The 130,524-nt window shown below is 44.7% G+C and overlaps 3 protein-coding genes across 4 annotated transcripts; all 3 read right to left on the reverse strand.

Annotated features, from left to right (window-relative positions):
- Positions 1–7,572: 7,572 nt before the first annotated feature.
- ALOX5 (arachidonate 5-lipoxygenase) lies at positions 7,573–56,218 on the reverse strand. Of its 2 annotated transcripts, none has more exons than XM_067534724.1 (14): positions 55,953–56,218; positions 40,941–41,166; positions 39,093–39,174; positions 33,853–33,975; positions 23,234–23,340; positions 20,495–20,667; positions 19,219–19,365; positions 18,935–19,138; positions 18,510–18,596; positions 16,207–16,385; positions 13,738–13,859; positions 12,555–12,655; positions 10,232–10,402; positions 7,573–9,440 (listed from the first exon to the last, which is right to left on the reverse strand). In XM_067534724.1, exons 1-14 carry the CDS (start codon positions 56,100–56,102, stop codon positions 9,261–9,263), a joined length of 2,052 nt encoding a protein of 683 aa, XP_067390825.1. In that variant the 5' UTR covers positions 56,103–56,218; the 3' UTR covers positions 7,573–9,260. The 2 variants fall into 2 exon arrangements, with proteins under 2 accessions (XP_067390825.1, XP_067390906.1); XM_067534805.1 differs by having other exon boundaries at positions 40,941–41,139; positions 55,953–56,217.
- Positions 56,219–76,596: 20,378 nt separating this feature from the next.
- LOC137144585 (cytochrome P450 2H2-like) lies at positions 76,597–95,462 on the reverse strand. Its single transcript, XM_067535022.1, has 9 exons — positions 95,224–95,462; positions 93,286–93,448; positions 87,632–87,781; positions 82,944–83,104; positions 81,848–82,024; positions 81,343–81,484; positions 79,972–80,159; positions 77,856–77,997; positions 76,597–77,254 (listed from the first exon to the last, which is right to left on the reverse strand). Exons 1-9 carry the CDS (start codon positions 95,401–95,403, stop codon positions 77,091–77,093), a joined length of 1,467 nt encoding a protein of 488 aa, XP_067391123.1. The 5' UTR covers positions 95,404–95,462; the 3' UTR covers positions 76,597–77,090.
- Positions 95,463–101,400: 5,938 nt separating this feature from the next.
- Positions 101,401–115,495, reverse strand: LOC137144516 (cytochrome P450 2H2-like). Its single transcript, XM_067534913.1, has 9 exons — positions 115,147–115,495; positions 113,764–113,926; positions 113,453–113,602; positions 109,864–110,024; positions 108,768–108,944; positions 108,287–108,428; positions 107,173–107,360; positions 104,431–104,572; positions 101,401–102,111 (listed from the first exon to the last, which is right to left on the reverse strand). The coding sequence occupies exons 1-9, from the start codon at positions 115,324–115,326 to the stop codon at positions 101,930–101,932; spliced, it is 1,485 nt and encodes a 494-aa protein (XP_067391014.1). The 5' UTR covers positions 115,327–115,495; the 3' UTR covers positions 101,401–101,929.
- Positions 115,496–130,524: the final 15,029 nt, after the last annotated feature.

Below are 130,524 nucleotides of genomic sequence, written 5' to 3' on the forward strand. Positions count from 1 at the left end.
TTGCTAACTGCTCCGGGGACAAATTGTACCCATATATACACAGTGAGCAAAACAGCTGAATTGATACTGGTGGCTTCAGTGGAGTTATGTCAGGGACAAACTGGCTCGGTTACACGTGTGTGACATTGTAACATGCTTTCCCACGGTGTAGGTATGTGTCATTATGCCTATTTTACAATGGAGAAAACCAGTGCTTCATTTGTGCCAGGGCTTACCAGGGTTGAACCCCAGCAGCTCTAGACTTGGCAGTTCAGAGGCCCGGCACCTCTGGGCTTGCTGCATCAGTTTTGAATGTAAAAAAAACTGCTTGAGCCCCGGCACCTCTTTCTTTACAAATTAAGCACTGGAGGAAACAAACAGAGAGATTTACTCCAGGCCACCCAGCAAAGTGGTGGCCAACTTCTGGGGGTCCACAGTTCAAGAAAGCTGTTTATAAACTGGAGCGGGTTCAGAGAAAATCTGCAGGAATATGATGAAAGGATTAGAAAAGATACGTTATAGTGATAGATTCTGGTCCATTCATCGCATATACACAGAGAAGTTACATAAAATACATAACATTATTGCTTAGAATTCAGAACACACAATAACCTCAAAATAGAGAAAATAATTAGGCCGCTGCCTAAAACAGAGAAATACAACTCACCCCACCTTGCTGTAAGCTGTCTGCCTGCAAGCTGCCTGCCAAGCGCCACTTCTAGCCAATCACGTGAGAACAGTAGCTCCAAAATCATCCTTTCAAAGCGTATGTCTGCTTCCACCATGTTCTTAGTTTATTTGAAAATTAGGTAAAAATACAACTAAAAAAGTAAAAGCTAGTGCAATTTAAAAGAATTAAAACTAACAGCTGACTGCATCATCCTGTTTGATCACACAGACTGTCATCTCAGTTTCAGCATTGTCCTCTGCAGAATTGCTTGTGCCTCTGCTATTTCTAATGTTTTTTTCCATTCAAAATCCTGTGTCCATTTTAAACTAGCAGTTTTGCTTGAGTGAATGATTTGCAACATATTCCACTATTGTTGAAGGAAACTTTGATCATTCAAATGGCATTTAGTGAATCTGTCATCACCTTAGTTCAAATCTTGCATTTTTCCAAGTTCAGGGTAGAAAAGACTCCTTCAACCACAGCATTACTCATTGGCAGGGAAAATGTGTTCAGTGCACACTGTGAAACTTTAGCAAATGGATGTCTGCTAAGCACATCCTGGTAGTCTTTCACTTGGCACCAGAAAGCTGGGTGCACACTGGTTGCAGTCTGTCTAATCCACTAATACCGAATTGTGCCACTGGTTCTCAAGTCTAGCAGGTCACACTGGGCAAAGCAGAGTTCTAATAGCAGATCTTGGAATGTTGCTTGACTAATTTGGATCAAAATAAAAGCTGGAGAAAGGTGTTTCTGATTTAGTGAAATATTGTCAATGCTGGAGAAAGGCTCTCCAATACTTCCATCATAGACACTCAAAGCAAATTGAAACACATGCTTTCAAAGTAGTCTTGGAATCAAAACCAGGGCTGACTACTTGCAATTCCCCATGAAATTCAAAACCAAAGTCTACCTTGTAAGGAGGGAGGTAAATGGAAACAATCTAGGTTGACATATGATGAGTGATGGAGTCACTTCAATGGCAGCAAGGCAAATGCTTCAAGCTCTTTCAATAAAGAGAAATTATTTGCTTCTGTTTGCTTAGATTTACTTAGCTCACACAAATAACTTGGATTAATATATTAACTAAAAGTGGCAAGACAAAAATAACTAAGCCTTACTAGCCATTGGCTTGTCTATGCCATGTTGTAGCTTTCGAGAGCTGTGCATGTAGACTGGTCTCATGTGCTGCCCTATATTGACTCTGCTGGTGTTCAGTAAAAGGCACTGCGCCCACATTAATGTAGTCCTGTGGATGGAAAAAGCTAGCCAGAGAGTGCTTCTGGGGAAATTGGCTAAAGAGGGTTGAGGGCTGTAATCTAATAAACTGGTCTTTACGTTCTTGGTTCCCCGGCATTGAGAGAAGGACTTTGTGCAGTCCTTGTAAATATTGCATCAGATACAATATCAGAATCCATCAATTTCTGCTTCCAACTGGAACATACCAGGACCCTGAACTTTCACTCACGGCTCAGGTCGAAAAGCAATAAGATTGCATATCAGGTCACTGCACAAAAGCTCAATTTAATGCCAGTTAAATTTGTGCCTGATCAGTTCATGCCGGTTGGCTTCATGCAAATTCAGATAATTACCAGGTCGGAGTGTGAACGGTGCGCTCCTGTGAGTTCGGGTCACCATCACTAGTTGGGAAATTGCTTCCTGGTGTGACAGGGTGCACTGTCATGGGGGGAGGGGAGAAAAAAATGTCCCCACAATGAAGGGGGAAAGGCGGAAGAAGCAACCCCCAAGAAAACTGGGAGGCTAATGGAGGGCTTTGGGAGTGGGGAAGGAGATCCACACAGGGGCAGGTGGAGAGGCAATCATCTTAGGGAAGAAGGTCTGGAGTTTGAGGAGAGTGGAGTACAGGCTGGGACATGTGGTGAGAAAACTTTGCTTTGAATCTAATAGTTCGTTTGGCACCAGTAAATGTTTTACCTTTAGTGTGCTTATAACCATTTCTGACGTTGCTGCCTGGGTATCATTTGTGTGCATATTATTCCCTTAAAGCATAATGGACTGAATATATTTGTACTGGCCAATAGGGGGCTGAGTAGCACCGGACATACAGTTCTGGGAGACGATCCGGCAGTGGGGATGTGATGGGGTCACCCTGCAGCATAACTGAGGCTGGTAAGAGTCAAGGTGTGGTTGGCTACAGCACACACAGCCATAGCAGGGCATGACTTGCATGCTGGAGGCTGTTTGTGAGCAGTCCAGGTTGGCGGCTACCACAACAAAGCAGTATAAAGGGCACCCCAGGTTACAGGACATGGGTGATGCTGCTACTCATTAGTCTGGATTGTACCCTATATCACACACGCGCACACCCAGTTCATGGCCCATTGGATGGAGATGGGGGAGCACGAAAAAACCCTTCCCTCTGCCCCCCAAAACTGGGGGAATAAAAACAATTTGTTTGATTAGTAACAAAATACAATAAGCAACATACCAGAAAAATTACCTTTTCCCTCTTCCTGCACCCTCTGCTCTCAGTTCCCCATCTGCAGCCCCCCACTCATTCTGCCAGGGTCCCATCCCCTAAATCCCCCTCCCCTCTGGGGTTGGGTGTTGTGGGGCCAGCACTAGGGTTTTTGGGGCCTGATGCGCCATTGCTGATGAGTGACACTCCCCCGGTGCATCCCTTCTCCAAAGGCCCTGCTCTTTCTGGTGCAGGGAAGGTCTCTGCTTCTAGATGATCTCTCTGTCTCAGCCAGCAGAGGGATCTCGACTGAGAATGAGGAGAATCCTGCCGTAAGAACAGCTCCCCGCTCCCCCAGCAGCCTCCCTGAGAGAACCCCCCAAGATAGAAACCAGCCGCTACCTTTAGGCCCATGGGCATCATCCTCTACCTAGCTGAAAAGCAACTAGGGCCCCAGTGCTCATGGAACACCCTGGCTAAGATTGTGCACATGTTTGTTTCCCTTTGGGGCCACCTGTCACAGGACGACATAGGCCGTGTGTCTTATCCATCCCTGGCAACTTGGCCAATTAATTGGGTTTAAACGAGGGCAGCTGGGGTTAGAGGTTGAGGAGACCTGGGGTGGCAGGGCTGGGTCAGTCAAGCGATGACAGCTGCTGGAGAGAGGAGACTGAGCCTGGTTTCTAGGTGCAGATTAAAGGCAGGAGCACAGCAAGAGGGATTTGCCAGCTGACCTCCATGAGCAAAGGAGCCAGTGCTGGAGAGGAGCAGCCCAATGGCGACTGCTGGCTCTAAGCCAGGGTGGGGGCAGCAAGGAAGGAGCTTTATCCAGTGACATCTGCAGAGCTGGACCACCAGGGCCTGGGAGAAGGCCCACGGCAAAGAGGGCTGTGGGGGTTGCTGCTGGGATGAGGGACTGCACCCCAAAGGGAAGGGCTAGGGTAGGTGTGCAGGGGCAGAAGTGTCCTGCCAGAGCCCGGGCATGGTTGAACGTATCGCAGGCCCAGACCTGTGCAAAACGAATGCTCTGCCCCCCTCCACCCAGCAGGTTGGGGGGGGGGGGCGGCGGAACGCCACTGAGAACAGTCCACAAATGAGTTACTGGCACAGCAAACGAAACAGGAATGGGCGGCAGGGTCAGCGGTTAAAATCAGGGCACTAAGAGGGGACACTGCACACCCAGTGCCTCAAAGGCACCGCAGGAAGCTGCGGACACTGCCCAGAGAAGCTGGGTTCAGAGGTGTGATTTTAACAAGGCTCCCAGTTTGAAGAGCACCTGCCCCTTTCCCCTGCCCAGCTGCCTCCTCATTGGCCAGTGCCAGGCGATTGACAATGCCATCTTGCAACTTCATGGGCCGGTGGGCGGAAGGATGTAAAAAATTTGCAGCTAGTACCTCAGTAAGAGGTTCTGAAGGCACTGGAGCTTGCCTCATGCACCATAGATACACACAAGCGTCACCCTTTTGCTGCAGGATGGGTAGGTGTCAAGGGAATGAGTGAACCATGGCAGCTAAGCCCTGGCCCCCATGCTCACAGCTCCAGGGAGGAGCTGCCAACCAATATTCCTGGCAGGTCATGGACTGAGGTGGAGGCTAAGCTGGCCCACCGAGGTCAAAGACGCTGGGCTGTAGTGTGTGGCGGATGTGGTGATAAGCCCTTGGCTGATTTTACTGACTATTTGCACTGGGGTGATGACTGGAGTTTATGTGGGACTATTGTTACAGACTATTTTGCAGAAGGTTTTAATAATACACCTTCCCCTCCACCAACAAGTTGGTACTATTGCAAGAGAAGAACCTGATGTGAAGGTATTGAGTCACATGAGAAGGGAAGCTGATGCCTTGTGCACGTGGGCATGTCATGCCCTGACTCTCCAGGGGACAGGGGAAAAGCGGGGTGTTCGGTGGGGCTGCTATGGCATTAACGCTAATCAGCATGGGTTTATGGAAAACAGACCCTGTCAATCTAACCTGATATCTTTTTTTGCTGTACTTACAAATTAGGCAGCTAAAGGCAATAGACTCTAAGGCGTTAGACCTGGTATCACAGACAATTTGATTGCGATACTACAATGACACCAAATTAACAAGGCACATATTAAATGTCTGAAAAACTGGCTAACTGATAAGTCTCAGCATGTAATTGTAAGTGGGACATCAACACCAACTGGGTGTGTCTCTAGTGGGAACCTGCAGGGCTTGGTTCTTGGGTCTATGTTATTTAATTTCTTTTTTGTACTCAATGACCTAGCAGAAAACATAAAATCCTCACTGATAGTTTGCAGCTGATACACAAAGTGGGGGCATGGTAACGAATGAAGAGGCCAGCTCACTGATACAGCGTGATCAGGATTGTTTGGCAAAGTACTTGCATGAAAACAGTGTGTGTTTTAATCGGACTAAATGTAAATAGCCACATTTAGGAACAAAGAATGTAGACTATGCTTATAAGATGAGGTTCTCTATCCTGGGAGACAGTGATTCTGAAAAAGGTGGGGGTTGGGGGAGAGGGGCGGTGCTGGTGGATAATCAGTTGAACATGAGCTCCCATTGTAGCCAAAAGAGCTAATGCAAGCTGGAGCTGCTTAAACAGAAGAATATCAGGGCAGCGTAGAGAGGTTATTTTAACTTCTGTATTTGGCATTGGTGCACCCATTTCTGGACTACGGTGTCCAATTCTGGTAGCAAGAAGAATGTTGAAAAATAGGAGTGTGTTGAGAGAAGAGTCACAAGAATGGTTAAAGGATTACACAAACCTGCCTTACAGTAATAGGAGCTCAATCTATTTAGCTTTACAAAGAGAAGGGTTGTGGCTTGATCACAGACTAGTGGTGCCTACATGAGGAACGAATGTGTAATAGTGGGCTCTTCAGCTAGCAGAGAAAGGTCCAACATGAGCCAATGGCTGGAACTTGAAGCTAGACAAATTGAAACTGGAAATCAGGTGTAAATTTTTATCAGGGAGGTAATTAACCCTAGAACAATTTACCAAAATTTGTGGCGGATTTTCCATCACTGTCAATTATTAATGCAAGACTGGATGCTTTTCTAAAAGATCTGCTGTAGGAATTAGTTTGGGGCAGCTCTCTGGCCTGGCTTATACTGGATGATCACAGTGGGTTCTTCTGGCTTTGGAATCAAGGAAGCTCCATCAGCTGCAGAGCTGAGCATTCTACCTTGCACCCATTGCTGTCTCCATGGGCCTTTGAAGGCACACACAGACTTCAGTGGGTGCTGGAGCTAATTGTTGCACAGGACCCCATTAGTTATATTTGTAGGCTGCTAGGTCATCGTTAGTGCATGAAGATAAAATGTAGGGCATTCATTTGCATGTTAGTTTGACATGCTCTCTGGCCCTGAGGAGGAGGATTGGGGAACAGGTCAGGTGTTTTGCCAATCACATTCATTGCTTTAAAAACTTGGGGGAATGTCTCCTCTGCCCAGCATGGCTTGTGCACTTTTCCCTCGCTGGCCTGAAACAAATCAGGCAGGAGGCTTCCAGTTATCCTTCACATAGCCCTAGACAGTTCCAAACCACTGGATAGAGAGAGAGGCCCATGAGCCTTCGGATGAAAGAGGGAAGGTGAATCTGGCACTGAAGACTCAGAACTGCACTGATCCAGTGGGTGATGATAATTCCTCCGGTCCACTAGGTGGAGGCAAATGTAGGCTGAACACTTGGAGCACAGTTCTCCACAGTAGCATGGAGCAATTTATAATGACCTGATTTCCAGCCAGCATGCAAGGAAGGGTCTCTGATACTGTGCTCCAGCATCAACCAACTCCCTGGACTCTGGAATGGGGGGGAAGGAGGGAGGGTTGGGCTATCAGGCAACCTTGGTTCTGCTGGCCATTATCAGTTCAGCCCTCATGCTGTATATATACCCTATCAGCTCTGCTTTTATCCCACTATTGATTGCCAGTGAGAGGAACAGCAGCTGCAAGAGAACGACTGTCTCCTCTCATTTTGGTTTTAATTTTTGTTACTAAAGAAATATAATTTTTGATGATGCAAATTAGTTTAATAAATAATCAGAAAGCGTGCACCAAATATTCAAGAGAGTGTAGTGACATGCATGCAAAGATATCTGATCTCCTAGTACCCACTCTACAAATGCTAAACAAATACGTCTTTACTTCTGCGATCATCACTTTTTAGTACTTCAGTCAAAGGAAAGCACATCAACTTTAAATAAACTATTGCCAAGCAGGAAATGGTTTTACCTTCCGCATTCGCTGAAATTATTTGGCTGGGGGGAAAAACAGTTTGTAGTGAAAGATGCATGAAATCTATTTAGCGTGCCCTTTCTACAAGCCAGGGCTGGGAATATGCAGCCTAAGGGTATATATTTTCTAAAATTCATATTTCATTAACTGCAGGATCCTGACCTTCTCTAAATTGTGAACTGTACTAAGTGCTTCTTTATCTGTTGGTTTTTGGTAAATATGGAGCCTCCGTAATTAGCTGATCATGGTTGATATAGAGAAATAAAATACTGTCAGACCTATTTTCTTGTCCAGTTTTATTCCATTAGCAAAACAGACTTTTATCTATGGTGAATATATACTGTAAAGGCACAAGGGTATATCTCAGGGAACAAAGTTTGGGAGAAATAATCAAGATTGTTATTAACAAAAGCACACACTGTACCATTATGTTTCCCTAACCTCATTTCTACATTCATCATTACTGTGTTTAAAAAGAGTGGACCAACTTCAGCCATGAAGTTATATCCAATGAAGTTACATCACGGATGAATTTAGCCCGGCCAGCCTTTGTATTGGATTTCATTATAAACAATAGTCATCTCCATTTTCCAAGAAGTGGTTTGCAAAAATGGAGAGTGGCATCCAGGTCACCTCTTGCTATTATTCCAGTGCAAAGAGGACATGTAGACCTGTCTTAGATGACACCAAATAGCCCTGACTCAAACCAGCCCAGAGGCTTTTCATACACTAGTGCCCACCCACCCCAAGCTCTAGGACAAAAGCTATTCTAATTATTGATTAGATACTGTGAAGATCAATGATCAAGGTTTGGGGCTTTCAGCTAAAAGGACAAGAGAGTAAAACACAGAGATTCACCATGGCCCTAATCCTACTCCCATTTAGCCATCCTTATAATCTTTATATGATGGGGGCCCATTTCTGAAATTTATATACATGCACACAGTCAGCAAAGCTGGTCTTAACTACTCAGTGGTACTAACAAAAAATAGTTACTTAATGAAAGAGGCCTTCCAATAAAGGTGGTGGACTGTACTGAATAAAGCAAATGCAGAGAAGCAGATTTGAGAGAGTCTGGGACCCTTCTATAACCATACAAGCCCTCTTGCTCTAACACCTCAGATTTTCAATTATATACCCTAAAACATATTGTGCATAAACTAACCAGCAAAAAAAGGAGAACCAAACCCTGAAAACCACGAACCTCATTCAGGAAACAAACTGAGCAAAAGCACTTCTCAGTTTGCATTTATTGCTGTGCTAGCAAAAAGTTTGTCTGTACGCAACAATTAAAATCTGTTGACATACACTGAAAAGAAAATTTTAAAATTTCAGATAGAAAGATAACACCTTGATACAAAAAAAATTACTGAAACCGCTTTCCACATAAGACCATACCACTTGCTTCTATTTCAGGTCCCAAATCAGGAAATCTATGATTAAGATTAATCTGATTTTTAATGTATTTTTTAAAAAGCCTAGTTTTAAAAAGAGAATTTGCTTCATTGTGTTCTTGATGCCACTGCCATTTATTAAAATGGAAAGAATTAAAACCACATTTACTTGTTGCTCCTGATGATGTGTATTTTCACTGACCAAGCTGAGTGAAATGCAAGATGTAAATAGACCAGTCGGTTTCTGTTTCAGTCAGTTTCTAGTCATCTGCACTTTTCCAATCTCATGCAGAATCTGGCTTGCAAACACTACAGCATTTGTTTTAAATTCACTCTGGTCTTAAGATTTGTAAAAGCTTATTTTTAAGGGACAAACATCTGAACACATTTGAACTGTTGTTTCCCAATGATAATTAATTTGTAAAATGATTAGTAATAACCAAACTTATTTTGAAACTCAAAATACACTCCGGGTCCATTCTGAGTGAGGTCTGAGTTGCTTCTTATTTTGCTGATGGGCTGCTCATGGGTAGCACATGTCACGGAGAGGCAGACATGGGCTTTCCAATCTCTGCTCAGACAGCTACGCTGTTGGGAATCCGATCTGGGGAAAGGTAATAGTAGGGTAGCTTTTTGTTCTTGTTCCGTTCAGTGATGACGCTGACAATCTCATCCAGGTTCTTGCGGAATTTCACCATGGCCTGCTTCACCGGCTTCTCTACGAAGTGCTCATCCGGATACATACCCAGGAACAGCTAATCGCAGAAGACACACAGAAATCCATCATTTTGGGGGAAGGCTGGAAATAAACCTGGAGCCCACCTGTTCTGTCTAAATGTCACATCCTGCACCCTCTCCCTAATGAGAGTTCCTGGGACACATCAGCGCTGCTGCCAGAGACCAAATTTGGACTGTTTGGATTCTAAAGTAAAGTCGAACAATGTATCCTTTTGTCATCACGCAGCTCCCTGTTTTAGGCATCGATTCCAGAGTGTCCCCATGAAGCTTCATTGTTTTACCCTTTGAGTTGAGGCTCGCCTCTTCTGACAGAGAGGGGTCGCTTTACATACCCTCACTCTACCCCCTTCCATTCCAGGAGTTCACAATGTGTTCTACAAACATGAATTAATTTAGAGCCTCAGCCCTTTTGTGAGGTAGATGAGTATCATTATCCCATTTAGAGAGGAGGAAACAGCCAGCGGGAGGGCAAAGTGAGTTGTACAAAACCCGGAAAAGAACCCAGATCTCCTGGCTCTCTATTGATGTGGTTTTGTCATGACCCTCCTTCTGCCCTCTCCTATAACTTTAGGCCACTGTACCCTTTGGGTCAGAGCCATAGTAGAGATACAGTAATTTGGCAGTATGCAGTGCATTGCCAGCAGGACTGGCAACCTCGGCTACTGCTGCACAAGTCCTTAGAAGGATTGAGGTCACAAAGGAACCAGTTCTGTGGTTCTACATGTATTCAAGTGAAAAATGTTGTGAGATAAGTGAACCCTGAGCACTCAAACTCCTGAGAGAGAATAGACAAGGGTCTTGAACTTACTTCATTCTCCTGGAACTGGCTCAGGGCCCAGACAGCTCCAAGATGCCAACAAGAGCGACCCCTGTCCGGCAAGCTCTCCACAATCTGCTCAATTGTGACAGTCCCCTTTTCTGTAGGGGGAGGGAGCCGCATAGTCGGAGGGGAATTGGGAATCCAGGAACACCAGTCATACTGAGTGATGAAAGACAAAGCAAGAGGGGGCAGTGAAAATCAAAACCATTGGCCTCTAGGAAAGTCATTAATGCAGTGTGATTGTAGTCGTGTTGGTCCCAGGATATTACAGAGACAAAGTAGGTGAGGTAACATCTTTTATTGGACCAAGTTCTGTTGGCAAAAGAGACAGGCTTTCAAACTTACACAGAGCTCTTCTTCAGATCACCCGAAGAAGAAGAGTTCTGTATATGCTCAAAAGTTTCTCTCTCTTGCCAATAGAACTTGGTCCAATAGAAGATCTTACCTCACCCACTTTGTCTCTCTAATACCCTAGGGTCAACACAGCTACAACAACACTGCAAATACTAAAACGTTTGCACGTAATAAAACCAAGAAAGATTTTGCTTCTGACTGTGGAGTCTTTCCAATCATTCCAGAGCAGAGGTGTACTGGTATGGGACTTTTGGGATACTGAAAGCAACCTGCTTTATATTGTCGATTAATGCTATTTTTCCGCATTGGGCACAATTTTTAATTGGGTTCTGCCAAGCCAAAATACAGAAGACACTGGGTCTGTTTATATGAAGAAAACAGGTGGAGGGGGGTAAGGGTGGAGCTGGGGTTAGACTCAGGTTAGCTAACATGACTTGAAACACCTAATGTAGATGCAATTTACCACCTTTAAAATCATGTTAACCTTGACCATCCCTCAAAGTTATTAAAGAACAAGCTAACATGATTTTAAAAGGATGAAAGTGGGTCTACCTAAGGTATTAAGGGGTATTTCCAGTCATGCTGGCAAATCTGAATCAGCTAACTGAGTTTAGGAAAGCATCTTTTTTTGTAGTCCAGGCAGACCCCCTGGAAGACTAGCCAAGGCTGGTGAAACACAGACCTGGCCTTAATTTATTGCAGGTAGGAGATAAGGGGAGATTATTATACATTCTATTTTCTAAAGCAGTTCAATATTGAAGGAAAAAACAGGATTCTAGAACTATGCCATTTTGTGCTGGGTATAATGCCAGCACAGGGTAGGTGCTGAAAGGAGTAGCCTTTCAAAAGGCATGGATCCCATGGACTTTGATGGGGTTTGCAGGTGGCTACGGAGGTATTTTAGCATAGAAGGGCAATTTAGTGTGTAACCATGCATTAAAAAAAAAAAGAGTTCTCAGTCCAAGCCACTGCGGCTGTATATCCCAATTGACAGGAGTACCATTCTTCTTGAGAACAATACGTATACGCTATGCAGGAAATTAAGGGGTTAAAAGGCCAGTTAACCCAGCTGGCTGCATCTGGAAGGTGAGCCAGGCTTAATTAAAGATGAATCCCAGCTGGGGATGAGCTGGTTGATTGCTTTAAAGACTTGCAGACTCAAGCAGAAAGAGGTTGGTGTAGGGAGAAACTCTGCAGTGACTCTCTGGGACTAGAGAGTGGAGACAGCGGGAGAAGGAAGGAGAACGTCTGGGAGAGAATTGGCCTTGGGTGTCTTCTCCTGAGTTTAGAAGTCTGGCTAGAAGCCAGGAAAAAGTAGGGTTCCAATAGTGAGCCTCATAATAGGGCAGCATCTGGACTTCCAGGGAGAGAGCCCTGCTAGGCGTTCGACTGAAGAACGAAAGGTCAAGTCTGAGGAGAGCAGAAGTTGGTTTTCAGATTCTGCTGTTGGTTTGGGATTATGTTGGGGGATCCCAGAGGGAGCCCTGGCCCTGAGAAAAGGGTGACTCTAGGGACGTTGTGGGGAGAAGGCCTGGGAAAAGGCCACAGCATGAAGAAGGCCAGGAAGGAAGCAGCAGGCGGGTCTGAATAAATGGACCTTGCCTGCTCACGAGAGGGTGCCTTGGATGGAAAGGGAGAGCCTGAGGTCTCCTATCAGTTGCTGGGGAAGGGGGCACGATGCCCCCCTGATATAAGGGGATAAAGACACTGGAAAGCCCTGAGCCAAGGGTGTGCAAAGACCACAAGTCCCTGACATAAGGACATTGAATTTTTGTCAGACTCTCTGATACCCTGGAAGGGAAGGGACTAAACATGAGCTGGCCGGGGGGGCTGAGTTGCACGAAGCAGTGGGGCCACTGTGGGACCAGAGCAACTGTTGAAGGGAAGAGAGCTGCTACACCACACCTAACCATGGCGGGGAGCTCCAGAAATGATTCCAGCTCTTCCACACCCTTACCTGACCAAAATTGACAGCTGCGTGCTGGCCTGATGCCGTGAATATCGCCACGGTTAGATATTCCGACAGCTTCTCGCGTGTCTTGATTGTCTTCGGGAATCCTAAAAGGGGAAGGAGAAGAAAGGTGGACATGAGGTTGGATCAGTTATGGCCCAGCTGAGTTAGTGGCCCAGGGTAGGTCAAATGGTGCATGAGTTTCTGTCCCTGGCTGCTGCTACTGAGCTGCTGGGTGGCCTTGGGAAAGATACTTAACCTCTCGGGTCCTCAGCCACCCATCTGTAAAATGGTGACTATGCTGACCCACCTCACAGGGAGGTTTTAAGGCTTCATTAATGTTTGTAAAGCCCTGTGAGATCATCAGGTGAGAGGTTCTAAGATAAAGGCAAAGGGGTGTTTTTATATTAAAAAAAATTCCACTCTATATCCTTAGCCCAGGTCTCTGGTAGCTAAGGACACGAATAAGAGCTGGGCACTCACAGATGCTCCCCTTTCCCATCAATTCCCAATTAAAACAGGGCAATATTGTACACAGGGCTGGCTTTACACCTTACGCACAGCATCTTCATGCCCCCCTGCCTACAGCTGACCTTTGTGTTTTCCATGTGGGGAGGAGGGCGATGGGGGAGAAAGGGGCTTGCCGGGCCAGCTCCGCACAGGGAGCCTGGGGAGGAGCGAGGCTGGAGTGACCGGCTTGGTCAGCTCCTGGTGGGGAGAATATGCTCACACCTGGGCTCCGGCTTCCAGACTGGCCAGGGGGCGGGGCCTCATGGGGAAGAGGAGGAGCAGGGGGCGGGGCCAGAAAGCAAAGGTTGGGCTGGACCCCCAAATTGGCAGGAGCCCCACTGGCCTGTGTGGTAATCCACCACTGTTTAGGCACCCGTAGGCACCACTGTTTAGGCACCACTGTTTAGGCACCTACTCTGCCTCATGGAAATCCGGCTCTGATTGTACAAAAGTAAACTGTGCTGCACTACGTTTAAAAAGATGTAAAGTCTGGTGAGTAAGAGGGAGAGAGACAATGAAGTGTGATTAGCCTAAAGGCAGCATTTAATTCCAGCCCAGTGCCTTAACCACAAGACCAGCTATCTTGGGGGCATGGAGGGAGAGACCCCAAGGCGTTGGGGTGTGTGGCCTTGAGTGGCACCAGGGAAGACTGAGCCCTGACCAGGCTAACACGTCTCACCTGAAGACTTGTTGCCCTTCATTCCGTAGACATAGACGTCCTTGACAAATGCCTGGAGTTCCACATCCTCACACACGACCTCATCACTCTCATAGTAGATGTCAATCACATCTGCCGTGAAGCTTCAGTCACAGCAAGGAAACAAAGCATAAAAGGGAAGCCCTGTCATTTCCAGACACCCTGTTGCTATGGCATCTCAGAGAACATACAAAACACCGTGCTCCCTGGCAGGCACGGCCACAACCTTCAGAAGGTGCATTTGCTCCCAGGACAGGAGGCAGTGGAGGGTGCAGGGCGCCATGATCTCAGAAGGCCTCTAGATTCCCTCTAGCAGCTCTGATTCATCTGCCACTATGGCATTATCTCTGGCCTTTCCACTTCCCCTTCAGCTTCCCCAGAATGATGTTATTCCCTGACCCTCCCACCCCCGTTCTTTGACTCCCTCTATTCATTCTCTCTAGCCTCCTGAATCGAGTCTGCATTTCTTATCCTCACCTTTGAGGCTGTGCTCCTGCCTAGATCTCTCATGACATTTCTTCACACTCCCTTCATTCTGCCCAAATCTCCCTTTGTCTCCTCCTCCATCTTTATACTCTTTACCTGGAGCTTCCTCCTACCCCAGTGCACTAAGTTATCATCCTCTCTCCATACAGATACTGCCATCAAATTCCCTCCTCCTGCGAGGGCTGCCGACACTAAGTGCTTTTAAACAAAATCCTGTCACAACCAGAAATAAAATTGTCATGCAGTGATCCATATTCTCCACTGTCTTCCACCTTATGCAAATAGGAGCTCCCCCTAGGGGTCTGTACTGGGACCAGTACTGTTCAACATATTCATAAATGATCTGGAAAAAAGGGTCAACAGTGAGTGGCAAAATTTGCAAATGATACAAAACTACTCAAGGTAGTTATGTCCAAAGCAGATAGCGAAAAGTTACAAAAGGATCTTGCAAAATGTGGTGACTGGGCAACAAAATGGCAGATGAAATTCAGTGATGATAAATGAAAAGTAACGCACATTCGAAAACATAATCCCAGCTATACATATAAAATGATGGGGTCTAAATTAGCTGTTACCACTCAAGTAAGTGATCTTGGAGTCACTGTGGCTAGTTCTGTGAGAACATCCACTCAATGTGCAGCGGCAGTCAAATGTTGGGAATCATTAGGAAAGGGATAGATGATAAGACAGAAAATATTGTATTGCCTCTTTATAAATCCATGGCACACCCACATCTTGAATACTGTGTGCAGATCTGGTCACCCCATCTCAAAGAAGATATACTGAACTAAACTGAACTACTGAAGGACGTTTCACACAGGACCAGATTCTGACACCTTTTCCCATGCTGTCTAGCACCTACAAGCAGTGCCATGGGGCTATCAATGGGATAAAGTACTATTAGGTATTTGTAATGGCATATAAGCAAAATCAATAAGTAAGGGGGGACAAGGGAAGAAAAACAACACACATCAAGAAAATAACCACATGAATTGGGACTTCCTTGCCTTTCATATGGGATCTAACAGTTCCGGGAGATACACAAGATAAACAGCTGCCAAAACCAAGAGCTGAGCATGGGAGATAAGAATGTGAAGCAGAGTTTCCAAATATTATTTCTATTAATAATATGCACTAGTGCTTTTCACATACAAAAGATCCAGCAATCTGTATGGCTTTAAACTTTAAAAAGTCATGTGATCAGAGACTAAGGTCCTTTTTTTTTTTTTTTTTTTTTTAAACTAAGGGGGAGAAAACAAGAATGTTTGAAAAATAAAACACCAGGGAGAACAGCAATACGAATTGGTCAGTTATGCAAGTGTGATTCAAATGACTGTATAAGAATGCAACTTCTTACTCAGTGCATCTGCCCTGCAGTGCGTGTCAAAACTGCTGGCAAAGCTCAGGCCTTGTCCACATGAGAAAGTTGCACTGGTTTCACTTAAATTGCTTTTTAAACTAGTGTAAATCCTGATGGGAGAACACTGCTTTCAATTTAAGAATGCTTTAATTCAGTTTAGCCTGACTGGTTTAAGACAGACTCTCTCAAGCCAAAATAAGAGACTGTCCACACATGGGTTTGTTCAGATTTGAAATCACAACTCTCTGGTATGGACAAGACCTGTCGGCCCTGCAGTGCTAATCGCTCTGGGACAGGGAGCTTGATTCTATTCTGGCTCATGCGTCACTGACAAAACACTGACTATGTTCCACCCTTGTTGTACCCCACGCAATCCTACTGAAAAGCATGCGGCTGCACAGGTGTGTCTGGGGACAGAATTTGGCCGCAGAATCTATGTCATTGGTCAAGATACATGAGAAGGAAAGTACCCAGCATCCAATTTGTGGAGCTAGCAACAAAAAAAACCCACAGGCAGGTTTGAGCAGAAGTGACCTGGAACCCCAGGATGGAGTTTTTACTCTCTTTTTAGAGCAGAAATTTCATAGACACACAGTGTCTCCTACCTCTTTATTGCCTCCCAGACTTTGATGCCATCATCCCGATAGTAGTAGTATGGAATATCCTCCTTGCTGTCCATCCCTTTGGCTTTGATTTCCTCTGGGAAGCAGAGGGAACTGTAGGTGAGGTCCTGTGTTGCTCGCTGGACCATTTGCACGTGTCCACCTCCGCCAGTGGCATTCGCCTTCAGTGTAAAAAAATGAGACTCAAGAGCATTTAGGAGAAAGTGATGGCCCTGGCTGAGGTCTCTGAATGTCCATCTCTCAGCAGCTGGTATGGGAAGAGGCTCACACAAGCTTTTGCAGACTGAGTGAGACTGAGCAGTTGGTTTGGATCTTTCACATCCAGTGAGTGGATCACCATTCACACCCAGGATTTTTCCAGACTAGTTTTCTCTCACTTATAGCATCTCCTAATACCTTACGTTTACATAGCATCAAAGGATCCCAAAACACTTTACCACACATACATGTATGCACGTACACATATGCACATGCACCCGTGCATCCCAGCATTACCTTGCCTGCCACTAGAATGCAGTCACTTCTGGGGTGGAACATGACAGCAGCTTAACAGTGCACCATAAAGTTACACAATAGTTTACGACAGGATGCAAAGATGGATACAGCATCCAATTCGAGGGGTGCTGAGGGAAGCAGTAGGGAGGAAAACTGGAATATGGCCAAAACAACTGGATCATATCTTATGAAACGTGCCATAGAACCTAATCAGAAATGGTCAAGGCCTCATTTACATCTTGTGCCCATAACAAGCTGCATCATAAGAGCATGTGATTAAATATTTTTTAAAATGTTCTTCCCTCTGAGTTTCTCTGTTTCTAACATGTGACCACACTACCTTCCTAGCACTCATCTCATATTTGCTGTATTCTAGTTGTTTCTTAACCTAATCAGCTGCATCTGACCCCAAATGGAAACTGCTACCAGTGGAGGCTCATTTACTGACAGGCAGCAAATTCATTATCTGCAAGCTTTCCAAGCCACACTTCTTCAGAAGACACTTATCTCATTTTCATGGTTACCAGCTGGTTTCGTGTCTGACTGATTCTCTGCCAATATATGACAGGATTTTTCTTTCAGTGAGCAGTTACATGTGAACTTCTGCATGCAGTTGCCTGTTGTGCATATGTGAGGCTATAGCACAAATAGAGTGCTGGCAAGTTCAGAGCAGATCCAGTCAGACTTAGCTTGTGAGATCTGACACAAGTGCAGCCCTCAGTGAAATGGCTGTAGGTTGATAGCAGCAGCAGTGCCAAAATTCATCACCATAGTTCTGCTGGTTTTTGCAAGTCAAAGAAATGGTGGTCAGGACTGATGCAGAGGATTGGTGGTCCACAGACACCGATCTTGATTTCAGCATTGCTTATAGGAGGGTGTTTAATGAGACCTGGTTTATCTTCCTTTCTTATCAGATCCTTATACTATTTTTAGCACACAAACTAGTTCCCATGCAAATAACTAAACACTTCAAAAAACTAAGAACTACATTTAAATAAGGTTAACTTGTGGGCACAAACAACATAGCAATGACACATAGTATTCAACACACAAATGCCATGGGTTAACATCTTCATAAGCACCTAAAATCTCATTTTCACTTCTGAAAGTGGGCCATAGCCTCGCAAATCACTCTGGAGCTTTTGAATATTTTACCTTTTAGCCCTGTAATATACGAACATACCATGTGTTTGCCTCTATAATCTATAAACTTATACACATATACATATAATTGTGTGTGAACGTGTAGGCACACATGTGCTTGTATATCATATAAGCTATGTAAGCTCAGCTCACATAACTCAAAGAGCCATCAATGCGTATGATACTTGATTACTACAGACCCCATTCCGTTCTGAATAGGTCAATTAAAGGTGAAAGGCAGTATCTTCATGCTGCCTGCATACAGTGGATGCACTTCAGGCATTTGTTAAGCTCTCGAGCAACTTTTTGAACATCTAGCACAAGTAACGAGAAACAAAACACAGCACAACAGAGAAAGCCTTGGCGTCAGACGAAGGGTTGCGGGGTATTAGATGAAAAGTTCCAGAGGGGTAGCCGTGTTAGGGTATTTTTTAGGGTATTAGATGGCGGATGCAAGATAGGGCCATCCAACATCTTGGCAGATGAAAGGAAACATGACAAAGTCAGTCAGTCAGTGGTGCTGGGCAGTAATGTGGGAGCAGCAGACCTTCCCACGATGACTACAGGTCTACCTGTGGGAGGCTAGAGCACACACTACTTCCTGGGTATTAGACAGGGGATGCAAAGCAGAAGCATAATTGTCTCACCTTGTCAAAGAGGCCACATTCACAGATGAGCTGCTCTCGGGCTTTGGTGTTGATGGCTATTGTGAAGCGAACATGGGGTATCAGGAGCTGTGGGGGGAAAGACAACAGAGAAAGGAGCAGTTTGAGTCTCCCTTCATGATTTCATATCATAGCAAATGTGTGACAAGTTTAAAGACCTGAAATTTCAGATTATATCACTTTGTTGGGATATCACCTGAGAGTGTAACAACTGAACTATCTAGACAACTAATACGATTTTGCTTTCTCCTGGTTCTTCAGAATATACAGCCCACAGAAAGGAGAAAAGTGTCATGAAAGCAGCAAATCCTTGTACGTGCATTGAGCTGCTGCATCTCAGGCAGCTCTTGTTAAAGCAGAGTGATCATCTTCCTTGCACATGCTCTTGCTGAAATGCAATAACCTACCTTGAAAAGGGGATGGACAGCCGGCAGCTGCCGGAACATAGCTATACCAAACACTTCTGAAATTAAGTGTGTCCGCAGAAGATGGGTCACAGTCTGATGCATATGGAAATCAGCAGAGCGAACCCAAATTTTGGCCAGTAACCAGTCATATTTGGCATCAGAAGGGAGGAAAATGGGATTGTCTGGTCCGGGGGTTTGATTGATCTGAAAGGGTTAAACAAAATCATTTTTAAAACACTGCCCATAACAATGTACGGTGCCCCGTTAATGGCTAACAAACATACCTGGATAGCAATGGGGACAATCTTATTCTCCATGTTCTTATACAGTAAGCAGATGGGTGCAGACAGGTACTGTAATGTGCACGGGTCTGTTTTATTGGCATCAATACCATCCAGCAGTGCATAGTCCACTAGGAAAATGTTCCCTTGCTGCAGAAAGAGAAAAGGGGGCAACTCATTTAAGCAGTGAGAGGGAAAGGAGCACAGGAACTGACCTAGCAGACCAGAGCACCCTGCCCCAAGATCAAACTCGTTGGAGAAGGAGCAAGATACCCCATAGTGGATTATTATACAATAAATTGCCCATGTGCAAAGTTTCTTCTAATCCACCTCAGGCACAGGTTGGATTATGCCTTGGGGCACAATTGTAGACTGGCACTTGGACCAGATTAGCCCAAGGTGTGCTTTGTCTAGCTTATCACTGAAAGACCAAACTCTTTTCTAGGAGTTTGCTTTTCTTTGCTTTACTGATAGTACATTTTGCTGGGGCTCAACAGCTTGTTATCCCAGCGTGGCTTCGCTGATACAGGTGTCATGATGATCATTTGTACGACAAAGTCACCAAGCCTCTGTGGTACGGAGGTGGACGGCCTATGTAGCTGGGATCAGCTGGTTTGAGTCCACAGAGTCTAACGTTACAAGTTTGCCTTAGCAAACAGCTCTGCTCTTTTTAGGCAGTTGCACAGTGGTCACATGAAACATCATCACATCCCACTGTCAGCCAGGACAGACTCTATGCCAGGAGCAACAGCTCATCTCCACCCCCACGTTTCTCTGCCCTTGGGGCTCCACTCTCCACTCTGCAAGCCAGGAGCGAGCCAGAAGTTCAGTCCTTTTGGGCCAGTCAATCCTAGCCTTTTGCTGGAACTGCCAGTAAAGGGAACAAGGTGAGTGACGTAAATATGCTCAAAAGCTCATCTCTCTCACCAACAGAAGTTGGTCCAATAATAGTTACTACCTCACCCACCTTGTGTCTCTAACATCACGGGAACTACATGGCTACAACTGCACTGCAGGTGGACAGTTAGTGTCAATGGTGACACTATTTTTTGTGATAGGGATATTTGTCTAATGGGAACTGGACTAAAACATGCCTACTCAATGCTCAAACTGCAGGATTTCTTCTAGGAGGTGAAAAAAGTGAGCAGAAGTGCTCTAGTCTAATAAGTTAGTTTTGCCATTACAAACCACATGAAAGGAGATAGATAGCACAGTGAGTGTTGCTATAAATATGGAGAGAGAACGTAAAAAATGAGCCAATGCTCATTCAATGTTGTACCTTTATTTCCTCTTCCAGAGTCAGGTTCCTTTCCAGGCTGCATTCTACCATACAGGTGGTAACTGGAAGCTTTTTGGGTAGCTCTCTGCATCTTTTGATCATTACAGGATTGCATCCATTCAGGAACTGGTAGCCAAACATAAAATCTTCCTGCCAGTGCTGCATCACATATTCTGAGAAACAAACATGTAACACCCATATCACTACCTGATGATGGTTATTGTATTGTGCACAGCAACACCTCACTGACTGAATGCGATATCCAGAAAAGGATTTTCTCTCAGTATCTTTTGCATGTTATAGGGATTTATAAAGGTCACTCAGTTAAACTGCCCTTGTAGTTGCAAACAGATAATATATCTTCAATGATGATTTTTTTCTCAGCTATTGCACATTGTATCATTAAAGGACCACTCTGTTCCCACCCAGTCGTGGCTGTATTTCAGTAGGGAATGAAGCAATTCTTGAACACAGAAAGTCTGCAAAGCATTTTGGAAACCTTTTGGATGAAGGTGCTGTATAGATGTAAGATCATTAAGTGTGGGATTGAATTATAAAGATTCTGCATCCACTTGTACTAGATTGGGCAATATTACAATGAACAAAATGAACAGCCTTTTATTTTTGTTTTTGTTCTAGTTTTACTGTGCTATTACTTTTGTGGTCTATTGGCTGTTTTCCACCATTACGTTGCGTTGTAGGTTTCATAACATCATGCTGCCATTTCAGCCAATGACATATGAGACAGGAACACACAGTATTCGCATTTCAACATCAGGTTACATCAAAGTGAAAGTCCAGTTGATGCCTCCTGTGGGGGAGGGAGGGGACAAAGATTTCCAGTACTACTTATTTTCAGCCAGGCCAAAAATTTTTATGAAAGCTCCTTCTTATCTAACCTAGCTGAAAGCAAGAAGAGCAGAGACATATGGAATATAAAGATTAAATGCATCCAAAAAGTAATATATTGCAAGACAACAATTGCTTTCTACCAGAAATAAAATATTGTGGATTGCTTTAAGATTATATTTGCATCATACTTGTAAACTGCACAGTCATTTTGGGTCTGTATTGGAAGTTGGGATGGGGGTGACAATATTTCTCATGTTTGGAACAGAAACCATGGGATTGCAAAAAACAGTAACTTGAACTCATCCTTATATTGGTCCCGATTCTGCAAACACTTACACATATGCTTAGCTTTATGCAGGGGAAGGGCCACATTAAGTATTAGTTCTAATGAAACCAAAGTCAAGCATGAACACAAATGTTTGCAGAACTGGAGCCTTAGTTATCAGGACAAAAAAGCTATCAATTAATGTATGTGGCTTACATCTATAATAAAGGACTTCAGGAAGCAATCTTATTACATGTAACAAAATATTGTAATCAGGTTTTAACAGCTCTGCAGGCCCTATGTGGCATCATCCCTGGTATTCAAGAGATCAGAGGCATTAACCATTATTTTTGTTTGCCTTTTGCTTGACTAAACAGTTAATAGCTTCAGGGAATCAATGTAGAAGATTCTTAATTAGCATCAAAGAAAGCTTAAAGGGACACCATCAACTTAAAAACCCAAACATTCTTCTTTCTGAAAATCTTTTACGTGTTATTGTTTCAAGTAACAGTGGAGATTGCTATAACTAAGTGAAAGGGATTGAAGACAAATGTGTTTTACTTTGGTATCTGGCAGCACTTTGTGTAGAGTCGGTTTCACTGTTTCCCTTTTATAGTCAGGGGAAGGCAGTTCCCCTGTTTTAGTGGGTCTTTCACACAGTAAAACAAAGAGAAAAATATTTTAAAAAACAATAAAATGTGATTGTAAAACCCCAAATGTGGGCAGGTGCAGTCTTAGAAATGTCAGGCTGGAAGGGGCCTCAAGAAGGCATAAAGTCCACGCCCTTCCCCATCGCCCCCCCATGCTAAGACAGGACCAATACATGAAACCACTTTCAATTCATTTTTGGAAACTGACTAGATTTCAGGTAAAACTGTCAAAAGTGCCCAAGTCACTTGGGTTTCCATACCCCACTAATTTTCAGTGAGAATTAGTCACTTTTGAAAATGGGACGTTGGGTTTGGTTCTTTGGCCTGTGCCAGTCAGGAGGTCAGACTGGATGATCATAACAGTTCCGTCTAGCCTTACATTCTAGGAACTTAAAGTGTACAGTTTTCAAAAGTGCCCAAGGGCCAGATTTACAAAGATGCAAACAGGTGCCTGATAGGATTTTCAAAAGCACCTAAGGAAGTTAGGTGCCTAACTCCCCTTGAAATCAATGGGAGTTGAGTGCCTGACCTGCTTAAGTGCTTTGAAAAATTCCATTAGGCACCAATGTGCATCTTCACCTGCCTAAATACCTTTGAAAGTCTAAGTGACTTAGGCACTTTTGAAAGTGTTCATAGATTTCCTAGGAGCCAGAAGAGGCCATTCTGATGATCATCTAGTTTGACCTCCTTCCTAACACAGGACAGAGAACCTCACCCAGGGAATCCTGCCTCCATCCTAGCAACTTGTGTTTGAAGTAGTGCATGGTTTTCAAGTTGAAGATTGTCCCTTTGGCCCCAAAAACTAGCGTGCTTGCTGATCATCTAAACTGCTTTTCAGACAGTGTGTGGCTGAGACAGATCAGAAGAGACCAGACACTCAGGAACGAGCTACTTCCGTTCCAGTTAGTATTAAGAAAGGGGAACAATTAGTCACTCTATGAAGCAAACACTCACAAGGGAAGACAAACCCACCGGAGATTGTATTGCTGATTCGGACAAAGATCTTCTCGAAATCTGCAAAGTCACTCCAGGAGGACTGGAACATGTGCATAAAGCGATTGACATAGAGATTCTCCATCCTATGGAAAAGACAACAACACTAGAAAGCCATCTGCAGCCTGCTCAGCAACCCTTCTTATACTTCTCCTCTTATCCATAGTGCATTTCATGGTGGCAAAATGTGTGACAGCATCCTCCCTAACCACTGAACTCCGCTGGGCTGCACAGAACTGCGTTCAAATATTTAGTCTCAAAATTTTCCTCCCACTCCCTCTCCTTGGGAGAAAGGAAAAGAAAGCCCCACACGTGACCGATGCTAGCTGTGTCACTTCACGCAGTTGAGGGTGCTCGGGTGCTGGGCGAAGAGGGCCGTATAAAACCTGATTAGAACAGATGGGGTTGGGGGGAGCATAGGAAGTCTTTCACTGGCACGTTGCCACAGGTGTTAGCAACAGCAGAGGGACCAGTGCATTCCAAATCCATGCCACATTGTTTAACATGAAGGTCTAGATGGCCTTGTAGTAAAAGTGCTCTAAGAGCAAAGTATTATAAGTATTATTAATTTTGTCCAGAGTGCTTCTGCCCCTGGCAGCATTGGGGAGCTGCACTGGTGCACTAAGAGAAGTGTTAAAAACATTCCTTGTAGATGAGACACTATTTATCTAGCTATCCCAGGTCCTTATTGATCATGTGGGGGAGTGAGGCTTAGACCTCCCGCATGGCACAGGCCAGAGTACCATACCTAACGTCGCTTGATTTAAATGGGACTTAGGCAACTAAATATCTTTGAAGATTCGGTCCTTACCGACTTGCAAAAGGTCACAACACAGAAAGCCTGTGGCAGGGAATGCACTAGGGCTCCCAAGTCCTAGGCCAGGCCCTAGCTGTCTTTCCTGGAATTTCACTCAACCTGATCTCCAGAATACAAGCAGCACCGACAGCTGCAGGGCAAGCTTCTCCAAAGCATCCCAGCAACATGCCTCAGCCCTGGAGGGGAGGGAGGTCAGCTCCTGTGCAAATCCAAGAAACATCCCAAGGACTTTTTGCCCTCCTCTGCAGCGAGGGGCACAAGTCACTTGCAGGTTTAAACTAGTGCCAATGGTAGATTCTCTGTAACACTTTAAATCAAGATTTGAGGACATCAATAATTCAGCCAGAGGTTGCAGGAGTAGGAGGATGAGGTTCAGGGGCCTGCAATGTGCAGGAGGTCAGAATTAGATGATCACGATGGTCCCTTCTGGCCTTAAAATCTAGAAGTCTATGAGTTTAAGGCCAGAAGGCTCCAGCAGAGCATCTTCTAGTCTGACCTCCTCTATCTCACAGGCCACAAGTGCCACCCAGCACCCACACACGAAACCCAGCAAGTGAAATTAGTGCTAACTGTAGGGGTGGCTTATGATGTGGACAGCTGTCATCTGAGGAGTGGACTATGGGTGGGGTTTTCAAGCATGCCTATGTAATTTAGTCACCTGGCTCCCTTTGAAAATCCTACTCATTCCACATAGGACCCAGCATCAGAATCTCATGCTTCTGTTGAATATGGCAGGAGCCATGGAGGATTTCCCCCTTGAGCCTATTCCTGCAAATGCAGGATGTGTTTTTCTGCTAAACTCATGTTTGTTTTATTGTTACCTTCCTCTCCATCCCCACATTCCTCTCTCCTACCCACCCATTGCATTCTGGCTGACTTGTGGACTGTCAGGTCTCTGTCACTTGTTCATAGAATGGGAGCCCTGGTCTCCCATTGGGGTCCTTTGATGTTACTGCAGTAGAAATAATAATCTGTTCTTCTGTAACAGGCATGTGCCATGGGCAAAGGCAGGATACTGGACTCAGTGGACCAAAAAGTCTAAACTGGTATGAGAAATCCTATGTTTAAATAGTCTTTACAATTTTTTACAAGAATCACATCCAAAATTAACACCAGACAAATCTAATATCTGAGCGATAGAAGAGGGGATATCATCCCTGGGTGTAATCTATGAGGGTTTTAATGTACTAGCTGATAATATATCATGCAGGAAGGCAGGACAGTAGATAGCATTTCTCAATATGGTGCTGACATTAATAACTGGCTGAAAGAGTGAGGGAAGAGGTTATAATAAATGGCAATATAAGGCAGAAGGCAGTAAAACAATAGGGCGGAATGCCCAGGTTTTGAGAACTCTCTCTGTTATTCAGTCCATGGGATAACATGATGTTCTATTTAATTCAGTGAAAACCACAAGAGCCAAATAACTTGATTTAAGAAACAGTCTGAATGCAGCCCTGGGAGTCAGACACTCCCCAGTTCTAATCCCAGTTCAGACACATGCTTCCTTTATAGCTTTGGTCAAGTCACTTCACCACTCTGTACCTCAGTTTGCCCGCCTATAAATAGGGCTAATCAGACTGACCTACTTCACAGGGGGGTGGTGAGTCTGACGGTTAGCAAAGTGTCACACAAATATGACGCTTTATTATTATTAAAAATAAATCACTTCTTTCAACCGACAGGTTAGGAGCGGGCTGGAATGAAGGCAGGGCTTTGTGCTAACACTACCAATTTGCTGAGTAGAAACTTAACAAGCAACACGAAGATGAACTGGACAATGGGCAAGGAAGGTCTGCAAAGACTACCTGAAAACTGGAAGAAACGGTTTGTGGGAAAGGGGCCAGAAACATGAATTCCCGGTCAGTAAACATCGATTCATGCCCCTTGACAAGAACTGCACTAGAGGCAGCCAGGGAGGACAAAAGACTGAGGTGGCAGGGAGAAATAGTTTGTGAAAGGACCCCAGAATGTGACAGCAGCAAATGAGGCAAAAAAATGGTGCTTGGCTGCATGGAGAGGGAATTTATTCACAAATCAAGGGAGATATGATGCTGAACAGGGACAGGTATGAAATAGTCTGTTTGTATCTGCGTACCACGATTATAACAGAAGAAGTAACAAGAGGTTCCTGAGTGGTGCGCTAAGAGGGAAAGTTGGTGGGAAAGGAGATGATTTACAGGACATCCGATCATAGTTTATAGGGACCAGAAAGGATCCTTCAAAGACCTAGAAAAGGCCTTTTTCTGAGCATCAAGAAGGGAGAATAAAGTATGGACATGGTTTTAAGCTAAGGCTGGAAATCAGGAAGGTTTGCTTTTCCCAGATGGTCACTGGATGTTGGATGAGTCTCAAGAGGAAGCAAGAAGTGAGCAGAATTGTAAGTGAACTGACAGTCCCTATTTGGGAAAGGTCTGTCCAGTTTAAACTTCCTGCCCAGCCAGACCCAGCAGGATATAAAGCCCTAACTAGCAAGTTAACAAAGCACTTAGCTTTACAAAACTAAATATGCAGAAAATCATTTCAAACACTACCAAGCTACAGCTGCCTCTGGGGTAAAACACTGTTGCTTTTTAACAGTGCACAACAACCACATACGACATAGTAGTTTAGTTTAAGATAGGAAGTGCAGGGTATCATATCCACTTGAAACTGTACAGGGAACGAAAATGTAAATCCTCAGACTGGAACAGGACACCAGGATTAACTCCCATACACTTGCAAAATGTGCCATGGGATCATTAGATTCTAGACAGACTTTTGCAAGAGACATAAAACAGAAGGCAAAAGACAGTGCCTCTAGCAGCAGTGGCTCGTGCTGGAGCATCAGATCAGCACAGATGCTGAAGGAACGGTACCACCTCCAGAATCAATACTTTTCTTCATATTTTTTTTCTGGCATGGTAGATCTCCCACCCAGGGACGGCCCAGTTTTGATCCTGCTCAGATTGGGAGCCTAAAGGAAAGCCTGACATAGAGGTACAGTCCCAGAGAGACATTACAGCAAGATTTTTGGAAGTGACCATTGATTTGGGGAATATGCCCAGCTTGAGATCCTTGGGCCGGAGTTTTCCAAAGTGCTGAGCCCCCGCATCTCCAGCTGAAGCCAGTGGGAGCTACAAGTGTTCAAAACCGCTGAGAGGCAAGTCCAAAGTGTTCTAGGTTGGGCATTCACAAATGGGGTAGCCCAAAATTAAAGGCCACTTTGGAACCCTGGCTGGAAGTGACCCCAATATTCCTACTGGACAAACCCACTTAGTAATCTAGGACTGGAGCTAGGGTTCTCTCTAAAGTCTCTTCCCCACCCCTCAGTTCTTGTGAAGTTGTGCTCCTAACAATGCAAACAGGAATAACAAATCTGAATCCCAAGGCAGTGAGAGGAGAGTATACAACCCAGATAATTTAAAAGGAAATTAATGGTCTCTGCAGATTCATGAGGCTACCCACTGGAGAAACAGTTATTTCCTGCTGCCAGCTAACATGGATGCAGCAGCCTCCTCTGCGATTCCTGGTTTAGTCTAGAATGCGAGGTTATCATGCTGCTTTGCTCTGCTCCAGGGAGAGACATGCATGCAGCCATGCCTAGCGGTTTGAAAGCCAGTTCACAGGAAAGGAAACCACAATGCTTCCTCTGCTAGAACAACTTCCCTTCCAAGAACTCAGAACAAAACTCTTCTCTCCATTCAGCAATCGAGGCACTATAGGGAGCCTTGGCACATCATGTAAACAGGAGCGAGGGAGAAATGGCTGGGAATTGTTTGCAGTATGGTATCTTCACATCCATGCCATTGGCCTAGGACAGCCATGCATTCTGGGATTCCAGCACAGAGTTCAGGGCAAGGTCTGGGGTTTGTCAGATGCTGTAATTAATATTATCACCTTTTAGATCAGCCAGCCTGTGCTCTCAACACTGGCCCAAGGACTGCGGCTGGTGCAGTATATATGATTTCCCTCAGTAATCTCTTGAGAGGAGTTCAGTTTGAAATGTTCCATGTGATGGTGCTTACACCATTTCCCCTGGGAGACTATTCCATGCTCTTAGGACATTTTCCACTGGCTCAAGTTCACCCCATTCCTCCCAGTTACACCCTAGCTTACAAACACTCTCCACTGCTGTTCTCTGCAACACTGAACCTCTCCTGAATACTAACCCTGCCACTGAGTCCTAGCTACTTTCAGACTCTGGCGTCCCAGTGCCCCAACACTGGGATTTTATTTCTTCTGTTTAAAAAAAAATTGCTTCCCAATTTCCTTTCTTTGCTCTTTGCTTCTGGAGAATAGCTGCCATCAAGATGCAGTGAAGTGTGGAGTGGCAACCCACTGGAGACACGAGCTCTTCCCACTCTTCTAAATGCTCTGTGCATTTCTCATTACTGTTATCAGGACATCTGGTAACATGCTGCAAATACCACAGCTAGCTTTCACATGTGGCTGCTCTGCCTATGTCACCAAAGAGCCCTGCAATGTAGCCCCCTGGGGCTGGGAAACAGGCTTCTCACACTAGCTAACATTGTAGCCTCTCCTTGTGAATACATGCTTTAAAAGCTTGCGATGACCTGTGCTGCAGTAAAGGTAACTGGCACAGATCCTAATAATCACAGAATAAGGAACGTGTCCCTGGATCAGTGTTGGCTCTATAATGCCTCTGCCCTTCCTCTTCAGGGCATGCCTTCCTGAGCATGCGCAACCAGTGTCTGGACTGAGAGAGAAGCCTTAGGAGCATTCGCCAGTTTCTTGTGCCTGGAACCCTTTCTGTGAAGTTGCCCCCACTTAGCTACAAGCCCCCCTTTTGACAGTATAACACTGAGTTGCCTGTTCTATGCCTGCCTCATTGCAGGCGCTGCTCCCTGGAGGGCAGGCAAATGTCACAATGTCATCCATCCTGCAGGCTTCTCAGAGCACCATAGCTACACCCATGCCTGGAGCCTCCTCCCAGCCTTTCTGTGGGACAGTGTCCCCGAGCCACTGTGCTGCTGACCTGAGCAAAATGTTTGCAGAGAACCCTGAAACCAGAAGAGACTTGCTTGGTTTAATCACAAACGCTAAACTTCATCACAAACATTGAACTCAGCTCTGGTTTGCCTATAGCTCTGCTAGAGATTGTACAGACAGCCTCCGAACCAGCCTCAGATTTCAAAAGGTGTCACTTCCCTTTGCTCCAATGCAAAACCAGGGGCAGCTATTTTCACTGAGCTTCACGCTGAGTTTCTTCAAAGGAGCAACTCAGAGCTAAACCCAGGCGCCATGAATCGAACATGATCAGCCGTGAAGGAAGAATTTGCACAGCCTGGAACAGCCAACTTTCACACGGTCTAGTTAAGTGTCAATGATTCACACGTTCCAACTAGAAGACCCACTTATCTGATGAATCACAGTCTGCACCCTATAAAATGCTGGGCTTGAAAGCCTGGTTTCACAGCCCCCCAAACTCTACCTACTGAGCTGAAAGAGAACTCTCCTAAAGCTGTCAGCAGTAGCAGGTCCCATCCCCTAACTTTGGAACAGGCACTAGAGAGAAGTAGAACATATAGCTACTCATGTTATCACAGAGAAAGCCAGTGGTGGATCTGAGAATAAAGAGTTTCTGGGATGAACTCCTGGCTCTTTCCATTAACCATAGAACACAGTCCCCCTCAAGAACTGAATCCAGGACTCCTGACTCTCTGTACTCTGCTCTAACCTCTAGGGAATATATCTTAAGTATTATGGGTAAACTATGTAAAGTGCCTAAGTGACTTAGGAACCTAAGTCTCATGAAAGCCTATGGAACTTGGGCTCCTAAGACTGGATTTACAAAGTTATTTAGGTACCTGAAGATGCAGCTTTGCGTCTAGTGAGGTTTACATAAGCATGTAAGTGGGTTGGCACCTAAATCCCATTGATTTCAAAGGGAGTTAGGCACTTCTAAAAATAGCTCTAGGCATCTGCTTGCATCTTTAGGTGCCTAAATATCTTAGAAAATTTGATCCCAAGCTACTTAGGCACTTTGGACATGTTTACCCCATGTCTTTAAAAACCCACCTCCAAGATTCTCCTGATCTACAATACTTTTGAATATTTTGGACACTATCACTGTGTACTGTACATCCTTTTCCCTCTATGTCCTTGCAGTTTCAAATTGTACTGCTTTTCACATCTTGTCCTAAAGAGCTGAGTTGTTTTGTTTTGTACTGTTCAGCCGCTGCTGCATTCTATCCCAGAGGTGGCTGCATTTCAGTGGTAGGTGAAATGATTCTTGTATCTAGTTTGTGTAGTAAGAAGTGACAGCTTAAGGCCTGTAAAACAGGCTAAGGCCTAAATGGAAAAAGCCCAAGTGAACAGAAGTATAACGGGTCACTCAAGTTAACTGAGACTGGTATAGGAAAGTGCTGATTCTGCAAGGCTGTAAGACTGCCAAAATATTACTAAAATATGTAGTGGGTATAAGAGGTACCAAGATACTAACTCTCTGAAATGACACTTTGATGGGTAGAAATGATACATGGAGTGGCGGTGCCCAAATCAGCCAATCAACGGAAAAAGGTGGTATTAGACTACGTCAGGAGGGTGGCAACTACCTACGTGAAAGGGGGGCAGACCGAAAGTGTATGTAACAGTGTATAAAAGAGGATGTCAGAGGGAATACCGGTGTCCGGTCTAGGGGATAACGGAAAGTCCCGCCGTTGGGCCGAGACCATTGTAACGCCGCCAATATGAAACTGACCCAGAGATACTCTGTAAGTCATTTCTCATTGTGCCGCACGCAATAAACCTCGCTTGGGCGCCTTCGTTGCTCAGCTAATCTGTGGTCGTGTCGATTCATTCGATCGTGAGAGCCGTCTCAGTTTCCTGCGCAGAGCTGGGACAGCATCTACACAGGGACACACGCACGCAGCCTACACTGATAAATACCGGTGACAGCATCCACCAACACACCGAGTACAACAGTTTGTAAAACGCTTTGGGATCCTGCAGGCTGGTTGGTGCTATATTGATATAAGATTACATTATTAAGAGGTCTTCTCCCCTTCTGCATGGTGAAACAGTAGCATTTGAGGGTTGATAGAGCAGGCCTACCTGTGGTATCAAGTGAGAAACTCAGAAAAATATACATTGCAAAACACCTTCTGACCTGAAGAAGAGCTCTGTGTAAGTTTGAAAGCTTGTTGCGCTCACCAACAGACAATAACAGATATTACGTCGCCCACCTTGTCTCTCTGTGTCATTATGTCACCTTATTTCATTGACAATAAATTAGAGGATTGTTCTTTAGAAATATATATAGAAATGATGCAACTAACAACTTGACAACTGCTTGCAGAGTTATGCTTGAAACAAACAGATCCACTTCCCTGGAAGTCAAATTCATCGACAAATCTGGCCTTTATGGAGAAATGAAACTCAATCATCTGGTCAGCATTTACAGTCTGTTAGCAACAACTGCAGACTAGAAATGCCTTTTCAGTTGCCCTCCTGCTTTTAGGACTCTTTAATCTAGCAGGCAAAGGCACAGCAAGATGCACTGCTGGAAGTTCAAGATAGAAAAATTAAAACTAATAATCAGGTGCCATTTTGTCACCATCAGGGTAATGAACCATGGGGGCAACTTTCCAAGGTTCCTGGTGGATTCTCCATCACCGAAGTCTTTAAATCAGTACTGGGTATCTTTCTAAAGAATGTGTTGTAGCTCAGCCAGAAGTTATGGGCTCAAGGCAGGAGCAGGAATTCTCTGGTCTGTGTTATACAGGAGGTCAAACTAGGTGATCTAAGGTTCCTTGTGGCCTTCACAACCAATGACTCTATGAAATAGCAAGATCTCTGTATCTGTAAATCATACAACTTTCTTTGCTGAACTTTCCTTCCCTTTACCTTACCAACAAGTTGTCCCCATCTTTCCCCTTTAGTCATTAATAAAAATATGGGGGCACTGGATTCAGAAGAAAAAGAAATTCCCTCCAAACCAGATCCTAAAAAAACCCCTCTCTCATGTTGAGAAATTTTCAGAGGACTAAGGGAGTCAGGCACCTAAATCTGGACTTCTAATCCCCTTAAGCTTCTTTGAAAATCCCAAACTTATTTCTTGTAAGGATCGACGGGGCCTAGACTCAGGCCTGTAGGCCGCTGCTGCATCCACATCACCCCCCCCCCCCCCCAGTGGCTCTACTAACTGGAGAACTGGGACCCCCAAAGGCCTTAAGCTCCATTAAAGGTATTGCCCACAAGGGCCTGACTGGAGGAGCTCTGGAGTCCCTGATTGGGCCAGATACACTATGTAAGCCAGAAAGAGACACAAGAAGTTGTCTGCAGCAGTGTGGATCCTGGCTTGCTGCTGCTATCTGACTTGACCTGCTCCTGGTTTCTGTCTTGTCCTGATCCCTGCCTCTGGTTTCCGACACCGGCTCCAATGCTCTATGACTCTGACCCCGTCTCTGACCCTTTACTCCTGCTCCGTCCAAGGCTTGGGTGTGACATTCCTCAAGTAGTGTCATTGAAACCAATGGGACTATGTGAATAATAAGGTACTAAGCACAGTGAGTAGGGGTATCAGAATCTGGCCTTTAATAATAATGGGTATTTGCTAGATGTGAGCATCAGTCAAAGGGGAAACCTTGAACTCTCTTCTGTAACATCAATTTAATCACATGTATTGTAACACCCATAGTTTTCTGCTGCTGTTAAGAACAAGGTAGCGATGAGCCATAAGAGGGTGTGCATTATTCAGCTATTCATTCATGCCTTGAGTACACTGGGGAGCATAAGAAGTGCCTACAGCTGCTGGAGAAAAGTACCAATAGACTGTTTGTGCATACCCTGTTTGTGCTATTTAGAGTCTGGCTCCTTCTCTTAAAGTGCCATTTTCGCATTTTAAAAAAACAACAAAAGTGTCAGTCCACTATGAAAAATCCTTTGCAGGAGAAGGAAAAGTACCAGGGGGAAGAAAAAGAGATACACCACTGTGGAACTTAAGTGGGGCTGAACAGGATGGATGTTCTCTTGTGCTCTCCTCTCTCCAATTTAGCAACAGTAGAATTCTGTGTAACGTGACATGCGAAGGCATTTTATTCTTGTTTCGGTGGTGAACGCCAAACACACATTGTTGTAAGTTGGGGCATGACTGTGACATCATAAAGAAGACCCAATGAGAGCATGGCTTGGGACAGTCCCGGTACCCAGCACTCTGGGAAATAACAGTCCTTAGTTTGGATCAAGTCAAGCTGGCTGACATTAACACCACCTGGCTCCTCTAACAGGCAGCAGCGCAGCTTTTAAAACAGCATTAAAAAATTAAGATACCTAATGATTAATAGAATCAAAGACAGAACAACATACTGACTTGTCTAGTTCAACCCCTGGTGTGTAGGACAAGCTTGTTTTCAAGTGAGGATTGTCCGTCAGCTGGCGATTATCTCATTCCCCTTGTACTCTTGTAAAGAGTGCCAGTGCCATGGGATCATTCACGCTGATGAACGGTCACAACAGTGTTTCATGAATGATGTTAGAGATGCAGGCATTGGTGGGTTAGCTGGAGATTTCACTAACCCACATGCTTCAGACAAGTTATGCTTAATTGTGGATTACCCCACCAAAAGATATTGTACACTACATGGCCAGCCTTTCTATCTTGGCTTGTCCCAATGTCTCTTTTCCTCCCCAGTCTCACCAAAGCACCATCTAGTCTTTAGTTTTTAAATTTAAAACAAGGGAAACATCTTTAACAAAAAATGTTATGCATATTGCCTCCCCCTGCTCCGCTTTTCTGATCAGAAATTCTGCAGATTCCAAGAGCCCCCCAAATACATACGCTTTGGAGTAGTTCATAATGAAATCGACTCCCTTCTCACTGTCAAACTGGATGTCACGAGGCAAGTCATGGTGAGAATTTGCATCAATGCTTAAAGGAAAGCCGGGGTGCCATTCCTTCCATCTGAGAAAGCAAAGAGAGAAAAAGGAAAGGAGTGGTGTCAACCATATAAAAAGCACAGCATCTTTAATATTATTATTGTTGATAATTTGTATTACCATTAAAAGCTGCTATACTGGGTTGGACTATGATCCATCTTTAGAGCCCTGCATGGATACAAAAATGTGGATCCGCATCCGAACCATATCCGCATCCATGAGAATCAGTTTCTATCCAACCTGCAATACCTATTTTATATTTATCCGAATGGGCACCACATCTGCATCTCCCCCAGATGCCTATCAGCTGTTTGGCAACCAGACCCCCTTCATCCTACCCCTCCTCCAATCAGCTGTTGCGTGGTCAGCCAAAACTTACACTTTTGGTCACCACAGCTTCCATGGCAATAAGCTCCACAGTTAGTTGTGTGAAAAAGTACTTATTTGTATTAAACCTGCTATCTAAGAATTTCCATCAGTCACTGCTGGTTTTTGTATTGTGGGAAAAGGTAAATAACGCTTCTCTATTCACTTTTTCACACCAGTCTTGATTTTATAGTCCTCTATCATGTTCCCCCTTAGTCATCTCTTTTCTAAGGTGAGCAGCCTAATCCTTTTATTCTCTCTTCGTTTGGAAGCCATTCCATACCCTTGACCAACTTTGTTGCCCTTCTCTGAACTTTTTCCAGTTCCGCTATATTCTTTTTGAGATGGGATGATCAGAACTGGATACAGTATTCAAGGTGTGGGCGCACCATGAGTTTATATAGTGGCATTATGATATATTTGGTCTTATTTTCTATCCCTTTCCTAATAGTTCCTAACATACTGTTAGCCTTTTTGACCGCTGTTGTGCCCAGAGCAGAGGTTTTCAGAGAATTATCCATGATGACCTCAACATCTCTTGCTTGGGTGGTAAGACCTAATTTAGAACCTATCGTATATTTATAGTTGGAATTATTTTTTCCAATGTGCATTACTTTGCACTTATCAACACTGAATTTCATCTGCCATTTTGTTGCCCAGTCACCCAGGTTTGTGAGATCCTCTTGTAACTCCCTCAGAATCTGCTTTGGACTTAACTATCGTGAACAATTTTGTATCATCTGTAAACTTTACCACTTAACTGTTTACCCCCTTTTCTCAATCATTAATGAATATGTTGAACAACATAGGTCCTGGTACAGAGACTTCAAGTTGCAGTGGGGAAGGTCTAAGTTGGACATTAGGAAAAAGTTTTTCACTAGGAGGGTGGTGAAGCACTGGAATGGGTTACCTAGGGAGGTGGTGGAATCTCCATCTTTAGAGGTTTTTAAGCTGTGGCTTGACAAAACCCTCACTGGGATTAATTAGCTGAGGTTAGTCCTGCTCTGAGCAGGGGGTTGGACTAGATGACCTCCTGAGGTCCCTTCCAACTCTATGATTCTGTGACCCTGCTACTTACCTTTCTCCATTCTGAAAATTGACCACTTATTCCTACTCTTTTTTCCTATATTTCATGATCCATGAAAGGACCTTTCCACTAATCCCATGACTTCATAGTGTCTTTAAGACACTTTGGTGAGGGACCTTGTCAAAGGCTTTCTGAAAACCCAAGTATACTACATCGGCTGGATCACCCTTGTCCATGTGTTTGACTTTCTTAAAGAATTCTAATAGATTGGTGAGAGATGATTTACCATTGCAAAAACCATGTTGACTCTTCTCCAACAAATCGTATTCATTTATGTGCCTGCTAATTCAGTTCTTTACTATAGTTTCAACCACTTTGCCGGTACTGAAGTTAGGCTTACCGACCTGCAATTGCCAGGATCATCTCTGGAGCCTTTTTTTAAAATTGGTGTCACATTACTTATCCTCCTGTCATCTGGTACAGAAGCAGGTTACATACCACAATTAGTAGTTCTGCAATTTCATATTTGAGTTCCTTCAGAACTCTTAGATGAATCTCATCTGGTCCTGGTTTCTTATTACCGTTTAGTTTATTAATTTGTTATAAAACCTTTTTTACTGACAAATCAATTTGGGATAGTTCCTCAGATTTGTCACCCAAAAAGAATAGCTCTCATGTGGGGATCTCCCCCTCATCTTCTGCAGTGAAGACTGATGTGAAAAATTCATTTAGCTTTTCTGCAATGGCCTTGTCTTCCTTGAGTGCTCTTTTAACACCTTTGTCATCCAATGGTCCTGCTGACTTGTTGGCAGGCTTCTTGCTTCCATTTTATTGAGAGTTTTTTCGTCTTTAACAAGTTGCTTCTCAAATTCTTTCTTCGCCTGCCTTATTATACTTTTACATTTTATGTGACAGAGTTTGTGCTCCTTCCTATTTTCCCCATTAGGATTTGACTTCTAAATTTTAAAGGATACCTTTTGGCTTTTAACTGCCTCCATTACTCTGCTGTTTAGCCATGGTGGCATTCTTTCGGTCCTCCTTGTCTTTTTTGATTTGTGGTATATATGTAATCTGAGACTCCATTATGGTGTTTTAAATGGTCTCCAAGCTGCTTGCAGACATTATACTCCTTCTGACTGGTCTTTTTAATCTCCATCCAGCTAGCATCCTCATTGCTGTGTAGTCCCAGAGTTATCTTAAAAGGTAAGCCAATGCCAATGTGATCCCACGTGCAATGGGAAACCTGCCGGTCACCAAGGAAGAAGGGAAGCGATGGGGAAGAAAGGCTTAGGGAGAAAGAAGGTTGCAAATCTTTCCTGTATTAAGACTGGAAATAAGGGTGAACTGTCTCCAATTGGTTATTAGTCGAGGGCAGTAATTGGTAAGGATGAGATTTTTGTCATGGTTATTTTTAGTAAAATCACAGACAGGTCATAGGCAACAGACACCCAGGTGCCTGTGACCTGTCTGTGACCTTTACTAAAAATAACTGGGGTGGGGAGGGACTGACAGCTGAAGTCTCACTGTCCCAGAATGGGGCACAGCTCAGGCTCCAGCCGAAGCTCCAGCCCTGGCTGAAACAGCGTGTGGGGGACGCTGCACAGCCCCCGCAGATGCAGAGACGCACAGACCCAGATCCAGCCCTTGTTGAAGGGAGGGGGGTGCACACTACCCATTCCATGGCAGCTTATGCCCACTGCAACACAGAGGTCAATGACTACATAAGATGCAAAGATGTGGAGAAGCAGGCCCATGATGTAGATATAGGGCCACACCCCAAGAGACACTGAAATGCCCTTTGACTTCACTAGGAGCTGCAGTTGCTTAGCACCTCTCAAGATTTGGTTCATAATATATAAGCATACATAACTCATTCACCCCACACTCTCATGCACTGGGATGGATTTGGTCAGCACACAACAATACAACACCATTTTATTAATAATAGCAACACCCGTTACAGATAAGGAAACACATGGAAAGCCTAGGTGACCTGCCTCAGAACTGGACTAAGTTCTCAGAAGTCCCTGCTGCCTCATTCATTCAGACACATTCTGTTTCACTCAGAAGGAGGCAAACGGAGAACTACAACTTAGTACAAGAGAGGACTGCAGCTGATCTGCTCCAGCAGGTAGCGCGGGAACCCAGATGACACTCAGAATCATTATGCCCCCATTACCCGCCTGGAGGACTGGACAGTGAAGGATAAAGAAAATCTGCCTTTAGCCCTTCCAGATGAAATTCAGCTCCGTGCAAGATGCCCCCATGAAACTGCACCGATGATATCCCTCTTAAACCTTCAAAACAGAGCGTATTTGGGACAAGTAGTTCATAGCCTGTGCTGGCCGTCTGCATAGGGGTGAATTTCACCCTTAAGGAATTCAGCCTCAGTGAAATGTGCCTACTAGACAATATGGTCCTTCCACTGGGCTTTAACCATGACCTGCAGAGACCCTCTCCTGGGGCAAGGGAGAAGTTCTGTCTCCACCCAGTGACCAGCCTCCCTGCAGAAGCTGCCAGCTTGTAACTCTTCTCCCCGATGGAGTCAGCAGCAACAAGGGCCGGGTTCAATATCTCAGCGTTTCTCTCAACAATACAAGACAGAACTAGCTTGAGTCCCCACCCAGTAATCTGAGAAAACTATACACCACACTTGGGCGCTGTTAAGAAACAATACTTTCCCACTCACAAGCACTGAGTCGATGTATAACAAAAGAAAAAACTTGTATTAAAAGGGGAAGTGGACCCAGTGTTAAATTTGGGAAAACACCACAACCATGATTCAAAAGCATGTAACCATAAGCAAAAACCCAACTCCCAGTATGTTGGACAATGTCCTTTGCCTCAGTTTCCCACCTTGCATTGTGAAAGTCAGACAAATGAATGGCCCTTGTACTCCCCTTTCCACCCGCTGCTCCCCACTCTCGGCTGATTGTCTTTGGTCAGTGACAACCCACAGTTCAGGGTTCAGTATGTTCAGTACGTTCACAGGGGTTCATCTCCAGCACCTGGAAGGAGGGGGGCACTGAGCAATGCTTCTGCTGCTATCTCTACCGCTGCTGGCTGCTTGCTGCCTCTGATTCCCCTCACTACCCCTTCTGCGATGCCATGTGCTGAGGTTCCACCCTTTAGCAATTTCACTGCATAGGGGGAACCTCGCTGCTTCTGCTGCTGCTGCTTCTTCTTCATCGTTTTCACTGCAACACTGTGCCTAGAGCAGGTCTAGAGCTTAGCTCCGAGACAGGTTCATCAGTGATTGCAGTTCTAATAATGATTGGCAAGACACAAGGATCTCAGCTGAGTCCAATAAGCTCTGTCTTTATTCACTAGGAAGGGGAGGGTCCAGTGATGTCTAGGACTCTTAGGCAGAGGCCACACCAACAGGTAGAAACACCTATGCCCACCTCCTCTGACTCTCATTGGCATGTGGCACCCCATCTCCAGCTCAGCAAGTGAGGTTCAGTTCTGTTGCCCTTCACTCACACAGTAAAGATAACATCATTTCATTACCCCTGCAGTCAAGCGTGAGTTGTAACCCAAACCAGCCACACCTGAACACTTTGGCAGAGAAGCTCTGTCTGCTGAACATTTATGTCCATGCAAATACAGTCTGCTCCTGGAATCTTTTTCCCCAGTTCACCACTTGCTCATTCAGACCCTGCTTTCAAACACGTGGTGGTTTCGTGACACAGACAGAACTAGGCCTCCCTGGGCAGTTGACATTACAAATCAGGAATGTTGAAACTCACCGATACATTTTTTGCCGTTCTTCAAGTTCTTTGCGTCGGTGCTGCTTGAGGATCTGAGTCTTGTCATCTCGGGGCAGCTTTGCTGTGAAAAAATGAAAAAAACAGTGCTGTGAGGTTTCTTTGCCCTTCACTGTCCAATCCTCCAGGTGGGTAATGGGGCATAATGATTCTGAGTGTCAGTCATTATCTGGGTTCTCCTACTGTCTGCTGTAGCAAATCAGCCGCAGTTCTCTCTTGTACTAAGTTATAGTGGACAGTTTGCCCCTGCTGAGTGAAAAACAATGTGTCTGAAAAGCAAAAAGGCTGTTTTCAACCCCAGAATTACTGCCCTGCAACCATGGAGAGTGTCTCTAAGAACAAGTTTTACACATCAGACTACAGTGGAATATTCATCCTACCAAGAGGAGGTCACAATGAGATAGATGATACACCCTTGTTAAATTTTCTCTGCTGAAAAATGATGACTCTAGAAAATATCTTGATGTCCCTCCCCTGGATTCATGTACTCTCTTATTACATGGCAAGAACAAGTGCTTCTTCCACTCCAAGTTCTTTGCCATGAGCAGAAGAAAGAGTGAGGCTTTCCAATGGCTTGAGGATTGGAACATGTGGCCCTGATGTTACTGAATAAATCAGAGACTTCCTTAGAAATGATGGGAAACAGACTAGAAAGAGAAGCTAACAGGACAACCCAGGAGGAAAAGTGATGGACAAGACCCACTTTACATACACAAAAGGGAATGCAAATAAAGCCATTAGGAGTTTTATGGAAATGTCTGTTTAGGTTCAGCGATAGAAACAGCAGAAGAAACAGAACTGATAACAGACAATGCAGGCTGTGTCTGGCTGGCAATCTGGCAAGATCTTCCTCATGTTCTTCCTTTACTTTACAAATCGAAATACACACACTACCTTCCTCTCTTGAAAAGACATATTGAAATAAATCCAAGGCAAGAGATGGCGATTCCCTCTCCTGCCCTTCAGAATACCCCAAAGGGGGAGAGATTATGGAGGGAATCAGACACTCAGAAACAAAGTTGTGAGCAAACTATTAAGGGCCTTAAACACTGAAAAGCAAACTCCTTAGGAGTGCATGTCTCATTAGGCAGCCAGCAACCTGAATGCAGCAAGGCTAGGTAAACCCTTCATTCCCACCCAGTATCTCCAGCACTATATCAGCATTTTCAATGGCTACTGTATTGGTAGTGGATAATCAAAGCCAGTTAAATCACAGGCCTTAGTTCCACATGGCCACTCTAAGGGCAGCACACAAGTACTAGCACTTTTCTCAGCACAGCACCAACAGCTGTCTCAGGCACATTTCACACAATCAGCCTGTTCCTGGTTCTTGCAGAATGAAACCCTTTATTTGAATTCTACTCCTCAGCCAGCCCTAACGCACTCTGAGTTAGAGTTTCATTTCAAGCAGCCCTTTCCTGGGTTTTATTTTACTCCTTAGAAAACGAGACAGTTTCCAGGTAGATAATTCATGGAAGACTGCTATTTTTAGAGTCTCAAGGTTCAGCAACCAGGGGATGCTCATCCAAGGATTAGACAGAGTTTCCAGCAATGGAGAAGTGGATCAGACAGAAACTACCTCCACTGTTGGAAAAAAAATCTCCTTAGCACGTGTCCTCAAAGTAACCCAACTCGTTTCCCTGTGCCAAATCAATAAACCAGCACTCAGAGTAAGTGTGGGAGCTAGTACCACCGGGCGTGTGGCAGGTTTGCAGGCAGGCGAGAAGGCTCTGTAGTTGGAGAGAGGGTTTAGGTGCCTCTGGGAGGAGAGGGAAAGATAGGGGGAACCCACATTGCTTTAGGGGTCAGTAGTTCTCTCAGGGCACTCACCTCTTCCATCTCGGAGGACAATCTCTTTTTCATCTGTAATCCACCTATAACATGGGAACTCCAGATAGTCACCTACTGGCATTTTCACCGTGATGTTCTTCAGGTACCAGTCGTCATTAACCCAATACTTTCGTTTCTCAATTTTTATCAGCTGGATCTCTCCCAGGTCTTCTGCCACAGTCACATCATAGGAGTCAACCTTTGGAGAAGAAATATGGTCTATAACCTACTGAAAACACACAAAGCACAATCAATCCAAATGGAACCTTTCCATGTGCTCTTGTATCATGTGGATAGGATTACAATGGGACTTTCTTGTTCGCAAAGGGCTGGGGGGATGAAGGGTTATTTTCAGACTGCAAATTAGCATCCAGATAGGTAGAAAAAATTCAAGCCATGCACAGTATCCTAGAAATATGGTAAGGGTGAAGTTTCTATGTTGGGGACTTGATGACTCTCTGATTCATCTGTGATTTCTGAACAAATCTGCTGCTAATAAAAATATTTAGAACTATTCCAATAGCATCCTAGAAAATAATGTTATGGGTAGAGTGATGGGGTAAATATCCCACCCTGGCTCTGAAAGGGTTAAAGAAGGCCTGAGAGATCACTTAATCCAGGTGGCTGCACCTGGAGGGTGGTCCAGGCTTAATTAAAGAGGAGTCCCAGTTAGAGAGGAGCTGGGTGGTTATTATAAAGACAGGAAGTCGTGAGAAGAAGGGGGTGTAGGGAGAAACTGCAAGAGAAAGCCCAGGGGGAGAGCTGGCCCTGAGGTCCTCTCCTGGGTAGAGATGCAGGAGGCCAGGAAAGACATGGAGCAGCCACATGGGTGGAGCAAGCTCCAATATGAGGAATCCTGATAAAAGTGCAGGATCTGGGCTTCCAGTGAGAGAGGCACCCCAGGAAGTGCCCAGTTGAGGAACGGGGCTGAGGAAATGTGAGGGATGACAGGTCAAGCTTGAGAAGGGCAGAAGCTGGTCTAAGTTGGTATTTTTGATTTGGGATTTTGTTAGAGGATTCCAGGGGAGAGCCCTGCAAGTCCTGGCCATTAAAGAAGGTTCAAGCTAGAGAGAGAGGACGGCTCTTTCAGGGTGAGAAGAAAACCCAGGAAAAGGCTTGGTTGGTAGGAAGAAGTCCAGGGAGGTGGCAACAAGGGGACTGGTGGGTGATCCCTGACTGCTTGTCCTGGGCTGGAACTATGTGTTGAGGACAGGCCAAGCTCCCCCGATCAGCCACTAGTAAGATAGCATGAAGTCCCTGAGAAAGGGATATAGACTACTGGAAGCCCTAAGGAAAAGGGATGTATGGACCACTGGTCCCAGAATCAAGGCAGCAGACCAAACAGAGGGGATTGGACATTTGTTTCCATTGGGCTTTCTGTTACACTGGGACAGGTAGGAGTAATTGTGATGGGCCAGCAAGCTGAGTAACAGGAAGAGGTGACAGCCACGGGGCTGCAGCAGCCTTCAGCAGGGGGCACGAGAGAGGAGACAGCGGCAATATCTACTCCCCCAGGAGTGCTCCAGCTGCGAGTCCACCCTTCTGCAGCTAGTCTCGCAAAATGAGAGAAAGGTCGGTGTTGCAATTAAGGCACTGGCCTGGAAATCAGATCCAGGTTTCTTGCTCAGCTCTGCTATAGAGTTAGTGCAGGTCCTTGGGCAAGTCACTTAATGTTTCTGTGCCTCGGTTTTCCGGGTGTAAAATGTGGATAATGCTACTTCCTTCCTCCCACCCCTTGTCTGTCTTGTCTATTTAGAGGAGAAAGTCTTTAAGGTGAGGATTGTTTCTTATTCTGCGTACGTGCTGTGCCTACCACTTTGGGGCTCCAATCTCAGAGTCTCTAGGGATTGCTGGAATACCAGTAATTAAAAATGCCTCTGCTGGAATAAAACTTTGGTGCTTTTGCGTTTGGAAAGTCAGAATGGCAGCACTTGGCACTCCCCTTAGTATAACCGATTGCACAAGGTGCAGGATTACCGGCCCCTTGTCATGGCTAAAGTGAACTGGCTAGGACCCCATCATGTGGCTAGAAGCAAGAGCTTAATCTGTCACCCTCACCCCCTCAGAAGAAGTTATGCTCTTGTTAAGACCGAGCATTTCCAGAATGACAAGCCGGGGTAAGAAATTGTTAGGCAGTTCTGTTTGTTTAAATGCTTGATCTGCGTGATGTTGCTTGATGCGGCCACAAAATGGAATTACCCTGGTTGGTGGTTTTGAACATTTTCAGTATTCTTAGAAACCCACATGAACTCCTCCTCCACCACTGAGTTTAGCACTGTCTGAAATGACGCTGCACATATGCTTTGCTTGTTCTTTTCAGGGACATTTTTTACTAACCCTTCCCATCAATATGTGGTCATTTGACTCAAGTCCTCCCATTATTTTACAGGATAAGGTTAAGGCATAAAAAGCAGGTCAGGAAAGAGAAGAAAATGTAGAAAAATACAAGACCCAAAGGGAGAGAGGAAAGGGCCAACATTAAAATACCTAAAGAATCCATTTATTTCTCAAACCAACTCCATGAGATCCTAGCACCTTGCACCCAGCCCCACCCTTGGCACATTGGATTGAAAATCTTCAGCCTCTTCATTTCAGTCTGTGTTCCTAGAGTATCAATATCCTACCTGGGCTTTTCTGCTATCCCACTGGATACCAATTGCGACAGTGGTTTTGTGATGAGGACATTGGTCCTTGAGGAATGGGACTGAGAGCCCCAGCTTCCCCTACAATCCACATCATGCAGCTCTCTGAGCAGCCACAACAGTTGCTGATCACATAACTATAATGTTTTAAGCCCTCTAGTCCATCTCTCAACTGCTGCAAGATTGTTCCCTCCAGTGCATTCCCAAGTGTTTTGCCCAATCAAGTTCTGAATTGCAATAGGATTCCCAACACTTCTCTCTGGGGATTATTTCACAGGCTGAAAGATCTCATCAGCAGGCTATGTCTCCTGATAATCAGCTTAGCTTTCCCTTTCCTTCATTGCATTCCACCGTTGCTAGTTATATGCCCACTCCCATCCTAGCAGTTCCACTCTCTATGTGAAGACCATCAGATAACTGGTTATCACCTCCCTGCCCTGTCTTCCTGCTCTATGTCCCCATTCTTATTTAACCAAGCTATACATCTTGAGTTATTTAAACCTTCCCTCAAGACAAGCTACCTCACAACTAAAAACTCCTTTAAGCCAACTCACTAGAGGGCAGTGACACCATCTTGGCTTTCAAGTGCTTCCCTGCAGTGGTTCTTAGAAGACTTGTTAGAGCAGGTTTTGGATAGAGTTCTGACTATTCCTCCACTCCTGAGGTGCAATTAGGGCAGAATCCTGGCTCTGACAGCAAGCCGATGAGCTTAGAAAGTGCTGCCGCCTCTGAGGAACATGGGTTATCTCCAGCCCTGAGAAAACAGAGCTAATTTAAATTAGGAAATCAGAATAGGAAAAGATAACAGCAATATTGAGGCTGGGGCTGAAGGCAGCTGTTCTGCATCTGAGGCTCATGATAGAGGAACTGTGACACTGATCATGATTATTTTTATTATTTAAGCACCAGTGACATGTCTGGCCCAGTGTAAGATGAAAATAAACACTGTCCCTGCCTCTCAAAGAGGTTACAGCCCAAAAGACACAGGAAATATCTTGTGCATGTTCAATATTTAGATCATTAGAGCACCCAACAGGCAAGGGTCCCCAGATGGAGTCCTTTCCACCAAGAGCTCTCTTCCATATGACACAGAAATATATTGGCTTGGAGAGCGCCAGTCAGTTTGCTGCCAGCTGCTATCCTGCTTGGAGAACTAGAAAAGGGGATGCACTGTAAGTTATAAAAAAAAAGAAAGAACAGAAATGTGAACTAGAGCTAGGTGAGAACCAAACCCACCTCCCCAGAGCTGTGGGAGGCTTGGATGGGGATCTGCATCCATAGCTAGCAGCACCTACAAATCCAACAGCTGTTAAATAGTGAGGCTCAAATTTTCAAAACTGGACACCTCAACTTCTGAGATACCGAGGGCCTGGCTTTTCAATTCGTGCGGAACCCTCACCACTCCAGCCAAGGCAACAGCAGGTGCAGTGCTTGGTAGTCTGAAAATCAGGCCCGAGGTGTCTTAAATCAGAAATGACTCTGCCTAAGCCAATAGTCACATCCGGAGGAGAATCAAACCCCCATATATTTAACAGACAGTGGGTGAAATCCTGGCCCTGCTGAAGTCAATGGGAGTTAGCCACTGAGTTCAGGGGGACCAGGATTTGCAAGTCACGCCCATTATTTTCCAGCATGAGTGACATCTTCCCGGCAGGACAGAAATTATGGCCCTTTCAGTTACACCTCCGGAGACATTTTTGAAAACCTGTATTACTGGCTCAGCTGAATGTTATGACCTCAAAGTAGCTGACAGAATGGAATGTATAAATCCATATTCCTTATCCTCCTCCCTCCTGATGTCAGTACAGATTGACACATGTTTAAAGGCTCCTCCCAGCTACACATGAATCCTCCTAAAAGAGCCACAATTTGTGTACATCTGTGGCAGCAGCAGACAGCAGAACATCCCTCCTCTGTATTCCCAGCCAGGCAGATTCCCCTTCTGCATCTTCCAACTCCAACACGTGGCCTCTCTTCTTTGCTGCACTGGTTCAACCAGTGCAAAGGATTCTGGAAGTTACCAGGATGCAAAATGTTTCTTCTCGGAGCTTTTCAATGCTGGACTCATTTCTGCTTCATACTCCTCTTTCCACAGCTCCCAGTTTTCTCCATAGGCGCTCATGAAAGCGTATCTGCCAGAAGAAGCTCCTTACCGGGCCTGTATTTCACATCTAGTGAGTACTTTTGTAATATCATGATCATTTTCTGAAGTTCAGACTATTCTATGCAGTGTGGTTTCTATAATATGGCTTTCTTCCAAGGCTTGCTGGCCTGTTTCCAACTTGGCCCACTTATAACTATAAACATCTTTATGAAACTGCACAAACACATATTTTTCTTCTTCCGTGTCAACCTGGTTCTGTGGTGTGTGGTCCAATGCGACTAACATGTAACAGGACAACTTCCAAACCCATGGTAATTTATCAGTTTGCACCAGCTCCAGTGGTTTCTGTTAAACACATGTCATGAAAGGGAATTTAAATACAGAAATGCTGTCCCATGTGTAATGGCCTATCTAAACAATTGCTGTCATTGCCACAGAGATCCTATGGGATTGTGAATGGACGGGAAGCTGGTCCCTTTGTTTGCAAATAGGAGCAGTGGTTGCAAACTGGAGGAGAGCCCACAATACAATCTCTCTAAGAGGCACTGTACCCTATGAAAGGGTCTTTGATCATCTGATATGATTTATCATAATTTCTGCAATGTATAAGTATTTAGATAAGTTGGTGATTTGAGGGGCAGAAGTGGAGAAGGTTGGAAAAAGCATTTATTGGAGTTTGAAACATAATAAACAGAACTGATGCAGTTCGACCTGAAAGAACCTGACTCAGCCAGCTGGTATGTCCTGCATAAATGGACTTGTCAAGTTCTCTCCATGTTCTTGGCACACTCAGTGGATGTGTGTTAATTAGCATGTTCTGAAAGCACGTTCTCCTTAAATGTGCCTGGCAAGCGGTACATGGCACATTCATCAGCCACAGATCTACCTGGTGTGTTCAAGCAACATAGCAACTCATACAGGGATTTCAGTTTATAAATCCAAGTAGAGTTTTGTTAATAATTCCACCTTTCCTTTCCCACATCAGTGCCCTGCTTGGAAATAAAGGAATCACTCTTCATACCCAGCCCCATTCAGTGCAAGTGAGAGGTTTTTATTATGATTATTATGGCTGATATTTAACATTATTACTGGTGTCATTCAGCCACCAAGAGGCCCCAGTTGCGATCAGGGCCCCATTTTGGACTGGGTGCTCAACAAACACAATAGGGTACGTCAACGCTTCAAGCTGGAAGTGTAAATTTCAGCTTGAGAAAACTTCCGTGTCAGCTCTGACCAAACTAGTATGCTAAAAATAGTGTTGGCGTGGCAATGTGAGTGGTGGCATCTCAGACAGGTACAGCTAGCCCCGCCTGTTGCCATGACTACATTCTAATTTTAGCACACTAGCTCAATCAGAATCAATACGGGTCAGCTCCAGCTCAAAGGGTATGTACAGGGAGATTTTGATAGACCAGTAAAAGGGCCAGGGACCACTTGATAATGTAATATTGATTATCATATTTGTTGCTAACAGCATCAAAATCAGTAGGCCTTTCTGCAGGCCTGAGCAATCTTGGCATACTAAGCCAGGAAGGGCAGGGAGCCTCTTGCTCAACCTTTGCCTGACCCTGCATTCCCTCCTCGATGCTCTGGTAGACTTGCTGGAATCTGTGTTTCAGAAAAAGACCAATAAGCTTATTTAGGCATGCCCTTCTGGGAGATGTTTTTTAGACAAAGATTTTTTAGACAAAGAGAATGCAGTGGATCCAATTTACCTAGATATCAGGAAGGCATTTGATACGGTTCCACATGGGGAATTATTAGTTAAATTGGAAAAGATGGGGATTAATATGGAAACTGAAAGGTGGATAAGGAACTGGTTAAAGGGGAGACTACAATGGGTCATACTGAAAGATGAACTGTCAGGCTGGAGGGAGGTTACTAGTGGAGTTCCTCAGGGGTCGGTCTTTGGACCAATCTTATTTACCCTTTTTATTACTGACCTTGACACAAAAAGTGGGACTGTGCTAATCAAGTTTGTGGATGACACAAAGTTGGGAGGTATTGCCAATAAAGAGAAGGATTGGGATAACATACAGGAAGATCTGGACGACCTTGTAAACTGGAATAATAGAAATAGGATGAAATTTAATAGTGGAAAGTGTGAGGTCATGCATTTAGGAACTAACAACAAGAATTTTCGCTATAAGCTGGGGATGCATCAGTTGGAAGTGACAGAGGAGGAGAAGGACCTGGGCGTATTGGTTGATCACAGGATGACTATGTGATGTGGCCATGAAAACAGTTAATGCATTCCTTGGATGCATGAGATGAGGTATTTCCAGTAAAGATAGGGAGGTGTTAGTACCATTATATAATGCGCTGGTGAGACCTCATCTGGAATACTGTGTGCAGTTCTGGTCCCCCGTGTTTAAGGAAGCTGAATTCAAACTGGAACAGGTGCAGAGAAGGGCTATTAGGATGATCCGTGGAATGGAAAATCTGCCTTATGAGAGGAGACTCAAAGAGCTTGGCTTGTTTAGCCTAACCAAAAGAAGGCTGAGGGGAGATATGATTGCTCTCTATAATTACATCAAAGGTGATAAATACCAGAGAGGGAGATGAATTATTTAAATTCAGCGCCAATGTGGACACAGGAACTAATGGATATAAACTGGCCTTCAGGAAGCTTAGACTTGAAATTAGACGCAGGTTTCTAACCATCAGAGTGAAGTTCTGAAATAGCTTTCCAAGGGGAGCAGTGGGGGCAAAAAGCTTAACTGGCTTCAAAACTGAGCTTGATAAATTTATGGAGGGGATGGTATGATGGGACAGCCTAGTTTGGCAATTGACTGATCTTTGACTACTGGTGGTAGATATGCCAATGGCCTGTGAAGGGATGTTAGATGGGTGGGTTCTGAGTTAATACAGAGAATTCTTTTTTGAGTATCTGGCTGGTGAGTCTTGCTCACATGCTCAGGGTTTAGCTGATTGCCATATTTGGGGTCAGGAAGGAATTTTCCCCCAGAGCAGATTGGCAAAGGCTCTGGGGGTCTTTGCCTTCTTCTGTAACATGGAGCATGGATCACTTGGTGGATTAAAGTCTTTAAACCATGATTTGAGGACTTTAATAACTCAGTCATAGGTTAGAAGTTTATTACAGAAGTGGGTGAATGAGGTTCTGTGGCCTGCATTGTGCAGGAGGTCAGACTAGATTATCATATTGGTCTCTCCTAACCTTAGAGTCTATGAGTCTATGTTTGTCTGGGCCTCAAAATATGCAGATTCTGTGGACACACATCTAGTTAATTAGTACCCTGACAACCTTAGGTCTAGCTTTTGAACCTGTCGGCCCAACAAGATGTTTTTCTTATTTTGACATGTTATGTTGACTAACAAGGATAAATAGGGGGTTAGGGGGAAGGTTTGGACTCTTCTTGAACGCAGCTTCAGGATCTTCCAACGACAGCTGAAAGGTTAGGCCAATCGGAAAGCCGTCACTGTTTCCACTAAAAAGCCACCCCAAACTTTGGTAATTATTGAGGGTGTTTTACTAACCTGTTGCGGATGTGTGTGCATAAAGTATAGCTTTTAAGTAAGAGCACTCTCGTGTTACAATGTTTCTACCAGTCCATCTATTGGCTGGACTGCCGTGTCTCGAGATTTATTTCCTGATACCAGCTTGCACAGAGCAAAGTTACCAAGAGCTGAACACTTGGTAACAGGGAGACACACCCATACGGGCAGTTAGCAGTCTAAATGGACATGGCGGACAAAGAGCATTATTATCCCCATTTTAAGGATTACGGGGAATTGAGGCACAGAGAGAATAAGTGGCATTTCCCAGATTCCCACAGGAAGTCTGTGACAAAGCCAGGAACTCCTCTACTTTCATTATCAACATAAAACAGAGATCAAAGATTTAAAATGCTATAGAACAATGTAAATTAGACCTAACAGTTACAGTAGAAATAACACAACCATGACTGATTCACTGGCACAAACTCATTTGGCTGATGAAAAACCTAGAACTTGAAAATACATTTATATCTCACAAGTCCAAATAATAGAAAAAGATTGTCCTGTTAGACTAAACGGACCTTAATTTTTTTTCATCTTCTCATAATATGTTTTGGAAATGTATCTCAGGGTGAACTGATTTAAATTGGGATTTAAATCACCAAGTGGAAAACCTCAATTTAAATCAGCGATTTTAATCAACTTTTCTATTTGTACTTCAGTTATTTTCTAAAGAAAGGTGCATTCTAACTGGTTGATATAAACATTAATGTGTTGATTTACAAGTAAATAGAGCTTTACCTAGATTTGGTACATCTTTTTGCTACCAAGGATGGTACACCATAACTAGATATATTTATTTAAGCAATTATATAATTTAATATTTTCATATTCTTATTAATTAATTGTGCATTTTTAGTAAAAATATGGGGATACCAAGAGACTGAGTCAAATTTTTGAGAAGGGCACTGCCCTCGCTTCCTGCTTGCAAATTAAAATTGAAGTGGCAGATTTCCTCCCGTGTCTTAATACTTCGCTTTAACTTCCCATTAATGTAAACTCTACTTTTTGCTTCAGGGGTTGAAAAACACAGTATAAAAGACTAAGGCTACGTTTATACTGACAGCAGCAAATTCGCCGCCGCTGTATCGATCTTTCTGGATCGATTGAGCGGTTAGTGAGACCCGCTCCATCGATCAGGAAGTCGACTGAATAAGTCCACCCCCTCAAGTAGTGTGCTCAGCGCAATGTAAACAGTGCACAGAAGGGAAGCAGAGCAATCAACGTGAGTTATGCAAACTACTCTGCGTAGTTTGTGTAACTCCCGTCCACTGCCGCCGAATTGCGCGGTAAATGTGAACCAGCCCTAAGGTTTTAACACAGTCCCACCTGACATTCTGATAAGTATGCTGGAGAAATGCAGGCTCAGCAGAACTACCATTAAGTAGATACATAATTGGTTAAACAACCTCAAACAAAGAGTTACTAGTAATGGCATGATGTCAGATTGGAGAGAGGGCTCAAGTGGGATTCCACATGGATCTATTCTGAGTCTGGTATTGTTTAACATCTTTATTAATGACCTGGATGTAGGAATAGAGAGCATACTGATCCAATTTGCAGATAACACAAAACTAGGGGAGGTTCCAAACACTTTGGAGGATAGAGCTAAAATTGATAGGGATCTTGATAAATTGGAGAACTGGGCTATAGACAACAAAATGAAATTCAGCAAAGACAAATGTAAGGTGCTACACTTAGGGAATAAAAATCTAATGCACAAATAGAGAATGGCAGAAGCCCTGCTGAAAAGGATCTGGGAGTTGTGGTGGATCTCCATCTCAATATGAGTCAACAATGCGATTCTGTTGTTTAAAAAAAAGCAAATGCAGTTCTGGGTTGCATTAACAGAGGCATAGTATGCAAGTCATGGGAGGTGTTAGTACCACTCTACTCAGCACTGGTTAGGTCTCAGCTGAAGTACTGGGTCCAATTTTGGGCACTGCTGTATCGAAAGGATGTAAAGAAACTGGCAAGGATCCAGAGGCGAGCAACAAAGATGATCAAAGGGATGGAATGCAAGCCATATGAGCAAAGGTTGAAGGAACTGGGTATGTTTAGTTTGGATAAAAGGAGCTTAAGGGGGCACATGATAATGGTCTTCAAATACTTGAAAGGCTGCCATAAAAAAGATGGAGAAAAATTGTTGTCTTGCCACAGAGAGCAAGACAAGAGGCGATGGATTCAAACTACAGCAAAGCAGATTTAAATTAAAGCTCAGGAAAAACTGCCTAGGGATAAGAACAGTCGGACAACGGAACAGACTGCCTTGGGAGGTCATGGAAGCTCCTTCACTGTAGGTTTCCAAAAGGAGAGTGGATAGTTGTCTGTCTTGGATGGTTTAGACACAACAAATCCTGTATCTTGACAGGGTTTAGACTAGATGACCCTTGTGGTCCCTTCTAAACCTATGATTCTTTCTTTATATAGAAAAGCAGCCTTTAACACAAAGTTTTTGATAGATGCTCATGGATTCAGCATACTTATTTTTTATTTAAATAATTTGGAAGATTATAAATTTAGGCCTTAACATATTTTGTATTCAAGTCAGATTTCATTTTAAACAGGCTTATTTTTAGAAAGAAAAACTTAGTATAATTTAACAAAAGAGCTGAGTTAAATAAAAAAATCCAATTTAAATAAAACAACCACTTTATTTTATTTTAACTCATCAATTTTATCCATCCTGATTCATCTATTGTAGTTTTCTATAGGTACATGGTTAGCATTTAATATACTTGGAGAAGCAATTATTTCAGCAATGTATTTCCAGTATATCAAATCATAGCTAATATTTACCTTTCAAGATCACTTCTTATTGTGATTTGATTTGGGTCCCAATTCTGCAAGCACATGTGTGCTTAACTTTAAGCACATGGAGTAGTTCCGTTGCCCCCCCAGAAGTTATGCATGTTTACCCAGTTCTGCAATCTGCTTCTTTCTCTTCTAACTTCCTATCTTTTTGCCTCTCAGTCTGTTCGTCTTCATGTCTCTTATCCTTCTTCCTTCAGCCATTCATACACACTGGCAAAATGTTAACTGTATTGTAAGCCTACATTTCTCCAGCATACATCCCAATAAGGTGCGGGTCTCGTTTATTAATGTTTGGGGCTGAAAGATGACAAACACTGAACTTTTAAAGTTTCTCTTGAAATTGTTACTTTTGCATATACTGAGTGAACTCTTTGTATGGATTTTGGATGAACTTCACAGATCATCTTGCAACCACAAGCACTAAACTTAACCTGTGAACCTTTTCAAAATCTGACTTGCCCTACTAGAGGACAAATAAGTTAGGTGCACAAAACTGGGATGCAAAAGCTTACACTATTTTCAGGTGTACCTGACAAGCTAACAGCATATCGGGACATCATGTCTGCAAAACTTTACAATCATTTTGTAGCCCTACACCCTGTACTCTTTGACAATTACCTCCTTTGTGTTTCATATTTGGGGTTTAGCGGGTGCCAATGACGGCCAGGAATGTTGTGAGCCAGGGAACTGGAAGCCTTTATACAGTAAGACTCAAAATTAAAGTACAGAATTAATGGTTTATTGGATTTGTCAGGCATAGCTGAACACAGGCTTGAACCTAAGTTCCCAACTGTCCTGTCTAAGCAACTAGTTCCCCCACAAACCCTGGAATGAGTTGCTAAGGGTCAGTTGGCTGTTCTAATTCTCTTCTCTGGATTAGGGAGGGGATGGTTCCAGGGCACTGAGGAGGACATGGATACATCCTACCCAAATACAAATTTCAGATTGAAAAGATGGGTTTTTTCTCTGGAAGTCCTTGGATTTCTTTTAAGAACAGCAAACAGACAGACAGGGCTTAAATGGGAAATTGGAAGAAAATGGGGAACTGCAGTGCACTATGCAATACTGACTGTGACATCTCTCTGCACCAACAGGAACTTACTCAAAAACAACCTGATTAAAAACCAGTTTCTAAATAGTTTGCGTCCAATACTCAGTGTAAGTCCCAAGACTATCAGAATCAGGCTTTCTTTGTACAAGTCTCTTCAAGCTTTCCATATCTCCTCCCTCATAGAACATTTGACATGCAAATCTCTTACACAGAACTTGTCCAAGATTTCATTCATTCTATCTAAAAATAACCATAATTTGAATGAATTCAGAGGAAGCCAGTATCAGGATAATGGAAATAATCAACCTGACCTATCTATGGAAAAGAGACTGTAAAAGTAGGTAAGGCCTTTCTAAATTAATGAACGATATCCTGGAACTTTTGTTTTGAGAACTGAACAGGTTGACTTTTGCAGACTGGGTTCATGACTGCATAGTTTTGTGGGGAAAAATTACTTTCGGAAGCCAGCCTCTGTCCCAGAAAACTTATGACCTACCAAAATGTGCATGTGATATAAAATATAGGATAAAAGTACAATTTTTTAAAGTGCTTAAGTCTCATTTTAAAAAGAGGCACTGCATTTAGGAGCTTCGGTCTTGTTGAAAGCCAGTGGGACTGAGGGTATGTCTATGCGGCCGGGGCTGCATGGATCGATACAGTGGGATTGACTGAGCAGGCTGTGGAAACCCGCTCAATAAATCCCCGAAATGCTCTCTAGTTGATGACATAAATCCATCCCCTCCCAAAAAGAATAAGGCTGTATCGACCAGAGGGTGTCTCCTGTCAACACAGCGCAGTGGAGATGCCGTGCTATGGCAACGTAAATAAGTCAACGGCAGTGTAGACCAGGCTTCAGGCTACTAAAGATAACATTTTCAAAAGCATTTTAAGTTCCACTGACTTTCAATGAGACCTGGGCTCCTACATGCCCACGTCACTGGGGAAAATATGACAGGCTCCTAAATCACTTGGGGAAAATTTTTACAAAAGTGCTTCATGCTCAAGTGACCCAGCTACTTCACTCGGATGCGAAAAATCCACCTCTCCCCGAGCAACATAGGTAAGCCAACTTAACCACCAGTGTACACAGCGCAAGGTCAATGGAAGAATTCCTCCCCTGTTCTCGAGGAGGTGGACAAATTCCACTGATGGGCGAACCCCTCCTGTCGGATTAGGTAGTGTCTACACAGCAGCTACACCACTGTAACATTTCAAGTGCATCCAAGCCTTAACTCTAGTGTTTCCACAGTGCAGGATACATAGCAGACAATGAAGCCTACAATTACGAAACACAATATGGATTTTTAAAAATAAATAAATAAATTAAAAGCATGGATGCTGGGACATGACTGGCCAGACTAGGATAAGAACAGAGTAGGATTCTCACTTATTTGTAGAAATTAGGGATAGAAAGTACATCACTGCTGCCAGTCCGGTCTTTCAGTCCCGCATTTTCCTAGCACCTAATGTTTGATATCACTGCACTGTTCTCCTAGCTCCATTTAACGTGTCTCAGACATCTCTCTTGGAAGGTAGTTCCCTTGTCTTGGTCTAGAGGCTTGATATGTATCTACAGTGGCTCCTCTCTCTCAACTCTTCTCAAGAGAGGTACCAGGGCTGTATCTTGAACAGCTAGCATGATCAATGGATTTACCATTGGAATTAACAGATTATTTAATTGGATAAACACTACAAAAGATATCTAATTTCAAATCTACATGAGTACATATTTACACCTGCTGAGCTGTGCCAGTCCCTGGAGTAAATAATACACATCCAGAAAACATTTAAATTTTTTCTGGAGAGCCTCTTAAAATATGTTCAGTTAATGTTAACGTTCTAGCACAAAACCTACCACATTTATGCTTCATCTCATTGTGCTTTTCTTGTTTTCCAGATTGCAAGATAATGCTTTAACCTTCAGTGGATGCTCTCAAAGCACTTAGCAATCAGTCACCACGACACTCCAGTGAGATGTTATGACATCTTTTACAGACTGAGGAAACTGAGGCAGAGTGACTCGCTTATAGTCATGCCTAGAGACAGTGGCAGAGGAGGGAATAAGATGCAGAAGGCCTGACTCTCAGCACTCTGTGCTAAGCCCTGGCACGGGCAAAGGGGATCACGTTAGATCCTTGGGTTTGCTGATTCAGGAGAAGCAGTCTTCACCAGGCAATAAACCTTTTCCTAATGCAGTGGCGCCAGTGTCCATTATTCAACTAGGGAAAGGCATGAAAACATCATGCTCCTTCATCTGTGTTAGCGACCCTGGAGCAAATCTTCCCCTGCATCACAGCACCAGGTACGCCAAAACGTAGCCTCCACACACCCTTCACTCCAGATCCCAGCCCAAAGAGCGCTTCCCTCAGTCAGAGCCCAGCGTGGGGATGGAGACTGGCAGAAAGGAGGTGCTCTGGGTCAAGGGGACGGGAAAGGTGAATGGGATTAGGGAAGGATGGGGCATCAGGCTGGGGGCATAGCACCCCTCTGGTGTCCCAGCCCCCCTACCCACCCAGAACATCAAGACAAGGCGAGATGCCTGGGCCGCCCTGATCCTGACCCCACCCAGGGGGCAGCGACAGGGAAGGATCAAAGGGCAATGGGGTGCAGGCACCCAAACCCCCTTGCAAAGGAAGTACTGGGCAGAGAGAAGAGGCCGTGGCGGGTTCCTTGGCCCCCATTACAGCTGCCCCAAGAGAGGGGAGAAAGAGAATAAAGAGGTCAAAGCCTCCCCCCGCCCGCGAGCCGGGGCAGCCCCAGGGCGCCGTGCAGTGGGCAGGGCAGGGCTGGGTGGCCCGGGGGGGGGGGGGCGTCTCCGAGCCGGGGAGGGCGCACGGTTGGGGGCGCGGGGCCGGGTCAGGGCTGGCCGGACGCACACTCACCGCGCCCCGCTCAAAGTCATTGTAGAAGGGCTTGTCCAGAAGGTGCCTCTCGCTGCAGCCCGCCGCGCCCTCCAGGGTCAGGTAGATGTAATCGTCGGTGCCCGCGAACCACTGGCTGCCGGTGGCCACGGTGACCGTGTAGGATGGCATGGCCCGGCCCGCCTCGGCGGGCGTGGCGCGCACTAACTGCAGGGAGCTCAGCTGGCCCGCCTGTGCCAAAGGGACTGAACGCACGGCCAGGTCCGCAGCAGCACCGCCCCTCGGGCATAGCCCCTCCCTTCACCACCCCTCCCAGCACAGCCCCAGCTAACCCCTCCCTGCACTCCCGGCACACAGCCCCAGCTACACCTCTCCTAGCATCCTAAATTACACCCCTCCCCTCACACAGCCCCAGCTATCCCCCTGCCTGCAACCTGAGCTACACCCCTCCTAGCACACAGCCCCAGCTACACCCCTACATCCCGGGCTACACCCTTCTTGGCAGACCCCCCAGCTATATCCCTCCTTGCAAGCTGAGCTACACCCCTTTCTGCACCATAGACTACCACCTTGCTGGCCCAAAGCTTGATTTTGTTATATTGATTCAATGTGAAATACCCTTATTCTTTTGGTATGTGACAAACCATCACAGCAGTCTCTGTGAGGCTTTGCATTTTGAGTATGTAGGCTGATCTGTTCACTATTGATAAGTTTGTTTAAAACCATCATCTGTTTGTCCAAAACTAACATTTGGTCATTAATTATCCTGTTTGTAAAGTTACCAAAGATCATTCTGTAAAACTGTTGCTATTGTTAAAGTACATATGTTTTAAGATCACTGCTTAAAGTAACATCAGCAAATGTTCTGAAACAAAAAAATTAAATGTTAAATAAAAATGTTTTATGATAATAAATCTTTTAGAAATAATTTTTATTTAAAACACACTTGTCTTCCAATTACAAATTTTAAATAAATATTAAAATATTAAAATATAAATTATATATATTTATATAAACTGAAAAGTAACAAAAAAGCACCAACCTCAAATATTCAAAAAAATAAAAATAACTTTTACAACCCAAACAGCCAAAAACTGCCCACCCTAATAGCCCTAAAATCCACCTCAAAAAACAAAAACAAAATAAACTATAAAAAATTACAACAATCATGCTTACAAAACATAAATAATTAATAATCACACCAAAATGCAAATACAACATAAAACAAAACCCATAAAATAGCATAAAAGCGTACCCCTATTAAAAAAACCCCAAAAAATAAAAACTTTAGGTTTGGTTCTACAATCATCCTCCAGGGGCATCGGTGCGCACCGACAGACCCCTGCTCCCTCCCTCGTGCTTAGCCACCTGGCCAGTGGACTAACATGAGCAACTAAGGCTAGTAACTATACTTCATCTTTGTAGAACTTTGTGTGTGTGTGTGTGTGTGTAAGCAATTGTTTTTTAATTTTTTTATATTCACAATAAACGTAACGTATTGCCTTATCCCCCTAAATAAGATCCTGCTGTTTATTTTATAAATATAACACAGCCCCATCCAGCTACCCCCTCCCTGCACACCAGGCTACACCCCTTCTGGCAAACAGCCCCAGCTACACCTTCCCTGCACCCCGAGATGCACACATCCCAGCATACACTCCCCAGCTGCACCTTTGCCTGCACCCTGAGCTACACTCTTCCTGGCACACAACTTCCAGCTACCCCCCTGCCTGCACCCTGAGCTACACCCCTCCCAGCACACAGCACCTCTCTGCACCCTTAGCTACACCCCTCACAATGCCCTTCACTGCACTCCGGCTATATTCCTCCCTGCACACAGCTCTCCCTGATGCCCCTACCTACATCCCAACCCCTGCACTCAGCCCTATCCAACCTGTATCTATCTATATCTCACACTGTTTGTACACACAGGCTGGTATGTCCCTAACCACCACCTACACACACAGCTCTGCAGATCCTCATATATCCCTTCACATCCTTATGACTCCTGTTCCTTCCTACACAAGCCTACACATATGTACCCTACACCTGCTATACATGCCTCACCCCACAGCCCTACATACCAAAATAACCCCCTCCCATAGCTATACCCCAACTTCCTTCACTCACAGCCCTATGAACCCAGAACCAACCTCAGCCCCAAGAGACACAGTCAGACACACCCTCCACAACAACCAACTCAAACCCTACATACACACCCCAACCACCATCTACACACATAAACCTATACTGCCTTTGTCTATATCCAACGTCGTTACACACCTATGTGTATCCCACAGCTCTACATGTCCTACCCACACAGCCCTGCACACCCTCTATATATTTCCTGCACACCCTAATGACCGCACCACTACCCACACAGCCCTATGCACATCCTATTTATACCCCACAGCCCTGCACACACCCCTATAATCCCTAACCACACTCACCTGTACACACCCCTAACCACCTCCTGCACACAGCCTTACAACCCCATTTGTACCCCACACCCACACTGCACAGTCCAAAACATCTCCATGCCAACATACAGCTCTGTGTTCCCCAACCATGATGTTTATGCACAGCTCTAAACACAGTCACATGTACCCCATAGCCCTGCTGGTGCATGTATCTAGAAGATAGCACAGACTTTTTTATTTATTTTATTATATTTTATTCTCATCATAACTAGAATTCAGCTGGCACATTTGAGGATACTGATTTATAGATTTGAAGGCCAGAAGTAACCACTGTAACCATCTAGTTCAATCTCCTGCATAACATGCACAGGCCACAGAACTTCTCTGAATTAATTCCTGCCTCAAGTCCAATGGCTGCGGCTGAAGTAGAGCCAATCTTCTAGAAAAACATACAATCTTCATTCAAATATTTCCAGTGACCACCACAGTCCTTCAAAAGTGGTTCCAATGATTAATAACACTCACTGATAAACGTCTGCACCTTATTTCTAGTCTGAATTTGTCTAGTTTCAACGTTAACTTTCTGTTCTTTCATGCAGCTGTGATCAGATCACCTCTTAACCTTATTTTTGTTATGCTAAATAAATGGAGCTCCATTATAAGGCATGTTTCCTAATCCTTTAATAATGCTCATGGCTCTTCTCTGAACCCTCTCCACTTTATTGCCAACCTTCTTGAATTGTGGACACCAGAATTGGACACAGGATTCTCACAGTGGTCGCACCAGTGCCAAATACAGAGATAAAATAACTTCTCTGCTCCTACTCGAGATTCACTGATTTATGCATCTGTAAGGGGTCTATTAGCCCCTTACTGAAACTTAGTGGGTCTTTTTGGTTGGCATCTCTTGAGGAAGCAGGACCCTGAAACAGACACAGCCACCAGAGCCAGTGGAAAGAGGGCAACTCAGGTCAGCCTGATTGACAGGGCGGGCAGGCCAATGAGGGAGCCAGGAGGGTGGGGGCAGCCCAGCCCTCTGTGTGAGCTGAAGCTGCCTACCTGGGCATGCCTGGACAGAGTGGGGCAGCGCTAAGGACAAAGCAGCCAGCAGCTGGGAGGCCAGAAGAGGAGCACAGAAAACTGAGCTGAGCTGACCCACAGCAGCAGAACCAGAGGCACATTCCAGAAAGCCGAACCGAGCCAAGCCGAGCAGAGCGCAGCTGCACTGAAGCAGAGTGAAGCAGGAGCTGGGGCTGGAGCCATCTGGAGCTGGGTGCAGAGGCCAGAGAAGGATCCCAGAGAGCTGAGCTGAGCTGATTTGGCCCACAGTAGCAGGGTCAGAGGGACATCCCAGAGAGCCGAGCTAAGCAGAGCTGAGCACAGCTGCACTGAGCAGAGCAGGTGCTGGGGCTGGAGCTGTCTGGAGCCGGGTGCGGTGAGCAGCTAGGGAGAGCAAGGGGGACCCTGGGAGTGTGTGGTTACTGCCAGAGCAAGTGTCTGACTGTCAAAAACCCACAGTGGACCTAGGGGAAAGGAGTTAGAGATCAGGAAGGAGAAAAGGGTTCCTCACCACAGTGAAATGAAACAATCTTTCTGAAGCTTCTGACTCACGTGGTGATGGTAGTGGGTTTCCACTGAATAGTCTGACCCACCTTCAACCCCCCGACATTAGCACAATTCACTGACACACCCATATTTTATCAGCGATCCCTTCTTTGTGTCAGCTACAAAATTCAAATTGGACTCTGTTAGAAATAACCAAACAGGTTGTCCCAGGGGTGGATTGGGGAGACAGAACCCTTTAATGCCCACTCGTTCCACCTGGACGCCATGAGTGAGCAACGAGGGGGTTACTTTTCAATCCTTTTATCCATAACAGTATGTAACTGTATCCATTTTCAGCAACTCCCCATAGACCCTTATTTGGTCACATCGACACCTATAAAATGAATATTAACAAACTACATAAGGAATATAATTATACCTGCCCCTCTTTGTTGTTTACAGGATTATTTCACAGACCGCAGGCACATTACCTTGAAACCTACTAACATTCTTTAAAGTATACAATATGCAAGGGAGGGAAAGAAGATAATGCTTTTTTCCCACAAGAGGCCTTGAACCTCCAGCACAGACATACCATACACCAAGTAAGAGAAACAAGGTTTGCCTGTGCCATGACCCCATTCCCTGTAGCTTAGGCCTGACCACTTGTCCAGCTTTTAACTCTTTACTCTCCTACAGACTCCCTGCAGTCCCTTCCTAAATTGGCAGGCAGCAAGAGCCAACTTTGAATGTTCTAGTGGCCACATACAAGGGACCTGATATACTAATGCAGTGGGTAATGATAATGGAGAAGACTGTTGATTTATTTTCTAACCTAGCATCAAATACACTAAAGGAAATCTCACTAAATCAAAAGCCTAGTATAGCAATACTACACAATGGTGAGGAAGGAAGCGAAGAAGAATGCTGTATACAACTGCAAATACAGGGAGAATTTAAGATAAGCAGAGCATCATTAGCCAAATTAGAACTGGGCCAAAATGCTGTGTCTAAAACCCCTGTATAAACCACTGCAGTGGGATCTTTAATGACTGCAAGCCATCATCAGCATATCTTATTATTGCTCGTCCAAAAGATAGCATCCTCCAGCGGCACAGTGCCCCTTATCGCCATCATGGGACACTTGTTACTGGCTCAGAGGAAAAAGTGCTGCATGCTGAGCCACTCAAAACACTTCTGCCAGTTGTTCTGTGCAGGTTTCCCAGCTGAATACCGTCCCAGCCTGAGTTTGCTTAATTTGTGAAATCTTTGGAATCTGACACATTTGGAAACCAAATAATGTTAATGATCGCCACGCCTGAGTGCTTAAAGTGAGATCCCCCAAACTCTATGTTTAGGCACCTAAATAAAAGTAGCCTGATTTTCAGAAGTGCTGCGCACCAGTGAACACCTGATGTCCTTGAACTGCAAGTACATTGACAAATCAGCCCACTTTTATTTGGGTGCCTAAATATGAGCTTAGGAACCTAATTTGAAGTGCCCCAGTTTGAAAAATGTTGGCCTGTTCATGATATTGGTAGTACTCATAATTTGCACTTTCATACCAAATTTCACCCAAGGGTTCTAATGTACTTTACAAACATTAATTAATTAGACCACTCAACATTCTTGTGTGGTAGCTAAGTACTATTATTATTGTGTGGATGGGTAAAATGAGGCACAAAAGTTCAGTGATTGGCCTACTGCCATCCAGTAAGCAACTCTGAAAAAGATTGGGGGAGGGGTCATGCTGGATAATCATAAGAACAGCCATACTAGGTCAGATCAATGGTCCATCTAACCCTGTATCTTGTCTTCCAACAGAAGCCAATGCCAAGTGCTTCAGAGAGAATGAATAGAACAGGTAATCATCAAGTGATCCATCCTGTCAGCCGTTCCCAGCCTTGAGCAAACAACTATCCCTGCCTATCCTGGCTAATAGCCATTGATGAACTCGTCCTCTGTAGGAAGCCGCTGTGGCCTCCCACGGAAGCAGAGCCTGAGGAAGGACGCCCGAGCTCTGATTGGCTCAACTCACACCCTGCCCTGGAGTCTGCCCGGCAACAAAGGGCCCGGGCCGGGATAGGACAACCCGGCCAGGCCAATTGGCTGCCGCAGGGCGGAGCCCCAACAGGAAGGGGAAGTACAAAAGCCTGGCCCCTGAGCTCAGTAGACCACAGACTGCTACCAGAGGTGGACGTGCTGCCCTGCCAGCAGAGGCCTAGGCCAGAGCCTAACCGCTGACGAAGAACCCCGGCCCCACCTGGGCCCGGGGATTGGATAGGGCCCTCGAGAAGCTGGACTAGGCAACCCGGCCAGGATGACTGGGCCAAGTTACCCCGAGCCCGGGGCCATACGCTGGAACCGCCAGACTGGGCCGAGACCCCAGAGCGGCCCGAGTGGCGGGCACCCCCGGAGGCTGGGCTAGATCTGGAGGAACTGCCGGCCGCCGAGCCCCTCCCTACAGTGGGGCTGGACTTGGAGGAGCTGCCCGAGGCTGAGCCGCTCCCCACATCCAATGACCTTGAGGAGCTGCCCCCTGAAGAGGAGCTCCCCGCCTTACCCCCGGTCGATGAGGAAGGACTGACGGTGCTACCCCTGGAGGACCACCTTCGTGGCACGGAGGAGGCAGGTACTAGGGTCAGTGGGGAGGAAGTAGCCCAGGGACAGCCACGGCCTGTGGCTGAAGCCGCCTTATAGCCGGTGTGTTGCGGCGGGAGCCCCGCCGGCACAGTGGCAGCCGCTTCTGCCACTGCTAGGGCCCTGGGCTGGGACGCAGTGGAGACGGGTGGGCCTGCGTCCCCCTCCCCTTCCCCTTTGCCCTAGCCACCCCAGGAGGATTGCTCTCCTGACCCCGCCGGAAGCTGTTGCCTCCTCTGCTCACCCTGCCTAGGGGTTGGAGCAACTGACTCCTTGTTCGCTCGCCCTGCCTAAGGGCCTGAGCGATCTGCCTTTGCTCACCCTGCCTAGGGGTTGGAGCAACTGACTCCTTGTTCGCTCGCCCTGCCTGAGGGCCTGAGTGATCTGCCTTTGCTCACCCTGCCTAAGGGTTGGAGCAACTGACTCCTGGTTCGCTCGCCCTGCCTGAGGGCCTGAGCGATCTGCCTCTGCTCACCCTGCCTAGGGGTTGGAGCCACTGACTCTTTGCTCGCCCGCCCTGACGGAGGGCCGGAGCGAGTAACTGCTGCTCACCCTGCCTAAGGGTGGACTAGTAGGACTACTCACTCGCCAAACGCGAGCTATTCCCTGTTTGTAGGAAGCCGCTGTGGCCTCCCACGGAACCAGAAACGCTTACATCCTCCTTGAACTTATCTAGTTCTTTTCTGAACCCCGTTATAGTCTTGGCCTTCGCAACATCCTCTGGCAAGGAGTTCCACAGTTTGACTGTGCGTTGTGTAAAAATATACTTCCTTTTGTTCGTTTTTAAACCTGCTGCCTATTATTTGAATTTGGTGACCCCTAGTTCTTGTGTTATGAGAAGGAGTAAATAACAAACACTTCCTTATTTACTTTCTCTATACAAGTAATGATTTTATAGATCTCTATCATATCCCCCCTTATTGTTTCTTTTCCAAGATGAAAAGTCCCAGTCTGATTAATCTCTCCTCAGAAGGAAGGTTTTCCATCGCTGTAATCATTTCAGTTGCCCTTTTTGGTACCTTTTCCAATTCCAATATTTTTCTTTGAGATGGGGTGACCAGATCTGCAGGCAGTATTCAAGATGTGGGCGTACCATGGATTTATAAAGAGGCAATGTGATATTTTGTCTTATTATATATCCCTTTCCTAATGATTCCAAACATTCTGTTGCTTTTTTGACTTCTGCTGCACATTGAGTAATGTTTTCTGAGAACTATCCACGACTCCAAGATTGCTTATTTGAGTGGTAACAGCTAATTTAGACCCCATCATTTTATATGTATAGTTGAGATTGTTTTCCACTATGCATTACTTTGCAATTATCAACATTGAATTTCATCTGTCATTTTGTTGCCTAGTCACCCAGTTTTGTGATATCCCTTTGTAACTCTTCACAGTCTGCTTTGGACTTAATTATCTTGAATAGTTTTATTTCATCAGCAAATTTTACCACCTCACTATTTACCCCTTTTTCCAGATCATTTATGAATATATTGAAAAACAGTGGTCCCAGTACAGAGCCCTGGGGGACACCACTATTTATCTCTCTGAATTCTGAAAACTGATAATTTATTCCTACCTTTTGTTTCCTATCTTTTAACCAGTTACTGATCCAGGAAAGAACCTTCCCTCTTTTCCCATGACTGCTTACTGCAGCTGAACATGAGCTGCCAGTGCAACACACTGGCCGAAAGAGCTAATATGATGCTGGGATGCATTAACAGGGGAATCTTGAATAGGAGTAAAGAGGTTATTTTAAGCCTAAGTTTGGCACTGGTCTGACCACTTGCTGGAATATTGTGTCCAGTTTGGGTGCCCATTATTCAAGAAGGAGATAAATTGGAGAGGGTTCAGAGAAGAGCCATGAGAATGATTAAAGGATTGGAAAACCTGCTTTCTAGTGATAGACTAAATAGATTGAATCTGTGAGTCTAACAAAGTGAAGGTTAAGGGATGACTTGATCACAGTCTATAAGACTCTACAAGGGGAACAAATATTTACTACTGGGCTCTTCAATCTAGCAGCAAAAGTTTGAACACAATCCAATGGCTGGAAGTTGACAAACTCAGACTGGAAAGAAGACATACATTTTTAACAGTGAAAGTAATAAGCATTAGGACAATTTGCCCAAGGTGGTGGTAGATTCTCCATCACTAGCCCTTTTAAAATCAAGGCTGGATGTTTTTCTAAAAGTTCTGCTCTAGGAATTATTTTTGGGAAGGTCTCTGGCCTGTGTTATACAGGAGGTCAGACCAGATGAGCACAGCGGTTCTTTTGGCCTTGGGATCTATGAATCTAAATCAATGGCAAAACCAGGGAAACTAGCTTTCAGTTATATTTTCTGACAAATAGACTCCCTTCCATTCTGGTGTTGGAGTTGATGGTCAATAATAATTTAATAAAAATAATAAATAAGACATTTGTCATTAGTAACAGTGGGAAGGAAGGTCTATATGCCATCTGAAAAAACTAAACTCCTTCCTGAATGTGACTTGGGTATGATAAAAATAACTGCTCCACTGCAGCGGCATTAGGAATAAGAATGTTGAAGGAACAGAGAACTGTGGTCACTATTTTTGCCAGAGAGGGTCTGATTTTGAAGCATGCTCTAAGGGAAATAATTATTTTCAATTTTTAAAAAAATTAGATTAAGATTAAATGAATCACAAAGAAATCTGATAAATCTATCATTTCAGCTTGGTTGATCTTGGGAAACTCACAACAGAAATTTGTTATTACTTTCAGAAATAAGCAGCAGGTGTGGTCAATATTTATTTTGCTTAGCAGAGATCAGTACAGATTATTTTGCATATAGTTTATTTTAGCTAGAGTAGGGAGTCTGAGATCTTCTCTTTCTCCACAGGACAGGTGTCAGTCCAGGTGGATTCTTCCCAGTGTGCCTCAATCCTGGATTTGAAATTACTACTGGGATGAAAAAAGAATTCAGCATTCTTTCTGAGGAGATTGCCAGCCAAGGGGTCAGTCTGAGTGCCTGTTGTGATGGTGATTTTTATGTTGCAGGCCATTGTCCATGGACTGCTCATTTTTTTTTTTTTTACCGTTCACCCCAGGATAAAGTAAAGAGGGAGAGGAAGATTTCACTGTTTGCTGACACCATAACAAAATGGGCCAGACCCCAGCTAGTCTAAATAGAAGTAGCTCAATTGAAGTCAATGGAGCTATGCTGAATGACACTAGCTCTGTCTCTCTCTGGTCTCTTCCTTCATAGACACAGCTGTTTGCTTTGATCCCTTTCCTTCCTGTCACTGATAGTTCTCCTCCTTATCTAATCCTGGTATGTCTTTGCTGGAGGCTTCATGCCCAGGTCAATCATACTGCTGTGCAACCCTTCTGCCAGGTGGAATCAGCAGCAACAAGAGCTGAGTTCAGTTGCTAGGGTTCTTCTCAACACTATAAGAGAAAACTGGCTCAAGCCCACACTCAGTAATCTGGAAAAACTAAACACCACCCCTGGTGCCTGTCAGAGGCAGTACTTCCCCATTTGCAAGCACTGAGGACTGGTCTACACTACACAGTTAGTGGACATACAGCAGCTTACATCGACCAGATGATGTCAGTGTCTACACTACTGCCTTCCTCCCACCGATGTAAGTGCCCCACTACACCGACACCATAGCTCCACCTCCACGAGAGATGTAAGGCTTATGTCGGCGTGGATCGGGCAACACAGTGCCTGTGTAGACACTATGTGCCTTACATTAGCTGTTGGCTGTCTTGACAATTTCATGGCAGGAGGTAACCCCCACAGTTAGGGCAGAATAAGCACAGGTTTGCTGCCCTTTACTCGTACAATAAGGATAACAACATTTCATTACCTCTGCATTCGAATACTAGAGTGATTTGTAACCCAGCTAAAATTGATCATTTTGGCAAAGCAGCTCTATCCTGCTGCACACCTAGGCAGAGTAGGAGTGTCTATGCAAACACAGTCTGCTCCGGAAGTCTTTTCCCCCAGTGCGTCACTTGATGTCAGGGGAGAACTCATTCAGACCCTGATTACAGCTGTAGTTCTCACAACTGAGCCATGGCCAACAGACAAGGCACAGACAAAAAAAAAGCAATTCAAAGACACCCTCAAAGTCAACAAGAAGTGCAATATTGACAAACTCATGGGAAACCCAAGTCCTCGACCAACCAAAATGAGAAAGGACCTTGTGGCAAGGATCCCAGTATTTCCTGTTGTCTTCCCAGCAAGACAACAGGAAATGGAGAAACAGGGAAAGAGGAAAGAACCGACTGCAGCCCGACTCAACAATCCAGATCTGCCCCTTCCACCAGGAAATGTCTGCCCCAACTGTGACAAGATCTGTGGATCCTGGATAGGTCTCATTAGCCACTTGCAGATCTACGAGTGATAACTGGCTATCATTTTATGGAAGACAATCATCCTAGAACTCTGAGGGATTGCCGCCGCTGCAAGCTGCAGTGTGGCCAAAAAGTGATGAAGGCAGGTATAACCAAGGCCAGATCATCATCTACCAGCATAGAATGCAGTCTCCTAGCTAAACAGATGAGAGACAGCATTACTCATGGATGATGCTGTGTGAGAGCTTAGTGTTGGTGAGGAATCAAACTGTACAGAAGTCTGTATACAAGTTCCTATGTTAGTAAGCAGGTAACTTGATTTTTCATTCTTGGGTCTGTTTTCCTGTTCCGACCTTTGCGAATGCCATTCTGGCTTATTAGCAGGAAGATTAACATAGGAACTACAATTCAGGTAATCATTCTTACCTGAGCTGGGTTTGAACCAAATGCCCTGCTCCTAACTCCTGAACTTTGGACTTTCTAGTGAGCAGAACCAAAACTGTGCCTCCAAACATCCCATAATTTTGAGGTGTTTAAAATCCAGATCAGAGTCTGAATTTGGTGGTTAGGGCCCACCTCCAATTCAGTTAACTGAGCTTCCAAGTCATAAATACCAAAAGGTCATATGACCAAGTCTATCAAATCTATACTTAATGGGCCAAATCCATACTTGGAGTAACTCCACTGAAGTTAGCGATGCTAAACCAGAGGTGAATCTGGCCCACTATGACTTGCTTGCCAGCTTAAAGAAGCAACAAGTTAACAGGTCCCAAATTCTTGATAATAGAGTACAAAGTTCATAGCCCCAGCCTTTTCCGTCACTGAGTTGGGCTTCTTTGCAGAAAGGTGCTGATTTGTTGACTGTTCACAAAGAGTTTCAATTTCATTTGCACTGGTTCTGGGATCCGGCGCCTGGCTCTCTAGCAAAACACCATCAGTCATTTTGACTCAAAAATCAAACTTTCAAGTTAAACAGTAGCAAAAGTTTTAATATAGGCAAATGTAAACACTTCATAACAAAGAAAGTGGGACCATACTTACAGGATGGGAGACTCTCCTGGGAAACAGTGACTCTGAAAGCAATTTGTGGGTCCTGGTGGATAATCAGTTGAACATGAGCTCCCAATGCAACTCTGTGACCAAAAGAGCTAATGCGATCCTGGGATGAATAAACAGGAGAAACTTGAGAGGGAGCAGAGAGGTTATTTTTCCTCTGTATTTGGCACTGGTGTGAATGTTGCTGGAATACTGTATCCAATCCTGGTGCCCACAATTCCAGAAGGATTTTAATAAATTGGCATTCAGAGAAGAGCCCTGGAAGTGATTAAAGGATTAGAAAACATGCCTTATAGTAGACGCAGGGAGCTCAATCTAGTTTAACGAAGAGATGGTTAAGGGGTGACTCAATCCCAGTCTTTACTAGAGCTTTCTCTTGGCATAAGGAACAGAAAGTTGAAGTTAGACAAATTCAGACTAGAAATAATGTGCAAATGTTTATCAGTGAGGATTATTAATCAGTGAAACCACGTACCAAGGGATGGTGGAGTCTATGTCACAATCAGATATTTCCAATAAGACTGCATTGAAACTGAAACTCTTTTTAACAGTGTGGGGGGGCTAATGAAAACATCTGACCTGAAAAAATTCAGTAAAAAAGTTTGGAGATTATGAAGGGTCTCATTTTGATACTGTTTAACTTGAAAGTTCGGTTTTTTTTCTGAGTAAAAATGAAATATATTGAAATGAAATGTTTGACCCCCACACACACTTGAATATTTTTTTTTAGAGTTTTGGTTTGTGACATTTTTAGACTTTTTGTCCCAGTTGGGATGGGGGGGGCGGGGGAGGGGAGATTTTTTTGAAATGTCAAAAATTCTTGCTGATTGGGAAAACTACTTCCTGCCATGCGCTAATTTTGACCCGGAGAAGACTGGGTGGAAGATCTGTATTTTTATGAAAACACCCTATCTGGGGAACAAGGGAAACTGAGGCAGTAGGGTAGCTGAAGCTAGACAGGTGAGCACTGCTACAGCAGTGAAGTAATACAACTTGTGTTATGTTACATGTTGTGAAGCATTTCCTTAAACAAAAGAAACCGAGACTTCAGATGTAAATAAGAATAATGGCTCAGAGAACCCTTTCTGGTGCAAATACCAGCAGGGCAGGAAAACTGTCTGAGGATATCCTAGCAGAGTTTCCCCTGAATCATTCTAAGGAGTGGGGTGTTCCCTACCAAAGGAGGCCCTATAGAATCCTGAAGGAGCTGCAGGAGATGCAAGCATCATCCCCGTGTTTTTGCATTGGTTCTGGGACCCTGCGCTTGGGTCTCTAGCAATACACCTGCAGTGAAAACACATGACCTCCTCTGGGTCCAAGCTGCCCCAGAATGGAAAGAGAAACTCTGTGGAAAGATTCATGTTCTGGAACTGGTAGGAATCTCACCTGATCATCTGTACTGGTGAGTTTCTGCCACTGGAGTCTGAAATCTCACAAGCTGGTCTCATGAGACTTCTATATGGCCAATCCTAGTCCTGAACTCACTGTCCTAATGCTTTCCCTCAGCCTGTCTTTGAACCCTAGTTAGTGCCAGCCATTGAACACCAAACCCCCAGTCTTACTACCATCTGGATCCACACTGGAGCACCGACGCCTCTGCAAGAACAGTGAGAGAACACGGGTGGGAGAGGGAAAACACATGCACGCTACAGTGAAATACGTTGGCAGTGGAACCAAATAACCAGACAGAGAAGGATGGGTGTGACCAGTGAGCTGGAGGTCTGCAGCCAGGATGTGGAAAGGAAGTATGGTCAGGAACTCTCCAAACCATTCTGTATCTGAATGCTGGCTGGGGAATGGCAGGCGGCATTAGGCAACAAGAAACCAAGCCCTCAGCATAATTATCAAGATTTTAGTCCCCCTAACCAAAGGGCTGATATTTCCCACCAGCCTCAGTCCCTCAAGCATTGTGTAGCTCAGACAGAAGTATGGGAAGGAGACTGTTCTAGCAGATGTTGTACCTTCCTTGATAAAAGGAAACCAGCAGAGACCTTCAGAGCAACAATGGATGGGTACGAGCCTCAAAGCCTGAGCGCCCATTTTCAAAAGGGGCTTCGTAGGATGTCAATAGGATGTAGGCTCCTAAAACACTTAGGCACTTTGGAAAACCTTTACCCTGCATTCAGATTTGAGCCCTTCCAACATTGGCAGTGTTTGGATCCAGGGCTTTGGGCTTCTCTTTACATTAACTGCGCACAGCTTGAGTGTGACAGCGAGTGCAGCATTTAATGTTCCTGGAGCCTGATCCAAAACCCACTGGAGTCATTTATCCTGCTGAGCAACTTCATAAAGCACAAGAGTGAAGCTCAGCATCACCAGAACCCTCCCCTCATATTTTGTCTCATTTTGATGAGAACTTTGAGCCTATTCAATCATTTACAAATTATGGGAACAATGGAGAACACAAGTGTACAAACCCTAACTTTTGTTCCAAAAAGCGTCCCTTGGATTGAACTAAAACATAGTACAGTACAACCTGCCAATGCAAGAACTGAAAACAATATGCCCAGAATTTAATCCACACTTTCATTTGTTAATATATTTATTTTCTTTCTAGTCTTGCATTAAAAGCTCAGGATTTCACTCCTACTTAACGCCGGTTTAACACCACATAACTCCTTGTGAGCATTTCAGTTCAGACCAATATGGGACAGTAATACCAGGAATTATGGACTATTTCAACCACTCAGGCCTGATGTGCAAAATTTTCAGAAGCACCTAAGGGATTTAGGAGTCTAAGGTTCATTGAAAGTCAATGGGACATAGGCACTTTAGAAAATTTTGCTCTGTGGAAGGTATCCTCTGGCGTAGACAGAGAAGAAAAGTGAAGTGAGTGGCTGCATTTCTAACATGCCACAGAGGCTGGTTTCCTTTAGTGTGACAGGAGTCCAGCAGCATGGGTCACAGACCCTAGTTTGGGTCATGGACAGGTTGAAGAATGGGGAAGAGTCTGACATAGTCCCAAGTCCGTTTTGAATGTTTTGCTCCTCCAGAGAGGTGCGTCGTGTGTCATTCTGAATAAATGCTGCTTTCTGATCTTAGAAGGCGAGTTTGAAATGGCAAAACCTGGGCAGCCTCTGTCCCCGGAAACACAAACATCTAAGGAAAAGGTAGAAAGAGGAGAGGTGTGGAGAGTGGCTGTGATGCAACTGAAACTAGGATTTTAGAATCTAGGTAGATGAGACAGACACAACAACAAGCATCTGACTGTGGTTAAGCATCTGATGCAGCAGGGCTCCCATATGCTACTGATAACACTGCTTCCATTCATCAAACCCAGATTGTTTCATATGCAAAGTTTGGTGAAGCCAACAAGTCTGCTTTTGACAGAGCAAGCAGGTTTTTGCAGCTAGCCTTTGACGCACTGAAAATAGAACTGTTTTTAAGAAGTACCAACAGGGCTGAGAAGACAGAATCGTTCATAGGTAGCAAAAGGGTGAGGTTAGGTCTTTCTGAGGAGAGCAACTACACAAAAGAATAAAGATTTTCAGTCCCTTAGCAAAGCACCACCTTTTTCTTCCCTACCTTATAGGACTTATAGTAACATTAAAATTACCATTACATGGATTGTTTCCAAAGTATGGTGAAAAGATAACAGCTGAAAGGCCATATAGAGAATCTCTAATGAACATATCCTCAGCAGCAAACTAAAGTGGACAGAAACAAAACTGAGAGAACAATGAACATGGAAGAAGGGTTAAGGAGACCCCCTGCAAAACTATTTTTGAGTAACAGAGTGGCATGGTAAATGGACCATCAATAGTAAGGGTTACAATTGGGTGAAATGACAACAAGATGTAGGTGTTGAGTATGGTGCCATCTGGCAATTATTGCAAGAATTGGTCCCACAGAGACTTCATTACAAGGGCCGTACGGTAGCCCATTGAAGAACACAGAAGGAGGATACATGGAAGCATTATAATCCCTTGAGGTAGCCATTTTACATTGCTCAGATAATCACATTAAAGTTAATTTTTTAAAATAGTAAAAATATCTATCTTGCTGCAGACACCATGAATATTTATGGGCCGTGGCATAATAAGTAAAATGCTACTGAGTAACCCTGCAGTATTCCCGAGGGAGTCGGTCTGGATGGAGAGATGAAGTTTTTACATTCATGGTATTTTATTTTATTGCTGACCACATCAAGACCTCACTTCATCACTTAATCTGAGATCTTTACAGTATAGGATTCTTAGGGTAGGTTGTTCACTGTTAGCTATCTTCATACAAGTCAAGGTTGCAGAATGCAATCTCTGAATCTAAAATTCTACATCTCAGTTGGTGCAGTTTTTATTCAGTGCCCTGGAGCAAACCATTAATATTGAGCTCATGGTGTAGATGGGTCTAGACCAAGCCTCCAGATCTGAATACTGCCGATCCAGCTTCAGATCTGAACCTTCCACCTCATACCCATTGGTGATTCATATAGTCCACAGCCAAAAGATGTGGTAATCTAGTCTGCCCTCCTGTCTAAGATGGGCCAGAGAACTTCCCCCAGAATAATTCCTATTTGAACTAGACCACATCTGGAAGAAAAACTTCCAATCAGGAGAGGGCTTTTGTTGGCCTAGATCTTTCTTGGTCTTACATTCCTCTGGTGGTGATAGAGTGACACTTCTGGATACTTCCCACTGATAACCATCCATGGCTCTAGTAGCACATGTGACAGAGAACTGGGCATTACCAGTGCAAAACCACTGAGCCATTGTGTTTTGCCAGTGATTTCCTTTCCCTGGCATGATGCGGCATCTTTCCTTGAAGAAGTGAGTCCTTGCTTTCTCTTTCTCTCTCCAGAGAAGAGCGTGTTGAGGGAGAATCCTTGCTGACTCAGTGGCAAGTACCCCTGCCACCTTTAGGCCCTGGGCTGGGGTTCAGAAGAGCAGGGAGGGCCTGGGCCCCACTACCCCAGGTGCCACACGTTCCTTGATGGCGCCTCACTCCCCCAATGGGCCAATAGGCCCCTCTGTCCTCCAGAATTGGGACACACTGGTGAATCAGACCACTAGGCAACGCTACCCTGACCCAGAAGGGCCACTCTCTGACTCTGGCCATTGGGCCATACTGCCTCGCACCCCCCAGGCAGTGATACTGACTCTGGCCATTGGGCCATACTGCCTCGCACCCCCGGGCAGTGATACTGACTCCGGCCATTGGGCTTTACTATCTTGCTTTCCTTGAGCAATTAGACCCCCAAAGGGAGAGGGGGGACCTAACTCCTCAACAGGAATGTTTGCTCAGGTACAAGGCAGCAGGGTAGAGGGCATGAAGCTGAGAGCTGGGAAAAGTAGAAGAAAGGAGGCATGACCGGAAAGGATAGGGAAGTAAGTAGAAAGGAAGGTTCTAACGTATCTCCTAAGGGTGATGTAAGTATGAGGCCTGTGGACGTGCCCCTGGAATCAGGGAGCAGCGTCCGGGTCTGGCTCCCTCTCTGGGTCCTCCTCAGAGGGGGACCAGCCCTCCCGGCTACCTCCCACTGGGAGCCGTCTTGCGCCTTTCTCAAGGCAAGCAGTCTATAGCCAGGCCCTCAGGCAGGGCTGGCGAGGCAAACAGTCTATAGCCAGGCCCTCAGGCTGGGCTGGCGAGGCAAACAGTCTATAGCCAGGCCCTCAGGCTGGGCTGGCGAGGCAAACAGTCTATAGCCAGGCCCTCAGGCTGGGCTGGCGAGGCAAACAGTCTATAGCCAGGCCCTCAGGCAGGGCTGGCGAGGCAAACAGTCTATAGCCAGGCCCTCAGGCAGGGCTGGCGAGGCAAACAGTCTATAGCCAGCCCTCAGGCAGGGCTGGCCCTCAGGCAGGGCTGGCGAGGCAAACAGTCTATAGCCAGGCCCTCAGGCAGGGCTGGCGAGGCAAACAGTCTATAGCCAGGCCCTCAGGCAGGGCTGGCGAGGCAAACAGTCTATAGCCAGGCCCTCAGGCAGGGCTGGCGAGGCAAACAGTCTATAGCCAGGCCCTCAGGCAGGGCTGGCGAGGCAAACAGTCTATAGCCAGGCCCTCAGGCAGGGCTGGCGAGGCAAACAGTCTATAGCCAGGCCCTCAGGCAGGCAGGGCCCTCAGGCAGGGCTGGCGAGGCAAACAGTCTATAGCCAGGCCCTCAGGCAGGGCTGGCGAGTCTATAGCCAGGCCCTCAGGCAGGGCTGGCGAGGCAAACAGTCTATAGCCATAGCCAGGCCCTCAGGCAGGGCTGGCCAGGCCCTCAGGCAGGGTTTATAGCCAGGCCCTCAGGCAGGGCTGGCAGGGCTGGCGAGGCGGTGGTGCAAGCCGCTCTCTGGAGCGGCACGGCGGGGAAGGCTTCCTCACGGACGGTAGGGAAGGGGGGAGGGAGACGCAGGCCCGCCCGTCTCCACTGCGTCCCAGCCCAGGGCCCTGATAGCGGCAACAGCATTTGCCGCTGGGTCGGTGGGGCTCCAGCCGCAACACACCGCCCAGGTTGCCCCTGACTCAGCCACTATCGTGCGGCTATCCCTGGGCTTCTTCCTCCCCGAAACCCCCGCTACCTGTCTCCTCTGGGTCGCTGAGGTAGGGTAGACCGGCTAGGCCCTCATTGTCCACAGGTGGCAGATCGGGTAGCTCCATGGGCTCGTCTTCGGGGGGTAGCTCCTCCAGGTCCTGCGGCCTCCAGGCCCCGGGCAGAGCCGGTAGATCCTCGGGGTCCCAGGCTCAGCACTGCTCTGGCAGGTCTGGTTCTGTCTCCCAAGCCCCGGGTGTCTCCGGGGGGTTCTCCTCCGGCTCGTAGTCCGCTGGGAACCCCGACGGGCCTTCTTCCGGCTCCCAGGCCGAGGGGGTCTCTGGCGGTCCCTCCAACTCCCAGGCCGTAGGGTACCTGGGAGAGGCTTCAGTCGATCCCCAGGCTGGGTTTAAGGCCGGCCACTCCCTCTCAGCCCGGCTCCCCGGCCCGGTCTTGGCTAGGAGCTCTGGAGGAGATGCGTCCTTCCCCTTCGGCCGCCTCCTCTCCACTGAGCTCGCCGGCCGGGCTCTTAAAGGCCTAGCTCCGCCCCCCTGCTTCCGGTCAGGTGGGGCCACTGGGGCCTTTAAAGGCCTAGACCCGCCCCCTTGCTTCCGGTCAGGTGTTTCCCTGGGGCAGGCTTCTGTCAGCCAGGGTGGGTCTGTGTCCCTCTCTGGGTCCTCCTCAGAGGGGGACCAGCCCTCCCGGCTACAAGGCCCCTTGGTGTAAGGGTCTCTAAATGCATCACGCTCATCATCCACCTTTCCATACCCTCTGCACCCATCCAGCTCAGTCTGTATCATGGAATATGTGTAACATAACTGGGTTCTTTTTCCTTGCGTTAATCCTTTCAGATGGAGTCAACTTTATGAGTCATCTCCCACCAAAATAATCTGTTCATTGCCATACCCTGATCACATCACATACTAACATATCTTCCTTCATGGCATCCCATGACTTCTTCTTGGGTCAGCGTCTCTGTCTTTTTCCTTCAATCTTGAACAGGTAGCTGTGAGGACAGAGCTTTACAGGACCAACCCAACTGAGCCTGCACTCCCTCATTTTTTCCTTTATGGATGTTACTTTGAGCATTTCTCTAACATACACATTCCTTGGGTGGCCTTTCTCACTTAGACCACTTATCCAGCTCAACATTTACATTTCTGTGGAATGGATCATTTGCTAATGTTTCTTCTTTGTTGTCCAACACTCACTGTCATAAATTAAAAGTGGATGAACCACTATTTTATAGACCTTCTCTTTTAATCTTACTTGTAACTTCCAAACACATACTACACTGCTTCTCTCACTCCGTTTGAGTTCTACATGTCGTAAAACTGGGTTAAATAATTAAATGAAATAAACAGTAGTGGCTGAACGCCTGTGCCATCGCACAGGTGTAATTCCTAATGTGATGTGTGTAAAAAAAATGGCTGAGAACTGAAAAACTGCACTGTAACAGGCTGCGCAGCCAAGTTATGATTGAAAGTAGAGACACTCTAAACAAGAGCCCTTAGCCACACTTGTCACTGTTTTCTTCACTTCACATTGACTCAGATATTCTAGGATTGGATGTGATGTTTGAGGGTATAGTGTGTGATGGTTGTGGTGTTCCGTGGGTGGCTGTGTTGACATGTGTGTTGTGCTGGGACAGCTGTGTGGATTCATGTGGGTGGCAGCTGGGCCCATGGGTGTGGCAGCTGTCCCAAGAAGTCCACCAGTTGTGCAGTCTTCCTCATACAACCAATGAAACTGTTGCATGCAAATTAGCTGCATTATTAAGGTGACTGGCCAAGCTTCCTGGTCTAGGACTCTTGACGGGGTCTAAATACACGCCTTACCATACCCATGGGTATAATTCATAAATTCAAAATGGCTGAGAACTTAAAAATTGGATGGTAGCAAACTGTGAAACCTCATGATTATTCAGCCTGGTGATATTTTGAACAAAAGAAGCTCTCAACCTGCTTGTAGCCATCAGTGCTGGAAGCAAGGATGCAGGAGGTGCTGCCACACCCCCTAGCTTGAAGTGGTTTTCATTCTATACAGGGTTTATAGTGGCTTTCAGCATCCCAGCTTGTAGCTGCTTCCATCCCTTCACACGGGCTCAACAGCTATTTTAGGCTGCAGAGTGACACACAGAGTGACATTCTTGGAATCTTATTTTATAGATTTAAGACTCTAGAGGTGGGTTGCAAAAATGATCGAAATAATCTTGATGAAGAGTAAAAGATTAATTCTACTGAATTTAATTGAATCTGCATGGGCAAATAGGGGAGTGACAACACCAGTTCAGAAACTCTCCCCACTGAAGCAGAACGTCATCCTCACAATTCACTATCATTGGATGAGCAGCCCCAAAATGCTGGACACTACTAATAGCTCCTTGTGAATAAAGCAGCCTTACAGCTGTCAAAATAAGCTTTCATAGTTGTTAACTACACCACAAATGAACTGAAAAACATACCCAGCTTGTGTCAAGAATAGATTCACACCTGAGCCTGTCTGAGAACACCACAGAGTTATTGTACATGCCTTTGGAGGTCACTCATATAGTTATTTTTTGGTATTATGCTTAATTTTGTTAAATCCCAGTTACTTAGAAAGCTGGTTAATTTGTCTGCATGCCCATGAGTTTATTTCTGTCACTGTATTAAGGAATCATAGACAACCAAATTAATCATCAAATTCATTACCTCAGGGAACTGAGGTAGATTTTTGCGGTGTTTACCGAGGAATAACAATGAGCTTGTAGAAATAGGAGTTGAAACTCATCCGAGTTATATCCTTGGGGTCAATGAGAGGCTTCAAGGTAAAGTTCTGCAAAATCATTGTCAATAGCAAAAAGAGCTCCATCCGAGCCAGGCTCTCTCCCAAACAACTCCGTTTCCCTGCAATAAAAAAAGAGATGTTGGAGATCTTTACATGCTGTTACTATGGATGACGGATAATGGGAATCACTCAGAATTCCGGATGGTAGGAAAGCGTTTGGGGGTTACGAAGCCATTCAAAGATTGTTTTAAGGTCTGAGTTCAATACATAAAATGGTCTTTTTACATCCAATTTGTGGAGAGGATTGGGAAGATGTGGGGTTTGAGGAATAGGTTATGTACTTCCCAAGTCAGTGAATGTGTTTTAAGGGGGAAGTAATGCAACAGTTATTGAGTGGAATGGGGGAAGTAACAAGTAGGGAGGCGCAGGCAGGATCATGAGCAGCTGGATGAAGGAATAATTGACCATGGACAGACCCCAGAAAATCATAACGTTGCCAGGCAGAGCAAAGATAGGAGTGTGTGTAGTGAGTCCAGAAAATCACTTCAGACAGTTAGCAGGAAGTAACACTGCTTAAAGACTGATAGATGTTTTACTGGCGTGAGAGACTCTGCTTCATGGACCTTCTGAAAAACACTCTGCAGACATGTGAGCCCGTAGAGTCATCAAGGCAAAGCTAGAAGACAGTCTAGGATCTGAAATAAACATGGCTACCTTTACCTATAGAAAAAGGCATGAAGAAGTCACTCTTCTTAAAGGCACCATTTTCATCCAAGAAATGTGCTGGGTTAAATTGCTCTGGGTTTGAAAATTCCTTGCTGTCATACAGGACCGATTTCAGTACAGGGAATATAGTGGTGCCCTGAATTAGTAAACATATAAACAGAGTTAAAGACTACCTTGCATCTCCTGAACTTCATGTTTTCAACCAGAAGTAGAAATATTAAAACTCCATGAGAAGAGCTAATCCCACGGAAGTCCCATCCACAGGGAAAACCTGAAATCTCTTCAGAGAAATTGTTCCTATCTGATCACCGTTTCGAATTCGACATCAAAAAGTTTGTCTAAGATCCAGAAGTTTTATTTGCACCTGAAGCATTTGAGGTCTCCTGGTCAATACACTGCATTCATCACACCAACAACTTCCCCATTATTCATAATAAAGCTAAAAACCCCATCTAATTTACAGTGAAACTCACAGTCAGCAACCCCAGCCCTGAGTACTGCAAGTTCTGGTGCATTTTAACACCTCAATGGGTTCAGAGTTTGGTGATGATTAGAGCTGGGCAAAATTTATCAGACAAATATTTTATCCACCAGAAATGTAGTTTCAGTTGATCTGAAACGATTTGCAAATTTGACCTAATTCTTTTTATCTGGGAAACAGATATGTTTCCTGAAGCTGGCCCTGAATATCTGAGTAGAGGTGTGTGCTCCTTATAATTTTTAGGCCAGTGGCTAAGGTACTTTCTTGGGATGTGAGAGATGCAGGTTTGAATCCCCACTTTGGTGCAGCAACTTGAACTCAGATCTCTCCCCCCCTCCCCCATCTAAAATGAGGATTCACCCCCCCCCCCCCCAGCTCTAAAATATCCCAGAATAGGCCCTTCTCACTTTCTCCTTTTGAAGCTGTTCCACTTTTTATTAACATTTAAATATTCATTGAGCCAATGACAATTACTCTATAGCCTGGTGAGAAAGGCACTCACTTGGGAGGCAGGAGGTGTGGATTGAAATCCCTGCTCTAAATCAAGCAGAGGGAAGATTTCAATTTACCTTTCCCACCTCCCAGGTTTTTGGCCTAATGAATATTAATTTACTTATACAAAGTGGAACAGCTTCAACAGGAAGGTCTGAACAGAATAACCTTAACCCTGGTGATTAGGGCACTCACTGGTAGGAGGAAGACCTGCCTTTAAGTCCCTGCTTCACTGAATATTTAAGTATTGATACAAGACAGAATAGCTTCAGCAAACGAGATTGAGAACTCACCCCCATAGTCTATAGTTGATGGTTAGGATGCTCACTGGGGAAAGTTTGAGTCCCTGCTTTAGAGTGGGGTTGTAAATACAGGTCTCCCACATTCCAGGAAAGTGCCTTAACCACTGGGCTAAAGCTTTAAAGAACGGGGGGGGGGGACAAAAACCCTCACATAGACATTTCTGAAGTAGCCCAGATTTTTCCAATTTGCTGACAAATTCCAAAAATTTTCAGAAGCTAAATGAATATTTTTTCTGATGTGGGGGATGGGGGGGGCTTGCTGGCTGAATTGAGCTCAGTAATTGGCACCATCCAACTAACAGTAAGAGCCTAACTCAACTTTATAGAAACCTCAGCCTTGAAGCGTGTTTTTTTTTTTTTGTGGTGTGTATTTATATTTGTTGGTTCGCATTCAGTTGCAGAAATGGGCAAAGGTGTGGAGGGCTCTGATACTTTTTAAATGGATTCATTGCCCATTTGCATGCGCTATTTTGTTTTGATTTGAACTAACGGTGTCAAGTTGTTTCCCCGGAAACACCATTCCTTTGGCCGCAAAAAAGGAGAATTATTGCACACACTGGTTTGATACTAAAATCCTAGATGCATTTCATTGCTAAAGTTATACTCAGTTCCATATCTACATGTTAAACTAAGCTCTGACACCCTTCCTAGAGGGAAAGCCCAACCTGCATACAGAGGCTCGGAGAGTTTCAATATAAATGGTACATTACTGGCAATTATTTCAAATACCCACCACACAAAAACTGGTCAAAACTTGTCTATTGTGAAGAATTCAAAATTAAAAAGAGAAAATGGCAGAAGAACTGGACCTGTCACAGAAACACTGAGAACTGACCTTGGGGATAATGTATTGTCTGAAATGTGTGTCTCTAGTCACAGCACGTGGGACACCAAGTGGAGCAAGAACAATGACTCTCTGGATCTCATGTACCACAGCATCTGTGTAGGGCATCTTGCTTCGATCTGCCATGCAGGGGCTTCGGCTTCGGCCAATCACACGGTCAATCTCTTTGTGAACCTTCTCTGTCATGAAATTAATGAGGTTTAACACTAAGACTAAAGAATAGGATTGCCATAGATTTGCCCAACATTCTGTCACTCTCACCGCAAAACATAAGTCTCAGAAGAAGGACATGGGGAATATAACAAAACAGGTCAAATTTTATGTTACAGAAACTACTGTCCATGGCAGCTCTGACAAAGGGCCAATAATGTAATTACAGGTCCAGTGCTATTGTTCATACCTGGTTCTGTTACAAACTAGAGCACCATGTAATATTATTGCCAGTGCACCTAAATATCTACTAAGCAAGAGCGCCCCAAAGCATCTCCCCCAAGGCCATTTGCTAATATGAAGTTGGAAGCTGGATACAGCTGGTTTTTTAGCACTGGCAGAGCTTTGATTCAAGCCCTTACATGATCCTGTCCTCTACAACCCATTAAATCCAAAGGGGAAATGACTTTGCCTTTATTCAAGGGGAAGGGGACCATCTGACAGCCCTGGAATGTACTGGTATCTGTTACCCACAGAGCAGACAGCCTGGTCAATGGCAGTGCAGGCTTCTCTTTTACGAACACATAGGATACGTCTAAACTGCAATTAAACACCCATGGCTGGTCCATGTCAGCTGACTCAAGCTTGCAGGACTCAGGCTATGGGCCTGTTTAGATGTTAGGGCTTGGGCTGGAGCCTGGGTTCTGGGACCCCACAAGGGGGGAGGATTTACACTGCAGTTAAACAGCCCTGTAGCCCAAGCCCTGAGAGCCAAAGTCAGCTGACACGGGCCAGCCGTGGATGTTTAGTTGCAGTGTAAACATGTACTTACACTTCCTTTGCCAGAGAATCTGAACACTGATCTGGATTTGAGAGAGGAATTCAATCACAACAGCCCATTCAGCCTTTGGACTCCCTCCCCAGACTGCCAATATGGGGACAAGTAATGCTCGTTGTACTGGTGCTTTTTGGATGAGAACTCCTACTGGCAGGGAAGCGGAGTAAGAAATCCTCCGACACATCTTCAAATCATTTCATATGAACCAAGGAAATCCATCCCATTGTGATCATGCAGGTCACTGCCAACCCAGGCCAGATGTGATCTGGTGATTTAAGAGTGGAGGCACTGCCTCCATTGAATGATCTATAGACCCATGCATTCCTCACATCTCCCCAAGACTTAACATTTGTGTGTTTGTGTGTAACTGTTACCTTCTATTTCTGGGTATTTCAGAAGAAGCAGGAGTCCATGTTTTAGGGTGGCACTTGTTGTCCCTGTTCCAGCAAAGAATAAACCTATTGTTCTTCTTAACAAACTATCAGTGGTAAATTCTGACTGGCTGTTCTGTTGCTCCTGCAAAAAGGTTTGGTACAGATGTTGGATAATTGATTGCAAAAGCTTTGGATCTATTGTCACAAGCCAAAGAAGTCTCATTTTCTACCCAATATTTGACCCACCTGGCATAAAAGTCCTACACAAATGGCCCATAGCACTGGGGATTATAGCAGCATTACTGCAGTGCTTTGCACCGTCTCTGTGCAATAAGGTGGCTTTACACGAATGAGGAGAATAGGGTTTTCCCTTTATATTATAATTTCCTTGTCTCCCTAAGGCCTTCTGAAAAGCCAAGTACTCTGTTGTTCCTTAACAAATAAATAGCACAGACATGTATAACCCACTCCACAGTAAAGGGGAAAGGCTGTGGATCTCACCTACCTGTTTTATTTTGATGAGGAAAGCATCGATGAAGTCTCGAGGGCAGCTGGGCTCTAGGGACTCTCTGTGCATCTCCACTCTCTCCAGAACAAATTTTCTCAACTCCTCAAAGTGTTTGAAGATTCTCTGGTGAGGCCCAGGGATGTAGTCCATGATAGTCGGGAAAAATCTGTACAGCTGTAAAGAGCGAAAGAAAAATACCTCTTGGTTTACCTGGGCAGAGAGAGCTTCCTTCATAGTGTTTATTCAAATGACTCAGCTACAGGAGTAGACAGCCTTTTGTGACACCTTATTTTCTAAATGGATTTGAAAGAATTTTGCAAACTTTACCACCTCACATTAGCCAATGCATATATACTCTGCACAAAACATTCAGTGACATTTAGATACATGAGCTAAAAGACTCTCCATTATTTTTTTAAAAAACCCATCTACAATAGAGGCATCCTGTTTTTGAAAATCATGCTTGAGCGCAAATCTTAACTGCGAACACAGATTTTTCTTAGGAAGTGGTAGCACATCATGGGTTTTCAAAGGGAAATATACTTTCAAAGGGAAATATACATAAATTTGACCTCAGCATGAATATAAGAGACCACATTCTCTGCTAATGTAACTCCACTGATTTTGAATGAGTTATGCTGGCAGAAGGTTTGGCCCTTCATTTGGGGTTTTCAGGAATGGGGTGGGCTGGGGAGGAGATAAGTGGCTGTGTGCTGGAAGTGAAAAGGAGTTTGCTTTGGATGTGAGGGATATGATCATATTCACTATCAGTTTGCTTATGTGATAAGGCAGGTGAATTGTGATGGGTGTGGATGTTAATATTTTAACTGGCAACTTCCTTGATATTTACCAATTGTGTTGAAAAAGAATATTCTCGAGCAAACTTAATTCTGAGCTAATGAAGTGTTTTGTCAGGGAATTTAAACAACCCTTAGAAACAAGTCTGAGGCTGGATTTGGTCGTAGCAGCAGCCTAACCAGGAGAAGGAGACCATTATAGGAATCTGAAACAATCCTTGTTTAAGGAAAATTAATAGTTAAAGAAAGAAATCTCCAATACAAATGAGAAGAACAGAATAAGCCCTGGAACATACCTCTGCCCAGTGAGAGCGCTGGAGCCTGTCACTTTCCTCTATGAGACTAATTAAAGTCACAAATTTCTTATCTTCATAGTCAAACCGGTCCCCAAAGACAATGGAGCAGATGATGTTGGAGACGGCATGGGTGAGGAAGAGGGTGGGGTCAAAAGGTCGCTCTGGATCAAAAAGAGTCAGTTTTAATTCAGTGCCTTCAACCTCAGCATCAGAGTCACTGGGAAGTTGTGGCTCTCCCACCACAGGGCAGGACTCTGGGTGGGGCTGTCTGTGACAGTCCCTGGTGAGGGTGAGTTAAGGCTGTCCCAATTCCCAGTCTGACCCCTCACATGCTAAATTAAACAAACACTTGCCACTTTGCTGGTAACACAACTGGAGAGGCTGAATTTCCCACCGCTCATCAGTGTCAGAGGGACCAGCACCGCATTCATGGGAAGTAGCTGCCAGAGTTCACCATTTGACCCGAGACCACAGTGTTCATGGAGAACATCCAGAAGCAGCATTTTCTTCAGGCACTAGCTCCCTGCTGATTTCCTTCACCCTTCAATGCTCTTTAACTCGTTCCCAACAGCAATAGCTGCCTCTTGGTTCAGGAGGGACAAGCAGCACCGGCAGTAATGTAGCTGTCAACTGTGTCTGTACCAGGGTGGGGAAGGGCATCGATGCACTCTTCTCCCCCACACACAATTCACCCAGATGCAGATGCAGTTTAGCCCTTAGTGTTGCATTAAATATTGCAAGAGGCAGGGTGACCTTGTGGTTAAGGCACTGGCAAGGGTCTCAGGAAATATGGGTACAATTCCCAGCTCTGCCACAGATTTCCCAGATGTGACCTTGAGCGAGTCACTTAATCTCTCTGTGCCTCAACTTTCAATTTCTTAAATAGGGAAGACAATCCTGTGATGATTTTGGGCTCCTCAGAATTGCCATACAACAAAGCCCTAAGGTATCAGCAGCATGCCAGGCATACTATGATTTGGAGGCAAGCACTTTAGGCCCTCAGCAGCAAGGCGCTAGCCCTGGAGGGCCAAGTAGCCACTCAGACACACGGCTAAGGGGAAGGGAATGGCATTAGGCCTGGCAGCAAAGGGGAAAGGCTGCAAATACCTGAGAGAGAGGCTTAAACAGTTACAATTCAGAGTGAGTTACAGTGGTTGCTGTTGGCACCTTGGGGCAGTCCAGGCAAGAGTCAGGGTCCTTCAGGGCTAGTGCCGGGCCTGGCCTGCCCTCTCCAATGCAATCTCTGTTCAAGCAAATTGGAGCTTTAACGTTTCCAGGCCAGGTTCCCTTGGCATCTCTTGTTGCTCCCCACTGCACTGGCTGCCTGCCCAGCTGCTGCTGCTCCTCCATCAGTCCCAGCTGTATCACCCAGCAGTCACAGCCTGTCCACAGTTCCTAGGCGTCCATGGCTCTATCCACAGTTCCTAGGCGTCCCTCTCTGCACTCTACCTCTCCGCAACTCCTGGCTTGCCATGTGACTGCTGCTTTTCAACATAACCTGGCCACTTCCAGGTTCAGAATCTCTCCCCCTACCTGACCAGAGGAGAAGGAAGTGTCAAGTGCAGTTGGGAGGTGGCCAGCAAGGCTTGTAGTTCCCTGCTTAGCAGATCCATCATTCTGCCCTCTTCCCTGAGAATGGATGCATCCCGCACACAGTGCTAGATCACGTGGAAGTCTTGGTGCCTGTGGGGAACTCTGTGCTCTCCCTGTAGCCTCAAGTTCCCCCGTATCTCTGGGTCCTTTGTGTTTTGCTCACTAATTGGCTCGCCTCAGCACAGACTACAGGATTCCTGCCCCTGTACTGGCTCTTCCATCTCCATTATAGGTTCACCTCCCACGCTGTGGATGGTTCTGTCTTGTCACCCATCTCGGTTCCATCTGATACGGCCATACTTGCTCCTCCTCCATGGGAACACACCCTTGTGCTCGCCTCAGCCTGGTGTGCTGGGAGTCAACCTCTCAGCCGCCTGAGGTTTTCTCAATCATTGCCTCAGTCCTGCTGTGGCAAGTTGGTCACATCTTCAGCTGGGTAAGGACCTGAGTAGGTTTTAGCCTGTTGTAGTGTAGGACAAAACTGTTTCCACTGAGGACAGTGGATTGTGCACATAGTAGCTCTGACGCCTGGCTGATCATGCTATACAAGTCCTGTATTTTTGCTGCAACTTAGCATCCAGACCACTTTTCCTTCTCTTGACCCAAACCAGGTCACCCTCCTGGTATATCTGAGCAGTCCCTCTTAAATCACAGCACTCCTTCTGGCTCTGCTGGCCCTGGTGATGCTTTACTGCTTGGCCAACTGCACTGAGGATGCCTGCCAAGTGCTATGTGCTCTGTGCGGTTCTTCTATCATGGCTACCTGTAGGGAGGTGGAGTGGCCTTCCTCTGAGCCCAACAGGGAGGGACCATTCCCCATCCTCTGGTGGGTGGAACCAGGCCAGGCCCGCCCCTCTTGCCGGAAACTGAGAGGCAGGCATGCTCGGTTGAGGGACAGCCAGGGAAGGAGTCGGATGACTCTGCCTAGCTGCTGGCCACTGGAGTGGGGCTGAGCTGTGCGCCAGTCACTGCCCCTGGAGGAGGACCTCGAGGAGACGAAGAATCCTTGGAAGCACTGGAATGGGTTACCTAGGGAGGACCTTTGACTTCCTCAGGGAGCTGATGGGCAGGATCTCCTGGGAGGCTAATATGAGGGGGAAAGGAATCCAAGAGAGCTGGCTGTATTTTAATGAAACCTTATTGAGGGAGCAGGAACAAACCATCCCAATGTGCAGAAAGAATAGCAAATATGGCAAGCGACCATCTCAGCTTAACAGAGAAATCTTCGGTGAGCTTAAACACAAAATGGAAGCTTACAAGAAGTGGAAGCTTGGTCAAGTGACCAGGGACGATTATTAAAAATACTGCTCGAACATGCAGGAATGAAATCAGGAAGGCCAAAGCACAACTGGAGTTGCAGCTAGCAAGAGACATGAAGGGGAACAAGAAGGGTTACTACAGGTATGTAAGCAACAAGCAGGAGGTCAGGGAAAGTGTGGGCCCCTTACTGAATGGGGGAGGCAACCTAGTGACAGATGATGTGGAGAAAGCTGAAGTACTCAATTTTTTTTTGCCGCTGTCTTCACAGACAAGGTCAGCTCCCAGACTGCTGCACTGGGCAGCACAGAATGGAGAGGAGGTGGGCAGCCCTCAATGCTGAAGGAACAGGTTCAGGACTATTAAGAAAAGCTGGACATACACTAGTCCCTGGGGCCGGATGAAATACATCCGAGCGTGCTGAGGGAGTTGGCTGATGTGACTGCAGAGCCATAGGCCATTAGCTTTGAAAACTCGTGGCATTTGGGGGTTGTCCTGGATGATTGGAAAAAGGCAAATCTAGCACTCATCTTCAAAAAAGGGAAGAAGGGGAATCCAGGAAACTACAGACTAGTCAACCTCACCTCAGTCCCCAAAAAAAACATGGAGCAGGTCCTCAAGGAATCCATTTTGAAGCACTTGGAGGAGAGGCAGGTGATCAGGAACAGTCAGCATGGATTCACCAAGGGCAAGTCATGCCTGACCAACCTGATTGCCTTCTCTGATGAGATGACTGGCTCTATGCCAGCAAGTTAAAGAAGTATGAGTTGAGTGAATGGACTGCAGGATCAGAATAGAAAGCTGGCTAGACCATTGGGCTCAGTGGGTATCAATGACTTGATGTCTAGTTGATAGCTGGTATCAAGTGGAGTGCCCCAGGGGTCTGTCCTGGGGCCAGTTTTCTCAATATCTTCATTAATTATCTGGATGATGGAGTGGATTGCACCCTCAGCAAGTTTGCAGATGACACTAAGCTAGGGGGAGTGGTAGATACCCTGGAAGGTAGGGATAGGATACAGAATGACCTAAACAAACTGGAGGATTGGGCCAAAAGAAATCTGATGAGGTTCAACAAGGACAAGTACAGAGTCCTGCATGGAGGACGGAAGAATACCATGCACAGCTACAGACTGGGGACCGACGGGCTAGACAGCAGTTCTGCAGAAAAGGACCTGGGGGTTACAGTGGATAAGAAGCTGGATATGAGTCAGCAGTGTGCCCTTATTGTCAAGAAAGCCAACGACATATTGGGCTACATTAGTAGGAGCATTGCCAGCAGATCGAGGGAAGTGATTATTCCCTGCTATTCAGCACTGGTGAGGCCACATTTGGAGTATTGTATCCAATCTTGGGATCTGTACTCACTACTGGAATATAAATGGTAATAATTAGTGTGTCGCTTATAAAGCACTCTCCATTTACACCGTCCTTTCCAATCATTCCTATAGAGCTCATCTTTATAGAAAGCAGGTGCCACATTTGTATCGTATGTGTAGCAGAGATGAAAATGAGAATACACGAACTGTAGGCCTGGGCGTCTCATTGATCCCGCAGACTGAGGATAAATGGATCCATTCTAATATGGTTCACTGTGTTAGCTTCTGCCAGCTCTAGACAATCATTTTCCATTTGCTCATTGGCCACAAATCAGCAGATAGAAAATACAGGAAACAACAGCCAGAAAAGGTCATCTCTAGATCTTTTCCCACATACTTTTCTACTACATTAACACAGCTAGTTATATGTGCAGCTAAAAGCTTTAATTAATGTCATGAAAAACAAAGACTTTAACTGACTCTTAAATTCTAATTTCCAACAGACATGAAGCTGATCCTCACCATGAGTGTTTTTGAGCCTTTCCACCAGGAAATGGGCTTCCTCCAGGATTCGTTCCTCAATGCTTTTCTTCCCCATCCCAAAATTCCTCAAAGTGGTGAGGGTAAATTGGCGGAGCTGCTTCCACGGATCCCCATTGTTGAAAGACATACCTGAAAAAGGGAGGAGAATGGGAAAGAAAGGAGGGAGGGGCCAGACTCAGATTGCCTAAATTCAAACCCACACAAACATTGTTTATTCAAAGTTTCATAGGACCACAGAATTGGAAGGGACCATCTGGGTCACAGAGTCCAGTCCCCTGCTCTACCAGTCAACCCAATTATAGAATCTTGTTCCATTAACTTTGAGTTCAACTTGAACTCCAACTTTATTTCTATCTGTGTTCTGCTTGGAGACTGAATTACACTGTCATTACTCCGTACTTAATCTGTCTGATATGTGTATTTACCACAGCATCCTATACATTAAACTCATTGCCGTTTCAGAGTAATTAAGAGGAAGAAAAATAATTCCATTCATTACCATGGCCAATATCTGTAGTTTGTTCTCTAATAGCATAGCCCATCACAGAAATGAGAATTCTTCCCGTCACAGTAATTTGAACAAATATATATACTGGCACAACATAAAAATTAGAAATAAACTGTGATACACCATGGTGGGTACAGTTGGTATCCTTGGTACCAGTAATTGTAACAGAATTGTGTAATAAATACACAGATTGTGCACAATAAATTACAGGCTGTGTTGGTAGCACCATCTAATAATGTTCCCTGCCATTGCTTTTAAAATCCTGCAACTTTGCCAAATTTTAACCATTTGGACTGACATTTTTCCATGTGTTTGCCTCAGGATGAATATTTTTGAATATTTCAGCCAAAGTGTTTGGCCATTTTTGCAAACAAGACTAGGGGAAAATATGCTGTTCTGCCCAAATTAAAAAATGCTGGGATTTTTTTCTTTGAGAAACTTTAACACCGCCATTCTTCAGAGCTGGGATTTGCAATTTGGCTGGGGGCTGGTCTTTGTGTCAAGGATCCCCATGAAAATCCACCCAAATGTCGACAAGTTATAAGCCTTACACATGGTCAGTAGAGACTAAGAGTTTAGTGTCTAAAGTCTCCAAAGATTCTGTCCTCCCTGGACATGCACCAGTACTTGTCAGCTCCTAGTGCTGATCCACATATAAAGATGACAACCTACCACTGCTGTCAATGACTCCATTAGCTCAAATGGTAGCAGTCTGTGCAGTGGATCTAAAGATGCCAACCCTGCTGAGGACCCATGGAGGTGTCAATATGATGCCCCATTATGGAATTTCTGTTTTTTCAGTTTGCTTTTTTAAAAACCTAGGGAATTGCACACCAAAAACTACGTTAAAAGAACATTAAGATTTACACATATTCAGTAGAGACCTTAGGCTTTAGTGGCTAAAATAACATAACATTCTGTCCTCTCAGCTCCCAGTGTTGACCGTTCTATGCATGCACCATGTGCACAGAGCAACTGAGGATGCTCTATCCCAGGGCTAGAGGGGAAAGCCAGACTACCCTCTAATTGCAGCTGGGAGTGGGTGGTCAAGGAAACTGGGACTAAGAGCCAGGTGAAGCAACCTAGGTCAGGGTGGGTCAGGAGACTGGAACAGGGAGCTAGGACGAGTGACTGGGACATGGCCAGGGAAACAGAAGGGATTGGGACCCAATTGGCAGTGGTGGAAGGAGAACTCACTCAGATCAGATGAGGAATTGGGGAAAGAGGGGCTGCTGTACAAGGAGACTAGGATCATGAACCAGTGGGGAGTGAGGGAGGGACAGGGAAAGAGGGGAAATCTATCTAACAATGAGCCAGGGTACAGGGAGAGAACTGAGACTGACTTGGCAAAGAAACTGGGACAAGAGCCAGCCAAGAGGGAAACTATGAGAAGAAGTTAGGGTGGGAATGACTGAAGGCCAGAGCAGAGGGTAGAGACAGATTCGATGAGGAGCCAGAGGGGGAAACTGGGACTGGCTGGGCAAGGAGATGGGTACTGGGGGGTAGGGAGAAGGAGAGAAAATTAGAATGGGGAGAGACTGGGCCTTGGGCAGGGAACCCAGAGGGGAGAAATAGGATGTCTAGGCAAGGAGACTGGGATGAGAAATCTAAGTAAGGAAGGCAAGGTGAATGGGACTGGGAAGAGGAGCCTGTGGTGTGACAAGAAAGAACTAGGGCAGGGCTATAGACTGGAGGAGACAGGGCAAAAGCAATCAAGCTTGAAAGAAACAGGCAGAAATGTCTGTAACTACTAGAGAACGCTCCCCTGCAGAGACTGGAATGGAACCCAACATTCCTGAGACTCACCACTCATCTGCTGTCAGCAAATAGCTGGGAACCCCACTGGCAAAGTCTATATCTCATCCCCATCTATAGCTCTTCCAGACAGAAGAGGACAACCTATTATTGCTATCAGTTACTCTATTAGTTCAAATGGCAGCAGTCTATGCCGTGGATCTAAAGGTCCCAGCCCTGCTGATGAACCATGCGGGTGTAAATATGAGGCCAGATGATGGAATTTTTGCTTTTTTTTTTTTTTTAAAAAAGGATAGGAAATTACACACAAAAATTGCTTCAAAATAACATTAAAGTTGCAAAGTCAAGCGCTCAAAAGTTAGGAAATGCCAGAATTAAGATTATGTGGATAACCCTATCTTGTGCATTTATGATACAGTCTTTAATTATCTGAGCCACACACTATTTTTTCCCACAGGGTGCCCTGCTTCATTCAGTGTGGGGGATGGACCTGATCTGACAATGAATTGGGCACTGTAGTGAAGGTGGCTGTTGTCTGTGTGACTCTGCCTTATTTGTTGCAAAAGTTGGGAGAAGTGATGACTAGGGAGGATTATAAAAATACTGCTCGAATGTGCAGGAATGAAATCAGGAAGGCCAAAGCACAACTGGAGTTGCAGCTAGCAAGAGACATGAAGGGGAACAAGAAGGGTTTCTACAGGTATGTTACCAACAAGAGGAAGATTAGGGAAAGGGTGGGCCCATTACACAATGGGGGAGGCAACCTAGTGACAGAGGATGTGGAGAAAGCTGAGGTACTCAATGCTTTTTTTGCCTCTGTCTTCACAGTCAAGGTCAGCTCCCAGACTGCTGCACTGGGCGGCACAGAATGGGAAGGAGGTGAACATCTCTCAGTGCTAAAGGAACAGGTCCAAGACTATTTAGAAGGATTGGACATACACAAGTCCATGGGGCCGGATGCAATGCACCCGAGGGTGCTGAGGGAGTTGGCTGATGTGATTTCAGAACCATTGGCTATTATCTTTGAAAGATCATGGCAATTGGGGGAGGTCCCTGATGACTGGAAAAAAGCAAATATAGTGCCCATCTTCAAGAAAGGGAGGAAAGAGGATCCGGGGAACTACAGACCGGTCAGCCTCACCTCAATCCCTGGAAAAATCATGGAGCAGGTCCTCAAGGAATCCATTTTAAGGCACTTGGAAGAGAGGAAGGTGATCAGGAACAGTCAACACAGATTCACCAAGGAAAAGTCATGCCTGAATAACCTGATTGCTTTCTATGAAGAGGTTACTGGCTCTGTGGATGTGGGGAAAGCGGTGGACATGATATACCTTGACTTTAGCAAAGCTTTTGATACGGTCTCTCACAGTATTCTTATCAGCAAGTTAAGGAAGTATGGGCTGGATGAATGGACTATAAAATGCATAGAGAACTGGCTAGAGCATAGGGCTCAACGAGTAGTGATAAATGGCTCCATGTCTAGCTGGCAGCCAGTCACAAGCGGAGAGCCCCAGGGGTCGGTCTTGGGACTGGTTTTGTTCAACATCTTCATCAATGATCTGGAGGATGGGGTAGATTGCACCCTCAGCAAGTTTGCAGATGACACTAAGCTAGGGGGAGTGGTAGATACCCTGGAAGGTAAGGACCTAAACAAACTGGAGGATTGGGCCAAAAGAAATCTGATGAGGTTCAACAAGGACAAGTGCAGAGTCCTGCACGGAGGACGGAAGAATACCATGCACAGCTACAGACTGGGGACCAACGAGTTAGGCAGCAGTTCTGCAGAAAAGGACCTAAGGGTAACAGTGGATAAGAAGCTGGATATGAGTCAGCAGTGTGCCCTGGTTGCCAAGAAGGCTAATAGCATATTGGACTGCATTAGTAGGAGCATTGCCAGCAGATCACGGTAAGTGATCATTCCCCTATATTCGGCATTGGTGAGGCCACATTTGGAGTATTGTGTCCAGTTTTGGGCCCCCCACTACAACAAGGATGTGGAGAAGTTAGAGAGAGTACAGCGGAGGGCAACGAAAATGATTAGGGGGCTGGAGCACAAGACTTATGACGAGAGGCTGAAGGAACTAGGCTTGTTCAGTCTACAGAAGAGAAGAATGAGGGGGGATTTGATAACAGCCTTTAACTACCTGAAAGGGGGTTCCAGGGAGGATGGAGCTAGGCTGTTCTCAGTGGTGGCAGATGATAGAACAAGGAGCAATGGTCTCAAGTTGCAGGGGGGGAGGTCTAGGTTGGACATTAGGAAAAAGTTTGTCAGTAGGAGGGTGTTGAAGCACTGGACTGGGTTACCTAGGGAGGTGGTGGAATCTCCATCCTTAGAGGTTTTTAAGCTGTGGCCTGACAAAACCCTTGCTGGGATTATTTAGCTGAGGTTAGTCCTGCTCTGAGCAGGGGGTTGGACTAGATGACCTCCTGAGGTCCCTTCCAACTCTATGATTCTAAGTGCAGTAAATGAGGCAGAGACCTGCAGGAGGAGAAAGGATGGTATCATGAACACACAGTAGAATGCTGCCCTGGAGAACTGGATTCTGCCCTTCTATCTGCCACAGCATTCCTATGGGATATTGTTAAGACAAGGCCCATAAACCAAACTTTTCTCAGGTAATCACAAACTGTGTGTACCTCGTTTTCTGGGAGCACAACTTGAGATCCTGGGGCCTGACTTTTTAGAAGTGCTGAGCACCTACATAGCAACTCAAGTCAATGGGAGAATACATAATGCTAAGAGCTCTGAAAAAATCAGGCCCTGAGATTCTCCAACTGGAGATCCAAAATTAGTGGAATTAGTTTTTTAAACCTTAATCTCTCTGTGCCTCAGTTTCTGAGCGGTAAAATGAAGATAATAATACCACCCCCCCCCCCCCCAATCTCACAGGAGTGTCTTGAAAATAGGGGTGATGAGGTGAGTAGTAGGCTGGGATGTTGGAGGTGAGGGAGGCAGATTGGTGGCTATGACCTGAGATTGGAAAGGGACACCCTAATCTATTCTTGGACCATGGCCCTCTGGGGCCTTGTTACCCCACTGAGCAGCAGAAGAAGGGGTTAGGTTTGTTCTGGTTCATGGTTTGTTCTGATCCTCTTGGCCTCTCCAGGTTTGGTCTCCTGGCTGTATTCTGGGCCTTCTAGAGTGCCTTGGTCTAGTCCCTGCCTCTCACTCACCTGCAGTGAGATATTACCACCCATTCATATCAGCAAGCTAATGGAGTAACAGGGAATGGCACCATAATTATTTATGTACCCAGTCTATGCTACTGTTCTAAATGAAACTCCAGCTGCTTTCCCTTTTGTCTTCTCAGTTGTGTTCTCCACACTCAGAGAACATCAGCTCTACATACTGATCTTACTGGAAATGTACCTTTTCTTTTGGACAACTTTTCAAATATTGGCATGCGTCCTCTTCCACTGAACTCATCCCCTTGATCAATCAGAGCTTCCTTCACAGCCTCATGTCCATACAGCACCACAACCCGCTCTGAGCCCAAATATATTGTGAAAATCGGGCCGTACGTTCCACTGAGCTGGAAAAAGTTAGCACACAGAACTAACATGTTTTAACATACATCAGCTTAATTAAGAATAAGAATATGAGTAGATCAAATTACAAGTTAATGAATGAGCTCATGGGCGACTAAGCTAATACTAGTCAGAGTTTACTGTTCTGACCTGGGAATTTCCTGACTTCTGACTGTTTTAGTTGGTTATCTTGATGTTTGTTAACATTGTGTTTTTTCCTACAGAGAGAAAGAAAATGTGTGCGAAAGAAGCAGCACTCTCTCTGTGTTATATAATTATCTTATATTGATAGCAGTTTTAATTAATATGGGGCCTCTCTTTTTTGAGAGGCAGCACTTTGCATTATTTAACTAACAACAATTCAGTTCTGCTCTGAAAAATGACTGTGTACAAATGACATTTCTAACACCACAGAACTGCTACATTTATTTATAGTCACATTCGCTGACTTTTTAATGACAAAAGACCGTTCTTCCTTATTCCTGTTAGCCCTGCAGAGCCACAGAAAGAGTGAGTTTGGATTCTGTTTCCCCTTTCATATCACCAGTAGAATTACTGACTAATTTCCAGTCCAGTACACATGTGCAAATCAACCACAGTGGGATTACACAGCTGTAACTCTTTAGGATGTGATTCAAAGAGAATGAGGTTGAATAAATGTAACTGGGGGTAGAGTTTCTCCTGTTTAACTTTTATTATTTGCGATGGTGCACGAGAAGGAAAGAAATCAACATGGCGGTGGAATCTCCATCTTTGGAGGTTTTTAAAATGTGGTTTGACAAAGTCCTGGCTGGGATTATTTAGCTAAAATTAGTCCTGGTTAGTACTACTTTGAGCAGGGGGGTGGACTAGATGACCACCTGAGGTCCCTTCCAACTTTATGATTCTATGATGTCAGATTCCAGACTGAGAATTTGCCATTTACACGTGAGATGATGGTATTTGAGATAATTATAGAGAAATAAAAGCATGGAGCACAGCAAAGCCATTTTTTAAAAGCTGAGCTGCAGTTTACACCTTACCATTGCCTTGTGAAGTAGGTAAATATCATTAGAGCAATTTTACAGCTGGGCAAATTGAGACAGAGAAATACTAAATGACTTGCTTAGATACATATATGGGCTACATCTCCATTTGGAACTAGGGGTTTGATTCCCAGCTCGAGTAGCCATACTCGTGCTAGCTATCATTGAACTAGCACACCAAAAATAGTAGTGTAGCCACAGTAGCATGGGCTAGCTGCCCCAAGTACCTACCCAAGGGGTTCAAGTGAGTTTATTTGGGGTGGCTACTCCATGCTTCCGTGGCTACACTACAATCTATAGCACACTAGCTTGATGGCATGAGTATGTCTTCTTGAGCTGGAAATCATACTCCAAGTGTAGATATAGCCAGAGAGCCTGGTGCAGAGGTAGGATTAAAAACCAAGTCTGAGTGGCTTTTCCCTACATAATGCACTAGACCACCCCTTCTCACACACACACACACACACACACACACACACCGTGTGATAGTTTATACAGACTGCAGTGAAGCTGAAAGGGTATATTGTGGATTACCTGTGATTAAGACACCTATAATAAAAAGCATGAACAGGAAGAGTTTATATCTAGCATTCAAGGCTAATTGATTATTATTGTAAAAACATGAGGACTGCAATATGAGGAGTTGAGTGACGTGGGATTGCAAATTCCAGGCATTTCACAGAATCCTGCTTGAGCTAGGCTCTGCTTCATGTTCACTGACAACCAAACAATGAAAAAGAAACAAGCACTTTTACCTCTTGCAGTGATTGGGGCAAGTTCTTCCTATTCAGCTGCAGTACATTTCCTATGATGGGAAAAGCAACAGGACCAGGCGGCAGCTTCCCATTTCCAGTCCTCTTTCTCCATGCTGAAAGGAAAAGAAGGCAAGAGATGTAAACTGCCAGGAAAATAGTTGTTGCTCCCAGAAGTTCCATTGAAGAGTGGAGGAGCAATTATTTTGGGTTCCAGCAGAGAGCTGACTGGTATTTCAGACTCCAAACTTTATATATTGCATGGTGCAACAGAGCATGCAAGCCAATAGCCGCTCTCAATTCCTCTTGCAAAACTTAGATTAGCCTTTGTCCAACAAAAGACACCTGATGTCAAACGAGGAATGAACTCCTTTGAACCTTTATGTGTGTTTGCCCCTCCAATCTTTGTTCCCTAAGTATTTTTTCACAGAGGACAAAAGTTAATCATAAAGCGAATTAAGCTGTTCAGAGTTATATGGAATCATTGTCTTCTCTAGTTTTGATTAATATTGCATAGATGCATGCTGTTAGCTGAAATATTACATACTTTCACCAACAAAAAACTTAGTTAACACAGAGTTAAGGTTGTCCCATAGTACATTGTTGTAGGGTATATAAATAAGTAGAATGTATATTTTAGATGTCAGGACATGTGAAAAGATGGCTGCTTGTCTGGCAAGGAAAGAGAACAGCCACGTGAAAAGCTGAGACAGAAGCCTTATCATGTGAACAACTGGGTCAGCAGTTCAATCAGATGAACACCTGCGTCAGCAGTACAGTCTGGTAAACAATCGAGTTAGCAAACTTATCTTAGTGTTAGGCAGAAAAATGTTTGTTACAAAGCTATTTATTGTATATTGTATAATGTATTTAAGGCAAGCGCGTGAATGTGGGTCTGCACTTGCATTTGTCCCTAAGCTGTGCCATGGTTCATGGGCTGATCATTCACTGAAGCAGCGAAGAAATGACATACTTTCTTCAGCTCAAGAGTCTGTCTGTGAACTTTGCGTTCTGGGTAGAGGGGGAAAGAACCGGTGAAGAACTGTGTCCTTCCAGAGCACTGAATTCAGCAAAACTCAAACTGCACAAAAACCAGCCATTGAAGAGTTAAGGTATTTCAAATGCAAACATGTGAAAACCAGGCAACACAGAGTTAAGGTACCACCCACACAATCTTAACTCTATCTCTCTGGGGCTGAGAATCATCTGTATTCATGCCAGTTGCATTCACTGACGATAGGGCTAACTGTACGGAATGGTGGAAGGATTAGTTGGAGCTGTTTGGCAAAGCTGGTGATATGGTGGTGATTTGATGTGGAGGGGGAGCCTGTGCAAGCCCCACATGGGTGTGATCAGAGCACAGCGGTGCATGTTTACCTTGAGAGATCCCATATGCCTCATATTAGCACTGCATTGTGTAGACTGTGGCCATGTCTACATTACAAAGTTTTGCCGATGCAAGTTACATCAGCATAAAGCTGCCCAAGTTAGTATATTGCTTGTGTGTGTGCACACTTGGCTTCCTGTGTCAGCGCTCTGCTTACTCACCACGAGTGCATGTGCCACACAATCCTCCAGAATTTACAGAACTGCAAAAAGTACCACGGGGAACATGATGATTTTCTGGCAGTCAGTTTGCTGTGAGACACAGTGAGCACTAATTCACTGTTGTTGTTGATGTTCACAGAGCAGTTGCAGATGGTAGAGCACCTCTTCTGGGCACAAGCAACAAGCACGGACTGGTGGGATCACATGGTAATATAGGTTTGGGATGACGAGTGGTGATTGCAGAACTTTTGGATGCGCAAGGCCACATTCCTGGATCTGTGTGCCAAGCTCGTCAAGCTCGGAATTGTTGAACCTGGAGGAGTTCTGCAGCATCTGAGTTTGCTGCCAGAGAAACCCCATTATGTCCTGGTGCATTGCCCTTACCTTTTCATACTGAGATTCCTGAACTTTTCTCCTCTCCACTCATTTCTTCTCTAGGCTGTCTGCAACGTTCACTCTCCAGGCCCTCTATTCAAGATCTTATGCAGCACTGGGTTGCAGGATCTCAAAGAATGTGTCTCCCTACATCCTCTTTTTACTCTTCCTTATCTGAATCAGTTGTTTCATGGGAGTGGAGGGGGAACAGCATCAGCCATGGGGAGTATGACCCACCAGTGGTAAGGGAAATGAGGAGGGAATTGCTGGGATGCATGAAACTGAGTATAGGGCAATGGCACTGAAGACTGCCAACATTTTCCACAGGGTGGTGACGGTTTTACTTGATACCTCACTCCTGAGGGCAACAACGGTGAAGACAGCACAGCTGCTCTGGCCTCCCAATGTCACCCTGGCCCGTGTGTTGCTAGCCCGTTTCCTGCAATGGTGCCTGCCGAAGTTATCGTCAACTGGTGTAGGAAAGTGACCTACTGGGGAGGAAGATATAAAGCTGTCATTGTAGTGGGAGTTTCCTTGAGCTCTCTCAGGCAGATTCAAGGGACATAAACACACTGCTCCGCATGGTCCATCCCTTCCCGCATAGGGGTCCACCCGTACCCGCATAGGGGTAACTCTGCTTCTGTTTATTGTTTGTCTACCTCTTCTAATATGAGTCAATTAATGAAAAGTTGGTGGCTGGGCCCTGATAAAGTTGGGGGAATCTTAACTGTAATAGGAAATTTATTTACACATTTACCTGAGGTTCCTTCCCCTGCTTGGGCTTGCAGGTGCTTGACTGCTGGGATTGGCTGGACTGTGGTGGAGTCAAAAACGAGTCCTGGCTCACAGCACAGCTGTCCCCCCCCACACCCCAAGTTGCCTGTCCCCCGTACTCTTCCTCTTCTTTGTCCACCTTCTTCTCTTCTTGTTCATGGCAGGGGCCTGTGACCTGGGCTCCTCTGAGGTATCTATGCTGGTGTGTGAGGTGGGGGTGGGGTCTCTGCCAACCAGGGCATGCAGCTCTTTGTAAAAGCAGCAAGTTCGCAGATGACACTAAGCTGGGGGGTGGGGAGGGGAAGTGATAGATACACTGGAGGGCAGGGATAGGATACAAAGTGATCTAGACAAATTGGAGAATTGAGCCATAAGAAATCTGATGAGGTTCAACAAGGACAAGTGCAGAGTCTTGCACTTAGGATGGAAGAATCCCATGCACAGCTACAGACTGGGGACAGACTGGCTAGGCAGCAGTTCTGCAGAAAAGGACCTGGGTGTTACAGTGGACAAGAAGTTGGATATGAGTCAGCAGTGTGCGCTGGTTGCCAAGAAGGCTAACAGCATATTGGGCTGCATTAGTAGGAGCACTGCCAGCAGATGGAGGGAAGTGATTATTCCCCTCTATTCGGCATTGCTGAGGCTACATTTCGAGTATTGTGTCCCGTTTCGAACCCTCCACTCCAGGAAAGATGTGGACACATTGGAGAGAGTCCAGCAGAGGGCAACAAAAATGATTGGGGTCTAGGTCACAAGACTTATGAGGAGAGGTGGAGGGAACTGGGCTTGTTTAGTCTGCAGAAATGAAGAATGAGGGGGGGATTTCATAGCAGCCTTTAACTACCTGAAAGGGGGTTCCAGGGAGGATGGAGCTAGGCTGTTCTCAATGGTAGTATGTGACAGAACAAGGAGCAATGGTCTCAAGTTGCAGTGTGGTAGGTCTAGGTTGGATATTAGGAAAAAGTTTGTCAGTAGGAGGGTGTTGAAGCACTGGAAAGGGTTACCTAGGGAGGTGGTGGAATCTCCATCCTTAGAGATTTTTAAGCTGCGGCTTGACAAAGCCCTGGATGGGATGATTTAGCTGAGGTTAGTCCTGTTTTGAGCAGGGGGTTGGACCAGATGATCTCCTGAGGTCCCTTCCAACCCTAATCTGCTATCGTTCTATAATTCTATCCCAGTTTTTAAGGTCGCCCAGATGTGATATTCCTCTTCTCCTCCATATTGGCAATGCCTCCCAGCTTTTTGTCATCCGCAAATTTTATTAGCACACTTCCACTTTTTGTTCCAAGATTATTAATAAAATGTTCAATAAGATTGGCCCCAAGACCAGTCCCTGAGGAACTCCACTAGTAAGCTCCCTCCAGCCTGACAGTCACCTTTCAGTACGACCTGTTATACTCTCCCTTTTAACCAGTTCCTTACCCCCACCTTCAATTCTCATATTAATGCCCATCTTCTCCAAGTTAACTATGAAGTTGCCACGTGGAACTGTAGCAAATTCCTTAGTGAAATCCAGGAAGATTGGATCTACTGCATTTCCTTTTGTAACTTTAGCGCCTTTGTGGCCAATATGGAGTCTGCTCTGCAGGTAGCTCTGGCCAGGAACAGGCGCCTGCAAGAATGCAGAGGGAAAGTCCCTTCCACCCCAGGGGCGCCTGTTCCAACCCCCCTCCCCACCACCCACTCTCTCGGCTTGAACACACACACACCAGAAAACTACAGTGAATGTAGGAGAGGGAAATATTGATTTACAGACAGATGAATGGAGAAAAACAACAGGGGGAAAGATAGAGGGAGTGGTAAAATAGGGTTACATTCAACACAAGGCCCCACAGGCCCAGTGATACCACAGACTTAGCTAGCTAAGACCTCCCTCCTTATTACCAGTGCAAGGGCACTGGCCCCAGGACTCATGGCACCAGCCAGATCTGGGCAGCAATGATACTGGGTCCAGCTCCGATTTGTCCTTCTTGGGTGATTCCTCCCCGGCACGGTGCTCCTCCTGGGTCCTGTCCTGGGGTGTCACCAGTCAGTCATTCTGTCCCTCCCAGGCTTTGGGCAGGTTCTCGGCTGCTTCACTCTGTGAGAGCCTCTGGCTGCTCCAAACACATACACCCTCCCTCCCTCTCTCTCTGCGACTATCAGCACTTCCACCCCTCAGGGCAAAAATTTAAAGGGGCTATGCTCTCTAAGTCCCAAAGGGGTTACCCACCAACTAAAAAAAAATCAGTTATCTTCTCAAAAGGAGATGATCAGGCTGGTTTGGCACAATCTCCCTTTTGTAAAACTGTGTTGTATTTTATGCCAGTTACCATTTAGTTCGATGTCCTTAATTACTTTCTCTTTCAAAATTTGTTCCAAGCCTTTGCATACAATTGAGATCAAACTAACAGGCCTATAGTTTTCCTGGATCACTTTCCCCCACCCTCCTTTCTTAAAAAATAAGAACTATATTAGCAATTCTCCAGTCATAGGGTACAACCCCAGAGTTTACAGGGTCATTAAAAATCCTTGCTCCTGGGCTTTCAATTTACCATGCCACTTACTGCAATATTCTTGGCTGGAGATTATTTCCCCTTCCCCACCGATTTAGTCCCATTAAGCTGTTTCAGTTTGACTTCCATCACGGATGTGGTCATTTCTAATTCCATATTCCCGGTTGCCATTAGCTACCCCACCACTATCCCTAAATTCTTCATTAGTCTCATTAAAAATCGAGGCAAAGTATTTGTTTAGATGCTGACCCATGCCTAGATGATCTTCAATCTGCACCCCATTCTCAGTGCTTAACAGTCCTACTTCTTCTTTCCTTGGTTTCTTTTTATTTATATGGCTATGAAACATTTTATTATTGGTTTTAATTCCCTTTGCAAGGTCCAACTCTACTTGGCTTTTGGCAGTTCTCACTTTATTCCTACACTTTCTGACCTCCAAGATGTAGCTTTCCTTGCTGATCCATACCATCTTCCACTTCTTGCAGGCTTTCTGCTTTCTCTTAATCACCTATTTGAGAAGTGTGCTCATCCAGGTTGGTCTGGAATCCTTCCCTATGAATTTTTTCCCCTTGCTGGGGATGCAGGCTTCAGATACTTTAAGTCAAAGCTGCAGAAAGTAACTCCAAGCCTCCTCCCACATTCAGATCCTTGCATTCTTCAGTCCAGTCCACTTCCCTAACTAATTCCCTTATTTTTTTTAAAGATAGCTCTTTTGAAATCAAGGACCTTAGTTGCAGATCTATTTTTGATTATCCGCCCATGTAGTTTAAAATGAATTAGCTCATGATCACTTGAACCAAGGTTGTCCTCTACAACCAGTTCTTCTATAAGGTCCTCACTACACACCAATACCAAATCTAAAATGGCATCCCCTCTTGTTGGTTCAGCAAGTATGTGGTGAAGAAATCTGCACCTCCCATCTTGGTCCCAGCCTGGGAATATGGATCATAAAACTACAGAAAAATGTAAATATTTTGAAGTCTTGAGGTGAGTTGGAAAATTAATGAGAAGCACCTTTATTAACACTGCCCTTAGTGCAAATTGCATGAACGAGCGGGGAGGGAGAACTCTAGTTCAGTCCAAAGCCACAGAAATTCTGACTATCGAAGCAGGACGTCGAGCCAAAAGCATCACACTATCATAATTTTATCTCATTGGCAGATCAGAGCTCAAAGGCTGGACACTGTTACTAACTCCTTGTCAACAAAGAAGTCTTACAGTTGTCTAAAGAAGTTTCCATACTTGTCAACCGCATCACAAACGAACTGAAAACATACCCAACTTCTGTTCACACCTGAGCCTGTCTGACTACACTACATGATTGTACTTGGCTTTTTGAGTCAATCATATAGTTAATTTTTCATGTTACACTTAATTTTGTTAAATCCTAGTTACATAAAAACTAGTGATTTATCTGTTTGTTTCAAGACAATAAATTCCTTTCTGTTACTGTGTAAATGAGTCCCGAATCAAAGAATATCAAATTCATGCACAAGTCTAGGATATAGAGGTAACCTCTATCGAGGAAGAACACAGAGTTGGTATGATTTTGGTGCATTTGACACAAAACTCGTTACAGGAGTTATATCAATGTCTTTGGGGTCAACGAGAGGTTTCAAGGTAAAGTTCTGCAAAATCATTGTCAGTACCAAAAAGAGCTCCATCCGAGCCAGACCCTCTCCCACACAAATCCGTTTCCCTGCAATGAAAAAGGAATTATGAGTTGATGCTGGAGAGCTTTCTTTCCAGCACATTTTAAATATGGTTATTAAGGAAGCAAAATCTCAAGATTAAAATTAGATGCACAGAGTAATTCAAGGTAAGTACATGGAGGATAATGGCTGTCTCTCAGAGTTCAGGATGGTCTAAAAGTGAACTGGGATTTAAGAAGCCATACACTGATTATTCAAAGGTTTGAGTTCCTTATATTGCCACTTTAGGGTGAGGGGTGGGAAGATGTGCGGTTTGAGGAATAGATTAACCACTTCCCAAATGAGCTAAACAATTCTCTGGGGGAGTGACGTGGTAGTGATTGAGTCGAAGTGGAGAAGTAAGAAGTAGAAAGGTGCAGGCATCCAGAATAGCAGAATGGAGGAAGAAGGCTCCAAAGGTACTGTTAATAGAGTGACAGGGAAGCTCAGTTGCTTAGAAGGAAACAGAGAAGTAAAATAGCCCCTAACTGGTGACATCAAGAAGGCCGAGGTATTTAATGCCCCTTATGCTTCAAGCCTTCACTAGAGAGGTTAATGGTGACCAGATATCCAACACAATTAATATTAACAACAAGGGGGAAGGAACACACTCCAAAATAGGGAGAGAACAGGTTAAAGAGTATTTAGGTAAGTTGGATGTATTCAAGTTGGCTGGGCCCAATTAATTTAAGGAACCAGCTGAAGCAACCTCAGAACTGTTAGCAATGATCTTTGAGAGCTCATATAGGACGGGTGAGGTGCCAGAAGGCTGGAGCTGGTGGAACATAATAGCTATCTTTAACAAGGAGAAAAAAAAAGAGGACCTGGGGAACTATAGACCAGTCATCCTGGAAAGATACTGGAACAAATTATGAAATAATCAATTAGTAAGTACATAGAACATAATAGGGCTTTGAGGAATAGCCAGCACGGATTTGTCAAGAGCAAATCAGACCAAACCATCCTGATTTTGTTCTTTCACAGGGTTACTAGCCTAGAGAACAGAGTCCCCTAGCAAAGTAGGGAAATGTGGTTTAGATGAGATTACTATAATGTGGGCACCCAACTGATTGAAAACTTTAGCTATCCATTTCCCTGCAACTATCAATGGTTTGCTTTCAAACTGGGATGGTGTATCTAATTAAGTCCCGCAAAGGTCTTTCTTGAGTGTAGTTTTATTCAATATTTTCATTAATGACTTGGATAATGGAGTGGAGAGTATGCTTATAATATTTTACAACTATAAAATTGGGAATAACAGGCCAGACAGTAGTACCTTTGAAATGAATCTGGGGGTTGCAGTGGATCACAAGTTGAATAGAAGTCAATCATGTGATGCAGTTGCAAAAAAGGCTAATAACATTCTTATTAACATATTTATTAACAGGAGTGTCGTATCTAAGACATGGGAGGTAATTGTCATGCTCTGCTCAGCACTAGTGAGGTCTCAGTTGGAGTACCATGTTCAGTCCTGGGATCCATGCTTTAGGAAAGATGTGAATATATTGGAGAGAGTCCCAAGGAGAGCAATAAAAATGATAAAAGGTTTAGAAAACTGATCTCTGAGGAAAGGTTAAAAAAACAGGACAAGTTTAGTCTTGAGAAAAGAATACTGAGGAGGAACCTGGTAGTCTTCAAATACGTTAATGGCCATTATAAAAAGAATGGGAATCAATTTTCTCCTTGTCCACTGAAGGTAGGACAAGAAGTAATTGGCTTAATCTGCAGCAAGGGAGATTTAGGTTAGAGATTAGGAAAATATTTTTTAACTATAAGGGTAGTTAAACTCTGGAACAGGCTTCCAAGGGAGATTATAGAATCCTCATCACTGGAGGTTTTTAAGAACTTGGTGGATAAATACCTGTCATAGATGGTCTATCTTTATGTGGTTCTGCAGGGGGCTGGACCTGATGACCTCTCAAGGTCCTTTCCAGCCCTACATTTCTATAATTCTATGATATCTCTCCAGATGACTGCAAATTTGGCTTTGTCTTACCATATATTTGACACTCCCTTCAATTTTAGTGTTGTCTGCACATTTGATCACAGATTAAATCGTATGAGATAACTACCAGATAAAGAAAACATGAAGTTGCCAGGCAAAGTGAAGAGAGCAGAGTGTGTAGTTACTTAAAAAGTTCACTTCAGAAAATGAGGAGCAGGAAGTGACACCCTTTAAAGACTGATAGATGCTTTGTTCGAATGAGAGACTCTGATTCACAGACCACCTGAAAACACTATTCACAAAACAGTCTGAGAGCTGCTAGTACCTTCAAGACAGAGCTAGCAGACAGCCTGGAATCTGAAATAAAAATGGCTACTTTTACCTGCAGAAAAAGGCATGAAGTAGTCACTCTTCTTAAAGGCACCATTTTCATCCAAGAAATGTTTTGGGTTAAATTGCTCTGGGTTTGGAAATTCTTTGCTGTCATATAGAACTGATTTCAGTGCAGGGAATATCGTTGTGCCCTGAATTAGCAAATGAAGAAGAAAAGAGTTAAAGTGGATACTATCCAAAACACTGAGTTGGACTGTGGGACCCATCTTTGTTTTTCTTCATTTCCTTGCATCCCCTGAACTTCATGCTTTCAACCAAAAGCAGAAATATTAAAATTTCATGAGCACAGCTAATCCCACTGAACTGCAGTCCACCGTTTGTACTACTACTAGTTCTGCCAGTGATACACTGAGTGCCTTTCGGCACATCACTTTGAGTATCCAAACCCTTGTCACCCCATTTGTAAGATGGGGATAGTGATACTATCTCCTCTTTGTAAAGTGCTTTGAGATACAGGAGCTAAGTATTATTATTATTCAGCATGTCAGACCTAGTGAAATACCCCTACCAGTGCGAGAGAAGCTACATCAAAGGAATTATTTGGCAGAAGTTCTATAGCCTGTGTTATAGAAGTCAGACTAGATGTTCACAATTGTACCTTATGGACTTGTATCTCTGTCCACTGGTATTTGTGGAGGATGTTAAACAGAGCTACTGCAATTAGACATTTTGAAATCAGCAGGTCCAGAGAACTTGCATCCAAGAGTTTTACAAGAGCTGGACGATGAGCATGCTGGACCATTAATGTTGCTTTTCAATTAAATCTTGGAGCACTGGGGAAGTTCCAGAAGATTGGAAGAAAGCTAATACTGTGTCATTTTTTAAAAAGGCTCAGTGGAATGACCTGGGTAATCAGCCTCTTATCAGCCTCATAGCAATCCCAAGCAAGATAATGGAGCAGATGTTATGGGACTAGATTAATGAAGAACTAAAGGAGGATAATGTAATTAATGCAAATTGACAAAGATTTATGGAAAATAAATTGTCAAACCAATTTGATTTTTTTTTAATGAGATTACAAGTGTGGTTGATAAGTGTAGTAATGGCAACATATTATATATTTATGCTTCTATAAGGCATTTGACTTGATATCGCACAACATTTTGATTAAAAACCAGAACACTATAAAATTAATATGGCAAATATTAAATGCATTAAAAACTGGCTAAATTATAGGTCTCAGATTTTAATTTGAAATAGAGAATTGTCATTGAGTGGGTCTGTTTTCAGTGGGGTCCTGCAGGGACTGATTCTTGGACCTATGCCTTTTAATATTTTTATCAATAACCTGGAAGAAAACACAAAATCACCACTGATAATGTTTGCAGATGACACAAAAATTGGGGGAATGGTAAATAATGAAAAGGATAGGTCCCTGATTCAGGGCAATCTAGCTTTCTTGGTAAAATGGGCAAACAAACAATATGAATTTTAATACAGCTAAATGTAAATGTATGCATCTGAGAACAAAGAATGTAGGCCATACTTAGAGGACAGGGCCTCTATCCCAAGAAGCCGTGACTCTTCAAAAGATTTGGGGGTTGTGATAGATAACCAGGTGAACATGAGCTCCTACTGTAACCCAATGTGGTGAAATAAGCTAATGCTATCCTGGAATGCAGAATCAGGGGAATCTCAAGTAGGAGAAGAGAGATTATTTTGCCTATGTATTTGACACTGGTGAAACCGCTGCTGGAATAGTTTCCTGTTCTGGTGCCCACAATTCAAAGGATTAAAGGATAGTGATATACTCAAGGAGCTCAATCTATTTAGTTTAACGAAAAGAAGGTTAAGGAGTGACTTGATTACAGTCTGTAAATATCTACATGGGAAACAAATATTTAATAATGGGCTGTTCAATCTAGTAGAGAAAAGTCGAACATGATCCAATGGCTGGAAGATGAATCTAGACAAATTCAGACTAGAAATAAGGTGTACATTTTTAACAGTGAGAATAATTACCCATTGGAACAATTTGCCAAGGGTCGTGATGGATTCTCCACCCATGACAATTTTTTAAAATCAAGATTGGCTGTTTTTCTAAAAGATCTGATCTTGACAACTTCTGTGGCCTGTGTTATAAAGAAGGTCAAACTAGACGACGGTCATCTCTGGCCTTCCAAACTATTAGTCTATTTATTAAAAATCCAAATCTATTTTTCATTATTTAGTCAACAAAAACCAAGAAAACATTTGTAACAGTGAGTCAAGCTCTGACAATACCCTAATCTTGAAGTGTAGTTTTTGTTTCTTGTTGTATTTGTATTGATTGGCTTGCATTCAGTTCCAGAGATAAGGAAAGATGGGGAGGGCGCCAATGCTTTATGAACATATTCAGTCATTGCTCATTTGCATTTGCTATTTTGCTTCATTTGTGAACTAACTGTGCCAAGAAATGTTCCCAGAAACAAAATCCCTTTTGCCTCAAAACAGACGAATGTTTGCACACACTGGTTTGAGATCAAAATCTTAGCTGAGTGCCATTGCTAAATTTATTCTCCACACATCTATGATCAGAAACACATTCCTGAAAGGAAAGAAAAACCTGAAAACTACAAACTGCTGTCCTGCTTCATGCAGAGGCTTGGAGGGATTCAATAATAATTGGTACATGATTGATAAATCAGCAAAAACTCCCACACACACAATCTAGTTGAATCATTTCTATTCAAAATTAAAGAGAGACCAAGGTAGAGGCACTCAACCTTTCCCAGACACACTGAGAACTGACCTTGGGAATAATGTACTGTTTGAGATGAACATCTTTAGTCACAGCACGTGGAACACCAAGTGGGACAAGGGCAAAGTATCTCTGGATCTCATGTACCACAGCATCTGTGTAGGGCATCTGGCTTCGATCTGCCATGCAGGGGCTTCGGCTTCGGCCAATCACACGGTCAATCTCTTCATGAACTTTCTCTATCACCAGATTAATGCAGTTTAACAATAATGGGAAAGAACAGGACTCCCATAGATTTGCCCACCATTCTGTCCCATGGTCTGCATACAAACTGAGATTCTAACAAAACTGATCATTTCTGTGCTACAGAAGCTACTGTCCATGGCAGCTGTGACAACGTGCTAATAACGTAATTACAGGGCAGGGGTTTTACTCATGCCTTGTTACATTACAGACTAGACAGAATGGGATGTTACCAGCAGCACCTATAACAAACTGCTCAGTAAGAGATCGGTCGTAAAGCTTTCCCCCCCCCAAAGTCACTCATCCATGTGCAGGTGGGGGAAGACCATGAGCTAGGAATTTGCCTGCTCTGTGCATAGTCTCTAGCACTGGCAGAGCTTTGATTTAAAACCTTACCTAGTGCTGACACTGACAAGCCGGTGAAATCTGAAGGCACAAGGACTTTGCCATGTCACATGCCTGGAGTGTGAAGGTATCTGTTACTCTCAGCGCAGGCACAGCGTGGTCAGTGAGAACAGAGGCCCCCTCGTCATGGCTGCCTTCCCCCAGCCTGGGACCCTCAACACTGATCAGGATCTGAGAGAGGAATTCAGTCACAAGGGCCCATTCGGCCTTTGGACCCTTGGCACAGACTGTCTATATGATGACAATTAATGCCTGTTGTAGAAGTGCTATTTGGATGAGAACGCCTGCTTACAGGGAACTGGAGTAGGAAAGCCCACAACACATCTTCAACTCACTTCACATAAACCAGTGAACAACCACGACCTGGTACTAACATGGTCACTGCTAGGCCAGGCCTGATCTGGTGACTGAAGGGGAGACACTCTGGATCCATTTACTGGTCCGTGCATTCCTCACGCCTCCCTAGGAGCTAACATTTTGTGAGAAGAGAGAGAGAGAGAGAGAGAGAGTCTGTTACCTTCTATTTCCGGGTATTTCAGAAGAAGCAGGAGTCCAAATTTCAGGGTGATGCTGGTTGTCCCTGTTCCAGCGACAAATAACTCTACACTGCTTCGTACCAAACTTTCTACAGTAAAATCTGACTGGCCATTCTTTTGCTCCTGTAAAAAGATTTGGTGAAGATCTTTGATTTTTGACTGTAAGACTTCAGGATATATTCTTATAGGCAAAAAAAGTGTTATCTTCTACCCAATAGGGGACCCATTTTAGGACCCCAATTGGGGTCATCATTATAAAACTCCTCCACAAATGGCCCATATCACCTGAGATTACAGCAGCATTACAGACTATTATAATGTACATTCTTTGAGCACAGACCATGTCTCCCTTTCAGGTCTTCTCCAAATCATGTACTCTGTTACTACTTTACAAATTAATCCCCGTGATATGTCTAATCTGATGTTACATAGTAAACAGAAAGGGCTGCTGCCCTCACATACCTCTTCCATTTTGATGAAGAAAGCATCGATGAAGTCTCGAGTGCAATTGAGATCCAGAGACTCTTTGTGCTCTTTCACTCTCTCCAGAACAAATTTTCTGAACTTCTCAGCATTTTTAAATAGTCTCTGGTGAGGCCCAGGTAGGAAATCCATGAGAGTTGGGAAAAAATTATACAGCTATAAAGATTGAAAGGAAAACACACCTTGAATCTGGACACAACAGATAACCACAGTGTTCACTCAAATGACTCAACTGCACCAGTGCAATCCAATACTTCTGTGGCAGCGTCTTATCCAAATGGATTCAAAAGAATGTTGCAAACTCTACTAATGTAGGTACCCAACATACATAAATTTCTCACAAAAATCACAGTGACATTCAGTTATATCAGCTAAGATACAATCCACTTTTTCCAACATAAAACCATCTCCACTATACATATCCTTTTCTTAAAACAAAAAAATACTCCAATACCCAACCTTAGCTCTGACCACAGATTTTCTCAGGAAATAATAAACCATTATAGACTTTAAAAGGAAAATATACCTTAGACTTCCAGAGGTGTCAGTTAAAGGGCCAAATTCCCTGCTGTTGTAACTTCATTTACTTTGACTGAGTTATGTCAGCAGAGAGTTTGGCCCATCACTGTGCATTTGGTGAGGTTGTCAATGATGGGCCTGGTCATGATGGCTGGTTGTCAGCCAGACACAAGAAAGAGGTTTGCTTTGTCAGTGAGAAATGTGATCATGTTCACGTATCACACTGCCTACATGCTAGGTTGTCTGAATTGTGATTAGTGTTGATATCAGTATTTTTGTTGATGATTTCCTTGATATTTACCAATTGTGTTGATACAGAATATCCTCGAGCAACCTTAATTCTGAGCTAATGAAGTGTTTAAATTCCCTGACAAAACAACTCTTAGAAACAAGTCTGAGGCTGGGTTTGGCTGTAGCAGCAGCCTAACGAGGAGAAGGAGACCATTATGGGAATCTGAAATAACACTTGTTCAGGGGAAATTAATAGTTCAAGAAAGATACCTCTGTCCCCTCCCTCCATACACATGAGAAGCATAGAATAAGCTCCGGAACATACCGCTGTCCAGCGAGAGCGTTGAATGTTGCCATTTTCCTCTATAAGATTAATTAATGTCACAAATTTCTTATCTTCATAGTCAAACCGGTCCCCAAAGACAATGGAGCAGATGACATTGGAGACAGCATGGGTGAGGAAGAGGGTGGGGTCAAAAGGTCGCTCTGGATCAAAAAGAGTCAGTTTTAATTCAGTGCCTTCAACCTCAGCATCAGAGTCACTGGAAAGTTGTGGCTCTCCCACCACTGGGCAGGACTCAGGGTGGGGCTGTCTGTGACAGTCCCTGGTGAGGGTGAGTTAGGGCTGTCCCAATTCCCACTCTGACCCCTCACACGCTAAATTAAACAAACACTTGCCACTTTGTTTGCTGGTAACGCAACTGGAGAGGCTGACTTTCCCACTAGCTCATCAGTGACATTTTAGTTTCCATTTCAGGTTCTCCTTTCCTCGTAAGCAAAAGGAACACACAGGGCTGGTAACTGAGAGTTAACCTGGGGCTGCAATGTCAGAGGGACCAGCACAGCACATGGGAATTAGCTACAAATGTTCACCCTCTGACCTGAAACCACAGTGTTCATGGAGAACATCCAGAAGCAGCATTTTCTTCAGGCCCCTGACCCTTGCTCGTTTCTCTATCCTGTCAAGTCTCTTTGACCCACAGAATCATAGAAGATAAGGGCTCAAAGAGACCTCAGGAGATCATCTAGTCCAACTCCCCTTCACAAAGCAGGACCATCCCCAACTAAATCATCCCAACCAGGGCTTTGTCAAGCTAGGCCTTAAAAACCTTTAAAGATGGAGATTCCACCACCTCCCTAGGTAACTGATTCCAGTGCTTCACCACCCTCCTAGTGAATAAGTTTTTCCTAATATCCAACACAGCCCTCCCCCACTGCAACTTGAGACCATTGCTCCTTGTTCTGTCATCTACTACCATTGAGAACAGCCTAGCTGCATCCTCTTTGAAACCCCCCTTCAGGGGCTTGAAGGCTGCTATCAAATCCTTGCTCATTCTTCTCTTCTGCAGATTAAACAAGCCTAGTTCCCTCAGTGTTTCCTCATAAGTCATGTGCCCCAGCCCCCAAATAATTTTCTTTGCCCTCCGCTGGACTGTCTCCAATTTCTCCGCAACCTTTCTGTAGTGGGGGGCACAAAGATGGACACAATATTCCAAATATGGACTCAGCAGTGCCGAATAGAGGGGAATAATCACTTCCTTCAATCTGCTGGCAATGCTCCTACTAATGCAGACCAATATGCCATTAGCCTTCTTGGCAACCAGGGCACACTATTGACTCATAGCCAGCTCCACTTTAACCCCCAAGTCCTTTTCTGCTGCCTAACCAGTCGGTTCCCAGTCTGCAGCAGTGCCTGGGATTCTTCCATCCAGAACGCAGGACTCTGCACTTGTCCTTGTTGAACCTCATTAGATTTCTTTTGGCCCAATCCTCCAATTTATCTAAGTCACTCTGTATCCTATCCCTGCCCTCCAGTGTATATGCCACTCCCACGAGCTTAGTGTCATCTGCAAATTTGCTGAGGGTACAATCCACCCCATCCTCCAGATCATTGATAAGCTGTTGAACAAAACTGGCCCCAGACCAACCCCTGGGGCACTCTGCATGATACCAGCTGCCAGCTAGACATCAAGCTGTTGATCACTACCCATTGAGCCTGATGATCCAGCCAGCTTTCTATCCATTTTATAATCCATTCTTCCAACCCATACTTGTTTGACTTGCTGATAAAACTATTGTGGGAAACCATATCAAAAACTTTGCTAAAGTCAAGGTATATCACATCCACTGCTTTCCCCACATCCACATAGCCAGTCATCTTGTCATGGAAGTCAATCAGGTTGGTCAGACATGACTTGCCCTTGGTAATTCCTTGCTGACTCTTCCTGATCACCTTTCTCTCCTCCACGTGCTTCAAATTGGATTCCTTGAGGACCTGCTCTATGATTTTTCCAGCAACTGAGGTGAGGCTGACTGATTTGTAGAGTTCCCCAGATCCACCTTCTTCCCTTTTTTAAAGATGGACACGATATTTGCCTCTTTCCTGGACCTCCTCCGATAGCCATGACTCATTCCCAACAGCAATAGCTGCCCCTTGGCTTACGGTGCACAAGTAGCAGCAGCAGCAGAAGTGAAGTGGCTCTCTCTTGTCTCTTTGCTAGGGTTGGGGAACGATCTCTGTGCATTCTCCTTTCCCACGCACAATTCACCCAGGTGGGCATAGCCAACTTTAGTTTGACCCTTTAATGTTGCATTAAATGTTTTAAAAGGCAGGATAATCTTGTGGCTAAGGTACTGGCATGGGTCTCAGTTCCTCATCTCAAAAATAGTGGGGCCAATTGTTCATTTCCTCCACTTTTTTCATTCATGTCTATTTAAGCTTGGAGAAGGGACTGTCTCAAACAATTTGTTCAAAAATCCATATGCAAAGGAGCCCCAATATCAGCTGGAACCGCTAGATATTAGAATATAAATAATAATTTATGATTGTCACTGGGATTGACAAAGAAGAGCTCTGATCTTTCATGTATCTTGGCAGCATCTTAAGTACAACAGGTGGAACAGACAAAGATATTAAAGCCAGAATAGCAAAAGCCAAACATGCCTTTATAAAAAGTCAATCTGGAGAAATAAAAATCTTGCCTTCCCAGCTAAACTTCAAATATTTAGCACCATTATAAAGTCGGTCTTACTATATCACACAGAAATTTGGAGACATATTGAGACCTTACTATTTATACTACAAATTCTCATAAACAGCTACCTTAGACAAATCTCAATATCAGATGGGTAGAAAAAAATCACAAATGAAGAACTTGGAGGAAGATGAAACAAAAACTAATGGAACAGGAACTTCTGGAATGAAAATGTTGATGGCTAGGACATACATGGACAAAGATCCGAATAACATAGTTGGAGAGGCACTGGACTGGAACATCCATGACAAGAGGCGACAAGGTAGACCACCAGTAACATGAAAATGCACAATATAAGCAGAATTGAAAACAATCAGATTGACACTGGAAGACGCTAAGACCGCAGCAGAAGACCGGCAAAGATGGAAGGCGGTGGTGAAGGCCTTAAGTTCCACAAGGAATGGAGAGAATGAGTGTCATTTATAAAGCACTGTAAATTTACACAGTGATTTCAAACATTCCCGTGGAGCCCAGCACCCTAGAATATAGCTGCCAAACATGTATCAGACAACTAGCAGAGAAAAAAAATGAGACTAAGCAAACTGTAGGCATAGCTGTCTTGTTAACCCAACTCGCTGGAACTAACCCGCTCTAATATGGCTCACTGCATTAGTGTCTACCTACTCAAGATAAACATTTTCCATTTGCTCATTAGTCACAGATCAGAGGCGAGAAATTGTGAGAAAGAAACAGCCAGACCTAGTCATCTCTGGAACTTTTCACACATACTTTCCCATTACATAGCATAGTTTGCTATCTGTGCAGCTAATGGCTTTAGTTAGAAGACGTATGAACCAAACAGTTAATATCATGACAAATAGAAAGAGAAAAGTCTTTAACTGACTCCTTAGTTTCCAATGGATGTGAAACAATCCCCACCATGTGTGTTTCTGAGCCTTTCCATCAGAAAACGGGTTTCCTCCTGGATCCGCTCCTCAATGCTCTTCTTCCCCATCCCAAAATTTCTCAGATTAGTGAGGGCAAATCGGCGGAGCTGCTTCCACCGCTCCCCATTGCTGAAAACAATACCTGGAAACGGGAAGAGAACAGGAATGAAAGGAGGGAGAGCTTATTTGAAACCTACCCAAACATTGGTGAGTCAAAGGTTCAACTTCAACTTAACTGACATTGTGTCTTTGTTCTAGTAAGAGACAACATTACAGTTACATTGCAGTTATTGTTTGCAGTACCTGATTCCTGGGCGAATTTTTCAAACAAGGGCATACTTCCTCTTCCACTGAACTCGTCTCCGAGACCAATCAGAGCTTCCTTCACAATCTCATATCCATACAGCACCACAACCGGTTCAGAGCCTAAATATATAGTGAAAATCGAGCCGTACATTTCACTGAGCTGTAAAAATTTAATACAAAAGACCAATCAGTTTTAACTTAAATCCACTTTTTTAAGGATAAGAATGTGAGTAGATCAAATTACAAACTGATGAAAGCGCTCTCGTACATCTGAACTAATACTAGGCAAGTTTTACTATGGATCACTACCCAGACTTGGTCATTTCAGCCCTGATCCTCCTTGGTCTTTAGGAGCCTAGCTCCGCTGATTTCCATGAGAGTTAGGGCCCACATATCTTGGTGGATCTGGGACTTTATGAATTTTGACTGCTTCACTTGGTTATACTAATATATTTTCAACATTTTCCCCTATAAATGTGTGTGTGTGTTTGTGTGCTCCAAGGATAATTCTATCTGTGTTATGCAATTATCTCATTATAACAGCAGATTGCATTAATATAGGGCCTTTCAATGTAGATCTTGACTGCTGTGTAAAAATGACACTTTTAACTCCTTAGACATATTGACTTCATTTATTCAGTCATATCAGATGATTGTATAATGGACAAGGGAGCATTTCCCTTTGTTTTACTCCTGTCAGCCCTGTAGAGCCAAAGGCAGAGAGATGTGAGATTTTGTTTCCTTTTTTATATCATCAATGGAATTATAGTCCAATTTCCAACTGATTAAGCCTGTGCAAATCAACAAACACATCTGTATCTCAGGGCATGATTTAAAGAGAATGAAGCTGTAATCGGGGACAGAATTTGTCCTGTACAACCTTCATTTGTGATGTTTTCTGAGAAGGAAAGAATCCAACCTGTCTGTCCAATACTAGGTTCTGTTTGCAGAGCTGAGTAAAATGCCGTAATATGCAGCGTTGAAATGTCATTTCTTCAAAGTTGAACTGTAGTTTCTGCTTTACCATTGTTTTGTCATGTAGAGCAATTATACATGTGGGGTAATTAAGGCAGAAAGAGCTTAAGTGAATTTCCCAAATGCCCACCTGTAACTTGTAGCAGAGGTAGGAACAGAGCCCAAGGTTGTCGACTGTCATTGCCCTACATGAGCCACTACACCCTGTCCCCCCCCCCCCATGACAGCTCGTACTAATAGCAGTGGAGCTGAGGGGGGGCATTCTGGATTACCTGTGAATAAGACACCCTCTCAATTTACATCTAGCATCCAAGAATGATTGTTTTGAGCTGAGCAACGTGGCAATGCCACCGGCTTGAGCTAGGCTCTACAGCCCAACAATTGACACTGAGAAAACACCCTTACCTCGTCTATATGTTGGGGCAAATTCTTCTTATTCAGCTGCAGTGTATTCCCTATGATGGGAAAAGCATGAGGGCCAGGCGGCAGCTTTCCACATCCAAATGACATCTTTCTCCATGTTGAAAAGAAAAGGTAAGAAATACAAACAACCAGGAAAATAGTTGTTGCTCCCAGAGGTTCCATTGCAGAGTGTAGCAATTATTCTCGATTTTAGCAGGGGATTAATTTGTATTTCAGACTCCTCACTTTTTATATGGGACACAGCAAAAGTAGGTGCAAGCAATTTGCCAATAAGTGCACGCAGGTTCTCTGCATTAACAAGATAAGCTCTGGACTAACAGAAGTGACTGGAGTTGTCAAAACAGGAATGAAGTCCTTTGAACTTTTATTGGTGTGTTATCTCTGTTTGCCCTGGTGTACCATTGACAGACCAAAAAATTAATCATAAACTAATTCTCTGTAAAACAACCCAAGCTACTATGAAATCATCCTCTCTTTCCACCCCTGTGGTTAAATGTTCCTCACAGAATTGGTGCTCTCTGGAACATTTTACACATACAGTGATGATTCCTTTTCATGTTGCTATCCAGGATTTAGCATATAGGTAGATTATCAGTAGACACTGAAGAAAAACACCAGGCTGAAAATGTGATAAAAATTCAAACTGAATTGTGTATCTTTTTTTGAGATTTCACAAACTTTGGTTAACCTTTAAAAATGTTGCAAACAGCCCTGCCCTCTCTCCTATACTAATCCTGCACTATTCTTGGTTTCACACTGAAACAGTAAGACCCTGAGATCCATGACATGAACTGGAAGTAAATGGCAATATTCCCCTTGATTTCAGTGAGATTTGGCTTAGGTTCCATGAGAAATTATTGAAACAGGATGTGAAGGGACTAATTCCTCAGGACAGAGTGGCCCTTAAAAGAAAATCAGTGGTTTCACAGTTTGGAAATGCAGAGCTGACATCGAGTTATAGATATTAAGACAGAAGAGTCTAGAACATTTAATCTGACCTCCTCTATATAAACAACAACCAGATCTTCCAGAAAGGCACCAAATCTCGATGTGAAGACCTCAAGAAATGGACAAGTCTCCACTTGTTAGTTAGATCCAGTGGTTGATCACCCTCACTGTTAAAAACATGCCTCATTTCTAATTTGAGTCTGTCTGGCTTCATCTCCCAGTCACTGATTCTTCTTCTGCCTTTCTCCTCTGTGTTAGAAATAAGCAAACAGGTTGTCCCAGGGGCGGATTGGGGAGACGGAACCCTTTATTGCCTGCTCGTTCCACCTTGACGCAGTGAGTGAGCAACGAGGGGGTTACGTTACAGTCCTTTTATCCATAACAGTATGTAACTATACATTTTCAGCAACTCCCTATAGACCCTTATTTGGTTACATTGACACCTATAAAATGAATATACAGCATAGGCACATTACCTTGAAACCTACTAACATTCTTTAAAGTATACAATATGCAAGGGAGGGACAGAAGATAATGCTCTTTGCCTTTGAGCAAGAGGGGGAATAGTTATTTGTTAGCCTCATTCCTTGTGCAGATGGCTAGGAAGGGAGGCAAAGAAGAGAGATAACAGACTCTAGCTAGAATTCCCACCAAGTAACAGAAACAAGGTTTGCCTGTGCCATGATCCCATTCCCTGTAGCTTAGGCCTGACAACTTGTCCAGCTTTTAACTCTTTACTCTCCTACACTCTGTTTGTATATTGAAGGACCACAAAAGACCTGTATGTCATAGTGTCACATTGACTGGGAGCGTGTGTTGAGTAGTTTGGCCACCGCTACTCCTCAATCCTTTTCACACTAACTCCTTTCCAGGACACTGTCTTCTACTCTGTAGCTATGGTCTATCATCATCCAAACAACCTTAATCCTGACTCTACAGGGATAAACCTCCATTTCTCTCGGGACTGACATTTTCTTCACTTTAGCACTTGTTTGCTACATCCTAGCCATGCACTGCCATGTCCAAGGCCTGGTCTACACTTAAAAATTAGATCACCTTTGTTATGCCATTCAGGGCTATGAAAAATTTCTTCCTCTGAGCACCATAGTTAGATAGAATCATAGAATCATAGAATATTAGAGCTGGAAGGGACCTCAGGAGGTCATCTAGTCCAACCCCCTGCTCAAAGCAGGACTAACCTCAGCTATATCATCCCAGCCAGGGCTTTGTCAAGCCTCAGCTTAAAAACCTCTAAAGATGGAGATTCCACCACCTCCCTAGGTAACCCATTCCAGTGCTTCACCACCCTCCTAGTAAAAAACTTTTTCCTAATGTCCAAAATAGACTTCCCGCCCTGCAACTTGAGACTGTTGCTCCTTGTTCTGTCATCTGCCACCACCGAGAACAGCCTAGCCCCATCCTCCCTGGAACCCCCTTTCAGGTAGTTAAAGGACGCTATCAAATCCCCCCTCACTCTTCTCTTTTGCAGACTAAACAAGCCCAGTTCCCTCAGCCTCTCCTCATAAGTCCTGTGCTCCAGCCCCCTAATCATTTTTGTTGCCCTCCGCTGCACTCTCTCCAACTTGTCCACATCGTTTTTGTAGTGGGGGGCCCAAAACTGGACACAATATTCTAAATGTGGCCTCACCAATCAACCTGAAACCCAGTGAAGATGCAGCTAGGTTGAGAGAAGAAATTTTCTGTCAACCTCGGTATCATCTCTCAGACAGGTAGATTAGCAACCTTGATAGAGCAACCCCTTGTGTCAGTGTGGAAAACATCTCCAGTATAGCTTTATAGCATCATCGCAGCAGAGCTGAAGTGCTTTTAGTGTAGACATACCCTAGGACAGGGCTACTCAATTAGATCTACCCATGGGCCGATTTAAGAATGTTCCAATAAGCGATGGGCCATTTGTGCAGAAGGCTGACAAAATAAAAAAAAATAAAAAAAATTCAGCTGGAATTAATAAAGGCCTTGATTGCAACCTAAGTATCAGTGTTTCTAGCTTTTAACAAAGTTTATAAAGCAACATTATCATCTGTGCTTTGGTTTCCAAATTGGGCAGGGGATGCAGGAAAGCAGCGCTGTTGCCCCTCACCACCCACATCCCCATCACTCTCTCAGTGGGGGGGGAGGGGCTGTTAATTTTCCATCCCGTCTGATCCATTGCTCCCATACAAAGAGATTGCGGTCTCTGTCACCTGAACCCAGATCGCTCCACTCTTGACCCAGATCAGAGCACCTGCCTGGCTGGAATCTGGGGAGGAGAACACAGCACCCCTTCCACAAGGGTGTCCAGCATTGGCCCAGCTCTCATCTTCTCCCGGCAAGGGTCCCCCATGGTAGGCAGGCCAGGCAGCACCTCCCAGCCAAGCACAGCTGCTGCTGGTGCCTGTGGCAGCTGGGATCGCAAGCACCATGAAAGGGTCAGCATTCCCTGGCCAGAGAGCAGAGCTGCCTCCTTGCCTGGTGCATCTTGTGTGCCCTGCTCTGTGCACCTGCTCCACCTCCCCCAGTGAGGCCCTGCCTGTGGCACTGGGGCCGCCTCCCACAGCATCCCTACTGCCCCAGTGCCCAGCTCCTCCTACCCCATGCTGCACCCTGGCTGCAAGGTCACTTCCCCAGTCCCTGATGCCTCAACTCTCCTCACTGCCAGCACTGGGGGTCTTTGCCTCTCCTGGGCCTCCCAGGGAGCAGCGGACTCCTTGTGATAGCCCGCCCCCAGGAATCCAAGGGGGATCTGGCAGAAGTGCTGCTGGGGGGCAGTGGCCCCAGCCCTGAAGGATTCACTGCCCAGGATTCAGGAACTCAGCTTGAACTGATTAACCACAGCTCCATCTGATGGACGTCAGGCAGGCTCAGCACACTGCTTGCCTGGTGCAGGGGTGCCGGGCCCTGGAGCCTGTGGGCAAAATGGCAGCAGCCCCAGTGCAGAAAAAGCACTCTATGGCCAGCATGAGCAGTCTGCTGCCGGTGCCAGGACCAGTAACTGAAACAGCAAACCCAGAGGTGCCAGGGCAATGAGCTGCCAAGCCCCAGTACAAACAAACCACTGGCTCGTGGGCCACACAGAAAGCCTTGGCAGGCCACATTTCCCCTGCAGGCCACCTACTGAGATTGGAGATTGTAAATGAGGTTTAATGGAAAGATCTTGGTGATATCTAGTGCATGACCTAACCTGAGATATTGAATAGCTATTGATATCCAAATAAAGCTTTCAGAACAGGATGTGAGACTCTGAGGACTCCATTAAGGTCATCATGGCCTCTTAGGGCCCTTATTATTAATTATTTGTATTACAGTAGACTAGAGATTGGGCACAACTGCTCTAGGTGCAGTACATACCCACAGAACGGGAGGCAGTCCCTACATCAAAGGACTCCCAATATAAATAGACCAGACAGACAAAGGGTGGAAGACAGGGAGTTTTCTTATCCCTATTTTACAGCTGGTGATTTGGACTTGTGCACCCCCTCTGCCCTGTCAGCCCCCCTCTGAGCCAGTCCCCATTCTGCTCCCCCCACCCCCAGTGCCACTGGCCAGTCAGAGCCACCAGTGTAAGGACAAGAGAAGGGCCTTGCTCTCAGCAGGCCAGCATGGGGAGGATCCAGCCCAGCATTGCCACAGGACAAGCGGTAGCCAAGGAAGGTAGAGTTCACCAGCAGGCTGGACCAGAGGCCCCAGCAGGGCATTCACCCCTGGAGAGGAATAAGTTTCCTCTATCACTATCCTTTTAAGGTCTCCATCAGGGAGGACCCCTTCAATTTCTAAGTAATCTCAGATGGGTGAAATTTATCCGTCTTCTGTCCTGGCTGGGCATTTAGACTGTCCTTCATGGCGGTATCTGCCCCTCACCACAGCGTCTCGGATCCGAGGTAGGTGGAGTGACTCCAGTGCGCAGTTTACAGACAATTCCAGGATTGTTGCTCAATGCTCGGGTAGCAGAGCATGTCCTTTCACGTGCACTTGGTGAGGTGAATGTGCCTGTTTCACATGCAGGGACCTTGGCACTCTGACCCACACCTTTATTACTCAAGACCAGACTAATGTGATGTGCCCAGTGAAGCAATGGCTAATGCACTTATCCCAATGGCATTTCTGTGTGTGTCTGTCTGAGGGTTCTTATGTTTCAAGGAATGTTCTAGGCCTCAATGAGCAGAAGATGACTGATTTTGGTGAAAACTGGAAAAAATGAAAGGGCTACACTGGGGAAACACAAAGTCCCTGGCATCTGGTTGGCAAAGCCAACAACTTCAGCCACCGCCTCTGTAATTGTCCAAAGGGCAAAGTACCAATGGGTGGCAGCCATTAGCACCTTCCAGCACCCTTCATCTCAGCTCTACTAATCCTTCCAATGCAGATTTCAGATGCAGACACCCTGAAAGAGAAGAAAGGAAATAAAGAGAAAGAAAAAAATGTAAGAATGGTGGGGATAAGGGGAACTGAGATGGAAGGGAAAAGTTGGGGTGCGCACAAAGACCCTGGCATGGGAGCCAGAATGGGGAACAATGATCTGGGGAAGTGTGGAGGCACACAGAGCCCCAGCCATGAAATGGGGGCACACAGAACCGCTGGCGAGGGAAAGAACGGGGATCCTGGATGCAGGGGAAGAATGGTATGGGGTAAATAGGGGAAAGAGGAGAATGAGGGCGCACAGCAAAGCCATTGGTTTGGGGAGAGACTGAAAGACCATGGTGGCAGGGAGGGGGAAATGGGAGATACAAATAGCCTCTTGCATGGGGAGGCGGTTCAGAGAGTTCCTGAAATAGAGGGGGATGGAAGAATGGAACATGCAGAACTGGAAGAATAGAAGAATTCAAGGAGCACTTGGTGACTGCCGTGCACTCAGCCTATAGAAGGAACAAAATGTGCGACCCTATAGAGTAATGGTGCTACCCCGTTAAATCACCCAGAGTCTAAAACTGTTGCAAAACCCATTAGCCTGATAAATGGGAGACTCTTGATGCTGCGAGCATATTGCACCAGTGCCCCAACAGTAGTATCTCACTGATGAGCAGATGGTGTCAGGATAAACCCTTTATTATGAATAGAACTATATACGGAAGTGAGGTAGCGAAGCCACGCGCTGTTCTATGTAAAGAGAGTAAAGGAAGTGTGACACCTGTTCACTTCCTGGAGGAACAGCACATCAGCCACCTGCGTGTGAGGTTCCTGATGGAATTCAAAAGCTGATTTTGGCCTTTAAAGGCTTAGATGGTCTGGGACTTGGTTACCAAACAGTCCCACTTCCTCTCTGACTGTGGATTCAAAATGGAGGCTCTCAGCCTGAAGTGCCCTTGATGTAACCAGGCTGGCAGTGCTGACAACGGCCTTCTCTGCACAGTTTTTACTGTCCCAAATGAAGGGGCTTCCTTCACTTCCCCTGCGTGCTGAATCCACTGTCTGTTGAACTCACCTTTCAGAATTGTTGTATGATATTCAGCCAACATTTCTAAGTTTTACTGGGCTGTATTTCTTTCTCTTGGTTCCTTGATACACCCAGAGCTCTCGGGAGCTGCTCTCCCTCCTTGCTGTTTAAATCGTTCATTTACTTGTATGGGCTTTCACAGCTGAGGTATAATTATTTCATGATTTTAATCCCTCCTCCTCTGTCACTGCCTCCAGGCCTTTTCCCTCTTTAGTGTTCTCCCCTCTGAACTCCCATCGGTGTTATCTTTCTGGCACCGAAATGTCTCTGCTGGTGGGCAGTGCTGCTGCAAGAATGCTTCTGTAGCTGCATTATGTCAATGAGAGAGAGCACTGCCATCGACATAATAAAATCACTTAAATCAGCGGTGTGAGCTATTTAGTTGGGAAAGCGTCTCCTGCCGTCATAGCATGCTATACACTAGTATTTATGTCGGCAAAACTTATATCATTTGGGGAGGAGAGTTTTCACACCCCTGAGCAACAAAAGTTTTTCAGGAATCAGTGCAAATGGAGAAGTCCTCTGAGTCTCTGACACTGGGGTGCTAAATGAGCACTCAGTGAAAACAAGGCTGTTGTGGAAAAGCTAAAGGAATTCTTTGCATTGTTCTAAGGTCTGAAGGGACCAATATGATCATCTAGTCTGACCTCTTGAACAGTGCAGGCAACAGACCCTCACCCACCCACTCCTGTAATAGACCCCTGACCTATGACTGAGTTATTAAAGTCCTCAAATCATGGTTTGAAGACTTTAAGATACAGAGAATCCACCAGCAAGCAAGCCAGGCCTACAGTCTTCACTGCACAGGATGTGAGGGAGATTCCCATACCCAAGCCATACTTTTTAGGGGACAAATTTGAGGAACTATCCCAGATTGAGATCAATAGAAGTGGTTTTGGAACAGATTAAACAGTAATAAGTCACCAGGACCAGATGGGATTCACCCAAGAGTTTTGAAGGAGCTTAAATATGAAATTGCAGAATTGCTAAGTGGGGTATGAAACCTGTTGCATAAATCAGCCTCTGTACCAGATGACTGGACTGGAGGATAGCTAATATTTTTTAAATGGCTCCAGAGACATTCTTGGCAATTACAGGCCAATCAGCCTAAATTCAGTACAAAGTAAATTTGTTGAAACTTTAGTAAAAACCAGAATTATCAGGCATATAGATGAACATGTTATATGGCTTTTGTAAATGGAAATCAATTAGAATTCTTTCATGGGGTCAACAAACTTGTGGACAACAGTGATCTAGTGTATACAATGTATTTGGACTTTCAGGAAGCCTTTCACGATGTCACTCACCAAAGGCTCTTAAGCAAAGTAGGTAGTCTTGGCAGATGAAATTCAATGTTTATAAATGCAAAGTAGTGCACACTGGAAAACATAGTCCCAACTACATATACAAAATGATGGGGTCTAAATTAGTTGTTACCAATCAAGAAAGAGATCTTGGTGTCATTGTGGATAGTTCTCTGAAAACATCTGCTCGGTGTACAGTGGCATTCAAAAAAGCTAACAATGTTAGTAAAGGGCTAGCTAATAAGACATTAAATGTCATAATGCCACTACACATATCCATGGTATAGTGACTAGACACTGCATGCAGTTCTGGCTGCCGCATCTCAAAAAAGATATATTAGATTTAGAAAATGTACAGAGAAAGGCAATAAAAATGATCGGGGTATGGAATAGCTTCCAGGTGAGATGAGATATAAAAGGGTGGGACTGTTCAACATAGAAAAGAAATGACTGAGGGGCGATCTGTAATCACAAATGCTGTGGGAAAGTGAAGAAGGAAATATTGTTTACCTCTTCACATAACACAAGAAATAGGGCTCACCCAATGAAATTAATAGGCAAAAGGTTTCAAACAAACAAAAGGAAGAATTTCTTCACCCAACTCACAGTCAGTCTATGGAACTTGTTGCCAGGGAATTTTGTGAAGGCTAAAAATATAACTGGCTTCAAAATTAGATAAGTTCCTGGAGGATAGGTCTATTAACGGTTATTAGCCAAGATGGTCAGGACCCCACAGTCTTAGTGTCCCTAACCTGTGACTGCCAGAAGCTGGGACTGGATGATGCCATGGATCACTCGATATATTGCCCTGTTCTCTTCATTTCCTCTGATGTTTCTGGCACTGGCTACTGTTGGCAGACAGGATACTGGGCTAGATGGCCCGCGAGTCTGACACAGCATAGCCGTTCTGATGTTCCTTTGTTTGCACTGGTTTCAGAAAACTGCACCAGACTGCTGGGAGCAGCTCCCCTGCTGCAATAATTGTACAAGCCTGATGAAGCATGGAACCCTGCCTAGCTACTTAACCCCAGAGGATCCTTCCAAGGACTCCCAAACGAAGGGTGAACTAGGATGGGCACTGCATAGAGGGTAGTTGCTCAATCATCTGTACTCTCTGTCTACTTCTCACATGAGCAAGAACAAAAGCAGTAGAGTTAGACGTCTGAATACAGTCACCATGCGTGACATGCTTCACCACTGCCACGTGCCTCTAGAGAGAGTTAAACTGTCAACCCAAAGGCTCATAGCTTCAGTGCAGTTCTGGAAGAGGGGGGGTGTTTAAGCTACGGGGTGTCACATAGCACTGGACCGAGAGGCCTAGGCAGATAGGCTGAGGGGCTCCACTTCAATGAAGGAGAAGCAAAATGAGATTTCAGAGCCCAGGAAATGTGCCAGAGAGGACAAGCAGGGTGTGGCCAACACAGCTACTCTGCAGTGCCCCCTTTCAGGCCATGCTTGGTACTGCAGCCGCTCCCCTCAGTCTGCAAAGTTTGTCCACCTGTTTGGAGCAATGTTGTCTGTGCTGTAAGCTTGGCGTCAGTCACTAACCAATCAAGTAGCAAAACCAGCAACTCACAACTCAGCTCGCTGCCATTTCAACTAAAAGGTGGGAGGAAGTCTTCAAAATGTAAGCGATTAGTTGCAGTGCTTAAGGCTTGGTCTAGGCTAGTCCCATGCAGTTCCTTCTTTGCCCCAGTCTCACCAGCTCTGCCCCTCAACAAAAGCAGGCAAGCCTTCTTAACTGGCCTGCTGGTTCCCAGTTGGTCAGTCTTTCCTCTTGGCCCCCCTAGGCCTCTGGAGGACTGTCTTGCTGGTTTGTCCAGTCTGAGTGGATTATCCTGCAAGGATCCATTTCTAGATCCAGCACTTTTCACCTGAGAAAGAGGGTTTCCTGCAGCTGCATCCCAAACATTTTGGATTAGCAGTCAGTTTCTGCTCCCTGCTGCCTGAATCTGCTATTTCTGAGAGAAGTGGGGAGCAGAGGTGTATACTTTAGACTTGCCTGAGAGAGCCAAAATAGGTGGCTCTGAGTTTTGGGGTTTTTAGTTGACTAGTTTTGAGAGGAAAAACTGAGATGAGATAGCTCAGAGAAATTTAGTTACAAAAGCCGTTAAAAGTCTGGCATCTATTGCATGTGCTGCTTGGGGGAGTGGGGTGCTGAGAAAAGATGAATCATTCAGGAAAAACGGACTGAATGGAAATAAAGGCAGTGCAGCTATAGGTCCCCAAGAAACTTCTGGGAACCAGGCACACCAAAGAGTACAAGAATGTGTAGAAAAGAGGCAGAACAAAATCAGCAGGACAGCCATGAATGCAGATAGAAATTCCAGAGATGGAAAGCAGGAATGAAAGCATTTTTCAAAAGAATGAATACTATATTCTGACCTTGTTATGATGATGATAGGTGTAGCAGAGGCTGGGAGAGCCTGGAGTACTGGGTGTGGTGCAAGACCTGAGGCCTGAACCAAAGGCAGTGAAAACAGAGTATGCCTGACCTTGGCAAAATAACAACACACTAGATAGTTACATAAATATGTCTCAGAAAGCTAGTGAAAATACACCCAATCTAGTACTAAATAAGATGGTCTGATAGAACAATAAATAGGGATTTTTGTCCAAAATATCAGGAACTAGGGGAGGTAACAAAGAGATGTTATGAAATTGTACATAAGATGGGTATCCCGGTTGTTTGTCTCCATCTGTAAATGTTGGGGTACCTCGTGTTGCTACTGTGTGTGGCCTAGGGGACAGCAGAAAGTCCTGCGGCTGACTGAGCCACTCCTTGCCACGGAGCACTCGTGTTCATATACCTGTAACCACGGAGCCAGGGCACTAGGACTGTGCTTTTAGGGCAATCAACCTGGCTGAGTGCCCGTCACTGAACCGGGCCTGTGGTCCTTTTTTTTAATAAGTAACCTTGCGGTCTGCTAAATTAACATGCTGCACGATCTGCTAATGCCACTAACATTGAAGTTTCAAGACCAGATGCAACTATATTCCAGCCTTCAGCACTTAACAACAATAGGATATAGTTAACCAGAGACTAGGGCCAGGTAACACCTACAAAAATTCACACAGCGCTTAAGCATTTTGGTGCTAATGAGTGAACCGTTTTATGTATGACTTTTTAGCCATAAACTATAGTGAACCCTTTTAGGTATGACTTTTTAGCCATATGGTTTATGCCAAACTATGGTTTTAGCCAAACTATGGTTTATGGCTAAAACGTTAGGACCTCTCACCCTAGTTCCCTGCCAGCTTGCCTGCCCACCTGGCTCCTCAGCAGCCCACCTGGCAAGGAACTTGGGAGCCACATCACTTGAAGAATTGCTGCAGTGCCAGGGCTCCTAGGGCCATGGCTCCATAGAAACCAGGCACCCAAACTCCCTGGATCTCCAACTTCTCCTGAAGCAGAGACACATATGCTGGAGATGAATGCATGGCTGAGCAGATGGTGTTGACAGGAGGGTTTTAGCTTTCTCTACCATGGGAAGCTGTTCTGGAAAGAAGGTCTGCTAGAAAGAGCCAGCTGCCCAAGAAGGGGGAGGACATATTTGCACTCCGACTCTCTAACTGAGTGACAAGGGCTTTAAACTAGGTTCAAAGAGATTTTTCATACCCTGAGCAACATAGTTAACCAAAGCAAGTGTGTAGTGTAGACCTGGCCTCAAAGATCTTAAGGGAAGAAAGATGCATAAAGTCCCACCTCCTAACTGTTGCTCCTACAATTTGTGGGACCTTGTATCACTAGTATGAAATGTCACACAAGAAGTGACCCAACCTCGGGACCAATGAGGAAGTGGGAGATTGTTGTTGTGCCAAAACAGAGAGGAGGGATGGATTTCAAGGTGGGGTTTGCTGGAGCAGAGATGGCATTTGCTGAATGACTGTAGTCCCTCAAGGTACAAGCACAGCAGAATAGATGGCATGATGCCAAGAGATAGGAAGAGGAGAGGAAAAAAGGAGGAGGAGAGAGGACAAGAAAGCACATAGGTTAGAACATCCCCTCCTATCTCCTCAGAGTGATGTAGCTACCAGGCTGCTTCGTGTAAGGGTCATTTAACAGGCTGATGAGATCTTATCGTACATTTTCTCTTGCTTTTGTCACCTCCCAAATTGACCCCAGCACTGAAATATGTATCACGAAGCTACATAAATATGGAAATATTTAGAAGTCTTGAAGCGAGTCGGAAAATTAATGAGAAGCAACTTTATTAATAGTCTCCTTAGTATAAATAGCATGAACAAGCAGGGGAGGGAGAACACTAGTTCAGTCCGAAGCCACAGAAATACTGAATACAGAATACTGAGGAGGAACCTGGCAGTCTTCAAATATGTTAATGGCCATTATAAAAAGAATGGGAATCAATTTTCTCCTTGTCCACTGAAGGTAGGACAAGAAGTAATTGGCTTAATCTGCAGCAAGGGAGATTTAGGTTAGAGATTAGGAAAATATTTTTTTAACTATAAGGGTAGTTAAACTCTGGAACAGGCTTCCAAGGGAGGTTATAGAATCCTCATCACTGGAGGTTTTTAAGAACTTGGTGGATAAATACCTGTCATAGATGGTCTATCTTTATGTGGTTCTGCAGGGGGCTGGACCTGATGACCTCTCAAGGTCCTTTCCAGCCCTACATTTCTATAATTCTATGATATCTCTCCAGATGACTGCAAATTTGGCTTTGTCTTACCATATATTTGACACTCCCTTCAATTTTAGTGTTGTCTGCACATTTGATCACAGATTAAATCGTATGAGATAACTACCAGATAAAGAAAACATGAAGTTGCCAGGTGAAGTGAAGAGAGCAGAGTGTGTAGTTACTTAAAAAGTTCACTTCAGAAAATGAGGAGCAGGAAGTGACACCCTTTAAAGACTGATAGATGCTTTGTTCGAATGAGAGACTCTGATTCACAGACCACCTGAAAACACTATTCACAAAACAGTCTGAGAGCTGCTAGTACCTTCAAGACAGAGCTAGCAGACAGGCTGGAATCTGAAATAAAAATGGCTACTTTTACCTGCAGAAAAAGGCATGAAGTAGTCACTCTTCTTAAAGGCACCATTTTCATCCAAGAAATGTTTTGGGTTAAATTGCTCTGGGTTTGGAAATTCTTTGCTGTCATATAGAACTGATTTCAGTGCAGGGAATATCGTTGTGTCCTGAATTAGCAAATGAAGAAGAAAAGAGTTAAAGTGGATACTATCCAAAACACTGAGTTGGACTGTGGGACCCATCTTTGTTTTTCTTCATTTCCTTGCATCCCCTGAACTTCATGCTTTCAACCAAAAGCAGAAATATTAAAATTTCATGAGCACAGCTAATCCCACTGAACTGCAGTCCACCGTTTGTACTACTACTAGTTCTGCCAGTGATACACTGAGTGCCTTTCGGCACATTACTTTGAGTATCCAAACCCTTGTCACCCCATTTGTAAGATGGGGATAGTGATACTATCTCCTCTTTGTAAAGTGCTTTGAGATACAGGAGCTAAGTATTATTATTATTCAGCATGTCAGACCTAGTGAAATACCCCTACCAGTGCGAGAGAAGCTACATCAAAGGAATTATTTGGCGGAAGTTCTATAGCCTGTGTTATAGAAGTCAGACTAGATGTTCACAATTGTACCTTATGGACTTGTATCTCCATCCACTGGTATTTGTGGAGAATGTTAAACAGAGCTACTGCAATTAGACATTTTGAAATCAGCAGGTCCAGAGAACTTGCATCCAAGAGTTTTACAAGAGCTGGACGATGAGCATGCTGGACCATTAATGTTGCTTTTCAATAAGTCTTGGAGCACTGGGGAAGTTCCAGAAGATTGGAAGAAAGCTAATATGTGTCATTTTTAAAAAAGGCTCAGTGGGATGACCTAGGTAATCAGCCTCTTATCAGTCTGACATCAATCCCAGGAAAATAATGCAGCAGACGTTATGGGAGATTATTAGTAAGAACAAAATAAGGATAATGTAATTAATGCAACTCAACATGGGTTTATGGAAAATAGATTCTGTCAAACTAACTTGATATCTCTTTTTGATGAGATTACATCTGTGGTTGATAAGGGCAGTAGTGACAACAAAATATACTTTGGCTTCTGTAAGGAACTTATCTTGGTATCGCAAGATATTTTGATTAATAAAATAATATAAAATTAGAATGGCAGATATTAAAATGGATTAAAAATTCATAGGTCTCAAAATTTAATTGTAGATAGCAAATTGCCATAGTGTAGTTTTTGTTTTGTATTTGATTTGATTGGCTTGCATTCAGTTACAGAATGAAGCAAAGGTGGGGACGGCTCCAATGCTTTTTGAGCTTATTCAATCATTGTTCATTTGCATTTCCCATGTTGCTTTGTTTGTTAACTAACCATGCCAAGAAATTTCTCCAGAAATAAAAACCCTTTTGCCTCAAATTAGAAGAATGTTTGCACACACTATTTTGATATCAGAATCTTACATGAGAACCATTGCTTGGTGGGGTAACTCACACAACTGGAGCATTGTCATGGATGGGTATAAACTGTTCAGGAAGGACAGGCAGGGGAGGAAGGGTGGAGGAGTTGCTCTGTCTGTAAGAGAGCACTATGATTGCTCTGAGCTCAAGTATGAAACTGGAGATAAGCCAGTTGAGAGTCTCTGGGTTAAGCTTAGAAGCAAGAACAATAAGGGTGATGTTGTGGTGGGTATCTGTTATAGACCACCAGACCATGAGGATGAGGTAGCTGAAGCTTTCTTCAGTCAACTAGGGAAAGTTTCCAGTTCACAGGACCTGGTTCTCATGGGGGCCTTCAATCACCCTGACATCTGCTGGAAGAGCAATACAGCAGAACACAGACAATCCAGGAAGTTTTTGGAGAGTTTTGCAGACAACTTCCTGGTGCAAGTGCTGGGGCAGTCACCTAGGGGGCTGTGCTACCTTTTGACCTGCTGCTCACAAACAGGGATGAAGATCTAAGCAGGTATTTGGGCAGTCTCCAAGTTTTATTTCTGCAGAGGTCGGACACCTCCCAACAAGTGGTCAGTGTGAGACCCCGAAGGCATGCTCTCTTGCATATTTATACAAACACAAAGAAATTACATATGCATAAATTCTTAATGCTTATTGGTACACTCAGATTATTATTATTATTACTATTAATGTTACACTTTCTACTTCTTCTAACTATAAACTATTAAACTGTGTCTACAACTACTTATAGCTGACTCCTCATTTCTCCTATTAATCTTTCTCTCTCTTTAAGCACCATAGACATATAAACATATGCAGAACACTAAAAAAACAACAAAATGGAAACTGTTCAAAAAAATTATGTATCACCAGCTCACTAATAAAATTATCTATTGTTGCAACAATGTACTCAACATTAATGTTACAAATTGGGAAACTTCGATTCTAACTTATCATATCAAATGGGAAGTTAATAATGAACTATGGAAAAGGGGGATTTAACGATTAGGGGGCAACACTGTCCTCAATGGCTTGAAATCAAATACAGGGTAATTAATAACAGTAAGTCCAGGGACACCCACTAAGGATGTAGCTAGGGAAATGGCCTCAGCTTTAGAAAGCAAATTAACACCCAAGCTGCGGAAGTTAACGGTTAGGGGGCAACACTGCCAAGGCAGAAGTTAATCTGCCTATAGCACAGGGACCCCCAGTGGCGTTGGC

Source organism: Emydura macquarii, unplaced genomic scaffold (genome assembly GCF_026122565.2).
Source record: "Emydura macquarii macquarii isolate MOO-44397 ecotype Brisbane River unplaced genomic scaffold, CSIRO-AGI_Emac_v2 contig_67, whole genome shotgun sequence".
Lineage (NCBI taxonomy): Eukaryota > Metazoa > Chordata > Testudines > Chelidae > Emydura > Emydura macquarii.

Coding starts and splice junctions, on each gene's coding strand:
- ALOX5 (XM_067534724.1), bottom strand. CDS start 56,102: ATGCCATCCTACACGGTCACCGTGGCCACCGGCAGCCAGTGGTTCGCG. Junction 33,976..39,092: donor GAACGGCAAAAAATGTATCG/GTGAGTTTCAAC, acceptor TTGCTTTCTCAG/ATGGAAGGAATGGCACCCCG. Junction 9,441..10,231: donor GCCAGTTCCAGGAGAATGAA/GTAAGTTCAAGA, acceptor TTCTGCGATTAG/CTGTTCCTGGGTATGTATCC.
- LOC137144516 (XM_067534913.1), bottom strand. CDS start 115,326: ATGGAACCTCTGGGAGCAACAACTATTTTCCTGGTTGTTTGTATTTCT. Junction 113,927..115,146: donor TGCCCCAACATATAGACGAG/GTAAGGGTGTTT, acceptor AAATTTTTACAG/CTCAGTGAAATGTACGGCTC. Junction 110,025..113,452: donor AAGGCTCAGAAACACACATG/GTGGGGATTGTT, acceptor TTTTTGATCCAG/AGCGACCTTTTGACCCCACC.
- LOC137144585 (XM_067535022.1), bottom strand. CDS start 95,403: ATGGAACTTCTGGGAGCAACAACTATTTTCCTGGCAGTTTACATCTCT. Junction 93,449..95,223: donor TGCCCCAATCACTGCAAGAG/GTAAAAGTGCTT, acceptor AACTTTTTCCAG/CTCAGTGGAACGTACGGCCC. Junction 81,485..81,847: donor TCCTCATCAAAATAAAACAG/GTAGGTGAGATC, acceptor ACCTTTTTGCAG/GAGCAACAGAACAGCCAGTC.